At 41.9% G+C, this 135655-nt stretch overlaps 2 protein-coding genes and 2 pseudogenes across 9 annotated transcripts; all 4 read right to left on the bottom strand.

Annotated features, from left to right (window-relative positions):
• Nucleotides 1-2539: 2539 nt before the first annotated feature.
• Nucleotides 2540-19414, bottom strand: SMO (smoothened, frizzled class receptor). Of its 2 annotated transcripts, none has more exons than XM_077128108.1 (12): nucleotides 19071-19414; nucleotides 10965-11170; nucleotides 9978-10187; nucleotides 9565-9737; nucleotides 9016-9235; nucleotides 8795-8918; nucleotides 7470-7562; nucleotides 6859-6967; nucleotides 5858-6043; nucleotides 5234-5382; nucleotides 4627-4758; nucleotides 2540-4395 (listed from the first exon to the last, which is right to left on the bottom strand). In XM_077128108.1, the coding sequence occupies exons 1-12, from the start codon at nucleotides 19396-19398 to the stop codon at nucleotides 3962-3964; spliced, it is 2364 nt and encodes a 787-aa protein (XP_076984223.1). In that variant the 5' UTR covers nucleotides 19399-19414; the 3' UTR covers nucleotides 2540-3961. The 2 variants fall into 2 exon arrangements, with proteins under 2 accessions (XP_076984223.1, XP_076984151.1); XM_077128036.1 differs by having other exon boundaries at nucleotides 2542-4395; nucleotides 4627-4761; nucleotides 19071-19413.
• A 26369-nt stretch (nucleotides 19415-45783) lies between these two features.
• On the bottom strand, nucleotides 45784-126456 carry TSPAN33 (tetraspanin 33). Of its 7 annotated transcripts, none has more exons than XM_077127679.1 (9): nucleotides 126398-126456; nucleotides 125857-125995; nucleotides 51897-51954; nucleotides 51097-51224; nucleotides 50669-50743; nucleotides 49375-49470; nucleotides 47683-47811; nucleotides 47133-47294; nucleotides 45784-46891 (listed from the first exon to the last, which is right to left on the bottom strand). In XM_077127679.1, the coding sequence occupies exons 2-9, from the start codon at nucleotides 125878-125880 to the stop codon at nucleotides 46790-46792; spliced, it is 774 nt and encodes a 257-aa protein (XP_076983794.1). In that variant the 5' UTR covers nucleotides 125881-125995; nucleotides 126398-126456; the 3' UTR covers nucleotides 45784-46789. The 7 variants fall into 7 exon arrangements, with proteins under 7 accessions (XP_076983794.1, XP_076983710.1, XP_076983869.1 ...); XM_077127595.1 differs by having other exon boundaries at nucleotides 126337-126450; XM_077127754.1 differs by having other exon boundaries at nucleotides 51097-51221; nucleotides 126337-126450.
• On the bottom strand, nucleotides 101421-103849 carry LOC143687266 (asparagine synthetase [glutamine-hydrolyzing]-like; annotated as a pseudogene).
• Nucleotides 126457-128885: 2429 nt separating the features above from the next.
• Nucleotides 128886-130267, bottom strand: LOC143681689 (spliceosome RNA helicase DDX39B pseudogene; annotated as a pseudogene).
• Between the last annotated feature and the right edge of the window lie 5388 nt (nucleotides 130268-135655).

The raw sequence follows: 135655 nt of genomic DNA, 5'->3' as shown, positions 1-135655 counted from the left end.
CCTATGGTTCCTGTGACTGTCCCTCTGCATATTGGCACCAGATATCTTGTTTTGAGATTGATAGGTCCACAGCTAGAAGAGAATTTTTGCACCTTAATATTGTTTAAGGTGATGCGTGTAGTTGCCAAGTTGACAAGGGGTGGACATGTGGTAGTTAGATTCAGTTGTCAAACTTGGCCAGGTGAAGGTGTCTAGATCTACTGCTGTGGACATGAGCCAACCGCATGTGAACCTCACCTGTTGCTGATTACATCTGCAGTCAGATAGGAGGCGTGCCTGCTGCAGTGAATGATGTTTGGTTTAATTGGCTGGGTTTAAATGAGAGAGCTCAACATAGCACAGCCCAAGCAGCTCAGCATACCTCATCTCAGCACTCGCAGCTCAGTCGAGGCCTTTGGAGAAGCAGAAAGAAATCACCCCAGGGAAAGTTGTTAGAACCCAGAGGCCTGGAGAGAAGGCCAGCAGAGACTGTCTTGTGCTTTCCCACATAAGAAAGAACCTTAGTTGAAAGTTAGCTGCCTTTCCTCTGAAGAACTAGCAAAATAAATCCCCTTTTATTAAAAACCAATCCGTCTCTGGTGTTTTGCATTCCAGCAGCTAGCAAACTAGAACAGATGCATAAATGCATATGTATATATGAAAGTATTGAAATGGACTGGAAAGTGAGCCACTAAACTCAAACAGTTGTTTTCTCTTAAGTAGAGGGAAAATGCAAGGGAAATGGTACTGGGGGTGTTGGACAAAAGGGAGTTTAGCTAAAAAGTAATTTGCTATTTCTTTAGAAAAACATAAGTTGGAACAAATATGATAAACTGTAGCAACTGTTAATTTTGAGCAGTGGACATATGAGTGTATACCAGGTTGTTCTTTGTGTTTTCTATAGCTTTTAAACTTAAGATGAAAAAGAATTCCTAGCGGGTACAAGAATGGGTGGGAGTAGTGGGCAGACTGCTTTAAAGAAGCTGGGTCTGACAGACCAGCCTCAAAATCTGGGAAGCAGGACGTGTGAACTTGGGAGAATGGCATGGGTCCCTAATGGAACAGCTGAGGTCCAAGCATGCTGCAGAAACCAGTACATGTAGACCTCTAAGGAGTCCTTCAAACCAGACTCCTCTCACACTCTGAGGTGTTTCTTCCAAGGCTCTAATTCAGGAGCTTTTGGTAGAAAGGTGGCCGCTGTTGCCCACTTATCGGGCACTGCCTATACATGCCACAAGATTTCTCAGTGTGGGTGTGCCCATGTCTTGGGCTTCTAGTCCCAGCCAGATGCCTGCATTCACAAAAGGTGGGCTCTTAGTGCCCCCTGGTGGCCACAAAGTCTCTGCCAGCCTCCACAGCCATAAAAGATAACGCTTTTTCAGCCCCTTATTGAAAACCCATCCATCCCATCCCCTATCCCTTACTCAAGTAAGCCACCAAGGAAAGAAGGGACAGAGGGAGGGAGACTCATAGTTAGATGTCCATGGAGATGAAAAAAAGAAAGAAAATTGTAATATTTCCCCTTATTTTGGAAAAGGTCACTAGGTAAAACTGATCAATTTTATTGTTTTAAATACCGTTGTTGATAAGGATTTAAAAAATAGCTATAGTGCTGTAAAGAGAAGCAGTAAAGGCAGGGATGAGCCAGGTAAGCAAGCGCAAGGGGATACTGGATGGCCAAAGGGAATACAAATGGGAAATTTCACTGAAGAAGAAGAAAAATTAGAGATCATACTTGAGAATTTAAAGAACCTGACTCAGGAGTCAGGAGGCCCTTGCTTTGGTCTGTCACTGTCTGTGAGGATGAGGGCAAGTCATTTGGCTTCACTGAGTCTGTTTCTACATAAAATAGCTCCTTGGATTGTTTGCCTTGTGAATAAACGAGTGGCAATAGAGCACAAAGTTTAACAGCAGATTCTGGAGTCAGGCCACCCTGGTAAAATCCCAGCACTCAGCATTCCCACTTACTGTGTAGCCTTGGCCAAGCCATTTCACTTTTCTGTGCCTCAATATCATGAGATGTTAAGTATCTCATAAGTCTGTGATGAGATTCAGTGACATGAAGTGCTCCAAAGAGTGCCCAGCACCTAGCAAGCATTCAATAAGAGGTAGTTGTTATTATAGTGATATACATGTGAAGTGCCTAGAATAAGATCAGTATGTTAGTTCTCTTTCCCCTTCTTGAATCTGGCTCTGGTCAAAACCTACTCTGCTTGAGCAGGAGTAGAGAGGTATAGTCCCCCAAATAAGCCTGGCCATACTTTCTACACAATACCCTCCAGGTCTCTGGGTATGCCCCCTTTCCTCCATGGATTTCCTTTCCATATAATTCTGTGTCCTTGCAAACAAGTTCCCAGTCCTCTACTGATACCTTTTTAGAGAAAGTGGAGTTAATAGACTTTATTTTGACTGGGAGGAAGTTGTGGATCAGAATGTTCCTGGCTCAACTGACATCCCCTTATAGAAGGCTAGGAGGTCCCCTGAGATTGGGCCCAGGATTGCTACCAGGAGCCAAACCCATCCATGTTCACCATCAGGGGCCACTTGCTTCCAGTTGTCACTCCAGGGACAAGTGGCATGATTTTGCTCAATCATCTTGTGAGTAGGCAGTGAGGCAGTGGTGGCTGCAGAGTTATTGCAGAGAAACAACTGGAGAGGGAGGGCAGGCAGCTCATTAAGCTGACATCAGCCTGACATTTGATTGTCAGTCATGTTCTCATTTGCACCAAGCTCTTGGGTCTTTCATAACAGCCTTAGAAAGAAGTGGGATACAAATGTTTTTGAGATCAGGACCAGATAAATAGGTAGATAGAGGCCAGGGCCTTTGGAAAAGAAGCACACTGAGAGTTCATACAAAAACATTTTATTTACTGTTATATTTCTTCTCCCAACCCCTCTATCCCCTGATCTGGAACCCAGCCAGCTTCTAAAGCTTCCTGGTGTCTGGTTCTTGAAATTGGAGCCCTGGTGACATGATTGGGGGCCATAAGATATAGGAATCTCCTCACCCAGAGGTTGTGGAAGTTGAAGGAAACTTTCCTGCCTGGCTGAAGCTACAGCAGCTTCCCAAGGGAGCCCCTTAAGTCAGAGGATCCACCCCCCACTGGGGGTGGATATCAGGAAAACAGAACATGTGACTCTTTGAGACCCAGAAGCTCCCCATCGCTGCTCCTACATCATGCCAGGCCCAAGGCTCTATAACTGAACCAGTCTCTCACCTGGAGATGGAACCCAGCAGCAAAGGGGTGGGTATGAGCGGGATGGGATGTGCTGCAGTTTGGGTCCCATTCAACAAACAGGAAACAGGAGCAGGTTGGCCTGCTTGAACTGAAAGGGGAAAGAGGAGGAGAGTGCAAGAGAACAGAGGATGGGTTACTGGCCTGGGGAGGGCCAGCTAGGCAACCCCCAAGAGAGGTTACAGCTGCTTTGGGAGTAGGCACCTCCCAGCCCCAAAACCACCTGTAAGAGGAAGATGGGAGCCCTGCCCCCATTCTAAGAGTTAATGACATAATAAACTGACTTTTGGTCCAAGAGCACCAAAAAAGGGCACCACTTGGCACAGAAAAGGACAGCCAGCCTTCATCTGCCAGACACAGGCTAGACTACCTCCCTGGCCACAATAGCCCACTCTGGATACTGTCAGCCCTGCTTCTGCCATCACTGCCCCACTGCAAGCTCTGCATATTCCCTGATCCTGTTGGAGACAGATTGTGTGAGCCAGACTCCAGCTGTGGGGGAAGAAATGAGGATCCTGTGCTCCAGGGCCCTACACCAGGGTAAGTCCTACCCTTATAAATGCAGCTAGTCAGGGCTCTTTCCCACAGTCCTGCTGCCTTGAGCCAGATACATAGAACTCTTCTGAGAGGGTGCTGGGCCCTCAGGTTCTCTAGAAGATGAGATCCTAGGAAAGCACTCTCAGGGAGGAAGAAGAACCTCAGAATGGTGTTCCTTTCTTTCCTGATCCAGGCCCTGCTCTCCAGGCTCAGAAGTCCGAGTCTGCATCCATGAGCTCTGCCTCCATCAGGTTGGTGCGGGAGTGAATGGGCCCCAGACCCTGCCGGCGGCTCTGAGCCCAAGCCATGGGGGCTGGGGCGCTGGGCAGAAAAGGATCCTGAAGGGGACTGGGCTCAGGGCAAAAGGGATTGGAGACCAGAGTCCAGGCTCCCTGCCGGCAGGGTTCACCAGCTCCCCAGGCTCCTGTGGCCACCAGGCATTTGTGGCGGGGCAGCTGAGGCAGTCGAGGAATGGCACTGCTGGTGAGGGCAGGGGCAGGGTGGGGAAGCTCAGGGGGTGGCACCAGTGGGCACACTTCCTTCTTCCTCTTCCTCCGCTTCTTCTTCTTCCCCAGGCGCTTCTCCAGCTCCGGGGAGATCTCTGCCTCGACCAGCCACAGGTTGGGATGCTCCTCTGGCGGCACTGACAGTGGAAGAGAGAGAGAGCAAACATGCGCTTGGGCCTTGGCTCTGTCCCTTCTTCCCTCAGACCCATCCTCTTCTAACTTGGGACCCAGAATTCTAGACCTCTAGTGCTTCCCCTAGACTTCAGATCCTGCAGGGCCTTTCTTTCCTCCTCCCTCTGGCTCTCCCTGGCCCAAGATCCCCAGCCTCCATGCTCCCCACGTTCTGACAGAAACCTGAGTCGTCCTACCTGGTGTTGCCACAGGGGTGACAGATACATCCTGGGGTAGTATGGCTCCTCTTCGGGCCACCATCTTGGTGACATGCTGGGCCCAGGCAGAGGAGACATCCGCTGAGGGCTCATTGAGGTCAAAAGCCAAACCTGCTGTGGGACAGAGAGGAAAGGATGAGGGGTACTGACCGCACCGTCCCTTATAGTGATCTCCCTTATTCAGCACCATTCTCCTTCCACCAACCAACCCTTCCTACTCTGCTCAACATAGAAGGCACCTCCTACTAATCATTACAGGGCTTCCTACCCATTCTGAATCTGAACGGGGCAAGGGGAGGTTCAGGCCCCCAAAGGGCCAACCATACAGTTCCTAAAATGCCAACTTACTCTAAGCCAAAAAAGAACAACTGGAGAAGACAGGAGATGAAGGCAGAGGGAAATTACTAAAGCACCAGCAAGCAGAGCCAGAGGCAGAAACAGAGGGAAGAGAAGGCAAGCAGGGGAGAGAACATAGGGAATGTGAGGGGGCAGGAGAATGGAGAACAAACAGTCCTTGGACTTTCACACCAGGCTGGGAGTGGATGGAGTGGCCATCAGGTGTTGGGGAGTTGGGACTGGAGCTCACCCACAGGCCCGTCGTGGGAGACGGTGTGCATGCTGAAGGACAGCTCCTGGCCTGGGTTCTGCAGCAGCTCCCGCCGCTTGGAAAAGGCTTTGGCAATCATCTTGCTCTTCTTGATCCGTTTGGGTTCGTCATCACTCTGTCCAGTCAACCTGAGAGGAGAAAGGGAGGGGGAGGAAAAGTGAGAAGCACCTACTTCCCATCCAAACTTGTGAAAGACCAGCAATTCCATCCTCTCCAGAGAAGGAGGCTCCAGAAGATCTCAAGTCCTTCAAGGACTCTGAGGAATAGAGGTCTCCTCTGCAAAGAAGTGGGCCTAGAATACAGGGCTCCTGTGTGCCCAGCTCTCAAATCACTTACTTCATTCTTCGAAGATGCTGGCAGCTGGCTTAGCACTTGGCCCAGGACCAGGGCCTCAGGCCTCCCAAGGACAGGAGGTGTCACCAGGGGGCAGTGGTGTGCTGCAGAGAAGGTGGCTTTAGGTGGCTGAGAGCAGTCCCTTAGAAAACTCAGCTGCCTGAGGCTGTGCTGGGAAAAGTGGGACCAGCTAGATAAAGCCTAAAAATGGGGACAGTGAGGCTGAGAGTGTTTGACAGAGAGTCAGAATGGGCTGGCTGCTGGCCCCACCTGCACCAGGTGCGCCTCCAGATGAGTAGAGTGGCCTTGGTCCAGACCCAAGTGCTCATGGCAATGCCAGTACCAAACATGGCAAACAGGTTGATCTTCTCCACTAAGAGGCTTGGGCGATTCTTGATCTCACAGTCAGGGATGGGCTTCTTGGTGGGCAGCCCAATGGTCACATTGGCTTGACACCTATGGTGAGGGAAAATAGACCACTCAAGTAGGTACTCAGACCATCCAAAGATTTTAGTAAAAGCTATGACAATCAGTAAAGCCCCACAGCACTGATTCCAACCCTATATGCTCATTAGAATCACCTGGGGAGCTTTTATTAACTACTGATGTCTGAACCTCCACCAAGACAATGAAATCAGAATCTCTGGAAGAGGGGCCCAAGCATCAGTGTGTTTTAAAGTGTCCCAGGTGAATTCAATGTGTAGCAATGGTTATGAACCACTGCCCTACAGTATAGAACCATTAAGAAAGAAAGACTGATGTAGTCGGGATGTGGACTAGAATCAATTTTGATGTGCTTCTTTCGGCAGCTGAGATGCCTTATCCTCTCAGAGTCATCCTCGCTGCTATACAAAAAGCCTAAAACCAGCAAATATTAACATGTTGTTAACCTAACATAGAGAGGCAATAGCTCCTTTGCAGGGATCTATAATAAAATCTGTAAAAGAGTTCCTAAGAATTAGAGAGCAACTTCTGCAGCCAACAGTGAGTTGTTCAGAGAAGACAGAACATGACATGGCTTCTAACGGTTACAAATACACCAGCCATTCAGGCCATGGGGATTCAGAAGGACAGGTGAGCTTGAGCAAGGAACTTCAAGGTTATTTACCACGTTTGTCAAATTACACAGCAAATGATATCTTGGGTACTCAGAGCAAGGCAGGCAGGGAATCTGAAAGATTTCTGCTGCATAGCAGAAGAGGGACTGTCCTTTACAATCTGAGCTCCATCTCCTACCACTACTACCTCCAAGTCCCCACCCCTTTACTCACAGCACGTAGTCCCGGAAGCTGCGCTCCCATTCAGCCTGATTGAAGAAGTCATAGAAGTGGCAGCTGAAGGTAATAAGCACAAAGCCAAAGGCCAGGAAGCCAAAAATGCCTGTGGAGGGACAGGGGCAGGACAGGACATTACCACTTCCACCTTTCATGGCAACAGTCGGGGGGTAGGGTGGAGCTTTGCCCTACCGGAACCTGAAAGACAATTCAGTTTTGGGTGAACTTATGCTGCACTTAGTTCAAGAACTGCACTCTCCATAATAAGGCAAGAAGGGCAATTAAGGCAACTGTGGGGGGACCCAAGGGAGAGTAAAGTGGGCATGAGGAAGCAATCTTGGCAAGAATTCCAGAATTCTTCCATTAGGAAGGCTCTCTTCTATTGAGCTGTTAATACCATCAAGACACACACGCATTACACCAAGACACCACTAAGATGTGCTTGTGCTTGCTCACACACACACACACATATACCACGCCCTTATCTCCATGGCTGCTAACTTGACCCACTGATTCTCCAAGACCCTTCCCTGCAGGGCCCATGTCCCCAGGAGGATGCAGTCTTCAGCTGCCAGGACTTCAGGCCAAAGTCCCCCTGACCCACTCACCCAGGCGCAGCATGGTCTCATTGATCTTGCTGGCAGCCTTCTCACTCAGCAGGCCAGGGTGGTTGCTCTTGATGGAGAAGAGAGTCATGACTCCTGAACAGAGGGAGACCTCAGACATAAGCAGGAGTGAGGTCACTCTCCTAAGGGGGATGGAGGTGGGGAGGGGAAGATCTCATGACCCTGGAGTACTGGGTCTGATTATCCCTCGTGCTGGTTTAAAGCTTGGCGTACTGGAGAAATGGAGAGCAAGCTGGTGACAGATCTGCCAAGGCAGGGACCAAATGGACAGTCAAGAAGAGAGGCGTATTGGTCCTGGCCTGACCACCCGTAAGTAAGGCTATGAGGTTCAAAGCTGCTCTGACAGAAAAGGCATAAAACAGAGACTCTAGAATAATGCTGTCCAATGGAAATACAATGTGAGCCATGAGATTTCCTAGTAGCCACATTAAAAAAGTACTGGAAACTAGTGAAATTAATTTTAAACCCAATATATCCCAAATATTGTCATTTCAGCATGTAACTGATAGAAGAAATTATTAATCATATATTCTCCATTTTCCCCCTCATACTAAGTCTTTAAAAGGCAGTATGCATTTTATACTTAAAACACATCTCATTTTGGACTAGTTTCATCTTAGATGCTCGATAGTTACATATGACTAGCAGCTACTGTATAGGGCAGAATAGATACAAAATATAAATCAGAGGCCCAGACTCACTGCCATGAAGAGGCGCTGAACAGAAGGTTGATGGTGTAGAGTGAGGAAACAGAAGTTTACAAAGAAAATCCAGTAAAGATGAGCTAAGAAGATACCAAGACTTACTGTGGAGGTGGCAGATTGAGTCAGGGAGAGTAGAGATAGGTAATCAATATGTATGGTAAAAACTGCATGTGTATGTGGGGCGGGGGGGCTTGGCGGTGGGAGGTAAGAATGAGAAACTGAGCTCCAAAAGATGAAGAGTATATATAAAACGAGTGTGCATACACATGACCAACAGCCCCAAATTGGTCCAGGTGGACAGGGCAGGGGGTGCTCAGGGTGTTCTGCACACAAGTGCATCTGGCCAAGGGAACAAGCAGGGAGTGAAACCCAGCCCAAGGTTCTGGAGAAAGGGCTGCATTTTTCTGACCAGCACAAAGGCCCTGTTCCCACACCTACTGCCCATGGCATTGTGTCTACCTAATTCGCACCAAGGCCCTATACAGGTTTGCTGAGGGTCTGGTGGAAAAGTGACAGAGCTGGCAGCTCCTAGTGCCTACTTACACACAGCAGATGCTCAGTACATTTTGTTGCCCGACTTGTCTTGGCCTGGTTTTCACTTACCTCGGATGAGGAAGTAGCCTCCCACAATGAGCACCAAGCCAATTGGGGCCAGCACAAAGCCAGCACGGTAACGGTAGTTCTTGTAGCCCACAAAACAGATGCCACTCACAGAGTCTCCATCCACCTACAGCAGGAAGGGGTGAGAGGGACAGACATGGTCTGTGGTCTCCTCACCCAAGCCTGTCCCCCTCAAGTCCCCAGCCACCTCCCAGTCACCGTACCTGGGCCACGGCGAGGATTGCCACAGTGAGCACAAAGGGGAGGGACCATGTGAGCAGGTGGAAGTAGGAGGTCTTGCCCGAGAGAGGCTGGTAGGTGGTGCCCAGGGCTTTGAAGGAGGTGTGCCAGGCATAGGTGAGGACCACAAACCAGACCACGCCAGCCATCAGGGCATAGTACACGATGACAAAGATGATGACGCAGGACAGGGTCTCATTGGAGCTGTGCAGAGATGTAGGGTGTCACTGGGGAGGTCACCCTGTACTTCCTCAACCAGGACCCCCAACCTTGATCCCAGACCCTTTGCTACTAAAGTCTGGAGGTTCTCCATGAGGTAGGTCTTAAAGACAGGACCAAGGTCATATTTGAAGAAGATATAAAAGATGCCCTTTTGAACAACCAAGGACCTAACACCGAAACTTAAACAATGCAAGGAAGAAGAGCTGAATCCCACAGTGAAATCTGTTTCATGTAACCTCTGCCTTCCATGGTAAATACACATTTCAGCCTTATTCCCCCAACCCTCACCTCTGGGTCCCCAAGACACCTACGTGGGCTCCCCAAGCCTCATGGTACCATCTGCACGGCAGACAATTTCCCGACGGGCGCCATCCATGAACTGGGCCAACCAGCCAATGCTGCCCACAAAGAAACACGCATTGACATAGAAGAGAATAACAGCAGGGTAGCGATTCGAATTCCTCCAGTCAGCAACGAACGTGGCCTAGAAGAGAGAGGTGCAGCCTGTTTTGTGAGGCTGGGATCATTCTGCTGCTCCAGAAGCCCTTGTCGGATCCCCAAACTCCCCTTGTCATGACCTGCCCCGGGAGGTCAGCACCAAGTCCTCTTCCCACCTCCCTCTCACAATCCCGCTTCCTTCCCACTTCTCAGGCTGAGGGTTTCCAGGGCCCCCTGCCTGCCGCTCCCCTGACACCCTCCCACTGTGGTCCTGCCCTCGACTGACCAGGGTGAAGAGCGTGCAGAGCCCGGTGACAGCCCCGAAGGCAGCGATGTAGCTGTGCATGTCCCGGTGCTCAGCCTCTGTGAAGAGCGGGTTCTGGCACTGGATCCCGCAGCCCTCCACGTCCTCGTACCAGCTCTTGGGGTTGTCGGTACGGACCAAGGGGGCCTCACACTGGCCTGAACTGTTGAACTTGATGTTCTGGATCTCATTCTGGCACCAGGGGAGGGGATAAAGGGCAAAAGGGAGAGGGAGGCTCAGGGGCAGCCTTTGTTTAATACAAGGTTCCGGGGCAGCATGGCACAGCGGCTAAGAGCACAAGTTCTGGAGACAGACTTCTGAGATGTGAATCCCAGCCTTGCTGATTAATGGCTATGCAACCTTGGGCAAATTATGTGATTTCTCTGTACCTCAGTTTCCCCATCTAAAAGATGGTGATATTCAAGGATTAAACGAATTAATACTTGTAAAATGCTTTTACTAGCATTTGGCATATAGTAAATCATTATTTATTTATATATATATATATATATACATATATAACAATTATTATTGTCATTAATACTACACTTTTCATATTTGCTTTTATCCTTCATCACACAGAACTAGGTCACATTCCCCATCTTGGTACCTCTAGGTACTTTACATGTGCGTATGCCCTGTCTCCCCAAATATATAATAAACTTCTTGAGAACAGTTTCCTGTCATCCATGACTCCTGTAACTCCCCAACACCTAACAGAGTGAGTGCTCAAAAAATATTTGTTGGACACAAGTTATCTTCTATAGACACATAAGCCCTGACAGTCTACCCAGCCAGTGAGCTTCAGTTTGGGTTTGCGGCCTCCTGACCCCAAGGCTGCAGATTCAGTATCCACCAGGAGACAAGGCTCTCAGCACTTCTGACCCTGCCTCTCCAGACACTGCACTCTCCCCGGTCCTGCCCTGTCCAGTCCAGAATGTCCAGACCTTGCCCCCACAGAGCACTCACCGGGCAGCCTTCGGGGAAGTGGTCAGGGGTGCAGCGGAGGAAATCAGGCCAGCCGCGCTCCCGCTCCACGATAGCACAGGGGCCGCGGGTAGCCTGGCAGAGGGTGCGGCTGGGCAGCTCCACCCGGTCGTTCTCACACTTGGGCATGTACACAGCACACAGCAGGGGCTGGATTACTGCCCAGCAGCGGGGGGCGTTCCGGAGGCCTGGAGGGCGGCAACAGTTTGGGTGAAGACACCTCCTCACTCTTCCCTACAGGCACTGCTGCACCCCTGTATCCTCAGGCCTAAAGCATCTCTGCATCTCCGCAGGTCACTACTGCTTAGAGCTGTCAGGCACAGTACTTCCCAACAGGGCATTGGGGCAGGACAGTTCTCTCTGCTGCAGGACTGCCCTGTGCACTGCAGAACCTTTAGCATCCCTAGACCCAGCTCCTGCCAACAGAACCCCTCAGTTCTTGTGACAACCAAAAACCACCCTCCACCCTCTCCCTTACCCCCTTTTCTAGGGATAGATAGTCACTGGAAGAGGGTCTGAAGAAGAACTTCTGGGATGCTGGTGGTGTTCTATTTCTTGGTCTGATACTGGTTACACAGAGGTGTTTACCTTGTAAGAATTTACCAAGCTTAAGATCTGTGCAACATTCTGTATGTATATTATAATTCAGTAAATTTTCTTTAAAAAATGGTCCTCATTGCCAAATGCCTTGCTAAGAAGTAGCAGTGCCTCTGGATGAGAGTTCCAAGTTGATGTAGCCTTTTGAGAACATTCTGAAAAGCTCTACTGGCCTCTTCGAGGGGAAAAGAGGATTGTGAGACCCACCTCGTAGGGGCAGTTCCTCAGAACCAGAGGTATTTCCTTATGCCCAGGCACCCAGAACCTGTGTTCCTCTTATCAAGCTGAGGTGAGACAGAGAAGAGATGGTTGCTTAAGAAGAGGCAGCCAGAGGAGCCAAGTGCTCCAAAGCCAGAGCAGAAAAACAGAAATCAGAAGGAGGGAAACAAGGAAAGCTCCCTCTGTCAAGTGCAGAGGGGAAAGGCATTGCCAGCAAGACAGAAACAGGCAGAGGTCTCCCGGCACCCTGCCCCAGCCCAGCCTCTACCCTCCCTGCCCCAGGAGCTGGGCTCACTCAGTATTCTGTCCCGTTAGCCCCTCCAGAATCGTGCCTGCTTCAGGAACACCAAGTTTCTAGCAAGAAGCTGTATTAGAAGCAGCTTCTAAAGATGTGAGAGCCCATGTGGGTGAGTGTCACATGGCTAGGCTGGGGAGAGGTAACCACTCTCTTTTAGGGGGGCAGGGTAAGGAGCATGAACCCGGCAATTAGCCTGCCTGGGTCCAAATCTTGGCTCTACTACTTTCTAGCTGCGTGATCTTGGGCAAATAACCTACTCTCAGTTTCCTCATCTGCAAAGTAGGGATAACAGATCTACCTCGTGGAACTTAGTGAAGACTGAGATAATGCATTAAATGTGCTGAGCACAGGATCTGCTGTACGGTAAACACTCAATAAATGTTAGCTGCTGTCATTCCCTAAGAAGAATTGGCAAAACAGGATTAAAATTAAACTTTCTTAATCTGGTAAAGGGTAACTTCAAGAAACCTACAACAAACATCATATTTAGTAGTGAAAAGTAGAAAGGTGTTTCCTCTGAAATCCAGAAGAAGTCAAGAATGCTGATGCTATATAATCTCTATTTAATAATGTACTGGAAGTCATAGCTAGAATCAGTAAACAGTAAAAATAAATAAGAGGTATAATGCTTAAAAAGAGACAAAGCTGTCATTATTCACGAGTGATATAACTATGTGTAGAAAAATTTTGCAAGTTTAATGGATTCAAAATCAATTGTATTTCTATATACCAGCAACAAAGAGGACCTTAAATAAATTTTAAAGGTATCATTACAATAGCATCAAAAATATCAGGTATCTTAGAATAAATCTAATAAATGATATAAGAACTATGCAGAAAACTATAAAAATTTTTGAGAAAATGAAAGAAGATCTAATGTACAGAAATATATAAATGTCCAATGAATGAAAGACTCAATGTTATAAAGATGCCAGGTTTTTTCAAGTTTATATATTTGATGCCATCCCAAACAAAATCACCAACCAATATTTTTATATTAAAATGCAGTAAGTCAAGAATAGCCCAGACTCTACTAAAAATTGACTTACTATAAACTAGAGTTTCTTACCCTGGGGTTCACAGGGATTCGTGGATAGAAGTCAAGGATCCATGAGGTTGGATGGCAGAAAAAATGACATCTTACTGAAATTTAGCATTTCCTTCTATCATGAATGTAAACACTGTACCACAGTAGCATTAGCAGTACCTGTAACTTTGTCACAAATGGTCATCACAGATAATTGTGTCGCAGATATCTCCAAATATTGCTAACGCTCAACACCCTTTGCAGTCGAGTGATTATTAGAGCCACACAAAATCTTGTTATTTAATGTATTACTATTGAAGCACATAAATTATTAGATCACAAAATTGTTTTCTTATTATTCTGATAACTACTGCAATATATTTCCTTTGTAATCCTACGTTTTAAAAAATCCCATGTATTTCACTTCATGCATTTAAAAATACCAAAGGGGTCCAGGGCTCAAAGAAGGGTAAGAACCATGCTATAAAGATGGCAATTAAGACAGTGTGATATCGACAAATAGACCTATGGAACATCCCAGAAATATTTGTATATTTTTGGATGCTTGATTTATGGCAGAGCAATGAGTTGAGAAAGAATGTTCTTTTTTTAAACGATTGGTTAAAAAGTCAATGATGTCAGAACAATATATATTAAACTGGACTTCTCTAAAAATCAACTCTAGGTAAATTATATGACACTAAAATGACAGGTAAATCTATAAAGTTTTTAGAAGATAATATAAGAGAATATCTTCATGGCTTTGGAGTAGGAAAAGTTTTTTTTTAATGAGACACAAAAACCACTCACTACCCATAAAAAAAAATTGATAACTACCTAAAAGTTCAGAACTTCTTGGAAGGTCTTAGAATTTCAATGGAACACACACAAAGATAACGAAAAGGCAAGCCACAGAACAGACGATATTTTTAACACATAAAATCAATAAAGCACTCATATTCAGAATATATAAAGAACTCTTTCAAATCTTATGAAAATGATGGATTGACTTTTAGAAAAAATGGACCAAAGATTTGAATAGATACTTTACAAAAGTGGAAATTCTAAGTGGCAAGTAAATATTTGAAAAAGTGCTTACCCTCAATAGTAACCAAGGATATGCAAATCAAGACCCCAATTCCATAACACTACATATCAACTACACTGGCAAAAAAATCTGATAGTCTGACAATACCAAGCGTTGCATACCAAGTGTTCACAATACCAAGCGAATCAGGTGGAGGAGTAATGCCTCTTCTACTCAGCTAGTGGAGTGTATATTGGTACAAACACTTTGAAGACAGTTTGGCATTATCTAGAGGAGGTGAAGGTCTGCATACCCTATTCCCTAGCAACTCTACTCTTCTTAGTATTCACTTAGAGAAAGTTGTGCCACATACAGCAGAATACACATTAAAGAATGCTCACAGCAGTGTTTGTCACTGTGGCTACAAACTGGAGACAAAGTTCAACAACAAAATAAATGAATTGTGATATATTCATTCAGTAGAATACTATCCAGCAATGAAAAAAATGAGCTGCAATAACATGAATGAATAGTTCAAAATAATGGAGAGTAAAGTAGGCAAGACATAAAAGAATACACAGAGCATGATTCCACTAGTATAAAGTTCAAAAATATGCAAAACTGAAATACATTCTTAAGGGATTCCAAATCTACGTGGTAAAATTATAGAGAAAAACATGCTAATAGTTGCCAAAAATTTCAGGATAGTGGTTACCTTTAGAGGAGGAGGGAGGGAGTCATGATTGGAAAACACAAAAGGGGGGTTTCTGGGGGAAATGGCAATGTTCTATTTCTTAACCTAAGTCTCACTTTTTTTTTTTGTATGCTGTATGACGGAGTCATATTTCATTCTTTTTCCATGTGAGTATCCTCTTATTGCAGCACCATTTGCTGAATTTTTATTTCTTTGGTTTTTCATTTATTTGTTTGCTTGTTTGTTTGGGAAGTGCATGGGCCAGGAATCGAACCCAGGTCTCCCACCTGGCAAGTGAGAATTCTACCTTGCACCCTCCCAGGTCTCACTTTACAATTAATTATTCAGTACATCCATGTTTTATATACTTTTCTATATACATGTTATATTTCACAATAAAAGTTAAAAATCTGAAGCAAAAATGAAAACTTGAATCCACAGGTGTTTTTCTGTGTGTCTCTACTTTCAAAAAAAAAAATTTTTTTTTAAACTGTTTCTGATTATCAGCCAGGTTTGGGAACCACTCTGAGGAAATTCTTCCCGATATGTCCCTCAAATAACCCACCATCATCAACAGCATACCTCCTCTCAGTTCTCCCTCAAAGTCTGAGAGTTAAATGAGAAATTTCTTCCCAGCTTCTCTCTTTCCTACTGGTTGCACACCGGGTTGGTGAAGGGCTGCACGCTCATGTGCACACCAGAGCACAGCGGGCAGTGAGGAACGGCTATATGCTGGCTCTCAGGGATCTACTTCCCTCACCAGCTGTAGGCCTCTCTGCTTTTTTGACCCATTTACCAAATCAAATTTGACCTAAGGTGAATCATAGCCTGGATATTACGTTTGACTGGTCAGCTTGGAATGCTTAGGAAGGAAAATTTCCAGTTGTCAAGGGGAGAGGTGCTGACTGATAGAAGCCCAAGTCCAGAGAGTTGAAAGATACAGAAGAGACTTGAATTCTATACAGACCTGGAAACTGGCTGAGCCTGAGCTATAAACATCCTCACTCAGTGGCACCCTTCCAAAGCCTCAGTTCTCTGGACCAAGGAAGCACATGGTGGCCACCACTCTTCTTCTACTCACATTTCCAAGACCTGCTGGACAGATATCTCTACTATGATGTCCAATGAGTAGCTCAAATTTAATGGCCAAAACTGAACGCATGCTTTCATCCTAAACCTGCTCCTCCTCCAGCACCCTCTATCTTAGTGAAAGGGAATGGTATCACCTTCCGTCCAAGCCTGAAACCTAGCTCCTCCTGCTCATGCCCCATTTCGAGCCCATCAGCAAGTCCTATTGAGTCTAGCCCCAAAACTCTCTGGCATCCATCCATTTCCTCCATCCTAATACCTCATCCCTGACCTCTATCATCTCTCTCCTGAATCACTTGAACTATCATCCCCCGAACAAGCTCCCAGGCTCCAGGCTTTCCCTCCTTCTGGGGCTTCCTCACACAGCACCAAAAGATCTTTCTAAAATGCAAATATGATTGCATCTCTCTCTTGCTTAAAAGGCTTCAATGACTCCACATTCTCTTATATCTCTACCCCTCACACACTTTAATCCAGTAGCACTAAAATTCATATACTTAAAGTTCCAAGCCCTCTCTCATCTCTACATCTTTGAACATTCTTCCTTTTTCCTTTCTCTTCTCATCAAAACCTTCCCTTAGTACATGTCATTTCTACATATTTCTCAGGTCATGAGTTAAATAAAGTTGCTCTGGGGATCTTCCCTTGCTCCCAAAAGCCCTTCAACATTCTATCCTGTCACTATACCTTTTTCAGGTATTGTTATGGTCTGTTGAATTATCTGCCTTCCCCTTGGTGGCAAGGATCATGCATTTTCTTTTTCATGTTTATATCTCCCAATAACTGACCCAGGAGGTGACATGTAGCACTCAATACATAACTGAATAAATGAGTGGCTGGCTCAGCATTCTGAGTACACTCAGAGGAACACTTTGAGGTCTTAAAAAAAAAAGTGAAGATGTCTCCTCTTTCCAAAGTTCACAAATAAGGAAGACAACCTAAGTCATCCTTATCCTATACCTACAAAAACATCTCCCAGGGTGTGTGACACGAACCATGGCTAACACTGAATCAAGACCACTATCTCAGGAAGGGACAAATCACTAGCCAGACACTCCAGTTCAACATGTAACTTGGGTTCACTCTACCCACCCACTGACCCAGCTCTGCACCAACACCTGCATCACATTCTTGGTGTTCATACAACAAAAGCCCAGAGACCCAATACAGAAGAGTCCAGCCAGAATACTGAGCTGGGTGATGCCAGGCCAAGGCAGATAAGAGCTCAGAGTGAACTAACAAACTTTCACGACCCTGCCCCACTAGAGGCAAAGCTAGCGAGGTTTGGACCTGCACAACCAGCAGACAGTTCTAGCTCATACACTTTCCTGCACAAATCACTTCTGCCTGCACAGCAGCTATACCCAGTAGTATAGACTGGAAAGAGATTCAAATTCTTCCTCCTTGATCTGATAGTAGCTACAGAGGAGCAGCATCACATACACATTTAACTTAGGAGAACTCCACCGTACAGCCCTGAAAAATAAATTGAGAGAGAGCAATCCTCTACTAGTGTGAGCAAGTCAAACCTGAGACTCAAAGTGCTGGGAGATTTGGATTTTTTATACAACTGTTTTCTGAACTCAAGTCTCATTTAATGTGGTGCTCAAAGCAACCTTGTTAATCCTTTCTTCATTCCCTCATTCTTCTGCTGTTTTGCATTTATGGAACTTTAAAGACTGAAATTATATTTTGTATGTATACCCTTTCTTATATACTGTATATCATTATATATTACACATTTATACAAACATATTACCTGAAAAGGAGTATATAGACAAAATTACATATACCATATGTCATGGTAACTTGTGAATTTTTCAAGGATACTACTGAACACACACAATTCCTGTTTTAGGTACTGACTTTAGACTCTGACCCCCACATAAAAGGCAACTCCATCATCCTCCAAGTTCCACCTCTGGCATCTGTACTAAGCCGGGAATAGTCCTGCCTTGGCCAACATCCCAGCAAAGCCACTCTAGTGGCCAAGCTGACAATGAGAGGTAGTCTACACATGCTCCTCCAATCAGAGTCCTGGCCAGTTGAGCCCCAGGGCAGAGGTAAGTAATGGGGCACCTCAGGACTGTCAAAAGAAGAAGGTTGCCAGGTCTGCTCCTGACTTTTTTTTTAGGTGCATGGTCTAGGAATTGAACGCGGGTCTCCCGCAAGGGAGGCAAGCATTCTACCACTGCTCTCCTGACTTTTGATTTCCTTTTTTACAGTGCTGGTTTTGGAATCGTACTGGCCAGAAGCCAGGAAAGACAAGGCCATTCCTTCCCCAACACCCTCCAGGTCCCCAGCCCAGAAAAGTGACAAATGGGAGATAACTTACTCCACACTGCTAAAGAAAGACCTACTTGGGTTCAGTCTGTAGTTTTTCAAGCCCCGCCATAATTTCACCCTAAGAATAATGCTCTGGGACATCAAACCACCATGGAAGTATCCACAGGCTCTCAGCATGCCAGACTTCTTCTGCAGTCCTGATCAGCCTGAAGTTCCAAACTTCCAAAGAACACACAAATAATTGTTGGGATAGTCACATTCCTTTATAACTTTAGGCAAGAAGATTCCCCATTTTTCAGATAAGTAAACTGTGAAATCGCATGTGAAAGCAAAACAAGATCAAGGTTCTCTGGTTTCCTGTCTCCCAAAACAAGAGTTCCCAAATTTCCAGGTTACCTTTTACTTACTCATCACCAAGGGTTTTATTTTCTTCCTTCACAACTTTCACTCAATTCTTATCCCTCCATCTCCAAATGCTTAGATCACTTCTACCCCCATCCTTTTCTTTTTCCTCTCCAACACAATATCTAGGTCTTTTCCCCAACGTTTAGAACGCTGTTTCCAGAGTGGCACTTAGGCGGGACATCTCTTCTTAAAAAATATTCTTTCCTGTGGTGTGGAGCTCCCTCCTACCGGTCTCATTCCCCTGTATCCTTTGCTCGCCCACTTTACTGTGACCGCTTCCTCAAGTTTTTCGCCCTCCTTCCCCCATAACTGAGGGCCTCATCCTGCACGTAACTGTCCCTCTAACCCTTCCACCCTCTCCAAACCCAGGTCTGAGCCTGTTCGTTCCAACAGCTCCCCCATCCCACCACCGCAGCCCCCCTGGGACCCGGCTCTGGCGCGCTTACCCGACCAGAGCACTAGCTTGCCGTGCGCTTCCTCCTGGGAGTCCGAGTCCCCGGCCAGCAGCGTGGAGGTAGCCGCGTAGGGCAGCGCCGAGCCCAGGCACACGTTGTAGCGCAGAGGCTCGCAGGGGGCGGCCCGGCCGCAGTGGCTCAGCAGCGGCGGAGGGCCGGTCACGGCCATGCTCCTTCTCGGGCTCCCGCCCGCGCTCCGGGGCCCAGGACCCGTCGCGTTCCCGCTCAAGGCCACCCCCCGGCCCGGGGCCCCCAGCAGCAGCAGCAACAGCCCCAGAAGCGGGAGCGCGGGCCCCCGCGCGGGCCGGGCAGCGGCCATGGCCAAACCCGCCAACTCAGCAGAAGCTCCTGCGCCCCCGCCCGCTCGCCGGAGCCCCCCGGCCACACACGCAACCCTCGGGGCCGTACAGGCGGCTCAAGCGACCTGTGCGCCCCGCGAGTCCGGTCCTGGAACTCCCCCGACGCTCCGCGCGTCCTGGCCCCTCCGTGCCCAACTTCGCAAACTTTGGAACCCGCGGCCCATGTTGGGCTACGGAGGCCCGGGCCGGGATGCGCAACTCCTCACCCCCTCGCCTGGTAATCCAAGTTGTCTTCAGCCCCGGGAGCCCCCTGGGCCCCCAATCTCCATCACCATTCCCCCTCCCGACATTAAAACCAACTCCTGGCCCCGCGAAGGAGGCCAGGCGCGGGCTGGGGGTGCGGGGCTAAGTCCCCTGCTCCGCCCCCGCTCCAGCCCGCGGCCCAGACGCCACTTTCGCCCCAGCGCGCCGCAGCCCCCCGGGTTCTCCCCGCCGACTGCCCCACTCCTTTGTTGCTCTAGCTCGCTCGGCTCTCAGGAATGCACGGGCCTCGCGGAGCCAAGCCCGCCCCCCCCCCCCCCCAGTCAAGGCTGGGGGAGGGACTGGCCGAGGGAGGGAAGAAGAGGGGAGGGGATGAGAGAGAGGAGGAGCGCGAGCTTCAGCGTCTCCGGCGCCCGGAGAGGCCAGGGCTAGGGGACTTTAGTGACCCTTGCCACCACCGCCCCGCACCCCGGGGCAAGAGACGGAAAGAAATCGTGGCCCGGAGCTACTACGAGACTGCGCGGACCCCTTGATTGTTCCGAGGATCTTTTGACTTGATAATCTGTAGGAAGCGGACTCTTCTCCAGTTGTGTTTTAGGGTGTGAGAGACAGAGGGTGCCTGAGTCAGCGGGAGCGCCCACTACATCCCTGTTCCCCGCCCCCAGCTCCGCCAGTTTTTCTTTCCTGCTTTTGGCTGGATCTTTCAACTTGTCCTGGGGAGAGCCAGGGTTTGGTGTTCCCGCTTCTTTAATTCCTACCGGCGTGAATCGTCGGCCACACGCTCGGTACCATTCTGAGAGGTGACCTCAGGATCACTCAGGACAGCTGCCCTGCTGCCGTGGACCAGGTGTCTGGAAACCAAGCTAGCCAAAATGAAGTCTTTATTGCCACAAATAAAGTGGTTTCCAACCACTGGCGCTGGCATGTTCTTGGTTATGTCCAGAGTAAGGTAATCCGTCTTCGATGGCCTTTGCTGCCTGTTTGCTGACCACGGGAGGTTTCTGCTTCTCCCTTTCCCTACTCTGCCCGTTTTGTTTTTCCTCCCCACCCCCTCCATTTTCCTCCCCCCAGCCCCGCTTTGCTTCGCATGCTTTCTGTCACAGCACTTGGTTTCATCTAGCAGCAATTTATATCCATAACTGGGTACAGCCAGCATTGAGCAACTTTTTAGTGTTATCGATCTGGCAGCACACTGAGGTGGCTTTTCTTTTTTTTTTAGCTGAGAGAGACTAAGCTCATAGCCTAGCTGAATTGGACTAGCTCTGTTAATTGGCCTTTTAAGAGCAAATTACTTAGCTAATATGCTTCATCTACCATCCTTAGTACATAAGCCTGATAAGAGAGAGGAGATTTAATTCAATTTAGCAAGGCTTTCTGAAATCCTAGGATGTACATAGCACTGTGATAAGCAAGACATCCTTGCAGAACTTCAGAACTTGCATCTTATTGGAGGACAAGGCTTGCCCTCAAGGAACAGTAGTGTATCATGACAAAGCAGCAAGGCCCAGGAACAGGGACCTTATCCTATTCTTTTTTGTATTCCCGAAGCAGCTTGTCCACTGATGCTTTTCTGATTAAGCACCTGATAAATAAATTGCCAAAATGAGGTGTACAGCAAGTGTGCTACAGGAATTTACAGCAGGGAGAGATCAGTATGGGTAGAACTGGAGGAGGTGGGCTTTAATCCAGCCCCAAAGTGTGAGTAGGAAGAGTTAGAATAGAGAGGAGCAGAGGGGGCATTACTTGTGGAAGAAACTACAGATAGAGCGCAGAGCATGATCAGCCTGTCCATCCGGACATAGCAGGGGATAAGATAAGTAGGGAAACATTAGTGAAAAGTTTTGAACAACATACAGAGGAGTTAGGGTATAATTGTACAGGCAATAAGGAAACAGTACACATTTTTTATCAAAAGAGTAAAATGTGCTTTAGAATATTGATCAGGCAACACAAATATGGTAAAGGACAAGACACTGGAGGCAAGGGACCATTTTGAGGGAAGGTGATTAAAGGAAGAAGCGGAAATAGAATATATCATCAGGGACATATATTCCCACTGGAAAAATAACTTAAAACATTATGACCTATATCATTTTATTTTTCTTCTGTGATGTAAGTGAAATAGTTGTTATACATGTCGAAGTCTGAGCCACTGAGAAAGTTGCCTTAGAGCCTGATATGCCACTGATGCTTTGTTTTGTGAATATTCTCCACTTATTTTTTATTTGGTTGTTACTGTGACAACTCTGAAGTATTTTCTCAGTGTTTAATGTATTAGTAAGCCCCTTACTTCTCTGCTTAAAAACACCAGTAGCTAATTCCTCCAGTATGCAGCTCTACCATTACTTGTCTAGGTACAGCAGATCTCTTGGGAGGTATGAAGAAGATTGACATCATTATAGTATAGTACCTTTACACAGGAGAGAGAAGAAGGTGAATTGAGAAGATCCTAAGGTGCTGTCTTCTCTGCAGAATCCTCTTTCCTTCATGGGGAGGAAGAAGATATACTAATTTTTCAACATAATATGTGTATATGCCTATTCCCCAGGCTTCAGCATTTCTTTTTGGGAATCGTCCTAGTGAAGCAAAGGTCAGCAGGAAGACAGACAGGGGAAATTCTCATAGTATTGTTATAAGCCTCTGGACTAGGTTCCCATCAGTGCCAACTGCAACAATAGCAAGAGCTCTGGGTTCCCAAGATTCAGAAGGAAGTGGAAAAAGATTCAGGAATTCTATCAGGAAGCAAGTGTGGGAAAGGAAGGAGAGTTTTCACTAAGGACTAGAGATGAGAGAGCTTCCCGGATGGTATTCAGGGTTTGTGCCAGTTCGAAAAGATTTATGTACCCTAGAAAAAGCCGTGTTTTAATCCTAATCCCATTTTGTAAAGGCAGCTGTTTCTCTTAAACCCTATTTAGCACTGTATGTTGGAAACTTGATTAGATTATCTCTATGGAGATGTGACCCGCTCAAGAGTGGGTGTAAACTGGATTGGGTGGATGTGTCTCCACCCATTCCAGGTGGATCTTGATAACTTTACTAGAATCCTATAAAGGAGGAAACATTTTGGAGAAAGTTGGAGAGTCAGAGAGAGCAGAGAAGAACGACAGAGCCATGAGAAAGTCACAACAGAGAATGCCACAGAACCACAAAGCAGAGAGTTCACCAGCCAGTGACTTTTGGAGATGAAGATGAAAAAGGAAAACGCCTCCCGGGGAGCTGGAGAAGAAACTAGCAGATGACGCCATGTTCGCCACGTGCTCTTCCAGCCGAGAGAGAAACTCTGACCGTTTTCACCATGTTCCTTTCCAGATGAGAGAGAAACCCTGATTGTCATCAGTCTTCTTGAATCAAGGTATCTTTCCTTGGATGCCTTAGATTGGGCATTTCTGTTGACTTGCTTTAATTGGGACATTTCCACAGCCTAAAAGCTGTTGCCTTGCAACTTATTAAATTCCCCTTTTTAAAAGCTGTTCCATTTCTGGTATATTACATTCCAGCAGCTAGCAAACTAGAACAGGGTCCCAGGGAAAGCTCACCTATTCCCTCCTGCTGCTATACCAAGACTGCCAGTGTCTGTTACAGACTGCTTAGAGAGAACTGACACTCTCTCAGCCTTCAACCTGGTGACAGACTCAAAGTGCTCCTTTCCTATGCCTGAGCCACACCCACCTATGTTCCTCAAGAGTCTTAACCTGATCTACATGTCATAACAGAATCCTTCTGTCAGGACCATGAGAAGCTGTCCTGTGTTGACAATGCAGTATAGTACTTGATTTGCTACAAGTAGCTTCTTGATTTCTGAGTCATTCTCATAAAATGTTTTGGCATTCTGAGGCCACATTCAATGCTGGCCCTCCACTCAGTGAGGATGGGCATGAAAGTACATGGAATACTTGTTGCTATCCTTGAAACCTTGGTTGCCTCCTTATGGTTCAGATTGTCACACTGGCTAGAATTTGGAGCATGATTCTTGCAGTGTTCCAGTTCTTTCCTGCAACTAAGAGCATCAAAGCAAAGGGAAAAGACAAAATGAGAAAGGGGCTAGATAAGCAATGTCCTCAAAGAGGCAGCACAACAGATGTGGGGTTAGAGAATTAAGTTGAGTCTTTCTACTCAAGTGACTTTGAGCAACTCATTCTGAGCCTCTATTTTCTTCCTTTATAAATGTAAGGGTATTACTACTTAGTTATAAGGCTATAAGAAGTCCAATGAGGAATAGTATGAAATAACATGAAAGAGCTTAATCCTTAAGTCCATAGTAGTTGTCCATTTCACTTCCCTTTTCTTCCAACTCCAAAATCCTTCTTTTGGTATGATTTCAGTGGTTCTTGAAGTCCAACCAGTAGGTAAGATAATGGAAATGTGGCTGTGTTTGGGAAAGAATAATCCTACTGCATTACAGTCTGTCACTGCACACTGTGAGGTCAGATTTTAGATCTTTTCTGGGTGTGACATTCTATTTTTATATCATGGAATATGGTTTTCCTCTTCTCAGTAAGTAGGACCACCATTCACCCTGCCGCACAGACCAAGAACCTTGGAGTCATCCTCGCCTCTTCTTTTTCTCTAACATCTCACACTAGGCCCATTAGCAAATCCTGTCAACCCCACCTTCCAAATATGGAGGTGCTCCAATTACCCTTCAGCACCTCCACAGCTGCCATTCTGGTCTGAGTTATCATCGTCTCTCACCTGAGCCTCTCTAAGAGATCCCTAACAGAACTTCCTATTTCCTATTGCCCTCCTGCAACCTATTCGACACACAGGAGCCAGGGCAACCTTTCTAACATATGTCAGATTTCTGTTCTCAAAACTCTCTGATAGCATTTCATTACAGAATAAAATCCAAAGATCTCATCATGACTCCACCAAAGCCACACTGGCCCCAGCAACCTCCTGGATCTCATGTCATGCCACTCATTTTCTATGTTACCCACTCCCAAGATGTGCTAGTCTTTTGTTGGTCCTTGCACACACCAAGCAAACGCCTCCCCAGGATCTTTGCACTCATGGCTCACTCTCACGCCTCACTGTATTCAGGTTTCTGTTCGAATATTCCTCGTCAAGAAGACATTGCTTACAAACTTCTCCAAAGAAAAGGAGATACCTAGATATAAATTTAACAAAATATTTACAGGAGATGTATGATGAAAATTATAAAATGTTCATGTAGGAAATCAAAGACTACATAAATCCTTGGAGAGACATACATGTTCATGGACTGGAAGATTCAACATAGTAAAGATGTCAAGTTTCCCTAAATTGATCTACAGATTTAACAGAATTCCTACCAAATCTCAGCAAATGTCTCTTTTACACATAGGCAACCTTTTTCTAAAATTTATATGGAAAGGGAGAGGACTTAGAATAGCAAAAGCAATTTTGAAAAAGATGAGTTAAATAGGAGGAATCACTCTTCCCAATAATAAGGCATCTATTTAGCTTCAGTTAATTAAAAGAGCATGGTACTGAGGAGAAATAAACTCATATATCAATGGAGTAGAATGAAGAACCCAGACATAGATCCACACAAAATGCCCAAGTAGTTTTTTACAAAGGAGCAAAAGCAATTCAATGGAAGAGGGAGAAACTTTTCAAAAAATGGAGCTGGTCCCAGGAATGAATTCAGATCTAGCACCATGGGATCAACAATTCCATCCCAACCAAAAGGGGGAAAAAGTGTAACTAATAAAGTATCAGTGGCAGAGAGAGTTCAAATAGAGTCAAGAGACTACTCAGGAGGTTGCTGTTACACAGACTTCAGGTAGACCTTGCTACCTACCATAACCTGCCAACCCCCAATCAGGACCATTACAGCCAATCCTAAAGAACACCTAGAACAATATATAAGATTCCACAAGAGTTTCAGGCACTAGAGTAACTTTCCAGAAACCTACAACCTCCAGATGGGTCCCTGGTCCAGATATGTCCTAAAACTTAGAGGGCCCAGCCTCTCCAGAACATCAGATTGTTCCATCTCCCTACCCCATATTAGTGACAGACTCTTCCAACATCAAAAATTTAAAATGGCCATAGCCCAAATACCCCCAAAGAGAGGGATGGAAAGATCAAAGATGATGGTGGAGTTTACAGTGAAGATAGGATTTAACAGATGAATATGAATGCTGAATCATTCAATTGATATCTTTTAGTCTCCAGTATTTTAGAGCAACTAGAAGTAAAAACCTAAAATTGTGGAATTGTCGCCCATATCAAACTCTGAAATATATTCCACAACTGATTAGGGTGCTGTGCTTTGAAATTTATTGCTTTTTTGTATATATGCTATTTTTCACCAAAAAAAAAGAGGGAAAAAAATTTGATTGTAATGATAAAAAAAATATTTAAGCCTTCTAGCTTCCTATATCCTGGAGCAGCTAGACAGAAAAAAACCTGAGAGGTTCGTATGGTAGCCCATGAGAAACTCTGGCACCTGTCCTATAAATACTTGTTGAAGAGTGCTTTGAAAACTACTGCTTTTTTATTTCTTTGCTTTGTATATATGATATACTGTACAATAAAAAAGTTAAAATTAAAAAATTTTTGCTTTTAAATGGGGCTGGGAAACTCCCTTGAGGGACTGGAGAAAAAAATATGGAAATATTAATCTTTCCCACCTGGGAAAGTCCTGATACTCTCTCAAACATTAGGAACTCAAAAGTGAATAGGCCAAGCCCTTGATTTTGAGGCTTGCTGTTATGAAGCTTATTTCTATAATGGAAAAGCTAAGCCTACCTGTAATTATACTTCCAGAGAATTTCTTTTGCTCCTCAGATGTGGCCTCTGTCTCTCTGTGTAAGCCCAAGTATGCAAGTAAAATCATTATTCTCCTGCTTCCATGGAACACAACATGCAAGAGTATAAGTCTTCCTGGCAATGTAGGACATGACTCCCAGGGATGAGCCTGGCCCTGGCACCATGGGATCAACAAAGACTACCTGGCCAAAAGGATGAAAAGAAATGTAACAAAATAGGATATCAGTGGCTAAGAGATTTCAAATAGAGTCAAGAGACTATTCTGGAGGTTGCTCTTATGCAATCTTCAGCTAGATATTGCTAATTGCCATGGTATGCCAAGCCCCAACCAACAGTATTCCTATTAACCCTAAAGAACACTGAAGGCTCTATCTGAGAAATTTATCTCACTAAGATTATTTTTCAGAAACCTATAACCTCCAGATGGTTCCTAGGCCAGATAAGCACTGAAACACAGAGTTACCAGTATCTCCAAATGTATCAACCAGTTGCAGTTCCCTACCCCATAATGTTGACACCCCTTTTTCAACATGAAGAAGTTAGAATGGTCATTGCTCATATATCCTTAAAGATTGGGAGGACAATCAAAGAGAAGGAGGAGTTGTAACAGAGAAGAGAGGATCTAACAAATGAGTATGACTATGGAATCATTATATTGATATTTCTTTTTTGTCTCGAATGTCTTAGACCAGCTAGAAGGAAATACCTGAAATTGTGGAACTGTAACCCATACCATACCTTGAAATTCGTTCTAAAACTATTTGTTAAAATGTACTTTGGTGTTTATAACTTTTTTGTATATATGTTCTGTTTCACAATTTTAAAATGTTTTAAAAAATGGGACTGGAGCAATTGGATATCAATAGGCAAAAAAGTCAAATAATCTATACCTCGCACTGTTTATAAAAAGTAACTCAAAATGAGTCATAGACTTAAATGTAAAACTATATAAAAAAAAAACTAGAAAAGAATATTGGAGAAAATCTTCAGGATCCAAGACTAGGCATAGAGTTCTTAGAAGTGAAACAATCCATAAGAGGAAAAATTGATAAAATGGATCTCATAAAAATTAAAAACTTTTGCTCTGAAGAAAAAAAAACCCTGTTAAAAGGATAAAAAGATAAATTGGACACTGGCAGAAAGTATTTGCAAATCACATATTTACAATGAAAAAGGACTCTCAAAACTCAAAATTACAAAAACTTTTAGAAAGCAGGCAAAAGATATGCACAGACATTTCACCAAAGAGAATACAGCGGGCAAATAAACATAAGAATAGATGTTCAACATCATTAGCCATTAGAAAAATGCAAATTAAACTGTAATGAGTCTTCTCCCTTGTCACCTGCGTTGTCATGAACTTCGACCTGGATTACACTCTGTGTCACCACAACCTGTCTGAGAGTGACCCGCTAACTTATAGCAGCTTTACTCAGTTCCCAGTCAAGAGAATAAGGAATTGCTCACTGTGACTCCTGACAAGTGGTATTTCTGTTGCAAGGGCTTGGCACTGGATTTGGAAGATGGGAACTTTATTTAATTTGCAGATAATGGTGCTGTGTTCAGCCTCTCTGTATAGGCCCACCTGTCTTGGTGTTGACAAGGATAGAGCCAGCAATCCAGAAGCAGCTCTTGACTCTGCCCCAAATCTTACAGCAGGCACCACAGAGGGAGCATCCATTTTTATCCAGTACTGATAGTACAGACACCAAAGGCTTCCGGGAAAGATGACGAAATAGGACATCCGAGTTCACATCTGCTCCAAGGAACAACTAGAGAAGTGACAGAAAAAAGATTAGGACAGCAGTTCCAGGGTGCAAGTGACCTGAGAAGGTCTTCTACATTATATAGGGAGGTCCTGGATGAAAAAACTGAGGAATCGAGAGGCAGAGAAATACATGAGTGGGCTCCGTTGGGACTCCACCAGGGACGAGAGGCCACCCCAGCAAAGTGCCTGCCCCTGCAGCTAGCTTGGGATATCAGCCCGCTCAGCTCTACAGCCAGTAGAACCTGTAAACCAGTAAATTGCTTTCCCTGCTCATAGGGACCATCTAGCTAGTGCATGGAGCCTGCAGGAATGCATGAACAGGGAAGCCGGGAGGGGAAAGCAAGCCACACTGTCTCTCTAGTACCTGCCCCCCCATGCACCAGCACCCACCTGCACCACTACCCGCACCCTACCCAGCACTGTCCCTCACCCTAACCTTGAGCCCTGTGACTTCCCCACCCCAATGCACGTTGCCCCCCCATGCCCCATTCACCCACACCCCCATGCACACCAAGACCTGCGCTATAGCCCCGTGTCCCATGCACTGCCCTGTGTCACCCCATGTCCTCGTGCTCCCTACGTTCTGCCCTGTGCCATACTCTACCCCCACACTCCCTTGCCCTGCCCCACACCTGCCCCATGCTGCACCTCACCCCAGTACAGCGCCCCAAGCCCTGTGCTGTATGGCGCCATCCATTGCCCCACTCCCCACAGTCCCATGCCCCTTCTCATGGCACCTCTGCCCCCAGGCTGCATCCCTCACCCCACTCCACACCCCACACCATGCCTAGCCAGTAGGCATTTCCAGGCGGACTGTGGGACAGAGGTAGCTGACATACCCAGTCCCACAACCCAAGTTCATTCCAAGTAGGAATCTGTTCCCACCAGTCCTATCGGGTCCACAAGCAGAATCTCTGCTGAGATGCACACTGCCCATCCCCCAGCCCTAGGGTTGGAGACTTTCAGCATGCACTGGGACCAGTGGACCTGGCCGGAATTGCACAGGGTCTCCATCCAGCTCACCTGGCTGCCACAGTTGGGGAGAGATGGGCCTGAGGGGAAGAGGAGGCCCAACAGTGCTGTATGGTGGGAAGAAATGGAAAGTGCTGTTCCACAAACTGCCTATCTGTATAGTTTCAAACAGATCCTCAAGTAGAGCTGCAAGCCCTGTATGAGGTCTGGGCCCTGGTTTGGTGGAGAATTACTGACAAACCAAGTGCAAACCTTCAATGCAAATCCAAGCAAATACAAAACCTTAGACAACTGAGGGAAATCAACTTCCAAAATAACCCTATTGAGATAATCAAATGCAGAAAAACACAAAACATATGAAGATGCAGGTAGATATAGCCCAGCCAAATAACCAAATTAAAACACCAGAGGAGACACAGACTCTGGAACAACTAATCAAATATGTTCATAAAACTCTCCTAAATAAATTCAGTAAGTTAGCCAATGACATAAAGGATATCAAGAAGACACTGGAGGAACATAAAGAAAAACTTAAAAGAATAAGTATAAAAATAGCAGTTATCGAGGAGATAAAAGATACTGTAGACCAAATTTTAAATATACTAGAGACACACAACAACTAATTTGAAGAGGCAAAAGAAAGAATAAGTGAACTATTATTAAAGGAAACTATTATTAAAGGAAAATTGAATTCTATTGCGCGAAAGAACAAATGGCAAAAAAGATGGAAAAACTAGAACTGTATCTCGTGGAAATGATGGACAATATGAAGCACACATATAAGAATCATCAGTGTCCCAGAAGAAGAAAAGAGTAAAGGGCTAGGAAGATTAGTTGAGGAGATAATGGGGGAAAACTTCCCAACCCTTTTAAAGACATAAATATGCAAATCAAAGCCCCCGAACCCCAAATAGAATAAATCCAAATAGGCCTTTCCCAAGACACATACTAATCAGTCTGTCAAATGTTGAAGAGAAGCAGAAAGTCCAGAAAGCAGCGAGAGAAAAGTGACTCACCACATACAAGGAAGACTATGCAAGACTGAGCTTGGACTACTCAGTGGACACAATGGAGGTAAGAAGGCAGTGGTATGATATATTTAAAATACTGAAAGAGAAAGACTTCCAGTCAAAAATTCTTTATCCAGCCAAATTGTCCTTCAAAAACGAGGGAGAGATTAAAAGTTTCACAGACAGACAAAGGCTGAGAGAATTTGTCAACAAGAAACCGACCCTACAAGAAATACTTAAGGACGTTTTGTCAGCTAAAAAAAAAAGGCAGAAGAAGGAGGTCTGGAGGAAGGCACAGAACTGAAGAGTACCAGGAAGGGTAAATTAAAGGCTAAAAAGAGAAAGAAGGGAAAGAATATATAGATCTGACAAATAAAAACCAAAGGATAAGATGGTAGATTCAATAAATGCCTTTCCAGTAATAACTTTGAATGCTCATGGACTAAACTCACCAATTAAGAAATACAGATTGGCAGAATGGATATTAAGTAATATGATCCATCTATATGCTGCTTCCAAGAGACTCAACTTAGACCCCAGGATACAAATAGATTGAAAGTGAAAGGATGGAAAACAGATGTTTCATGCAAGCTGTAATCAAAAGAAAACAGGAGTAGCTATACTAATATCAGACAAAATAGAATGTAAATGTTATGATATCATAAGAGACAAGGAAGAACAGCACATATTAATAAAAAGTTCAATTCACCAAGAAAAAATAACAATCATAAATGTGTTTGCCCTCAATCAAGGCATTCCAAAGTATATGAGGCAAACAGCAAAACGAAGGGAGCAATAGACGTTTCAACAACAATAGTGGGAGACTTCGATATACCACTCTCCTCCAAAGTGAGAACAACCAGACATAGGATCAACAAGGAAATAGAGAACTTAAACAACTTGATAAATTAATTAGACCTAACAGACACATATAGATCGTTACACCCAAAACACCAGGATATATATTCTTCTCTAGTGCTCATGGAATGTTCTCCAGGACAGATGATATGCTGGGGCATAAAACAGGTCTTTATTAATTTTAAAAAGATTGGAATTATTTAAAGCACTTTCTCTGACAGCAACTGAATGAAGCTGGAAATCTATAACCACCAAAGAACCAGGATTTTCACAAATATTTGGCAATTAAAGAATGCACTTTTAAACAATCAGTGGGTCAAAGAAGAAATTGCTAGAGAAATAGGTAAATATCTGGAGGCAAATGATAATGAGAATACAACATATCAGAACTGATGGGATGCAGCAAAGGCAGTGCTGAACGGGAACTTTATTGCACTAAATGCCTATATTAAAAAAGAAGAATGAGCAAAAATTGAGGACTTAACATCTCACCTGGAGGAACTAGAGAATGAACAGCAAACTAACCCCAAAGCAAATAGAAGAGAAACAACAAAGATTAAAGTAGAAATAAATGAATTGGAGAACAAAAAACAACAGAAAGAATCAATAAAACCAAAAGTTGGTTCTTTGAGAAAATCAATAAAAATCAATAAACTCCTAGTTAGGCTGACAAAGAAAAAAAAGAGAAAGGATGGAAATAAACAAAATCAGAAATGAGTGGAGGGCCATTACCAGGACACTAAAGAAATCAAAAGATCATAAGAGGGTACTATGAACAACTAAGTAGAAAGACATTCCCTGCTCATAGATAGGAAGGTTAAATGTAGTTAAGACGTCAATTCCTCCCAAATTGATCTACAGATTGAATGCAATACCAATAAAAATTCTAACCACCTACTTTGAAGACTTCAAAAAGCTAGTTATCAAATTCATTTGGAAGGGAAAGAGACTTCAAATAGCTAAAATTCTCCTAAGAACGAACGAAGTGGGAGGATTTACATTTCCTAACTTTAAATCTTATTACAAAGTCACAGTGGTCAAAACAGCATGGTACCGGCGCAAAGATAGAGGTATTGACGGGTGAAATAGAAAAGAGTATGGAACTAGATTACTGAATCTGTGGTCAATTGAGCTTCGACAAGTTCCCCAAATCCACTGAACTGGGACAAAATAGTTTTTTTTAATAAATGGGCCTGAGAGAACTGGGTATCAATAACCAAAAGAATGAAAGAGGACTCTTAGCTTACACTGTATAAGTGGATCAAAGACCTAAATATAAGTACCAGTATCATAAAACTCCTAGAAGGAAACATATTCAAAGCCTAGTAACAGGAGGTAGCTTCCTAAACTTTACACCCAAAGCATGAACAATGCAAAGAAAAAAATTTGTATATATATAAATAAATTTATAAACATATATATATGTATATACGAACTCCTCAAAATCAAATGCTTTTGTGCCTCAAAAGAGCTTGTCAAAAGATGAAGAAGCGGCCAACTTAATGGGAAAAAATATTTGGAAATCATGTATCAGATACAGGTTTGAGATCCTGTATACATAAAGAAATGATAAAACTCAACAACAAAAGAACAAACAACCCAATTATAAAATGGGCTAAAGAGAACGATGGCATATGCATATAACTGAACACTGTGCTGCTACAAAAAGGAACAAAATTGTGGGGCATACATGATGTGAATGAACCTGTAGGACATTTGGTGAGGCAAAATAAGCCAGAAACAAAAAAACAAATATTGTATGAACTCATTTAGAAAATACTTACAAGAAAACTGTGACCTAGACTGTAAGCTCTTATAGCAGTCAAATTTAGTCCAGAGTGGCAATAGTTATTTCTGGATTTTGAAAGGCTATTTTATATATGTACTACCTGATATTTAGAGATAAGACAAAAGCTGATCAGGTCAGGATTAAGGCAATTCAGAATACAGGGGGTAAGGAAGACATCATCTGTATTTTAGAACTTCACCTACTCTTTGAGACCAAAGGAAGAAAGGTTTATTATGTCCGAAACCTAAATTTTCTGTAGCACCTTATCAAACTCAACCTGTCTGGATAGATCATTTAAACAATACAAACACAGGGAGCCCAGAATAACAATGAAAGCCTTTAATCCTGTATAGCTTAATGTAATGCCTGAATACATCCCAGAGTATATTAAGCAGATAATAGCCAAGTATTGGAGTCCTCCAGGGATGAGTCTGGTCCTGGCACTGTGGGATCAACAATGCCTTCCTGATCAAAACAGGGAAAATAAGTGCAACAAATATGGTATCAGTGGCTGAGAGAGTTCAAATAGAGCCGAGAGGCTACTCTGGAGGTCACTCTTACGCACACTTCAGTAAGACATTGCTACCTATCATAACTTGCAACCAAAACCATTCCTGCCAATCCTAAAGAATACCTAGGGCATTATATAAGATTCTACAAAGGTCCCATGCCCTAGGGTAACTTTCCAGAAACCCATAACCTCTGGATGGGTCCCTGACCAGACAAGTTCTGAAATGCAGAGGGGCGCAGCCTCTTCAGAACATCAACTAGTTCCATCCCCCTATCCCATATTATCGACAGCCCTTTCCAACATGAAAAAGTTTAAATGGCCATAGCCCACATACCCCTAAAGAATAGAAGAAAAATCAAAGGTGATCATGGAGTTATACAGAGAAGGTACAGTTTAACAAATGAGTATGATTCCTGAATCATTATGTTGATATTTCTTTTAGTCTCCAGTACTTTCAAGCAGCTAGAACTAAAAGCCTAAAATTATGGAATTTAACCTACACCAAACTCTGAAACCTGCTCTACAACTAATTGTTACGATGTACTTTGAAATGCATTGCTTTTATGTATATGTGTTAGTTTTCACAAAAAAGAAAAAAAAAAGAGTATAACAGAGAAGATAGGATTTAACAAGTGAGTATGACTGCTGAATCATTATATTGATATTTCTTTTGGTCTCCAGTATCTTGGAGCAGCTAAAAAAAAAAAAAAAAGAAAAGAAAAATTGTACAACTGTAACCCAAACCAAACTTTAAAATCTATTCCATAACTACTTGTTTAAATTACTTGGGAATTTATTTCTGTTTTGTATATGTTATATTTCACATTAAAAAAGTTTTTAAAAATGGGCTAAAGATATGTACAGATATTTTTCTGGAGACCAAATACAAATGGCTAAAAAGCAATTGAATAGATGCTCATTTTCACTAGCTATAAGGGAAATGCAGATCAAGACTGTAATGACATATCACTTCACACCTATTAAGAGTGCATGCTGTTAAACAAACAAGAAACTACAAATGTTGGAGAGAATGTAGAGAAGTTGGAACACTTATGCACTGCTGGTGGGAATGTATAATGGTACAGCTGCTATGGTAGACAATTTGGTGTTTCCTTAGAAAACTAAATAGTGAGTTGCCTTACGATCCAGCGATACCACTTGGTATATACCCAGAAGAGCTGAAAGCAGTGACACAAACAGACATTTGCATACCAATGCTCAGCATTATTCCCAATTGCCAAAAGCTGGAAACAATTCAAATGCCCATCAACAGATGAGTGGATAAACAAAACATACATATGACGTATTATAATGCAGCAGTAAGATGAAACGAGGTCCTGATGCATACAAAAACACTGATGAACCTTGAGGGCATAATGCCGAGTGAAATACGCCAGACACAAAAGTACAGATACTGTATGAGTTCACTATTATAACCTTGGTAAAGATAAACTCAGAGGCTTATAATATAGACTATAGAGGACTTAGAGATACACAGAAGCTAGAGATGGGTGAGTGGTTAGCTAATGAGAATGAACTTAAATGTAGGGGAATGGACAAAAGTGAAGGCAGTTCATTAGTGGGTCTATAAGTAATATTGCCATATTGAAGGTGAACATGATTGAAAGGGGTTATATCCCACCAATTTGCTCAACCTGTCTGGATAGCTCATTTAAACAACCCAAGCACATGGAGCTCAGAGTGGTAATGAGGGCTTGTAATTCAGTGCAGCTTAATGTAATACCTGGATACATCCCCGTAAGTATGTTGAGCAGACGATCAAAAAGTATTGACAAAGCTCCTTAAGGGATGGGAGAAAAAATATGGAACTATTAAGTTTTTTTTTTTCTTTTAGAGTGATCATCTTTAATCATTCTCCTCTGCTCTGATGCTTACAGAGCAGTAGTCCCTTTTATACTAAATTGCACAAAAGTGGCATTTTTCCAACAAGTGACTTCACTCATGGGATATATGATTAGATACATGTATATTGCATCATTGGTTACACAAGCTATGCTGTATCATGTTCCCCCAGAACTTATGAAGGCTGGCCGTCTTAGCAGGCTGTTTATAATGAGTGTTGTTTCTGGGCCCCACAGGGTCTACCTTCATTGTTTTGCATATGGATATTCAGTTTTCCCAGCATGATTTGTTGAAGTGGCTACTCTATCCCCATTGAGTGGATTTGGCACCCTGCTCCAAAGTCAATAGGCCACATAAGTGAGGGTTTATTTCTGAACTCTCAATTTTATTCCATTGGTCTATATATCTGCCCTCGCGCCAATAATATGATGCTTTGATTACTGTAGCTTTGTAAGAAGATTTGTAATCAGAAAGTGTGAGTTCTTCATCCTTATAATAATTTTTGCTATTTGGGAAGTTAAACCTCCACATAAATTTGATGATTGGCTTTTCCATTTCTGCAAGGAAGACTGTTGGAATTTTGATCAGGATGGTGCTGAATCTGTAATTCACTTTGGATAGAATTGAGATCGTAACAATATTCAGTCTACCAATCCATGAAGATAGAATGCCTTTCCATTTATTTAGATCTCCTTTGATTTCTTTTAGAATGTTTTGTATTTTCCATATACAAGCCCTCACATCCTTGATTACATTTATTCCTAGATATTTGATTCTCTTAGTAGTTAATGTAAACAGATTTTTTCTTGATTCCCTCTTCACATTGCTCATTATTAGTGTATAGAAACACTACTGATTTTGTGTGTTGATCTTGTACCCTACCACTCTGCTGAATTTATTAATTAGCTGTAATAGTTTTGCTGTGGATTTTTCCAGATTTTCTAGCTATAGGATCATGTCATTTGCAATAGGGGAAGTTTTGCTTCTCCTTTCCAACGCAGATGCCCTTTACTTATTTTTCTTGTATATTTGCTCTGGTTAGAACTTCCAATACAATTTTTTTTTTGCATTTTACTTTTTTTTATTGTATAATATATATACAAAGCAAAGAAAGAAAAAACAATAATTTTCAAAGCACTCTTCAACAAGTAGTTACAGGACAGATCCCAGAGTTTGTCATGGGATCTTCTCAGATTTTTCCTTCTAGTTGCTCCAGAATATAGGAAGCTAGAAGGAATAAATATTTTTTATCATCACAATAGACTTTTTTCTTTTTTGTGAAAAATAACATATATACAAAAAAGCAATAAATTTCAAAGCACATTGCAGCAATTAGTTGTAGAACAGATTTCAGAGTTTGGTATGGGTTACAATTCTACAGTTTTAGCTTTTTACTTCTAGCTGCTCTAAGATACTGGAGACTAAAGGAAATATCAGTTTAATGATTCAGCAATCATATTAATTTGTTAACTCCTACCTTCTTTGTATAAGTCCACCATCACCTTTGATCTTTCTCTCCACTCTTTAGGGGTATTTGGACTATGGCCATTCTAACATTTTCATGTTGGAAGGGTCTGTCAATAATATGAGTTAGGAAGATGGAACTAGCTGATGTCTGGAGAGGCTGGGTCCTCTAGGTTTCAGGACTTATCTGGTCCAGGGACCCATCTGGAGGTTGTAGGTTTCTGGAAAGTTATCCTAGTGTGTAGAATCTTATATGTTGCCCTACGTGGGACTATTAAGTTCTACAACAGGGAAACCCTGATACTGTCTCAAATATTAGGGATTCCCAAGTCAATAGGCCACATCCTTGATCTTTTCTTCTTTAAAATACTTTTATTGAGAAATATCCACACACACACAGTCCAACCATATTATACAATCACTGGCTCACAATATCATCACAAAGTTGTGTATTCTTCACCATGATCATTTGTAGAACATTTGCATCACTCCAGAAAAAGAAATAGGAAGAAAAAAGAATTCATACATCGAATAGCCCTTATCCCTCTTTCTCATTGACCCATAGTATTTCAATCTAACCATTTTTTACCCTTTATCTCCCCTTATTTATTTATTTATTTTTATCCTTTTTTTTTTTTTTAACTCATCTGTCCATATCCTGGATAAAAGAAGCATCAGACACAAAGTTTTCACAATCACATAGTCACATTGTAAAAGCTACATAGTTTACAGTCTTCTTCAAGAATCAGTGCTATTGGAACACAGTTCAACAGTTTCAGGTACTTCTTTCTAGCCACCCCAATACACTATAAACCAAAAAGGGATATCTATATAATGTGTAAAAATAACCTCCAAGATAACCTCTTGACTCTGTTGGAAGTCTCTCAGCCACTGAGATTTCATTTTGTCTCATTTTTCTCTTCCCTCTTTTGGTCAAAAAAGGCTTTCTCAATCCCATTATGCCAAGTCCTGGCTCATTCCCTGGAGTCAGGTCCCACGTTACCATAGAGATTTATACCTGCCAAGTTGGCTTAGAGAAAGAGACCACATCAGAGCAAAAAAAGAGGTTCTCTGGGGTGACTCTTAGGGATCATTACAAATAGGCTTAGCTTCTCCTTTGCAGGAATAAGTCTCATGGGGGTAAACCCTAAGATGAGGGCTCAGCCTATTGAATATGTTGCCCCTACTGCTTGTGAGAATAACAGGAGTTCCCCAGATGGGGAAATTGAATATTTCCTCCTTCCTCCCCAGTCCTCCAAGGGACTTTGCAAGTACTTCTATATTCTCTGCCCAAATTACTCTGGAATATATTGGGGCATCACACTAAGCTCTACAAACCAACAAGATCTCACACCCTATTCAAGATTCCATGTAATTATGGTATTAAATAAACTGACAACACAAGTTAAATTATATGATGTGTCCAAAATATAAATTTTGCACCAACAAACACTACCTTTGGTCTCACAGAGGTTGAAATTTGAAAATATAAGCCCTTGATCTTGAGGCTTGCTCTTGAGAAGATTATTTCTTTAGTGGAGAAGCTAAGTCTACCTACAGTTATGTCTAAGAGTTACTTCCAGAAAACCTCTTTTCTTGCTCAGATGTGGCCTCTCTCTCTCTAAGCCCAACTCTGCAAGTGAAATCATTACCCTCCCCACTGCGTGGGACATGACATCCAGGGGTGAGTCTCCCTGGCAATGTGGGGTATGGCTCCCAAGGTAGAGCCTGGCCCTGGCACTGTGGGATTGACAATGCCTTCCTGGAAAAAACAGGGAAAGTAAATGTAACAAAATAAGGTGTCAGTGGCTAGGGGAGTTTAAACAGAATTGAGTCTATTCCAGAGGCTACTCTTATGCAAGCTTCAGCTAGATATGGCTAACTACCAGGGTTTGCCAAACCCCAACCAAAACCATTCCTGTCAACCCTAAAGAACACCTCGGTGTTATCTGAAATTCTACAAAAGTTTCACTCACTAAGATTACTTTCCAGAAGCCTACAACTTCCAGATAGGTTCCTAGGCCAGATAAATCCTGAAATCCGGAGCAGCCAGCCTCTCCAGAACATCCATCCTCCCATCCCATATTATTGACACCTCTTCCCAACATGAAAAAGTTAGAAAGGGCAGAGCCCAAATACCCTGACAGATTGGGAGAAGGATCAAAGGAGAAGGAGGAGTTATAACAAAGAAGATAGGATTTAACAAATGAATGTGACTGCTGAATCATCCATTATATTGGCATTTCTTTTAGTCTCCAGTGTCTTGGAGCAGCTAGAAGGAAAAACTTGAAATTGTGGAACTGTAATCCATACCAAACTCTGATATGTGTTCTATAACTACTTGTTACAATGTCCTTTGAAATTTATTGCGTTTTTTCATGTATGGTATATTTCACAATAAAAAGTGTTTTTAAAAAACTATACTGAGATATCCTACACGCCTATCAAAGTGGCTAAAATGAAAAACAGTGACTAACTCCCAATACTGGTGAGCATGCAGAATCATTTAATGCTGGACAGGATGAAGAGAAACTGGATCACGCATACTTTGTTGGTGGGAATATAAATGGTACAGCCACTTTGGAAAGTAGTTTGCAATTTAAAAAAAACCACAAAACAAAACTATGTATTCAATTACTTATACGATCCAGCAATCACACTCCTGGGCATTTATTCAAAAGAAATGAAGTCTTATCTTCCCACAGGAACTTGTACACAAATGTTCATAGCAGTTTTATTTGTAACAGCTCAAAATTGGAAACTAACTAAATGTCCTTTAATGTGTAAATGTTAAACAAATGTGATACATCATACAGTGGAATACTACTCAAAAATAAAAGGGAACAAATGTAGAAATTTGGGTTAGATTTCAAAGGAATTATGCTGAGTGGGAAAAAGAAGCCAATCTCAAAAGGATACCTAGGCCACGATTCCGTTTAGGTAACATTCATGAACGATGGTAATTATAGGGATGGAGAACAGACTAGTGGTTGCTAGGGGCTAGTGATGGGGAGGGATGGTTGTGGTTATAAAGGGGTGTGGTAGTTAGATTCAGTTGTCAACTTGGCCAGGTGAAGGCACCTAGTTCTGTTGCTGCGGACATGAGCCAATGGTACGTGAACCTCATCTGTTGCTGATTACATCTGCAGTCGGCTAGGAGGCGTGCCTGCTGCAATGAATGATGTTTGACTTAATTGGCTGGTGCTTAAATGAGAGGGCACAACATAGCACAGCCCAAGCAGCTCAACATACCTCATCTTAGCACTTGCAGTTCAGCCCAGGCCTTTTGAGATGCAGAAAGAAATCACCCCGGGGAAAGTTGTTGGAACCCAGAGGCCTGGAGAGAAGGCCAGCAGAGATTGCCCTGAGCCTTCCCACGTAAGAAAGAATCTCAGATGAAAGTTAGCTGCCTTTCTTCTAAAGAACTAACAAAATAAATCCCCTTTTATTAAAAGCCAGTCTGTCTCTGGTGTGTTGCATTCCGGCAGCTAGCAAACTAGAACAAGGGGTAACACTGTGACTTACAATGATGACTCAGTTCAATATTTCTTGTAACAGTTTTATTGAGATATGATTCACATACACAGTTGAGTATCTTGTAGTGATGGTTACAAAGTCTACACATATGATAAAATTACACAGAGCTATACACACAATGAGTGTATGCATAACTCATGAAATCTAAATAAGCTCTATCAAGTGTAGCAATGTTAATTTCTTGGTTTTGTTATTGTGCTATAATTGTACAAGATATGAACATTAGGGAGATTTAAAGGTGCACAGAACTTTCCTATACATTTCTTTGCGACCTCCTATTGAATCTATAATTATTTCAAAATAAAAAGTTTGAAAGATTTTAAAGGCAATTTTAACTGTCTCACCCAAAATACCATGCTTTCTACCACTCTGTCTTCTTCACCTGCTTTATTCTTCTTTGAAGCTTCTATCTCTACCTGACATTATAATTATACAATGTAATACATATAGTATTAAGTGTAAGTAATATATAACAAGAGATAACAGATGTTTGTATAAATCTGTCTCCTCTGGTAGAATCTAAACTTAGGAGGGCAGGAACTTATTTCTGTAGTGTATCCCCAGTGCTAGGATGGCACCTGGCATGCTGCATTTTCTGAGTGAATGCATGATTTTATCTAGATCCTGTACGTGTTCATTCCATTCATCATGTCTGTGTATAAATTGACTCTTACAGCTCCCTGCCAAAAGCAACATCTTTATCAAAGTATCAACCCTACGCCCTGGGTTCAGAGATTTCAATAGCTTTCTCTGGTAATTACATTTTATTAAATGCGATTTTTAAGCGGGTACAGGCATTTGAGCCCATCTTGTCCATTCCTCCCTGTTTCTAACCAGACAAGCCTTTCAGAAATATGTCCTCCTTCAATGCCTTTCTGGGATAGTTAAAACTTCAGCTAGGAGAAGTCATCTCAATAAAGGTCCTTGAATCTGATAGGGTTCAAAAAGAGATTCAGTAGGCCAGGGCTTCAGAATGACTTGTTCAAATGAAATGAAGCAATTTTATAAGAAAAAGAAACAGCACAAAAAAAGATCAATTAAACTCTCAGCCATCTATATTACTACAAATGTTCATGATATATTTTATCGTGCAGCCATCAGTGGGCAAAATAATGGCCCCTAAAGATATCTATGTCCTAGTCTCCAGAACTTGTGAGTCCATTACTTTATATGGCAAAAGAAACTTAGCAGAAGTGACTAAAGTTAGGGACCTTAAGATGAGCAGACAGGTGTGACCAATTTGATGGTATAAGTCCTTAAAAACGGAGAATCTGTCCTACTGCAGAGTTGGCTGCCATTGCTGGCTTTGAAGATGGAAGACAGGTGCCACCAAAGGATGCAGGTGGTCTCCAGAAGCTGGAAAAAGCACGGAAATGGATTCTTCCTTGGAAAAAGGAATGTAGCCCTGCTCATACCTTGATTTTAGCCCAGTGAGACCCATGCCAGACTCTGACCTATAAAACTGTAAGAGAGTAAATTTGTGTTGTCTTAAGCACTAACTTTTGGTAATTTCTTGCAGCAGCAATTGAAAAATAATTTAGTATCATACTCCTATTATAACTTTTCTACTGGTTTTGTTTGTAAGCCACAGAAACCAAATTGAGTTTCCCTAATCAAACAAAGCAGGCTTTACTGAAAGTATACAGAGTTTCTTAGGGAACCCAAAGCAGCAGACCTCCAGACAAGTGGTGGGATCATAACTGGAAAGCTGCTGCTAGCAACCCAGGAAGTGTCCTTTCTCTGCCCCTTTTACCTCTGCCTCCCTGTCCTTACCCCCAATCTCTTTCTTCTCTTTACAGAAACAGACTTTCTCTGCTACTTAATCTACGGGCTATAAGAGGGCTGAGCCTCAGTTTCCCTTTGCCTTATTTTTCTTCACAAGAGCAGTCCAGGCTGTGACTAGAATCTCAATCTAAATTCCAAAATCCCAGGGAAGGAAAGCTGTTTGGCAGTTTGGGCAAGGTGCCCAAGCCTAATCCAATCAGCCGTGCCCAGGGTATCAAGTACAATTATGGCTCCCCAAGATTCACACTTGTGGCTTGGCAGGTAGGGGACCAGTTTACAAAAAAGGAGGAATCATTCTGAGCTGGGCAGATACACTGAAAAGGTGTCTATTCTAGCTCCCTATAGGTAGGACAAATAAATGTTACTTGTTTTGCTTTTACTTAATTCTTTTACCCTTCTGGGAATGCATTGCAGATGTTAGATATGAACCTATTTTTTATTTTCCACCTAACAGCTTTTATTATTGATTACCCCTTCTTCCTGTCACTGTGTTGCTTCTTGTTTATGAGGCTGTGAGTATTGATAATGTTTGAAAATATTTCTAGAATCTCTGTTTGATTAATTTACTAGTTTCCTGGCCTGGTAGCAAGAAGGCTCTGGAGGCTTAACTTCCAATCTGAGATGTAGACTGTATCACCCTTTGTTTTTGTCCTTTCGTTATTCTCTTCATTATATTTGGAACAGCTAATTGCTCTCAACTTATTTGGGGAGGGGGGAAGGTCAGTTTACAAAATGTTTCTGACTTTTGTAGCATGGTAGATCAGAGAGCTCTTCTGATGGAAGAAGCTGTGGTGTTTTCTTTTTTGAAATTGGTCCCTGGCCTTGTTAGCATACGTGACCTTCAGTTTGAAGAAGAGTCAGGAAATAGCAAAGGATCTGCATATTAAACCACATAATAAATAGATGCCTGGCACTCAGTAAGCACTGAATAAATGTTAGGTAATGATTAGAATGAAAGCCAGAGAACACCTATTTCAAACGCTTGCCAAAATCCAATATTAGTCTATTCCTGCATCTCCCCTCTTAAGTCATGCATGAGACTGGCAATGGGATACAGTGGGTTGAATAATGGCCACCAACACTATCTTTGTGCCTGTGGTAGTTAGATTCAGTTGTCAACTTGGCCAGGTGAAAGCACCTAGTTCTGTTGCTGTGGACATGAGCCAATGGTAGGTGAATCTCATCTGTTGCTAATTACATCCGCAGTCGGCTAGGAGGCGTGTCTGCTGCAATGAGTGACGTTTAACTTAATTGGCTTGTGCTTAAATGAGAGAACGCAATGTAGCACAGTCTAGCAGCTCAGCATTCCTCATCACAGCACTTGCAGCTCAGCCCAGGCCTTTGGAGAAGTCACCCCGGGGAAAGTTGTTGGAACCCAGGGGCCTGGAGAGAAGACCAGCAGAGACCATCCTGTGCCTTCCACGTAAGGAAAGAGCCTCAGTGGAAAGTTAGCTGCCTTTCCTCTGAAGAACCAACAAAATAAATCCCCTTTTATTAAAAGTCAATCCGTCTCTGATGTGTTGCATCCCAGCAGCTAGCAAACCAGAACAGTGCCCATCCCTGGAACCTGTGTTTCTGTCACCTTACATAATAAAAGTGATTTTGAAGATGAGATTAGGTTAAGCAGCTTGAGATGGAACAGTTATCCCCTATTATCTGAGTGGGCCTAATATAATCACAAGAGTCCTTTCAAGAAGAAGGCAGGAGAGCCAGTCAGAGAAAAAGGAGATGTGATGACAGAAGCAGAGGTTGGAGTGGTGAGCTTTAAAGACGGAAGAAGGGACTTTCAGGAAGCTGGAAAAGGCATGAAAACGGATTCTCTCATACAGTCTCTCGAAGGAACACAGCCCTGCTGATACCTTGCTTTTAGCCTAGGGAGATTATTTTGTACTTCTGACCTCTAGAACTGTAAGATAAATTTGAATTGTTTTAAGCTACCCGTTTGTGGTTATTTGTTACAACAGCAACAGGAAACTATCGCAAGGGAATCGAATTTCATTGAACTTTCGGGTCAGTGTTTGTACTCCTGGACTCAAGTCCTCTTAAATTGTAGGATTTGAGGCCACAAAACCAAGAAGAATCTCTTGTAATGACACCAGCCAAATTTTCACCTATCCTTCAGGCCTCTTCTCTCCACCTGTCCTCATTCAGCCTAATTTCTGCTGCCACCAAGAACCTCCTTCCAATCCCCCAGCTCTGGAATTTAACTTAGATTAGCTGTTCTGAAGAACTGGTGTTAACCCCACATGCTTGAGACGAGCGTACTAGAAAAAGGTAGAAATTCAGGGAGCAAATTAAACTGAAATATGCAGTAACAAAGAAAAACGTTTTTTTAAAACTGGTGCACTTTCTTCCCAAGCATTCGGCCAAATGTGCGTGTGTGAGGGAGGGAGGGAGGGAGAGAGAGAGACCCAGAGGGGAATTGGCACTAAGAGCTTCCGAACACTTGCTCAGAGCTTTCAAGACCCGGGGCATGGACAGAAATTCCCGACCTTTTTGTCCAAGGCCGGAAGGCTCGAAACTGAGGGCCAGTAGAGACAGTAGTAACAGTGCAGTTTGCAGTACTAAAAATCCGAATTTGAATCCTGGTTGTGTCGACCACCTTTCCAAGTCTCTTAGTTCCTCCAAGGGGCCCCAAATGAGCCTCGACGCCGAGCGAGAAGCTCAAAGGTGATGCACCGAGTTGTTGCCTCACCCAACCCTTACCAAGACATCAGCTTCTGGGTCCGAGTTACTGAAGAAAGGAAACGTGTCTGCAAGTTTCTGGCATCAGAGAGCGCGTCACTAAGAAAACGCATTTTGTTTTGTTTTTTTTTTCTTTTAAACTCCTCCCAGAATAAAACACCCTTACTTTTTCTTTTATATTTGTGATTATTCTATTTTTTTTCTTTCCGATCTGTTACCAGCTTGGAGCAAAGCACTGGCCGGGAGCCCAGGCGGCGGCTGGAAAGACGCCCTCCTCGGAACAGAAGGGCTCGGGTAAGGGGAAACCGTAGGGGCGGGGCGCGCACTCGCGATTCTTTGTCTCTCAAACGGTAGATGTTCTCTCGACTTCGTCCTTGGCCAGCCCAAGGCGCTATTCTGAAGACCCCGATAGCAAGGGGTGGCGAGGAGACCTCGGGGGCGGGCGTCAGGGCAGTGGGGCCACCCAGGCCTCGCGTCCACCCGCAGCAAACCAGCCGCCTGCTCGGGGCGGGAGGAGGGCTGAGATGCCGGCCGAGCCGCCGCGGGGGCGGGGGACCACCCATGGAGTTTAGCGGGGCGGGGGGCCACCCCCCACCCCGGCACCGCCCCGCTTCCCGCCCACGCACACGCCTTCGGGCGCGAGGAAGCGCCACAAATGACTCGGAACTTTTTCTTTGCTTCCCTAACGCAGGATGGGCTGCGGGACACAGCTCCTTTAGGTAAAGATGGAGGAGGGGCAAGAGGGCCCAGACGGGGTAAAGAGATGGCTTTCTCTTTCCTCGTTCCCCTCCTTCGCAGCAGAGAGTGCCAAGCCTCTGATTTCCAGATATAGTCGTCCCTACCCCAATCCTAAGAGCTTTGGTTAACAGATTAAGTTTAATTCACTTTAAATACAAAAACCTTTTGTTCCGTTGACATCTGTTTTGGGGATAAAATGTACCTGATTTAGATTGGAGAGGGCCCGGTTGTGGAAGAAGATGGGGTGGTGCACGTGGTTATGAGGGAGGTGAGGTGTGTGGAGAGGTACTGTGACAGAAGGGCGAGTCTTCTCCCCGCCTGCAGAGAGGACCCACAACTCAGCCCTTCCAGCCCCACCCCCTCGCCCCGCCTTCTAGTTGCCAGAATGGAAAATTCGCGGAGTCCAGCTTAGCCCAGGTCAACAAACTTTTATTGCCATTTCTGGCTCCCCCAGCCCCAGCAAGATTCTTGCTTGTTGCAGTGTAGAAATACTGAGCTCCGGTGCAGGGTGATGGTGTATATTTGTCTGAGTTTGTTACCTCTCTTACTTTGCAGATTGCCAAGGTTAGAGAAAACCCCACTTGGTGGAGAAGGAGAGCCAGACAGGAGGAATTCAATAGCATGTATGGCTCAGGCCCACTTCTACTGGCTGCAGAGTATACACACCATGATTCCAACTTTTTTCATGAAGGGGGTGGGGAAATGAATTTGGCTGCTGTTGTACCCCTTGCCCCTGGTGCCATGTTTCCATGGTAATCAGGGAGGGGCAGGATGTAACGCTGTGACTGGGGGGTAGGGAGTATGGCAGAGCAGCATTTGGTAAACATATCCCCTTCCACTCCTACCCAACACATACAACTGTTCCCAGCCAACACCCAAGCTTACTGCCCTCTCCACTCCCTTTCCTTCTGCAGTTGATCTAGAGCCAACTGGATCCAAGAAAGGGCTGCTGATGTCTACTCTCCACAGCCATCTATGTCTGGCTGACTACAGTTGGAATCTGAGGATGTCCTCCCATCTCAGTAGCTGCCCTAATAGAGCTGTCAGTTGTAGTGCCTCGGTGAGAACGAAGCAGCTAGTACTCCCATAATTCTCTGTGCAGCTGCTGTTTCCCAAACATCTCTCCCTAAACAAAACTTAAAAAAAAAAAAAAAAGAAAGAAAAAAACATAAACCCAAATGCTTAAAGTGAGAAAGAAAATAACTCTCTAGCAATGCTAGGATGGGGGAGGGGGCATATCCTGAGACTTGCCACTTGAAGTGGACCCTTCCTCTGCCCATGTGGAGTTTGCTTCTGCCCACAAGGCTGCCACTGGGGGGCTGGAATCAGAATCTCCATATGATGCTGAAAGCAATATTCGCTACTGTTGGTAGACGAGGCCTGTCTCCATGGTGAGGAGATGCAGGGTGGATTCTCAGTACCATGGGTCAGCCCGGTGCTGCTGGTTGTAGAGCTGTAGCTTGATCTGGTCTTTGATCTGATTCACCAAGATCTGGGATAGCAGGATTCCCACCAGCTGGGAGAGGCAAGAAGGAATTGGGTCCTCAGTGATGCCTTTTCCCCCCTTGGCTTAATATTCCCAGCATGGTCAACACCAATCCTCCTGTTTGCCCAACCCCCCTTTTCACCTCTCTCCCATCTCCTGCCCCTCAGCAATGTCAGTACTTTGACACCTTAGCAAATCTCCAGGTGTCCTCCTGAAAACAAAGGAGTCTTTGCAGAGTCTGTAGGACCCACAGTCTTACAGGGTAAGTTACCTGGGGGATGGCCAAGCCCAGTGCCACACCGCCAAGTAAGAAAAGGTTGCTGTGTATCCAGTTGACCAGCTTGTCAATACAGCCATTGGTGTAGATGACTTTACTAGCCTCCAAGTAGTCGAGGGCTTGCATACCTTGGCCACACATGGTATTGATCACTGCCTGAGAAGAAAGTTGAAAAGCCAAAGTTGAAAACTTTTTGTTATTTTGGGCCCTCGCTGATGGGATTCCCAACTTTCCTCAACTCCTAAATTGTTAGAGAATACAACAATTCCCAGTGGAGGACGCTGGGTTGGAAATTACTAAATGCATACTTCCCTTCCTCTGAGAGGTCTGAGTCCAGTTGTCCTTGGTTTAGAACTGCCTCATCTGAACCCCCTTGTGGGCTACAGGAGTGAAAGGTTAATAGAGCCATCAGATTGGGGTTAAGAAAAACAAATGAAGCTGTCTGACAGAATTGATCAGTTAAAAGCTAGGGAATGGGGTTTCCCTAATCAGAAAGTAACTCAGATCACTGCCCAGGAAGAAATGAAGTGGGATGGTTGCTTACCTGGTTGGGGGTGGGCAGGCAACAGGAGTAAGGCACAGAGCAGCGCTCACGGCTGGGGTTGTCATCCGAACAGTTGAAGTACATGTTTAGGGACCAGTCCCTATAGGAAATCCCTCCACAGCAGCTGAACTGCAACAAAGCCCATCCACAAAGTTAAGAATCACTTGCCCCTCACACTGAAGTGACCAGGGGAATTCTCAGAGCAGTCAAAAGTCTATGTCAATCCCAGGGTTGTAAATCTCCCTGGCAACGTGGGGCAGGACTCCGGGGGATGATCCAGGACCTGGCATCAAGGGATTGAGAAAGCCTTCTTGACTAAAAGGGGGAAGAGAGAAATGAGACAGAATAAAGTCTCAGTGGCTGAGAGATTTCAAACAGAGTTGAGAGGGTATCCTAGACGTTATTCTTACACATTATATAGATAAACCTTTTTAGTTTATGGTGTATTGGAGTGGCTAGAGGGTAGTGGAACTGTAGCCCAGTAGCCTTGAATCTTGAAGACGACTATATAAAAATATAACTTTTACAGTGTGACTGTGTGGTTGTGAAAACCTTGTGTCTGATACTCCCTTTTTCTAGCATATGGACAGATGAGTAAAAAAGTAAAGACAAAAAATAAATTAATAATAGGGGGATAAAAGAAAAAACTTGGGGTAGATTGAAATACTATGGGTCAACGAGACCGAGGGATAAAGGGTATGGGATGTATAAATTTTTAATTTTGTTTAATTTCTTTTTCTGGACTGATACAAATGCTCTAAAAATGATCATGGTGATGAATACACAACTATATGATGATATTGTGAGCCATTAATTGTACACCATGTATGGACTGTATATATGTGTGAAGATATCTCAATAAACTGGTTTTTTAAGGTCTCTCAAGCTTCAACTTATAACTTCAGGTTGTGCTTAAATACCACCTTGAACCCCCAACTCAAGCTTCTCAGTTGCTTTCATCTGAAAAAAACCTTCTCTTCTTAATGGCCATTACTTTTTACAGTTTGTTGACCTTACCGCAGGACTTGATACTATAGTTGTATATGTGTTTTGATTTATACATCGAATTATAACTCCCTGGAAAGCAGGTTCTAGTTTTGCAGTCCTGCATAGCACAGAGCCTGAAAAAGGAGGTACTCGAAAATACTGGCTGAAATAAAGGATCAATGCTGAAAAACCTTTATCTTAAGATAGAGAAAACACAGGAGAGGAATCTTTAATACTGAGGGCCCATGTTTACTCTTTGAAAACAAATATTCCATGACCCCAAACTCAACTACCCCTTACCCCAGGGGAAGGGGAACTCAGCAATAGTCTCAAAAGCACTTTTATTTAAAATTTAACTTTTGAATAGGTAATTAAAAAAAAATCTTCTCAGTTTTTCACCCCCCATAGGTAACCACTGTTACTGTGTTTTATGTATCCTTCCAGATTCCTTTTGCAAATAGCAATCTATAGTCTTTCCTCCCTCTTTTTTACACAAATATTCAATTACTATATATTCTTCTGTGCCCTTAAAAATACTAATAAAGTGTACTGCTATATGTGGTTTTGGCCAAACCCTTCCCAGAATCAATTATCTGGCAGGCAACGAAGAGGCCTGGAGGGGGTGGCAACTCTTGGGATGGATGAGGTTAACTATCACCCACAGCTTCCCCAGCCACCAGCTGCCCTGCCGCCCCCAGCCCATACCTTCTTCTGGCCAAAGTCAATGAGGTTCTGCAGATCGAGGTCATCTCGGTAGTGCACGATGGCATTGTTGATGATCTCACTCACTTTCCCCCGGGCCTGGCAGAAACAGGAGGAGGAAATGAGGACACAGGATGGATCCCTAACTGGCTCCTCTTTGCAGAAATGCCAGTGCATAATGACCACCTTTCTTTATTTGAATGAGCTTAGAAATCAGAACCCAGTCCTAGCGATGGGGGGAGGGCTGGGTCCAAAGTCCAGCCACCGCAGGGCCCTCCAGAGCCCCAGGGCATGAGGGTGGGGGTGAACGAGATGCTGAACCTGTTGTCACTGCTTCTGGGACAGCAGTAGTTCGGGGGACAGCTAGTCAGGAGAGGAAGCGCCACCACTGAGGGGGCCGGGGGCCGGGAAGGAAACAGAGGACCACATTTCAAGATAATCCAACACTTATTTACCTCTGAATCCTATTACCACAAAATATTTGTTGATTGAAGCAACAAATTGAAGTAGCAAATGTTGACTGAAGCAAGCAGAGGAACTTTGTTTTTTAACAGAAAGGAGCTCACTGATCTGAGGCACTGACCTCTAGTGGACGGAGGAGAATTGCATCTCTTTAGATCAAAACCGAGTTTCCATGTCATGTTTAGGTTTTAAATAAGCCAGAAGGACGAGGGTATTCTGAATTAAGTCAGTGTCTCTCAAATTCAAAGTTTTCTACATTGCTCTCTTCTTTCCTGCTCCACTGCCTTTCTCAATGTTTCCTACCTATAATCCTATACTCTGCCCTGGGCAATCATTTGTCCTTTGGGAAAGGAATTTTGGTTAATTAAAAGGACTGTTAATGACCAGTAGAACACTTTCAGATACAGCAAGCAACCGTTCAAAATTCTGTTTCGTTTTCTCCTTCCTTCCCTCTGTTTATCCCAACAAATATTATTTTTAAAAAAAGAAAGAAAGAAAGAAACAAGAAGCTTTCTCTTTGTCTGTGGTCCTCTCGGTAGTTGAGTTTCACTTAGTCATTCACCATTAATGTCTGCAGACTTTAACTCTGTGTTCATAGAGTTCACTTTCCTGTTGGCCTCTCCGACTGTGAGAGGAACACCCCTTACGACCTTGAAATTCTCTTTAAATGTAGTGACTTTCAAGACCATGCATTCATCCCTAAGGAGAACCTTTCAAAGAGAGATGTTACTCAGGGGAGGGTGGCGGATTAATTCGGCAGGCTACTCCTGAGCAGAAGCCTTCCCTCCCACCCTCTCTTTCCCCCCAGAGGAGGCCTTTTGGCTCCCAGCTTTACCTTATCTGAGAAGACAAAGCCCAGAACCCCAGCAGCCAGCTGTAGCAGGAACACAACGGTGAGGCAGAGGGAGAACTGTCGGGAGGAGGCCGGAAAAGGGAGAGTTGGCTATCACCCTGGGCAGCAACCCTCCCAGGGCCATGGGGAGTGCTGGGGGCGGGGGGTGGGGGCACAGTTTTCCCAGATGCCCCACACAAGGGAAAGGCTGCCTCTGGGGCCCTGCCTGGGGGTGGCTACCCTGCACCAGGGTTCCCTGGAGCTGAGCCCTGCAGTGACCAGTGGACAGCATGGGCCTCGGGGGTGGGGTGGGAAAGAAGAAACCAAAAGTTTGTAGGAATGGTGGCATCAGGAGGCTGAGAGGCGCGTGGAGAAGGACTTGCAGTGGAAGAGGGGCCAGGGTCTTTCTGGTGGGGCCCCTGCGCACTCACCGTCTGCAGGAGGCAGATGTTCTCACGGAGGGATCCGATGCAGCCACAGAAGGTAAGCAGGAACATGAGGACACCCACCACAATCAACAGGATGGCAGGGTCCACTGCCAGGCAGGCCAAGGCTGCTTCTGGGGGAGGGGCCGTCCCTCAGACCCAGCCACGTGCCAGCTGAGGGGGTCATCCAGGGATGGGGTGGGGGTGGCACCCAAGAACTGTTCTCCTTTCCCTGGTGGGGAAGCCTCTGGTATGGTTGGGTGAGGGCCACAGTTACCCCCTCCCGCGGGCGGACAAAAAGAGCCCAGAATAGTTTGTGGCATTTAAATTGAGGAACCAACAAAGTGAGATTCTCTATTACTTCAGGCTTAAAAGAGGAGGGGCCGCTTTCACTCCAGAAAAGAATCAGAACGCCATTAGGCTCGCCAGCTTTGCAGATTCTGTTTCCTGGAGACTTCGTGCAGCAGAGCAGGAATGGAGGTTGAGTTACTCCAGGACAGAGCCAGGAAGTGGCTAACATCTTGGATGACTCTCAGCTCTCAGAGGCCTACCCTCTTTGCTAGACACCTCCTGGCCTAAAATGTAGGCGTACCTTGAAAGATCCATGAAGGCTCAGAGAAACTCAGGTGAACGGGCATGGGGAGCCTGACACCTCACAGTATGCCACTAAGATCAGCGAGAGGGTCTGTCTTCTTTAGCCCCACAGCTTATGCCAGAAGGAGGGAGAGAGGGCCAGAGCTGAAGGAGGTCAAGGCAGAAGGGGCATGAGAAGAGTCCCAGGAGACGGAGGGGGACAGTTAGCTCACCTGCATGCTTCATCAGCCGAGCATAGACTCCCACAGCCACCATCACCATGGAAATCACCTGTGGAGACAGGGGAAGCACCAGACCTGAGATTTTTGGAAACTAGAGGGTCCTGAGAGCCTAGTGTAACTTTCCAGGCCCAGAGATGAGACTCTTTCTCCTTCCCAGGCATACTACTTATAGTGTCTGTCAGTGCTTTGCTGGCTACGAAATATTTTTACCAACGTTATCTCATTTGACCCTCACCACAAAATTATCCTGTGAGGCAGATATTATCCCCATTCTACAGATGAGGAAATTAAGGCAATACAAGGTTAATACAGAACAGTGAGTCTGCCCCAAGCTGTATGACCAGGACAAGTTTCTGACTCTTAGTTTCTACATATGAAGATAGGAGATAAGAAAAATAAAGGACGGGAGGAAACCTACATTGACAAAATTACTGTGAGAATTAAATAAAATAATACCTAGAAAGCATTTGGCACAGTGTCTGACAATAAATATCATCACCAATAACTGACTTGCCCAGGGTGACATAAAATTTCTGTGAAGTTCTTAATTCAATGTATTTACATCAAAGGTCAGGTCTTAAGGCTACAGCAGGCCTAAGGAGACTGCACCCTCTGGGCTGTAACCCTCTTGAAGGTCACTGTAGTGTCAGGTGCAAAAGAGAAAGTTCAAGCACAAAGGAGTATGTGCACGAATGTGTGAGTGTGTGAGTGTGTGTGTCTGAGTGCAAAATGCTGGATCTGCTTTGGCAAAAGAATAGAGGAGTTTAGACCTTTCAAATTTCCTGGCATCTCCCTGAGAGAACAAACCCATCAGAGACTAACAGGAGTTCCCAAAGGAGCCTTTTCTGCCCCCACCCCAACCTCCAGGAGTGCAGGGCAGGCTTGGTGTGTGCCTTCCTCACCACCCTTTCCTCATGCTCAGTCCCCAGGCTGCTGCCTAAGCAGCAACCGGCTGTCTCCATGGCAATAGCTGGGGCCAAGCTCTGGCTAGAAAGAGTTCTCAGCAGCAGGGACTCAACCGACTCAGTGGGGAAGGAGATGGCTAGCTAGACACAACTGTCCAACAAGACAGAAACCAGCTGGAAAAGCCATCGTGGGGCTCTGGTGGGAGAAGGGAGCTGAGCCCCTACAACAGGCAAGAGGGTCAGACTAGTTCCTTAGTAGAAAAATATTTTTCGTTGTGAGCCTCCTTTATGAAGGTCCAGTACCACCCGGCAGGCAGAGAAAGGGCATTCAGAAATAAATGGGAAACCCTTACCTAAAACCAAGTCTTTAGAACCCTTTTCTGCCTGTAAACACAGACCCCTCTCCTTGCCTCCGATCTTTTAACCCACCTCTGACTCAGGGCCAGATGTGTTATCTGCCTCCTCTCACATTCTTTCGTCCATGAGAGAAGGAGCCGCTTGCAGAGCTGTGTGTGGGACAGGAGGTGTCAGTTGGCTTCTTGTCCCTCAACCAGGCTGGGGGACCAGGGGAGGAAGTACGGAAACTCACAACCAAGATCTCCATCATCCCCCAGGCTTGAAGGCAGAACCCTCCGCCTGTGTGACTGCAGGTCTGGGTCTGCCCACCAGACCAAGTATCCTTTTACTGAATCATTTAAAACTATGTATCTGCTCGTTAGTTCTGTTGCTCCTAGGCTCCTCACTGTTTTTTCATGTTACGTTTTAACAAGGGTATATAACTTTCCACAGAGATGGTCTGTGATTAAATCCTAATATGGCTAAAACAAGACAGGGGAAGGAAAGAGATGCCACAACTCACGGGGTAGCGTAATTCCATGTATGGGCCTGTAGTTATAGCACTTGCTCTATCTATCGTAGGAAGAATACTTTCACCCAAAAGATGCCTGTCCTAATGCCCAGAAACTGTGACGGTGCTCCCTTACATGGCAAAAAGGACTTCGTAGATGTGAGCAAATTAAGGATTTGGGATGAGGAGATTCTCCTGGATTATCCCAGTGAGGCCAGTATAATCACAAAGGGAGATGGGCCGGTCAGAGGCTAAAGAAGAGATGTGATGACGGAAGCAGAGATTGGGGTAATGTGCAGCCACAAGCCAAGGAATACATGTGGCCTCCAGAAGTTAAAAGGTGAGGAAATGAATGCTCCCTTAGAACCTACAGAAAGGAATGCTGCCCTGCTGATACTCTGATTTTAGGTCAGTGAAACCCATTTTGGACTTTTGACCTCTAGAACTGTAAGATAAAGAATTTGTGTGGTTTTACTGTTGCTTTTTTTCTTTCTTTGCTTTGTATATATGTTATATTATACAATAAAAAAGTTAAAAAAAAAAAAAAGAATTTGTGTGGTTTTAATCCCCTAAATGTGTGGTAATTTGTTATAGCAGCAAACTAATATTTTGTGCAAATCCATGTCAGCAATTACTATGTACATGATACTCTGGAGGAATGCAAAGATGAATGAGATTCATGTACAAGATTCTAAGGTTCCTATGCTTAAGGAGTTTCTAATCTATATATTATGCAGGGTAGATGCAGGAGCATCTATAGTCTAAAGCAATCGTACTCTACCTTGGCTGCAATTAGAATTGGGGGAGGTGAAGGCTTAAAAATTTCTAATGCCTAGGCCGCACCCCAAACCAAGTATATCAGAATCTCTGGCAGTGGAACTCAGGCAACAGATTTCTAATGCTTCCTGGGTAATTTCCATGGGCAATCAAGTTTGAGAACCACAAGTCTAAATCACAATCAGCCAGAAATCTAGAACAGCAAAGGCAGGTTTCATTAAAACCAAGATGTAAGACTTTAATAGTATCGTTAATATTTATATGATCACTACGATGCCTCTCATCTGGAGCTCACTGGTTAACTGGATTTCTGCTTCTTTCTGTCGGAGTCACAGCATGCCCTTTCGCAATCCATTCCTCCCCCACCTCTTGTCCTGAACTCCTCAAAGCTACTGCCACTCCAAAGTTAGTGCTGCATTTTAGAGCTGAACAGAACCTTAGAAATGAGCTTGGCCAATCACCACTTTTTAGGGATGATGAAAGGGGGTTCAAAACAGGAGGGATCATACTTGACCAAATGCACATAGGGGCAGGGGCAAAATTTGAACTAAATGCAATTTTTCAATCCCAGTTCAATGTTCTTTTCACTATATCAGTCTTTGCTACAAATCCTCATAACACCCCAAAATATCACCAATGACCTCCTTTCATGATGAGGATGAAGATAAAGATAGTTCTATTTTTAGGCTGGCTTTTCACATTCTGGCTAGAATGAAGCCTGGCTGGAAACTTTTAAAAGCTAGATACGGTTTTTAAAATAGGTGAGTCTAGCTGGAAGCAAAAGGTATGTTCCTGAAAAGTTCTCAGACAAATTATATAAAGTAATTTGTATGTACAGTATCTTTATGCTTATATAAGGTGAATAACCACTTTGTAATGAAAATGCCACCTCACTGGGCTCCTTGGAGAACTGGCTGATTTTAGGGCTAGAAATATACAGGATGAGCTGGGGTATCTGGTAGTACCAGTAAATAGGGAAATGCTAAAAACAAACAAACAAACAAACAAAAAACAACAACAAAAAAACCCCCACAAGGATGGTGGTATGTCAAAGGGACAAAGGAGCCAACAAAAAGAGCACCCAATGGCCAAAGGTGGGACAATTTGAGCATCAAAATAAAGAAGTATTTGATTATTACCCAAAGTATAAAATAAATATCTGTGAGTGCATACTGGTATAAATAAATGATTGAATAAATAAACAAAATACATGGGGAAGAAGAGACAAATCTCTCATGTAGAAGAATTCCAAATAATTTGTGTAGATATTTTGTGCTCAGGGAGGGAGAGCATAAGTCCCCATTCTTTCAGTATGAGCTGTGCATAATGACTTTCTTCCAAAGAGTACAGTAAAGAAAGGGGAACAGCAACAATAACAAAAGAGAGTAGCTTTGCAATGAAGAAACCTGACAAACCCTACCTTCACCTAGTAATCAAGGTCAACATCAACAGTAATATGTAATGTTGATACTACGGACCCCTGAAATTATTTGAAAAAAATGGCACTTTACCTTTGGGGTCTTTCTTCCTAAAACCCATAACCACAGTCTAACTACAAAAAAAAGAAAAAAAAAATCAAGCAAAACCCAATAGAGGGGCATCCTATAAAGTTCCTGATAAGAACTCCTCAAAACTGTTAAGGTCATCAAAAACAAGTAGTCTGAGAAACCATCCCAGCCAAGAGGAACTAGGAAGACATGACAACTAAATGTAATGTATTCTAGGTGAGATCCTGAAATAGAAAAAGTCCATTAGAGAAAAAATCGGAAGCATGCACCTTAATGATAAGGTACCAATATTGGTGCATTAATTACAACAAACATACCATGTCGATATAAGATGTTAAAAATAAGAAAAACTGGGTGTGGGGTATATGGGAACTCTGCACTAGCATCTCAATTTTTCTGTAAATAAAAAACTGTTCTAAAAAATAAAATCTATTACAAAAATAACCACCCACAATTTTTAGTTATATAAATTCATACTTTAAAGTATTCGATTTTCTGTAATAGGGATTCACTTGTATATAGTTTTATATATGTGATCATGGTAATTTCCCCACAATCACACTAAAGTTCAAGGCAGTGGATCTTAAAACCGCACAGGTGACCGAACACTGGCAAATCATAGTTGCTTTGTGGTGAACAATTTTGACACATTAAATTCCTTGTTTTTAACTTTAATATTCTACTACTGCTATCTAATTTACAGTCCATATTTAACTTTCCCCAAATTTCCCAATAATATCATTTATAACTGTTTTTTTTTCCTTTTTTCTGATCTAGGATCCAATTAAGGAATATGCATTCATCATTTAGTGATTGTGTCTCCTTTAACCTGGAATATTTCCCAGCTTTTTTCTTTTCTTCCTCCCCTCCCCCATTTTTTTGCGTTCTTGATCTGTCTGCACACTGATATTTTGTAAAATTAATTTTATTTTATTACAGAAGTTGTAGGTTAACAGAAAAGTCATGAGAAAATACGGAGTTCTCATATACCCTTTCCCTATAATTAGCACACTGCTTTAGTGGAGTACCTTTGTTACAATTGATGAAACAATATTATTATAATTATACTATTAATTATAGCCCATAGCTTACATTAGAGTTTACTATTCATGCTGTACAGTACTATGTGTTTTTTTTTTTAATTTTTATTCTAATATAGTGTGGTAGTTAGGTTCAGGTGTCAACTTGGCTAGGTGAAGGCACCTAGTTCTATTGCTGTGGTCATGAGCCAATGGCATGTGAACCTCATCTGTTGCTGATTACATCTGCAGTCTGCTAAGAGGCATGCCTGCTGCAATGAATGATGTTTGATTTAATTGGCTAGTGTTAAATGAGAGAGCTCAACATAGCACAGCCCAAGCAGCTCAGCATACCTCATCTCAGCACTCGCAGCTCAGCCCAGGCCTCTGGAGATGCAGAAAGGAATACCCCCCCCTCCTCCCTCAGGGAAAGTTGTTGGAACCCAGAGGCTTGGAGAGAAGGCCAGCAGAGGTCGCCCTGTGCCCTCCCATGTAAGAAAGAACCTCGGTTGAAAGCTAGCTGTCTTTCCTCTGAAGAACTATACATTAATTAAATAAATCCCCTTTTATTGAAAGCCAGTGCATCTCTGGTGTGTTGCATTCCGGCAGTTAGCAAACTAGAGCATATATATACAACCTGAAATTTCTCCTTCTAACCACATTTGAATATAATTCAGTGGTGTTAATTACATTGCTGTATTGTGCTACCATCAGTATTATCCATTACCAAAATGTTTTTATCACTCCAAACAGAAACTCTGTACCAATTAAGCATTGACTTCCTGTGCTGGCTTGAAAGGATGTATGTTCCCTAGAAAAGCCATGTTTTAATCTAAATCCCATTTCGTAAAGGCAGAATAATCCCTATTCAATACTGTATGTAATTAGATCATCTCCCTGGAGATGTAACCCATTCAAGAGTGGTTGTTAAGCTGGATTAGGGGAGATGTGTCTCCACCCATTTGGGTGGATCTTGATTAGTTTTTGAAGTCCTATAAAAGAGGAAACATTTTGGGAGATTCAGAGAGATTTCTGAGAGAGTAGAGAATGAACTAGTCACAAGAAGCAGAGTCCACCAGCCAGCGACCTTTGGGGATGAAGAAGGAAAATGCCTCCCAGGGAGCTTCATGAAACAGGAAGTCAGGAGAAGATGCTAGCAGATGATGCCATGTTTGCCACATGCCCTTCCAGATGAGAGAGAAGCCCTGACTATGTTCGCCATGTGTCTTTCCACTTGAGAGAGAAACCCTGACTGTGTTTGCCATGTACCTTCTCACTTGAGAGAGAAACCCTGAACTTCATTGGCCTTCTTGAACCAAGGTATCTTTCTCTGGATGCCTTAGATAGGACATTTCTATAGACTTGTTCTAACTGGGACATTTGCTCAGCCTTAGAACTGTAAACTAGCAAACTAGAACACTTCCCATTCCCTACCCCCACCCAGGCCCCTGGTAACCTATATTCTAGTTTCTAACTCTATGGATTTGTTTATTCTAGTTATTTCATATCAGTGAAATCATACAATATTTGTCCTCTTGTATCTGGCCTATTTCACTCAACATGATGTCTTCAAGGTTCATCCATATTTTTGTATCAGAATTTCATTCCTTTTTTACAGCTGAATACTATTCCACTGTATATATACAACACATTTTTTAATCTATTCATCTATTGATGGACACTTGGATTGCTTCTACATTTGGCAATTGTGAATAATATTGCTATGGACATCAGTGTGCAAATGTCTGTTTGAGTCCCTGCTTTCTATCTTTGTCTATATCCCTAGAATACCTAGAAGTGGGATTGCCAGGTTATTCTATACTTAACCATTTTGGGAACTGCCAACTGTTTTCCGCAGTGACTGAACTATTTTACATTCCCACCAACAATGAACAAGTATTCCTATTTCTTTACATCTTCTCGAACACTTGTTGTCTTCCTATTTTTTTATTTTTTAATGTGGTCATTCTAGTGGATGTGAAATAGTATCTTGTTGTGGTTTTGATTTGCATTTTCCTATTGGCTAATGATGTCAAGCATCTTTATGTGCCTTTTTGGCCATATTTATATCTTCTTTGGAGAAATATCTATTCAAGTCTTTTACCCATTTTTAATTGTTTTTTGGGGTTTTTTTTTTTTTTTTGTATTTTGGTTGTTGAATTGTAGGATTTCTTTATGTAAATTATACCCTTATCAGATATGTGGACATTATACTCTTATCAGATATGTGGTTTCCAAATATGTCCTCCCATTCTGTAGATTGTTGCTTTATTTTTATTAGCCCTTTGATGCACAAAAGCTTTTAATTTTGATGAGATCCCATTTATCTAATTTTCCTTTGTTATTTATACTTTTGGTGTAAAGTCTAAGAAATAATTGCTTAACACAAGGTCCAGAAGGTTCGTGTCATCTTCAAAGAAGGAAAGTTTTACTTCTTCCTTTCCAATTGTATGCCTTTTATTCCTTTTTCTTGCCTAATTGCTCTGGCTAGAACTTCCAGTATAATGTTGAATAACAGTGGTGATGGTAGACATCCTTGTCTTGTTCCTGATCTAAAAGAAAAAGCTTTTCTTTACTATGATGTTAACTATGTACTTTATCATGTTAAGGAAAATTTCCTTCTATTTCTAGTTTTCTAAGTGTTTTTATCAAGAAGTGGTGCTTGGCTTTGTCAAATGTCTTCTCTGTGTCAATTGAAATGACCATGTGTCTTTTAAAATTTGTTCTATGAAATATGTGGCATATTACAATAATTGATTTTCTTATTTCGAGCTATCCTTGCATACCTGAGATAAATCCTATTTGATCATGGTGAATAATTATTTTACAGTGCTATTGGATTTGGTTTGCTAGTATTTGGTTGAGGATTTTTGCATCTATATTCATAAGGGATACTGGTCTGTAATTTTCTTTTTTTGTGTTATCTTTACCCAGCTTTAGTATTAGGGTGAGGTTGGCCTCATAGAAAGAGTTAGGGAGCGTTACCTCCTCTTCAATTTTTTGAACAGCTTGAGGAGGATTGGTGTTCATTCTTCTCATGTTTGGTAAAACTAACCAGTGGAGCCTGGGCTTTTCTTTGTTGGGAGGTTTTTAATTTCTGATTCAATTACTTTACTTGTTATTGGTCTGGTTGAGATCTTCTATTTCTTCTTGAGTCTGTGTAAGTGGTTTTCTGTTTCTTGGAATTTGCCCATTTCATTTAGGTTATCCAATTTGTGGACATAACACTGACATTTTCTGACACTGACATTTTGAATAAGTATAGGCCAGCTGTTTTGCAAAATGTTCCTTAATTTGAATTTGTCTGATTGTTTTCTCCTGATTAGATGTGGATTGAACATTTTTGACAGGAATGCTACACAGGTAATGTTGTGTCTCAGTGCTCTGTGTGAGGAGATGCAACATATTAATTTCTATCAGAAATGAGGAACTATTTTACTAACAGATGATATGGCTCTGCATCCTTATAACAATAATACAGAAATACTCTAGATAAATAATTTCCTAGTTTCCCATAATATTAGCTGGCTACTTGTTCTGTGCATTCTGCTAGCAATTGCTGGCAGATAAGCAGCCACAGGTACTAATGTTCATGGGGGAAAAAAAGAAAATGGAGAAAACCTTTTCCATTATCACGACTTTTGAAAACTGGGAAAAGATAGCTATGATTTGATATTTGTAAGAAAACCCCAAATTCAAGCCCCTAGGACACTACTTCAGGGCAGTTAGTCCTAAGAGAGGAAAGATTTTAGGACCCAAAGTTAAGGCCTGGAAAAAGGGTTCTTCTGGACCTAAAGCCCAAACGTCAATAATTACAGTCAAACCCTTTAACTCTCAGAGTCCATTTCCACTGAATTGCCCCTTTAGACAAAGGTGGTGTGATAAGCTCTGGGAGTGGCACTAGAGGAGGTACTCAGAGACAACAGTGGGGTCTCTGATGATATACATATGAGACTTTTCTGTAAATTATAAAATATAAAGGCATCACTAATTATCATCTCCCTCTGGTTAACGATTGAAATGTGAGCAAAGGAGATTCAAAGCTGAAAGAAGTAAGGTTCAAGGTTGTCTTTTACCTAGACTCCATCCCCATCTACTTGCCACTTTCTTTTCTCCTCCCGAGAGGAGCACTCATCAGAAGTAGTCTTCATGTGGAGCACTCCTCCTAGCGCTCATGCCCATCCTCAACAGGTGATCTCTAGGAGCTATTCCCAACAACAACAGCCAGAGCTGTTTTTTGTGTGGTGCTAAGGGCCAGGCACTAACACTTTACACATACGATCTCATTTAATCATGACCACAACCCCAAGAAGTGTGTTCACATTTTTATTTTACAGAACCAATGTTCAGAGAATTCAGGTAACTTTCCTAGGTCACTCAGGTGGTGAGTGGCTGAAGAGAGATAGAAACCTAGGTTTGCATGTCTCCAAAGTCTCAGGATCTTGACCATTTTGCTGCCTTCCTATGTCAGCCTCATAGCAACTCCAGGACACTACATTGACCTTGGAGCATCATATGAAACGGACAAAAGAAGCTGCTTGGGGTTATCTTGGGGAACCAGCTGGTAGTCTCAAAACTGGATGGGGGCGGTGCAAGGGCAGCTCACTGGTAGTATCCTCATCCACCATGTGGGAGATGCGGGTTTGATTTCTGGACCCTGCACCTCCCCCCACAAAAGAAACAACAAACAAAAAACTGGATGGGGCTCAGGCACAGGAAGTTAAGAGAGCACCAGGCAATGAAAGAGTGCCAGTAGGAACAGCGCACTGAAAAGGGAAGACGCAGTATGAGCACACAGAGCCTGTCAGTCCAAGCAGCCTCCAGCAGAAAGCACTGGCCTTATTTGTCTTCCACATTCTAAAGTCCAGTCTGCAAAAAGGGAATGGATCTGTCTTAGAGTCCGCTCTTCTTCTTTGGAATCTTTTTCCCTTCTCTTTTGCAGGTGGTAGTATTGGGAGACAGCTAAATGTAGAGGGATTCCTTTACGGGAATCAAAACCCTGACCCTACTCAGAGGGAAGTTGGGAGAGAGGAGGCTTTATGTGCCGGTTTGAAAGGATGTATGTACCCTAGAAAAGCCATGTTTTAATCCTAAATCCCATTTTGTAAAGGCGGCCATTTCTTCTAATCCTTATTCAGTACTGTATGTTTGAAACCTTAATTAGACCATCTCCCAGGAGATGTGACTCAATCAGGACTGGTTGTTAAACTGGATTAGTTGGAGACGTGTCTCCACCCACTCCAGGTGGGTCTTGATTAGTTTACTGGAATCTTATACAAAAGGAAACATTAGGGAGAAAGTTGAGAGATTCTGAGACAGCAGAGAATGACACAGTCACTAGAAGCAGAGTCCACCAGCCAGCAACCTTTGGAAATGAAGAAGGAAAATGCCTCCAGGGGAGCTTCATGAAACAGGAAGCCAGTAGAGAAAGCTAGCAAATGACAGCATGTTCACCACCTGCCTTTCCAGATAAGAGAGAAACCTGACAGTGTTTGCCATGTGCCTTCTCACTTGAGAGAGAAACCCTGAACTTCATCGGCCTTCTTGAACCAAGGTATCTTTCCCTGGATGCCTTAGATTGGACATTTCTATAAACTTGTTTTAATTGGGACATTTTCTCGGTCTTAGAACTGTAAACTTGCAACTTATTAAATTCCCCTTTTTAAAAGCCATTCCATTTCTGGTATATTGCATTCTGGCAGCTATCAAACTAGAATACTGTACTTCTGGTTTCTCATAGTTTCTCAAGTCCTTTCTACCCTTATTTCTGGATTAATTCAAAGAAATCACAGACTGCTAGACCTAAAGCAGGGCCCTCTCTCTCATCACCCAGGATCTGTACATGCTGTTCCTTCTGTGGTCATCCTGGCATCACTGTCCCTGTATTTCTGAAGTGGCAACTATCCAAGTGAAACTGGCTCTCAGCTTCCCCCTCTGGACTGGATGGCATTGTCTGGCTGGAATGGTGGAAGCCACAGGGCTCATTTCCTCATGAGGGAATATCTGGGGCCAACCCTTTAGCTTCTTCCTCAGGCCGTAGCTGGTTTTGGTCAAACTTACAAATGGGGAAAAGACACTTAGGGGAAGGGAAGTCCACAAGAGCTCACAGTAGTGTAAACATTAAACTCTCAGCCTGCCACATAGCCTCTCACCGGGACTCTGCCACCAAGATATTGCTTTTCCTCTTAGTATGGCAAATGGAGCTGCTGGGGAGCCAAGAAAGCATACGCATGACAACAAAGAGTGTGGTTTTCATCTTCATTTTTGGTGTGGGTGTGTGTGTTTATAAAAAAAAGTCTGACTACCTCACTTATTGAAGATTGCCTAGTATGTGGGGAAGTGGGAAGATGGGCTCTGTCTCCTAAGTGTATTCAGAAGTGTGGGGGGCGGCAGGTGGCAGGAGGAGCCTCTGCTACTCTGGAGGGCTTTTTTGCCAGGCTTGTTGCCTTGTCACTTCCTCATGGCTTCTGAGCCAGGACAAAGAGATGGTGCTGCAGGCGGTCTAGGACAATTCCAAGTGCCCTGGAGACGCCACTACGGTGGTTCTGGATGGGAGGGTAGACTTCTAGAAGAAGATTCCTCAACAGTGGGCTGGATTGGCTGAGGGAAGACCTGCTGATAGAGGGTCAATTCCCCAAACTACCCAGCACAGTGCTATGAACAGTAATTATGCGTGGTCCTGAGTGAGATGCTGACCTGGCATGGTGTAGGGTCACCAGGGCACAGGATGTACTGCAGAAGAGGACACAGTTGGATATCCCACCACTGAGAGTACACAGTGCTTAAAGTGTGCTGCTTTTTGACAGACTCAGTGTCCATGAGGGAGGTAGGAAGGACTGAAGCCTATACCCTGCAGGGCCTGCTCTCTCATTCGCCATTCCATAAACATTCAGGAAGCAACCACTCTCAGCCAAATACAGCTGGGCACTGAGAATCCAGAAGTGAATAAGGCAGTCCCTACCCTCAGGAGGGAAAGCAGATAAATAAACATATAATTGCAACATAGGTAAGGGGTGTGACAAAGTACGGCCAGGTGCTATGGGAGCCCTGAGGAACGGCCACCGAAGAAACCTGGGCTGAGACACAGGGGTTGGAGCTCTGAGCTTCTAGGCTCTGCCTGACTCAAAAGCCACCCTAATTACTTCCCTGAGTGGCTGAAAGGATCGGCAAGGAAGGAGGTGGCAGTTGTGGGCAGCACTGATAACATTCCTGCAGTCGTAGGCCTGGAGTTGAGAGAGTGTGTGCTGCCCTGATGCCTTACTTCTGCACACAACTGTCCAATACAGGGAGCTGAGGGGAAGTCGGCTACTTCTTAACTGAAATATTTAAATACAACTTCTGGGATCTTGGGGAAACTACTTCAGGCCATGGCATTCCGATGATCGGTAACCCAGCAACTTCATTCAGGGAAGAAAATAAGAACTCCCGGGCAAAAAGGGAAGTGAGATTTGAAACATGAACAAGAGGAATTGGTCCTAGTCCCAGTGGAGTCACGGGGTACAGCAGCTTTCTGAGTCAGACTGCAAATGCCCCAAGGATCAGAGCTGCTAGAGTAGAAGCAGAGATACCCAGTGCTACCACTGCCATTACCACCACTGAGCGTGAGCCCAGATGATGCTGGCTACCTTCTGAATGTGTTCCAGGCACAGACACAAATCCCACCCACACACAACTCTCCCCAGCAGCTGGCCAGACATGCACTCTGCCTGCAAAGGGAGACAGTCTCATTCATAGGTGCTTTTTGGGCAAAAGAGGGGAATTTTACTAGGATGGTGAAAATCTGCAAAAAAGAAAGCACAGTAACCAGTCCCTGACGTGTGTGGGGGGGTGATGGGGGTAGGGGTAACAGGGCTAGAAAGAAAGATGATGCCCTAATCTGGAGAAGCAGCCCTTCATCTCCATCCGGCTGTACATGTGTGAAATGTAATAAACTTTGAGGTTTTAAGCCAGGGGGAGTAGTGATATTCAGTAACACCTGAGAAGCACTGTCCCCTAGGAAGGTCAGTGTTCCAGGGACACCAGGCCATAGAGAGCTTCATCTTCAGATCTAGCCGCAGGTCTTGAAGAAAAGAAAACAGTCCCCAAAATGATTCATTCATCTTTAAATAGCTCACAGAGGAAGAAAAATTTTCTCTTTTACTCACAAAAAAGAAAAAAAAAAGTCAATTGTGCTGATAAAAAAAAATTTATTCCTTCTAGCGTCCTCTGTTCTGAAGCAGCTATAAGGAAAAGTCTAAGATGATGGTATCATAGCCCATGACAAACTTTGGGATCTGTCCTGTAACTACCTGTTGAAGAGAGCTTTGAAAACTATTGCTTTTTTCTTTCTTTGCTTTGTATATATGTTATATTATAAAATAAAATTAAAAGTTTTAAAAAAGTTTTCTCTTTTAGAGGAGAAAGATTAAGAACAGAGAGACAGATACATTGGCTGAAGGTCACACAGTAAGTTGGTGCCAAAGAACCTTGTTGGGCTTCTTGTTCTTCAGTGTGCTATTTCCAGAGCTTCTGACTTTTCATTAGTCTAAAGCAGGGCCAAGAAGGGGCTCTACTCTAATTTGGGCTGGTGCCAGCTTGGCTAGCCAGGTCCTCTGACCTTGAGTGAAGCATTTTTACCAAGGTAAGTGGGTCTATGGAGCCAAATTCTATCCTTGGCTGCAACCTTCCAAAGCCATTTGTCTGATGGGGCTGGAGGAGGGGGAAAGGAGTCCAAGGAAACAACCATGAACACAAGTGAAACAGATGCACCCAGCTGTTGTCACTGGGAAGCACAGACAGGAGTGAGCTGCCAAAGGAGAATGCTGTATGTTGGCTGATGGAGGAAGACAGAATGAGAACCTGAGGTCCCAGGCTCTGAGTCCTCCATGATGGCATGTCACTGGCCTGGCACACTCAGTGAGCATGCAGGAGGGTTTGCTGGTACTTGCCCCTAGGTGAGGAATTCTCCTTGGCACATTCCCCATCCCTGACAGAGTGGTGGAGAGGGATTTTCTTCTGTTATTCCCTAACCTCCAGCTGTACCAGAATCTAGACCACAGAAACTTGGGTTGACTACTATTAATACTGCCAACATCTTAGCTATAATAGCAGCCATCTGGACCAAGGATTCCCCTACAGGCAGTGTGGTTTGGTAAAAAAAAAAATTACCAGACCAAGCCTGCTAAACAGATGTTGGATCCTGGACAAAATATTTAACATCTCCGTGCTTTAGCTTTTTCACCTATAAAATGTGGGTGATGGACAAGGTGCCTTCTAAAATTCTTTCCAGTTTTAAAGCTGAGAATTTCACAGGAGCCAAAATTTCATTTTTCCCAGAAGTATGATGGCTGAGAGGGAGCTGTCATCACCACCCTCTGAGATTTCTCTCATTTATCCCAACTGGCTAGCACTTATGTACTTTGTGTCTGTACTTTACACGGTGGCCTCTGTGAAACCTTTCCAGAAACTGCCTTAGATGTCTGGTCTGCCCCCTCTCCTTGGAAACATATTTTAGACTCTTGATTCCCCCCTCCAGCAAGCCTGAATGTTAGGACTCATGCAGAGGTGGGCAAGAATGACGGGCTTCCCAATAGCAGCTCTAGTGTGGAAGGAGATGAAAGAGAAATGGGGGTTAAGGGAAGGACCTCCCTATGTCCTCAAAGCCCAGGGGAACCCAGGAGTCTAAAAATGAAAAAGGAGGGGGCTAGTATTTCATGATCCGGTTTAGCCTCCAAATTCTAAGTTCCAGCTTAGTAGTCCTGCTATCCCTGATCATACTGGACTTGACCTTAGGGAGGAGGGAACTGAGACCTACAGAGGTGAACATATTTGCCAGGGCAGAGTGGGGATCAGAATTCAGGTTTCCTGAGCCAGTCAATACTCTTTCCACATTCCCACTCCAAAGGAGAAGATTCTGAAAGGACTCCTGGCTTTCCAGCCCAGCATTTAAAGAGCTGAAGACTTAGCCCCAAAGATGAAGTCCGGTCCTGAGAAATGTGGGGCAAAGTTTGGGGCAGTGCTGGGAGAGACATCCAAACCTAGAAGCCGCTCCTGTTTCTTCTTTAGTCTTGGGGTGGGAAGTGAGGGGGGAAATAGGGGGCGGGGAATGGGTGGGAGGGGCACCATAGGTCTACAAAAGGGAGAGTTGAATACCCTTAACCCATTTTCTCCAAGGTATGTGGGGTAAAGTGGTTTGTATTGTTTTTTTTTTTTAACCACCCGCCCCACCCCCCTTCTTTTTTTCACAACAGGGCCTTGCAGCCCCAAGGGTGAAAGTCCCCCAATCATAAATTTGCCAGTGGGTCTGTCTTGGGCCAACAGGCAAACCTGCTCCTCTCTCAAACCCACCTTTTCGGCCTGATACGGACCCTTACCCGATACCCAGAGAATATCCATAGGTCTTTACTGGATCCTCCTTCATTGTGCCGCCCCACAAACCCCTCCAGACACGGCGCCACTGTAGCGTCCCTCCCCAGGATTAATTATCCCAAAGTGGCATCAGCCCAGAAAACTAGAGTGTCACTCACCACCCTCGCCTTGAATTCGGCATCTCCGGGCGCCCAGTCCGCAGCCGCGGGTAGCCCACTCCATCCTCCCCGGAGAGGGGAGGGATGCCCTGCAGCCCAGGTGCCCCCATGACCCCCAGGACTCACCCAGAAAAGCATGTTGAAGAAGAAGAGCAGGTATTTCACAAGCGGGCTAACGAATGAGAACTCCTCCCCGTAGGCGGCCGTCGCCCCGGGTCTCCGGGCCATGGTCCCGTCGCCGCCACCCCCGGGGGCCTACCTCCCAGCCGCGGCCGGCCCACCTGCACGCTCCGCGCCCGGGGACATGAGCCGCGCCACCGCGGGAGCCGGAGCTGGCCCGGGAGCTGCGCCGCGGCGGGAGGTGCCCGTGCCGTGCGTCCCGGAGAACAGCCGCGGGCGGGAGAACGGCGCCGCCACTGGTGCGCCGCAGGCAGCGCGAGCCTCCGACACTCAGCGGCGGCCGGAGGACCGGCCCGGCCCCGCCGGCTCCCAGGAAACCGGGCCCGCCCCCGCTGCCCATTGGCGCGGCGGCCGAGGCCTGACTTCTCATTGGCCGACCGCTGATGTCACTGAGTGTCCAGCCATCCCTCTCCTCCCAGAGGCGGGGGAGACACCTGTTCTGTGGAGGGACAACTTGTTAAAGGGTCAGCGATTCCGCCTCCTCCCCAAAGAAGAAAAGCATCCAGGCTGCAGCTGCTCAAGGGGAAAAGGGTGAGAAGAAGGAATGCACACCGCATCACACGCCCACGTTCCCTATCCAGTCGCTGTGCCCATATGCAAACGCACATACGTTAAAATCAACAAGTACGTTCACCGGGTGTTAAGCAATGCGCCGAAAGCTGAGGGAATACAGGAGAGTAGAGATAATCCCCTGGGAGATGCAATGAAATCTGAGAGACAAAATTAACGCGAGCACAAAGATGAGAAAATATGTAAGAGTAGACGCAAATCTGTTTAGGAGCTTTATATTTTAAAGGCTTGTTTCAAAAGCTCTATAACCCAATATGGAAATTTGGAAACGTCACCAACAGTCCTGCCATCCTTATTCATTACTGTTTTGATTCTGCCCATTTCCCTTAGAATCTTGATCTACACACAGAAACTCCTCCCGCCTCCTTTTTAAAGCAAAAATTTGGATTTTATTGTAGAATGCCTCAAAAATCTCAACAGACACCGTTTTTAACACGTTAATCCAACTCACACAGGTTGAGTCCAGCGGAGGTCGTGGACACTGTACTGGCTACCATAAAGATGAACCTCAGGAAGGAATCTGACCTTGGGCAAGCTACTTACTTAGTCTCGTTGAGCCTCAGTTTCCCCAATGTTAAGTGGTCAGGAATACATGGCCTTACAGTGTCTCTGTGAGGATTAAATGAGGTGATGCATGAGGAACACCTAGCACGGAGCTGGCACATAGAAGGGCTCATTAAATGCAGTATTTTATTGTAACAAAACTTAGGAAAATATGATAACTGAACAAATAACTACAATACATTTGGCGGAGGATTAGTAAATAGATCATGACAAGTGAAATTTGGGGAGGATGAGGTTTAGAATAGCAGAGATGGAGGTGAAGGGTAATCCTGATGGACAAAAACGGGTGAACCAAAGCCTGGAGGTGTGAAAGCACAGCTGGTGTTTAGTGAAACATAAGCTGGCCGGTTTGGCTAGAGCTTAGGGTATGTTTAGCAGAGCAGTGGAAGACAACACTGACTGATGCCAGTAAAGACAGAATTGAGTTAAAACCATAGAAAGGCTTGAATATCAGATTGAGATGCTGGTACTTGATCTGGAAATAAAAGTTTTGAAGAAGGGAATAATATAAGACCTGCTTTTTTTTTTTTTTCAGCTAGGGTAGGAAAAAGCTGAAGAAAGGCAGGTCTGTTAAGAGACCATAATTAATAATCCAGATAATTATAAATCAGAATCTGATGTAGGGGTGATGTTCAGAATTGATAGAGAATGGGAGTGAAGCCTTTGGGAAGATAGAATCTCTAGGGCTAAGCTATGGCTGGGCATGGAGGGGGTTGTTCAGGAAGCACTCAGGGTGGGGTTCAAAGAAGCAAGTCAAGGCCAGATTCCTGGAAGATTGACCAGTAACAGTTTATGTGACCACCTGAAGGGGTGCAGTGGGCAGATGCCATATTACAAGAGGTTAAGAAGCGAATGGGTAGGCAAAGGGTACCCATTTTCAGATGCCAAGGGGCAAAGGCTGAGAAAAAGACCAAGCAACTAAGTGTTTATATTAGATGACCTGACAGGGATGTTTTAATAAAAACAGGAGGAATGAGGCAGATCACAGTGGGTCAAAGAGTGAATGATGGTTTCATAGGAAACTTATCCCCAGAAAGGATAGGCTAAGCCTACTTAAAATTAAGCCTGAGTCACCCGCAGAGAACCTCTTTTGTTGCTCAGATGTGGTCTCTCTCTTTCCCTGAGCCAACATGACAAGCAAACTCATTGCCCTCCCCCTCTCTACGTGTGGGACATGACTCCCAGAAGTATAAAACTTCCTGGCAGTGTGGGACAGACATCCTAGAATGAGCTGGAACTCAGCATCAAGGAATTGAGAAAACCTTCTCAACCAAAAAGGGAAAGAGAGAAATGAAACAAAATAAAGTTGTCAATGGCTGAGAGATTTCAAACAGAGTCAAGAGTTTACCCTGGAGGTTATTCTTACGCATATATAGATACACCTTTTTAGTTAAGGTGTAATGTAGAGGCTGGAGGGAAATACCTGAAAATATAGAGCTGTGTTCCAGTAACCATGTTTCTTGAAGATGATTATATAATGGTATAGCTTCGCATGTGACTGTGATTGTGAAAACCTTGTGTCTGATGCTCATTTTATCTATGGTATGGACAGATGAGTAAAACATACGGATTAAAAATAAATAAATAATGGGGGGAGCAAATGTTTAAATAAATTTAGTAGATTGAAAGGCTGGTAATCAATGAAAGGGAGTGGTAAGGGGTATACAAAAGAATAGGCGAAACAAAGGCTAAAATATATTGGGTATATGAAAATACTAGCAGTCAATGAGAGGGAAGGAAGGGAGGCATGTATGAGTCTTTTTTTTCTTTTTATTTCTTTTTCTGAATTGATGCAAATGTTCTAAGAAATGATCATGGTGATGATATTGTTAGTTTTTGATTATATATCAAGAATGGAATGATCACATGGTGAGAATGTTATTGTTTGTATGTTGTTATGTTTAAAAAAAATTTTTAAAAAAAGAGTGAATGGTGGTGAAATGGAAGCTGTGGATGAAGACTATGAGCTTTGAAGTTAAGAAAGTTGTAAGGGGTTTCAGAGTGAAGGGAAGGTTCTCTTTTAGCATGCAGGACACCTGACATGTTTGTAGGCAGAAAACCAAACCAGGAAAAGGGAATGGAGTTAGATAATGGATGGGACAAGTTTGGAGTTAATGGGTGGAGACAGGATCAGGAGTTAAAAGGGGAAGTCAGGGATGGCACCGATGCAATAGGAAGTCATGCAGATGTAGAAAAAAGAATGAGGACACTATGTACTGAGTTGGAACAATCCCCAAGCTATGTTGTTAAATGAAAAAAGCAAAGGGCAGAACAGTGTACCTAATATGCTACATTCTGTTTTAAGAAAAGGAGAGGCAACAGTAAGAAATGACATTTGTATCTGCCTGCATCTGCCTAAAGAAACCGTGGAAAAATAGCTAAGACACTAGAAAAAAGATTACATACAGGGGAGGGGGGGAACTAAGAAGACAGGAGAGAGACATTTCACTGTGCAATTTTATTTTTTCATGATTTTTGAAGTATGCAGTGTATTCACTACTCAAAGCATTTAATTGAAAAAATATATATCCTTGTTTTGGAATGTCATGCAGCCATTAAAAATAATGTAGAAAATATATGTCCTGACTTGGGAAAATGTTCATAAGCTAGGAAGTACAAAAAACAGGTTGCAGAATCAAGTATATAAAGTACCTGATAACTGGGGAATAGTTTCAATTTATTTCAGGTCCTTGGAAGGTATTTTACTTTCTTGTATAAATGATGTGGTCATTTAAAAGAGAAATCACGAAGGTGAAATAACACATGAAATTTTAACAATATAATTGAAATTTTCTAATGCTTATTCACAGAATGAAATATGTGTAAATATCAACAGAGATGAAGAAAATGTAAAAGTGAAACTAGTGGATTTAATATGATGGAATGTGTAGCAATTTCTAACTTAAAAATTTTATTTAATATTATATATGATTAAGAAAAGAATTAAAATATTTTGAACAAGATTTCTGTAAGGTAAAATACAAAATAAGTCATGTTGCTGGAACAAATTTTGGCAAGAAGGTGTGTGAAGGAGGAGAGAAAGTATGCATTGAGAGCTTGAAGAATGGAGGGTTTGAAGTAGAACAGGACACGAGACCGGAGGGAGGATCATTCAGCAGTGGGGATAGCTGCATTAGGGTAGCTGGTGATGCTGAGGTGACCTCAGTTAGCTGCTGGTCATTTCCTTAAAAAATACTGGTAGCCTGGAAAGCACCATGAGAACAAAGCGCTCAGAACTGCACAGAGGCAGGTGCTTATGGGGTGATTTTAAATGCACCATTGAAAAGACAATCCAGGATTGCAAGAGAATTAGCTGCTGATAAATGAGACTAGGAGAATTAGAAGGTCTATCTGCATCATTCTCTCTGTTCAATAATTTGTTTTTAATTTAAACTTTTTGTTGACATATCATATACCCGCAGAATGCATTATTCCTTTGAATTATGTTCTTTTTTCTACCTTTTTCTTTAAAAATCTAAGATCAATATAAATTATATGTCCAGAGTAATCACAGCTTTGTAAAATGAAAAGAATTATGTTATAATTGTATAGAAAGAAATGCGTCATAATATAATGACTACTTCTTCACAATGGGATAATAGGTGTTTTTAATTTATTATATTTTTCTGCCTTCCCCCCATTTTCTTTAGCGAACATTCTTTACTTTTATAGACAAAAATTGTAAGGAGTTCTTGTTTTCATTTTTAAAAATTGTGGTAACATATACTCAACCTAAAGTTTTCCATTTTAACCACTTTCGAACATTCAATTCAGTGGCATTGACTGCATTTGCAATGCTCTGCTATCACCACCATACTTATCAACACTCTCCCATCGCCTCAAACAGAAATTCTGCACCCATTAAGCATTTACTCCCCATCCCCCCTTTTCCCCACCCCTAATAACTGTAATCTTCTTTCTATATCTATGAATTTACATATTCTCGTTATTTCATGTAAGTGAAATCATACAATATGTATCCTTGTGTCTGGTTTATTTCACTCAACATTATGTCTTCTAGGTTCATCCACTGTTTTAGTTTGTAAGCTGCCAGAATGCAATATTACCAGAAATGGAATGGCTTTTAAAAAGGAACTTTATTAATTTGCAAGTTTATAATTCTAAGGCCATGAAAATGTCCACATTAAGGCATCCAGAGAAAGATACCTTAACTCCAAAGAAAGGGCTGACCAAATTTGGGGTTTCTCTTTCAGCGGGAGGGCACATGGCTACCTCTGCTAGCTTTCTCCCCTCATTTCTTTTTTTTTAATTTATTAATTCAAAAAAATTAACAAACAAACAAAAATATTAACATATCATTCCATTCTACATATATAATCTGTAATTCTTAATATCATCACATAGTTGCATATTCATCATTTCTTAGAACATTTGCATCGATTTAGAAAGAGAAATAAAAAGACAACAGAAAAAGAAATAAAACAATAACAGAAAAAAAAAGAAAAGATTATACATACCAAACCCCTTACCCCTCGCTTTCATTTATCACTAGCATTTTAAACTAAATTTATTTTAACATTTGTTCTCCCTATTATTTATTTTTATTCCATATGTTCTACTCGTCTGTTGATATGGTAGATAAAAGGAGCATCAGACACAAGGTTTTCACAATCACAGTCTCTCCTCATTTCTTAAGGCTTCCCGTGGCGTTTTCCTTCTGGATCTCCAAAGGTGTCTGGCTGTTTGGGTTCTGTCAGCACTGTTAAGAGCCTTTCCCTCTTAAAGGGCTCCAGTAAGCAACCTCACCTGGAACGGGTGGAGACACAACTCCATGGAAGCCATGTAATCAAAAGTTACCGTCCACAATTGGGTGGGTCACATCTCCATGGAAACAATAAAAAATATTCCACCTAGAAATACCAAATGAGGATTAAAGAACTTGCCTTTTCTGGGGAACACAACAGATTCAAACCAGCACATCCACGTTGTCGCATGTATTAGAACATCTGTTCTTTTTATGGTTGAATAATATTCTATCATATGTGTATAACACACTTTATTTATCTATTCATCTGTTAATGGACACCTGAATTGCTTCGACCTTTTGACTATTGTGAATAATGCTGCTATGAACATTGGTGTACAAGCACCCGTTCAAGTTTTGCTTTCAATTCTGTTGGTATGTTCTTGTTTTCATTTTGGATTAGAAATATATCAAATACACAGCAGGAATAGTCCAAAAACATCTATATTCCATTTACCAAACTTTCACATTCTGCCACTTGTTTCATCTGTTTTTAATTCATAGACATCATAACATCTCGTCTTAAATAATTCCATTTTCACGTCTAAAAAGAATGCCTTTTATATAGTCACAATAGCACTATAATTCCTAATAAACTTAACAATAATTCTCTAATATCATTTTGTGCCCAGCTGATACTTTTACTCCCAAATCTCTCTTTCAGTTGATTTTCAGAATTAAATCAAGAACCACTCATTGCATTTGGTGTTATGTGGGGTTGTTTTTAAGAAACTTAATTGGGACTTCATGAGGAATCATAATGTTTAATGAAGAAAGTGGCTTTTGAATTCTAGGTCCTTAAAGAATATGTCAGAATTGATATGGGTAGAGAAGTGAGATGGTCGTTTCAGGAGCAGGTATCAAAGTGAGCAACTTTCAGAGACACAGAAAGGTTGCAGGTATGGCAGGTGCTGCCAAATGGGGAGCAGCAAGTAGCCTAGCTTATTTGGATCAAAGGGAAAGGAATAATGGGGGATAAAATTAACAGAGTAAATTGGAGACCGATCATGTATGGCCTTGAAGTTTTTTTCCAGTTCACTTTGTAGCATTCTGGTGAGCCCAATGGTGAATAACCCATCAATCCATGTGCCTGCAAGACAATGGCTGATTCTTTCATCCTTGTATCACTGGCACTTAGCAGAGCATACCTTGTAGGGACCCAGAATTATTTATTGTTGAAAATGTAGTGCTCTGGAAGGAATTTTACTTGGGGACTGATGTGCTAAATCTGCATTGGGAAGATGTGAAAACTGGGTGTACTATGGGGAGTAAAGTAAGAATTTAGAGAATGGAACTAGTTGAGTGGGTTGGAGTAACAGAAGAAGGCTTCCTAGAGGAGGTGGGGCTTGGCTAACCTAGAAAAGGAAACAGCATAAGCAAAGATGACAAGTCAGAAATGAGTTTAGGAAGCATAATGACTAGTGAGAATGTACATTGGGGTGTACTGAGAAATGAGATTGCAAAAGATACAGTCAGGATGGTTTAGTGCAGAGATCTCTAATATTGGTTAGTGATCTCTGTTGTTAATAAATTGCCTCTGATAATATTCGAATTCAAGATTTGGAGTTTTTAAAAAATGGCTCTACCTATGCTTTTTCGTGTAAGAACAACTTTTATTACAATAAGAAAGACAAATTGGATACGATTATTCTGAGCCTAAAAAGAATAGGTAACTCAAGAAAGCTTAAGGTAAGTATGATGCTTTGAAGCTGTATGTACACCAGAAAATCATGTTCATAGAGTTAATCCATTCCTGTGGGTGTAAGCTTATTGTAAGTAGGACTTTTTGATGAAGTTACTTAAGTTAAGGCATTGCCCAGAATAGATCTCCACCTCCTCACTGGAGTCCTTTATAAAAGGATGAAATTCAAACAAAGAGAGAGAAAGCCACGGAAGCAAGAAGCTGAAAGCAAGGAAACCTGGAAGAGAAGGAAGAGACCAGCAGAAGCCACCGTGAGTCTTTCCATGTGACAGAGAAGTCCAGGATTGCTGGCAGCCAGTCTTCAGGAGGAAGCTACCGCCTTGATGATACCTTGATTTGGGACATTTTCACAGCCTCAGAACTGTAAAGTTGTAAGCTAATAAATTCCTGTTACTAAAAGCCAACCCACTTTATAGTATCTGCCTTTGGCAGCTTAACAAACTAGAACACTAGGAAAATGTTAAATCAGAATTATATTGGTATGCATTTCAAATATGTTAGACATTTGGAATATGTTACTGAGTACGAGGAAACTTAGTGAATATAGTTAATATAAGGTTAATAAAGAAAGCAGAAAATTTGCTGAAATAACATAGGAAATTGTATGCTCTCATTGAAGACCCATGTTTATCCCTTCTTGATTATATTCAGGTTAAGGTTTGTAGGTGTGGGGATTGGTACAGAATTGAAAAATTAACATTTGCCTTGCTGCCCAGCAAATGACTCAGACCTGTTTAGATTATATGGCATTGGTTCTCAAGATGTTCCAAGCACAGAGATCACCTGGAAAGTCTGTTAAAAAGATAGATTACCAGGCTCAAATCCCAGAGGCTCTGATTCTTGAGAAGGGATCGTTAGATAGTAGGAGAATGGGAGAAGGGAAGAGAAAATAAACTGATTAATATACTGTAGTAGGCTGAATTACATACCCTCCAAAAAAACATAATCCATTCCTGTGGATGTGAACCTATTGTAAGTAGGACCTTTTGAATACGTTTTTTTTTCTATTTTTTTATTTTTATTTTGTTTTTGAATATGTTATTTTTAATAGTCTTATTAAGCTATACTTAATATACCATACACTTCATCCATTTGAAATGTGTGATTCAATGGTTTTTAGTATATTCAGAATTGTACAACTGTCACTAAAATGAATTTTAGAATATTTTCATTACCCCAAAAAGAAACTCATATCCTTTATCCATCACACCCTCTCCATCTCCCCATCTCTCCCCTAGCTCCAGGAAACCACTAATCTATTCTGTGTCTTTATAGATTTGTCAATTCTGGAAATTTAATATAAATTAAATCACATAATGAGTCGTCCTTTATGACTGGCTTTTTTACTTAACATAATGTTGTTGTTTAATATTAGGGAGCTGTAGGTTTTCAGAAAAGTCATGCAGAAAATACAGTTCCCCTATACCCCCCATTAAAAAATAATAGCTTTTCTTATTAACCTTTTCTTTGAGTGTAGTTACATTTGTTACACTTGATGTAGAAATAATATTATAATTATACTATTAAATATAGTCTATAGTTTACATTAGGGTTCACTGTTAGTGTTGTGCAGTCTTTATTTTAGTCTACTAGCATATATACAACATAAAATTTCCTCTTTTAACTACATTCGAATATATAATTCAATAGTGTTAATTACATTCACAGTGTTGTACTACCATCACCACCATACATTACCAAAACTTTTCCATCACCCCAACCAGAAACTCTATACCTATTAAATATTGACTCTCCATTCCCTACCACCACCCAGGCCTCTGGTAACCTATATTCTAGTCCTAACTCTATGAATTTGCTTATTCTAGTTATTTCATATTTATTGTGATATTCTAGTCTACCATAGTCTTTAATCAAATGTCTTATGTAAATATAACTTCTATTAAATGATCTTGATATTGCTCTCTATTTTTTCTCTCTATTTGTTTTTGATATCCAAAATGAAAGGACAAGAACTTTCTCTTTATTAGATAGGACAGTGTCAACTGATGATGTTTATACAAATGAGATTATTAAGGGAAAGGTTGCTATTAATCATTCTTAGGCATCACCAGTTTTCAGTGAAATGAAAGTAAAAGTTCACTTAAAAGGTAAAATAAATGAAATAGAGAAAATTTGAAGTTCAAGAGTTTAAAAATGCAGAGTCAGAGGGAACAAGTTTTCACCACAGACCATCCCTATGTTCTGTGGGAAAATTATGGAAATTTATTTGCTCATGGTTTTGAGGCTAAAAGAAAGTCCAAATCAATGCATCATCAAGGCAATACTTTCTTCCTGAAGACTGAAGCATTTGGGGGCTGGCTGCCATTAATTTTTGGTTCTTAGCTCCTTGGTCACATGGCAATGCAAATGGAAGCCTCTCCTGGCCTCTCTGTTCACTTCCAGATTCCACTGAATTTCAGCTTCAGGCTTTCCTGGTGGCTTTCTCCTTTTTGGTCCATTTTTAAATTGGGTTGTTTGTTTTGTTGTTGTTGAGTTGTAGGATTTCTTTATACATTCTGGATATTAAACTGTTATTGAATATGTGGCTTACAAATATTTTCTTCCATCCTGTAAGTTGTCTTTTTACTTTCATGATGAAGTCCTTTGTTGTACAAACATTTTTAATATTGAGGAATTCCCATAATTTGTTTTTCTTTTGTTGCTCATGCCTTTGGTTAAAGTCTAAGAAACTATTGTTTAACACAAGGTCCTGAAGTACTTTTCCTATGTTTTCTTCTAGAAGTTTTATAGTTTTGGTTCTTATATTTAGGTCTTTGATCCATTTTGAGTTAATTTTTGTAGATGGTGTGAGGCAGGGGTCCACTTTCATTCTTTGATGTATGGATATCCAGTTTTTCCAGCATCATGTGTTTAGGAGACAAATTTTCTCCAATTGGGAGAACTTGGCACCCTTGTGAAATACCAAATGGCCTTAGATGTGAGGATTTATTTCTGAACTCTCACTTGATTCCACTGATATATATGTCTATCCTGGCGCTGGTACCATGCTGTTGATCTTGTACCCTTGCTTAACTTGTTTATTAGCTCTGGTAGCTTTGTTGTGGCTTTCTCAGAACTTTCTATATATAGTATCATGTCTTCTGCTAATAAGGAATATTTTACTTCTTCTTTTACAATTTGGATGCCTTTTATTTCTTTCTCTTGACTAATTGCTTTGGTTAGAACTCCCAGTACATTGCTGAATAACAGTAGTAATAGTGGGCATCCTTGTCTTATCTGTGATCTTAGAGGAAGAGCTTTCAGTCTTTCACCATTGGCTCAAATGTTACCTGTGGAGTTTACGTATCTGCCCTTTATTTTGTTGAGGAAGTTTCCTTCTATTCCTGTTTTTTTTTTTTTTTTTTTAGTGTTTTTATCAAGAAGGGGTGCTTTATTTGTCAACTGAAGTAATCATGTGGGGTTTTTACTTCATTCTATTAATGTGGTATTACACATAATTGATTGTCTTATGTATAAGACCACTCTTGCCTACCTGGGATGTATCCCACTTGAGCATGGTACATAATTCCTTTAAAGTGCTATTGAATTTGGTGTGCTAGTATTTTGTGGAGCATTTTCACACCTGTGTTCATAAGAGATATTGGTCTTATGATATCTCTATGCAGCTCTGGTATTAGGATGATGTTGGCCTCATAGAATGAGTTAGGAAAAGTCATCTCGTTTTCAATTTTTTTGGAACAGTGTGAGCAAGATTGGTGTTAATTCATCTTGGAATGTTTGGTAAAATTCATGAGTGAAGCCATTTGTTTATGAAGCCATATGTTATTGTTAAATTAGTAGGATTTTGATTATTGATTCATTCTCTTGTTAGTGATCTGTTAATATCTCCTGTTTCTTCTCAAGTCAGTGTAGGTAGTTTGTGTGTTTGTAGGAATTTGTCCATTTCATTTAGGTTATCTAATTTATTGGTGTGCAGTTGTTCATGGTCCTCTTACAACACTTTATATCTGTCAGTAGTACTGTTCCATCTTTCATTCCTGATTTTAGTTATTTGCATCCTCTCTCTTTTTGGTTTGTCAGTCTAGCTAATTTGTTGATTTGATCTTTTCAAAGAACCAACTTTTAGTTTTCTTGTGTCTCTCTGTTGTTTTTTAATTCTCTATTTCATTTATCTCTGCTCTTATTTCCTTCCTTTTGCCTGCTTTGAGTTTAGTTTGCTTGTAAATTAGGTCTCTAATTTGAAATCTTCATTCTTTTTTTAATGCAAGCATTTAGAACTATAAATTTCCCTGTCAACACTGCCTTTGCTGCATCCTATAACTATTACTATGTTTTGTGTTTTTGTTTTAATTTGCCTCAAGATATTTCCTATGTGGGTTTTTTATCTTTTATTTTTTTACCCTTTGATTGTTTAAGAGTGCATTGCCTAATTCCACATATTTGTGAATTTTCCAGTTCTCTCTCTGTGATTGATTTCTAGCTTTTTTCTTTCTTTTTATTGAGAGTCTCATATTGTCCATTCATTGTTTTTCTGATATTCTTTAGTTATTTTTCTGTGTTTTCTTTTATCTCCTTGAGCATATTGAGGGTCATTTTGTCAAAGTCTTTTTCTGTTCTGTCCAAAGTCTGGTGTTCTTCATTGATAGTTTCTGGATTTTTATCTTGTTCCTTTTGATGGACCATCATTTCCATATTTTTTGTTTTGCAATCTTTTGTTGCATACTGTACATTTTAATATTTTAAAGTGCTAAACTTTGGGATTTAGTTCCTGAGCTGTCTGATCCTTAAATTTGTATCCAGCTAGTGATAATGTAGAGATTTCCTTGAGTGCACAGAGCTAACAAAAACAAGTAAACCAATGCAAGAAACTCCTTTCATAGTCTTTTCAAACTGACTCTGCATTGGCTGGTGCTATCCTTCAGAGTTTAGCCTTCCTATCAAGATTATTACCCAAGGCAAATATGAAGTGCAGGATCCTTTCCATATTTTCTAAGCCCGTATCTCATCCTGGGCTTGTATTTGCTTATGGCTTTAGGAATTCCCTCATTTACAGGAATTTGAATGCCTCCTTCTACTCCTTATGAAAGAGAATTTCTCCTTCTCCTGGGTTCTCTATTGTATGACTTTAAAGCAGGTATTCCTTTGCCCCTGGCTGCTCTGACTTAGTTGTTTCTTACATTGCTTTAGTTATCTGCTAGTTGCTTCTGTTTGCAGATGAAGTTCTGGATGGTGAGCTCAAGATGAGCTTCCTGGTTCAGTCTTTTAGGCTGCAACCTGATATATGGCACCAACATACAGGCACCCCAATATCCATATTAGTATCCACATAGGGGATACTCTGCTCTCTCAGGAACAGGGCCAGGACCCCACAAGGGAAGTGAGGGCTGGCTCCACACTGCACCAGGCAGGGGTTGATGAAAGTCCAGCAAGAGCACCACAAGGTTCTCCTACAATTTTTTGTGTATGCAAGATTTAATAAAAAGCAAACAAGGTGGGCCATAGTGGCTCAGTGGCAGAGTTCTCATACTCTCATGCTGGAGACCCACGTTCATTTCCTGGTGCCTGCCCATGTACAACAAAAAAGCAAACAAAACTAGGAATGGTTGCTTTCAACAGTTTCTTGGGTTGTGATAGTTCTACCACAGTCACAGAGATTTTATTCTAAGCAGCTTCAGGGGAACAACACGAGATGCCATCATCCTCCCCAGGTCAATCCCAAGAGGCGGTCAGCAGTGGGTCAGGTCGCAGTGAGCCCCACACCCCTTGCCTCCTCCTCTGGTTCCTATCCCAGCTAGGGAGCTGCCAGTGCTGGGACCCAGGCACAACTCATGTTCCCTGAGGTCTGTTCCTGGTCACAGGCAGCCCCTAGCCCCAAACCAGTGCCAGCAGGCTGTGAGCCTGAACCACCCCTGGCCCATTTGCACACCAACACTCAGTGAGATGGAGCTAGCTTATCACCAGGCCGTGGGTCTAACACTGATGGTGAGTGCAAGGGTAACAGAAGGAAGGGTCTGCCCCAGCCCCAGTGGCCTCCTATTAGAATCCCTGGAAGGAAACTTTGACAAGGACCAGAGGGGTTGACTTCCATGTGATAGGGAGGGCATGGATGGCCATGAATCGGTCTCTCATGCACCCAAACCCACAGCTAATGAAGATGACTATAACAACAAAAATAATAGAAAATACAGGTGTAGAGAGGACGCAACCCCTGGGGCTGCTGCAAGCTGGGAATCTCCTACCATTTTTAAAGCTTAGTTTTCTTGATTCACACTCACCTAGTTACAACAACCCTTGACTATTTTCCAGAGTTTTGAAAAAGATGGTTCTGCCACGTTTCACTAGTTGTTCAGAAATTCCGTACGGCACCAGCACCCAGGGGTGTTTTTTTTTTTTAATTAAAAAAAAATTAACAACAAACGAACTAAAACATTAACATGTGATCATTCCGTTCTACATACACAATCAGCAATTCACAACATCATCACCTAGCCGCACATTCATCATTTCTCAGAACATTTGCATCAAACCAGAAAAAGAAATAAAAAGACAACAGAAAAAGAAATAAAATGAAAACAGCAAAAAATTTATACATACCATACCCCCTACCCCTCCCTTTCATTGATCACTAGCACTTCAAACTAAATTTGTTTTAACATTTGTTCCCCTATTATTTATTTTTATTCCATATGTTCTACTTGTCTGTTGACAAGGTAGATAAAAGGAGCATCAGACACAAGGTTTTCACAATCACACAGTTGCATTGTGAAAGCTATATTATTATACAATCATCTTCAAGAAACATGGCTACTGGAACACATCTCTACATTTTCAGGCAGTTCCCTCCAGCCTCTCCATTACATCTTGAATAACAAGGTGATATCTACTTAATGCGTAAGAATAACCTCCAGGATAACCTCTCGACTCTGGAATCTCTCAGCCATTGACACTTTGTCTCATTTCACTTTTCCCTCTTTTGGTCAAGAAGGTTTTCTCAATCCCTTGATGCTGAGTCTCAGCTCATTCCAGGATTTCTGTCCCACGTTGCCAGGAAGGTCCACACCCCCCAGAGGTGTCTTAAGCCACCATCTTGATTGACCAGAAGCCCCTGAAAAATATTATTTTTATTTAGTGTAGACAACTGAATCTGGTCACTGGAGGCCTTATAGAGAAAGTCACAGGGAGAATGCCACTGGGGGACGAGAAGAAACTGGAAGTCAACAGAACCCAGAAGAGGAAGGAGAAGACATTGCCTTGTGCGTACCATATGATGGAAAAGCCAAGGATCACTGGCTTCCAACCCCAGAATGCCACAGTCTTTGGGGGAGAAAGCATCACTTTGCTGATGCCTCAATTTTGGACTTCTCGTAGCCTCAAAACCATGAGCCAATACATTCCCTTTATTTATTCCAGCTCATTTATGGTATTTGTTTTAGCAGCTGGGAAATTAAGACATATAAAAATAAGGTAAAAATTATCATAGATGTTACATCTAGTTTCTGCACTGGTCACATGGTTGTAAGTGCTATTTATAGCTACTTTCTTCCACTACTACATTATCTTTGCCCTTAGAAGCACCTCAGCTGGTTTTGAAGTAGTGGTGAGACCCAAACCTTCATTCCTGAAGGATCTGGCCCCTTAACAGTCCTGCCTAGATGAGTTATGGTAGTTTTACACGGACTTTAATCCCATGGTATTTTAGTTTGCTAAAGCTGCTGGAATGGAATATAACAGAAATGGAATGGCTTTTAAAAAAGGAATGTATTGCATTACAAGTCTTCAGTTCTAAGGCCATGAAAATGTCCAAATTAAGACACCAGTAAGAGGTTACCTTCACTCAAGAAAGCTTGATACCATCCAGAACATCTCCGTCAGCTGGAAAGGCATGTGGCCAGCATCTGCTGGGGTGTTCGGTTTCTGGACACCTCTGTAGCTGGGAAGGCACAAGACAACGTCTGCTAGTTTTCTCTCCCAGTTTCTCAATTCATAAGGTTTCCCTGAGGGCATTTTCCTTCTGCATCTCCAAAGGTCTCTGGCTGGGTGGGCTCTAAAGTTTTTTCCAAAATGGCTTTCTCTTAAAGGACTCCAGTAAGTACCACACCCTGAATGGGTGGAGACACATCTCCATGGAAACAACTTAATCAAAAGATCCCACACAGCAAAACTGAATCAGGGTTAAAGAACATGGCTTTTCTGGGGTACACAACAGTTTCAAACCACCACAATATGGGAATCCTAAGAGAATCCCAAGAGGATCACCTGCATTCCAGATATACTGTTCTTACCCCTATAGTGTAGTAGCATGTCAATCTCCCCTTATTAGTCAAGATCAATTATCCCAACCAGTGTAGAAACCCTCATTTTGCCTATTGATTCACTGGCATGAGGAGCCCAAAGTCTCAGAAGGATTTCTCAATTTCCAAATTAATGGAATTATTGATGTGTTCCCTGGTGGAGGCATTCTTCCCTTGGAAACTAAGATTTTTAGACCAACTATTGCATCTAATCTAGTGGATCTCTAGAAGTAGTAATGAGAGAAGCCAATGCTATTTCTACCTCTTGAGATCTGAGACCTATGAATCTTAACTATGGAAGAAATAGCACCATATATTGGGCATTGATTTATAACATACATTGCCTCTTGGAGGACATTGTCCTAGTGTGTTAGTTATTTCACCAAGATGGTGTCAAAATGGAATCTTCAAAAAGTCATTTCACCATACTATCAGGCCAACCACTTCAAGAAAATGGATATCATGGTAAGACTGGTAAAATCTATGAATATGAGCCTCTTAATACATTTCATTTACTAAGTTCCATAGTCAGAAGGAATGGTGGATAAAGCATTCTATAAGTTTATGAACAGTGGTTTTGGTAGAAGTATTATGCGCAGGGAAGGCCAATCTGTATACTGAGTAAGGTCTGTTCCAATGAGAACAAAGGCCCTTACCTTTCTTGATAGAAGGTGCTCTATATAAGTAATCTCTACCACATGCTTGGCTAGTTTCCTCCACCTCCCCCCAACCCCGGGAATGGTGGTATGTCAAGAGCTCATTGTTGGTCTCTGCTTTTGTAGTTGGGCACTCCACAAGGACTCTAGTCAGACTGACCTTGGTGAGAATTCATGTTGCTGAGTCCACACATGATCTCCATCCCCACTTCTATGAGCTTTGTTCATGAGCTCTTTGGGTAAGAACAAGAACGGCTGGAGAAAAAGCCCAACTAATGTCCACTGGACAAGCATCTTGTCCACCAGGCTGTTTTTTGGTTGTAGTTGTTGTTGTTTGTATGCTGTGCAGTGGGGGTCACATTTCATTCTCCATGTGACTATCCCATTAACACAGCACCATTTGTTGAATGCTTTTTTTTTTGCAGTGCAGGGCTGGGAATTGAACCCACCTAATTATTAACATCTTCCTCTACTGAGGTTGCTCTTTGTTGAACGTTCACATGGAACACAAATATATTCACACTTTGTGCCCATTCACATACCTTTAACCACATACCTCGTCCCCAGAATACCTTTTCATCAGTTTCCAATCATGCTCCTTCCAAGTCCCCGAACACCCAAACTATTAGTTATTAACTAATTAAATATTAACTATTAGTGTTAGTGTAGATCTCTACTTCTAGTTCTCTCTGTTTTCAGGCACAACAAACAACCAGACTCACTGCTTGAAGTTCTGCCCACTGGGGGAATTTCCTTCACCACTATCCTTCAGGGCCACCTTGGTGTGTGGTTGTGGTCCTGCAGTCATCCACTTTTGAGTTAAGCTAGCCTATTACACAGAACCATCTTCACGCTAGCCCTCATTTTTTATTCCTCAGTCAACTGTCCATAGGGATTTCCCATGAAGCCAAAGTTGCAGGAAGAGAAAGAGGAGGTGGCAATGTGACAGGAGTATGGGCATGAGCATCTGTGCCACTTACTCATGAAAATTACTTGTGTTTTCAGGAGCTGCTTTCATTCATCAATCTTCTAATCTTTTATATACCATTTCCATTTGCTGATAGATTACTGCCTTACAACTTTAGGTCTTGGTGGATGGATAGCTCAGGCCACATGACAACTTGGTGGATAATGACCAAGAATTCAGCTTTTATTAAGGCCAAGTAGTAAGTCAGAGCTGTTTCTCAAACAGAGAGTAGTTATCTGCAGAAGATAGTATAGCTGTGCTCCAAAATCTTAAGTCTGTTTAGTGAATCACCTACAGGTATTTGCCAAAGTCTCCATATAGCTTCCCTATCTATCACAGACATTTCAAGCACCATCATGTTTGCTGGGTTGTATGACAAGTATCAGCAACTTATGTGGCAACCTATTTCAGCGCCTTTTCTTGTCATGGGTCCCACTCAAGTCTGGCAGCTTTTCAAGTCACTCAACAAAAGGGTCAAAGTACCACTCCCAAATGAGATATATGTTACCTCCAAAACCAAAAGAGGCCTAGTAGGCATTGTGTCTCTTTCTTAGAGATAGGAGGGATCATATGGGACAACTTATTTTTCATTTTGGAAGGGTTATCTCAAATGCTCCAGACCACTGGAACTCAAAATTTTACTGAGGTGGTAGGCTCCTGAATTTTTGTGGGATTTATGTCCAGCCTCCTGACACAGATGTATATTACCAGTTTGCCTAAAGTAATTGCTCCTTTCTGCTCACTGGGTCCAATCGGCATGATATGTCATACCTGTAACGGAGGACCACCACAATGCTCTGTGGAATGAAAAGGTGATCATGGTCCCCACAAACTAAATTATGTCATAGTGCTGGAGAATCGATACAGTCCTGAAGTAGGATGGTGTAGGTGTATTGCTGGTTCTTCCCACTGAAGGCACACTGCTTCTAATGGCCATTATTTACAGGTATAGAGGGAAAAATATTCATCAGATCAATAGCTGTCTACTATGTGCCAGAAGATATAGGTTGATTTGCTCCAGCAAATACCACATCTGGAACAGCAGCTACAATTACAGTCACCACATGATTAAGCTTACATTAAACTACTTTCGTTCTCAAAGATGTATTTATCTTCACAGGCCTAATAAGGAATTTGAATTGGGGTGTGTTAGGAATCACCACCCTTGCATCGTTCAAGTCTTTGAAATTGGCAAAACCACAAAAATGCAGTATTGATTTTAGTTCACTATTTTGCTAGGTAGAGGCAGTTCTAACAGCTTCCGCTTGATCTTTTCTACCATAATAGTCCTTACTCTCTGAGTCAAGAAAACTGATATGAGAATTTCACCAGCTCCTAAGCATGCCTATGCCAATCATACATTATAGAACTAGGAAAATAACCAGAGGATGGTCACGCGAACCTACTGGGCCCACTGTGGGATGAACATGAGCCAAAACTCCATCGACTATCTGACATCTATAAGACCCTATTCTGTCTGATGGATTACATTGTTGTTCTAGGTGTTCAAGAATTAGTGTCAGTTCAGAGCCAGTGCCAAGTTTTCACTGAAAATTCTTATTATTTCCTCTTTCCCAGTGTACAGTTATCCAGGAAAATGACTATAGTTTCTATTAGAGAAGGCTAGGGAGGAAATTTACAGTACACATTTTTGATTATCATATTGGTTTGCTAAAGCTGCCAGAATGCAATATACCAGAAATGGAATGGCTTTTAAAGAGGGAATTTATTAAGTTGCAAATTTATAGTTCTAAGGCTATTAAAATGTCCAAACTAAGGCATCCAGAGAAAGATACCTTGATTCAAGAAAGGCCAATGGGTCTGGAACACCTCCATCAGCTAGGAAAGCATATGGCAACATCTCCAAGCTTTCTCTCTAGACTTCTTGTTTCAAAAGACCTCCTTGGGGGTATTTTCCTTCTGCATTTCCAAAGGGCTCTGGCTGTGCAGGCTCTGAAGCTTTTTCCAAAATGGTTCCCTCCTAAAGTACATCACTAAGCAACCCCACCTTGAAAGAGTTGAGACATATCTCCATGGATAACACCTAATCAAAAGGTCCCATCCACAAATTGGGTGGGTCACATCTCCATGGAAACAACTTAATCAAAAGATCACACCCAGCAATACTGAATCAGGGTTACAGAACATGACTTTTCTGGGGTACATAATTTCAATCCAGCACATTCCACCCTCTGGACCCCAAAAAGGCACGTTCTTTCCATATACAAAATACATTAATTCCAATATAATATCACAAATCCATAAACCGTTTCTGTAACAATACAAATACAATACAAAGTCAGAAACAGTGTAAAATTTCATCCAAGTCAGCTATAGGCATTGTCTGTCCTAAAGCAAAATTCTCCTCTGGCTGTGGATCATGTGAAACTCAGAACAAGTTATCTGATGCCAATATACAAAGGAGAGACAGTCATAACATAAGTGGTTCTACTTCTATAGAGAGAAATTGTAAGGAACACAGGGGTCACCCAACCCAAACAGTTCTGAAAACCTGCAGGACAAACCCCATTAGATTTCAAATTCTGAGAGTCGTTCATCCTTGGGACTTTAGAACACTACAGTCCCACCCTTTCCAAGCACCTATGCAGTGACCCTGCTCTCTCCAAATGCATCGAGTGTTGCAACATTGGGGCTCATTGGGGGGAGCACCTTTTTCTCAATTCCACACTCTCCAAGCATCAGGGCAGAACCCAGGATCTCTGCCATCTCCTGTGCATACACGCAAGCCCTCTGACATGGGGTGGCAGCCAGGTTCTCCTTAACTTCTATCTTGCGCGCTCTACCCTCTCCGAGACCTGGGACACTGAAACTTTTTCTAAACATCCAGGCAGGAGGCCCACTCTCTGCCTTTGGAGCAAACTCACCCTCTCCAAGTGCGTGGGTAGGTCTGCTATCCTGGCCCAAGTTTCCTAGGCGTCAGACCTTAGCTTTCATGGTTCTGCCTTTGAAATTATTTTTCCTTCAATTTGTCCCTTTTCTGTCCCTTTCAGTCCAGACTGGCAGTGGTTCCATTTATACAGATCCCACAACACTCCTGTTGGTTTTTTATGTAGTATGCAGGGGTCATAACTATTAGACAATAGGACTCCACATATGCTTCCTGGATAACTCTACTTCCAGTGCTGGCTATTTCTGAAATAGCTGACTGGTTCTGTGTCTGGTTAAAAACTCACATGGGGGTAATATTCTCTAGGATTTCCCTTTCTGAAAGCTCAGAATTTACCAAAACCATCAATTTCTAGTTTCTTTGTACTGAAGAATTCAGTTCTCAACTTATCTCTATAGGCTGCATGGAGCAGCCAGATTGCATTTTCCACATTTAATTTGGAAATTTCCTCAGCTAAGTATCCAAGGTCATTGCCTTTGAATTCTAACTTCCATCCAACAGCAGTACTTAATTTGGCCAAATTATTTGCCATGTTAAAAAAAAGGTTGCCTTCCTTCCAGTTTCCAATGACACATTCCTCATTTCTATCTAAAGCCTCATCAGAGGTATCTTTAGAGTCTACATTTCTACAAATAGTCTCTTCATAGCATCCTAGGCCTTCTCTATGAAGTTCCTCACAACTCTTCCAGTATTTCCCCCTTATCCATTTAAAAAGCTATCCCAACATATTTGGTATTTGCAAACCACAGCACCTTACTTCTGGTACCAAAATCTGTATTGGTTTGCTAAAGCTGCTGGAATGCAATATACTAGAAATGGAACATTTAAAGTGGGAATTTATTAAGTTGCAAGTTTACAGTTCTAAGGCCATTAATGTCCAAGCAAAGTATCAGAGAAAGATATTTTGATTCAAGAAAGGCCAGTGGGTCTGGAACACCTCTGTCAGCTGGTAATGTCTGCTAATTTTCTCCCCAGTTTTCTCATTTCAACAGACTTCCCTGGGGGCATTTTCCTTCTGCATTTCCAAAGGTCTCTGGCTGTGTGCTCTGAAGCTTTTTCCAAAATGATTCCCTCTTAAACTACTCCACTAAGCAACCCGACCTTGAATGGGTGGAGACACATCTCCATGGAAACCACCTAATCAAAAGATCCCATCCACAACTGAGTGGGTCACAACTTAACCAGAAAGTTGTGAGAAAATGAGGAAATATTCAACTTCTCCATCTTGGGAACTCCTTATATTCTTGCAAGCAGTGGGGACAAGAAATTCCATAGGCTGAGCCCTCAATCTTGGTGCTTTATGAAGTTTATTCCTGCAAAGGAGAGGTTAACCCTACTGATAATTATGTCTAAGAGTCACCCCCAGAGAGCCTCTTTTGTTGCTCAGATGTTGCCTCTCTCTCTCTCTAAGCCAACTTGGCAGAATTCACAGCCCTCCCCCCTACATATGACATGACTTCCAGGGGTGTAAATCTCTCTGACAATGTGGGACAGGACTCCCAGAGATGAGCCAGGACCCACATCATCAGAATGAGAAAGCCTTCTTGACCAAAAGGAGGAAGACAGAAATGAGACAAAATAAAGTCTCAGTGGTTGAGAGATTTCAAATAGAGTTGAGAGGTTATCTGGGAGGATATTCTTATGTATTATATAGATATCCCTTTTTAGTTTATGGTATATTGGTGTGGCTAGAGAGAAGTACCTGAAACTGTTCAGTTGTGTTCCAGTAGCCTCGATTCTTGAAGAAGACTGTATAATATAGCTTTTACAAAGTGGCTGTGTGATTGTGAAAACTTTGTGTTTGATGCTCCTTCTATCCAGGGTATGGACAGATGAGAAAAAAAAAAAAAGAGGATAAAAATAAATAATAGGAGGAGATAAAGGTTAAAAATTGGGTAGATTGAAATACTGTGGGTCAATGGGAGGGAGGTATAAAGGGTATCAGATGTATAAGTACTTTTTTTTTTCTTTTTATTTCTTTTTCAGGAGTGATGCAAATGTTCTAAAATTGATCATGGTAAAGAAATATACAACCTTGTGAGATATTGTGATTCATTGATTGTATAATATGGTTGGACTGTACATATTTGGATATTTCTCTATAAAAATATTAAAAAATAAAAATAAGATCCCACCAAGCAATACAGAATCAGGGTAGAAGTACATGGCTTTTCTGAGGTACACAATAGTTTCAAACTGGCACAATTGTGCGGTAGGTTCTTTCCTCAAGAGCACTTGAATTCCCCTTCATGCCAGGGGCCCAGTGTCTGTGAACATGTCGCAATATGAGAATTGGTTGCAAAGCCATGATTCTCTATTGTGGTGATTCATATCAGAATTTTGTAAGACTTTAGTAGGCTGTCCATCTTTTTCAGTTCTAGGAACGCTATGATCAACTAAACTCTCTGTTGGCCAGACTATTGGATTATTGCTTTGGTCCTGCTGTCCACTACGGTAACCACACCCAAACTTTTGGCAATTAAGGGCTAACAGTTGGCCCTACTAGCCTGGGATCCCAACACTCCCAATGAATTCAGGGAGCCAAGTTTATTGATAGCAGTTCCACCAACATTCCTGACCTACAGAGAATAGTCATGACAGAGTTCTTTAAGAAAGGCAGAGAGAAAATCAGGGGAGCATCCAAGATGGTGGCTTAGTTGAGGTGTGGAATTTAGTTCATCCTCCAGAGCAGCTAGTAAATAGCCAGGAACAGTACAGAAAAACTGCTGGGGCTACATCAGTGACTGGGCACACAGCGTACACCAGTCTGGACAAGCTGGACCAGCTGATCCCACCCAGAACTGTGAGTCCCCCCAAGCCACAGAAGCTACCACCCCTACAGGCTGTTTCCCAGAAGGAAAGGAAAGACACTTTACTAACAGCAAGGGGCTGAGCTCAACCAAGCTCCAATTGTGAAGTTAATTAACAAATTCTGACTACAAAAATAGACCTCAGCTCAGCTGAGCCTCAAGTAAAAGCTGAGGTTGCTGGGTTTTGCCCCAGTGCAGAGGGGGCAGGGCTGACAGAAAAAGAAAAAAAGAGTAAAAACGAGTTTTTTTTAGATTGGACAGCACAAAATACTTGAAAGTGTCTGGGCCCTGAAGGAAAGGAGGGAGCACATATGACCTGGAGATACATAAAGCAATGTACCAGCTAAAACTCTTGATTGGCAAACCTGAGGGTCATGCCCTGGAAAGGATTTTTTTTTGTTTTCTTTTTTGTGGCTGTGTTTCTATGGCTTGACTGCTCTTTGGATACAACTGCAAGGCTTCTCAGTCTCCAACTGCCCCAGGCAAGGGTGGAATTAAGCTTGTCGAGAGGCAAAGAGGCTCGTCAGGTGAAAGGAATTAATTCCCTGGCGGTTGTGCCTTCCCTAAGAGAGCGGTGGGGCCCAGCTCAGGTGGAATTCTTCCCTCAAGGAATTCAGACCCCAGGGTCTGGAAAACTGAAGCAATTAAAGCCAGACTACAACCTCTCCTCTGTCTCAACCACGTCCCCAGTAAAGACAGTCTGCTGAAGTTAAAGGTACAACATCACTTTATGCTGGTAGGACCCACAGGCAGACAAGCGCCACACACTGGGCAGGACAGGAAAATCACAGAGTCTAAAGGCTTCATAGGAAAGTCTTTCAACCTGCTGGGTCTCACCCTCAGGGAGAACTGAAGCAGGTGACTCTTCCTTCCTGAAAGGAGGCCTGTCTGGTCTGGGAAAATCTGACTGGAATCTATTATACCTAAGTAGACCTTCCTAAGGAAGAAAAACAACAACAACAACAACAACAAAAAAAAGGCACCATACAGGCAGGGCAAGAAACAAGAAAACAAGAACTTAAAAATTCTGATCTGTTAAACGAAACCTAAGCTAGAGGTCTAGAATAAGATGAACTGAATGTCAAAGAACAAATAGACAACAAAGTCATCCAGCAAGAAAATGCTTGGTAAAAAAAGTGAAAACAATCTCCAGAATAAACTAATTAAGGAAGTTAAATGTCTAGATGCCAGCAAAAAATAATAATTCATACTAGGAAAATTGAAAATATAACAAACCAATATTTTGTTTAAAATATTGAACAAACCAATCATTCAAATGAGATGCAGGAGTTGAAACAATTCATTCAGGATGTTCGAACAAACATGGAAAATCTCATCAAAAATCAAATCAATGAATTGAGGGAGGATATAAAGAAGGCAAGGGATGAACAAAAAGAAGAAATCGAAAGTCTGAAAAAACAAATCACAGAACTTATGGGAATGAAAGTCACAGTAGAAGAGATGAAAAAACAATGGAAATCTACGATGTTAGATTTCAAGAGGCAGAAGATAAGATTAGTGAACTGGAGGATGGGACATCTGAAATCTGACAAGCAAAAGAAAATATAGGGAAAAGAATGTAAAAATATGAGTGGGGATTCAAGGTTTGAATGACAACAGGAAGCACACAAATAATGCGTGGTGAGTGTTCCAGAAGGAGAAGAGAAGGGGAAAGGAGGAGAAAAACTAATGGAGGAAATTATCACTGAAAAATTCCCAACTCTTATGAAAGACTTAAAATTACAGATCCAAGAAGTGCAGCATACCCCAACAGAATAGATCCAAATAGATGTACTCCAAGACACTTGCTAATCACAATGTCAGAGGTCAAAGAGAAAGAAAGAATTTTGAAAGCAGCAAGACAAAAGCAATCCATCACATACAAGGGAAGCCCAATAAGACTATGTGTAGATTTCTCAGCAGAAACCATGGAGATAAGACAGTGGTATGATATATTTAAAATACTAAAGACACTTAGGTGTTTTAAAATCTTGCCAACCAAGATTTCTATATCTAGAAAAAATTGTCCTTCAAAAATGAGGGGGAAATTAAAATATTTTTAGACAAAAAATCACTGAGAGAATTTGTGACCAAGAAACAGGCTCTACAAGAAATACTAAAGGGAGTACTAGAGACAGATAGGAAAAGACAGGAGAGAGAGGTGTGGAGAAGACAGAAGAAATGAAGATTATCAGTAAATGAAAAAGAAGAAAAATTAGATATGACATATAAAATCCAAAAGGCAAAATGGTAGAAGTGAGTACTGCCCTTACAGTAATAACACTAAATATTAATGGATTAAACTCCCCAATCAAAAGACATAGACTGGCAGAATGGATTAAAAAACAGGACCCATCTATATGCTATCTACAGGAGATGCATTTTAGACCCAAGGATAAACATAAGTTAAAATGAAAGGTTGGAAAAAGATATTTCATGCAAACAACAATCAGAAAAGAGCAGGAGTAGCTATACTAACATCCAACAAATTAGACTTCAAAGGTGAAACAAGTAAAAGAGACAAAGAAGAACACTATGTATTAATAAAAGGAACAATTCAACAAGAAGACATAACAATCATAAATATTTATGCACAAGCATAAATATTTATGGAGCCAGTGTGCTCCAAAATACATGAAGCAAACACTGAAAACACTGAAAAGAGAAATAGACACATCTACCATAATAGTTGGAGACTTCAATCTCCTGCTCTCATCAATGGACAGAACATCTAGACAGAGGATCAATAAAGAAACAGAGAATTTGAATAATACAATAAATGAACTAGACTTAGACAGTTCTAGAACATTATACCCACAACAGCAGTGTATTAGTTAGGGTTCTCTAGAGAACCAGAATCAACAGGAAATATTTGTAAATAAAACATTTATAAAAGTGTCTCATGTAATCATGGGAACGTAGAGTCCAAGATCTGTAAGGCAGGCTGTGAAGCTGACAGTTCCAGTTGATGGTCTGGATGAACTCCACAGGAGAGGTTCGCTGGCTGAAGTAGGAAGAGAACCTGTCTCTTCTGAATCCTCCTTAAAAGACTTCCAATGATTAGATTAAGCAACACTCATTAAAGAAGACACTTCCCTTGGCTGATTACAAATAGAATCAGCTGTGGACGCAGCTGACATGATCATGATTTAATTCTATGAAATGTCCTCATAGCAAAAGACAGGCCAGCACTTGCCCAACCAGACAAACAGGTATCACCACCTGGCCAAGTTGGCACGTGTACCTGACCATGACAAGCAGGATACACCTTTTTCTCAAGTGCTCATGGTATCATTCTCAAGGATAGACCATATGCTGGGTCACAAAGCAATTCTCAATAAATTTAAAAAGATTGAAATCATACAAAACACTTTCTCAGATCATAAAGGAATGAAGTTGGAAATCAATAATAGGCAGAAGGCCAGAAAATTCAAATATATGGAGGCTCAACAACACACTCTTAAACAACCAATGGGTCAAGGAAGAAATTACAAGAGAAATCAGTATATATCTTGAGGCAAATGAAAATGAAAACACAACCTATCAAAATTTATGGGATGCAGCAAAGGCAGTGCTAAGAGGGAATTTATTACCCTAAAAGCTTCTATCAAAAAAGAAGAAAGAGCAAAAATCAAGGAATTAACTGTTCACTTGGAAGAACTAGAGAAAAAACAGCAAACTAACCCCAAAGCAAGCAAAAAAGAAAGAAATAACAAAGATTAGAGCAGAAATAAACATGATGGCCAAGCCCTCAATCTTGGGTTTGTTCATATGAAACTTATCCCTGCAAAGGATAGACTAAGTCTACCTAAAATTAGGCCTAAGACCTCTCTCTCTCTCAGCCAACGCAACAAGCAAACTCACTGCCCTCCCCCTCTCTATGTGGGACATGAGTCCCAGGGGTGTGGACCTTCCTAGCAACATGGGACAGAAATCCTAGAATGAGCTGGGACTCAGCACCAAGGGATTGAGAAAACCTTCGTGACCAAAAGGGGGAAGAGAGAAATGAGACAAAATAAAGCGTCAATGGCTGAGAGATTCCAAATAGAGTTGAGGGGTTATCCTGGAGGTTATTCTTACGCATTAAATAAATATTACCTTTTTAGTTAAGGCGTAACAGAAGGGCTGAAGGGAACTGCCTGAAAATGTTGAGCTGTGTTCCAGTAGCCATGTTTCTCGATGACTATAAAATGATATCACTTTTGCAATGTGACTGTGTGACTGTGAAAACCTTGTGTCTGATGCTTCCTTTATCTACCTTATGGACAGATGAGTAAAAAATATAGATTAAAAATAAGTAAACAATAGGGGGAACAAATGTTAAAATAAATTTAGTAGATTGAAATGCTAGTAATCGGTGAAAGGGAGTGGTAAGGGGTATAGAAAAAAACAGGGGAAACAAAGGCTAAAATTTATTGGGTAGATGGAAATACTAGCAGTCAATGAGAGGGAGGGGTAAGGGGTATGGTATGTATGAGTTTTTTCTTTTTATTTCTTTTTCTGGAGTTGTGCAAATGTTCTAAAAAATGATCATGATGATGAATATACTACTATGTGATGATATTTTGAGACACTGATTGTACACCATGCATGGAATGCTTGTTAAAAATGTTCATGTTTGTATGTTGTTTTGGTTTGAAAATAAAAAATAAATAAAAATGTTCATGTTTGTATGTTGTTTTGGTTTGAAAATAAAAAATAAAAAAACCCTGAAAATTAAAAGTGCTGACAGGAAGCAGATATAGGGACATTAGTACATTGATGATGGTTAGGTGGCACATTGTAAATGTGATTAATCCCACTGAATGGTATACTTAGGTGTTATTGAAATGGGAAAGTTCGTGTTGTATATATGTTTCCAAAATTTAAAGAGAGAGATTAAAGGAACAATAACTAAAGGCAATACATGATCTTGGACTGGATCTAATAATGGAGAAGAAAATGCCAAAAAGGACTATTATTGGGATAATTGAAAAAATTGAAATATAAACTACAAGCTTTATATCAATGTTAAATTTCTTGAATGTGATAACTGCACTTAAGGTGATTACATAAATGAATACCTTTGTGCTCGGGAAAAATACATGAAGCATTAAACGTTTGAGGAGCATGATATATACAACTTACTTTCAAATGTTTAGAAAATAGATTAATAGATAGTAATAGATGGAAAGATAGATGGATGGATAGATTGATAGAATGATACAGTAAATAGCAAAATGTCAAAAGTTGATGGACCTGGAGATCCGGATGGGGGTATGTTGGAGTTCCCTGTATGGGTTGTGTATTATTTTTGCAACTGTCCTGTAAGGTTGAAATTATTTCAAAATACAAAGTTTATTAAAAAAAAAAAAGAAAGAAAGGCGGAGTTCTCTTTACAGAAACATTTCTCACTGCCATGGGAACCCTCCTTGGGGACATACTGAAGGGTAGGTGAGCATAATAAATCCCCCCATTGTCCCTAAATCTTTGTAACATTCCTCTTCAACAGTGGTTCTCAATATCTAGAGATATGGATACTGGAAATATCTAGAGACATTTCTTATGGTCACGACAAAGAGAGTGCTACTGGCATCTAGTGGATTGGGGTCTGGGCTACCGCCAAACGGGGCCAAGATGAGGTCAGTACCCCATTCCCCTCACCCTCGTCTTGGCCCTGCTGCCAAACATTCTACAAAGCACAGGACAAACCCGCCACCCCCGACCACAAAGAATTATATGGCCTAAGATGTTCATAATGCTGAGGTTGAGAAACCCTGTGCTGCAGTATACCAAAGAGATATGGTCTAGACTCTTTGGGACCAGATTTCAGAATAGTAATCAAGCAAACTACTAGAACCATTTCCAGATTATTGAGCTAACATATCAAATCCAGAATCTCTGCTTAGTGAGCCCATATCAATAAATTTGGCCTGGTCCCACTTTCCATTTCTTCTATCCTGATCCCATACTCTTAGGATCCATTCTCACATATGATACTGTTTCCATGGATATAAATTGGCACAACAATGCAATTCTTTTAGTGTGTATCTTGCCTCTACACATGCTGACTCTGTACCTCACACTCTGAGACCTGTTGGAATTTCAACCTGTTATAGGTCTAGGAGAGGCGAGAAGGGGTCTTTTTGATTCTCAGAAGGATCTGCAGTCCTTGGCAAAGCAACTATCTCAGAGGGACACCATTATGGTTTCTTCAGACAAGGGCAAACTGTCTCAATTTCTTCATGGAATGAAATGGGAAAAATTAAAATGTTGAAATAGAATTGAATTTAACATTTCAAGTGTGGTCAGTGCTTTACAGGTACTTCACTACATAAAAATAGATGAAATGTCTCTTTTTGAAACAGAGGTTGGACATAAATTGGGTTTCATACACTACATTAATTCTAATATTAAATTTGTGTATTTATGCAAGCACTTGCTGGAGTAGAAATTCCCAGCGGCAATTTTGATCATTACTAGTCTTGGATTTTATGTCACTTTGATTGAAGGAGAGTTGTGACTCACCTTTTCAAGGGGATGTATTTGTAATAGGATAGTGTTCTCTATGGCACTTTTTGTGTGCACTTACCCATGAATGAAAACCTGTGATAAAAGGTTTAAACTCTTTAATCCGTGAGGAGAATTTAGATCCTTGTATCCAGAACGGAGTGAGTCATGTTTATGGGAATGTTCAAACAGTGTAGCAAACACATGGGTACCCATTAGATGCCAGGCATTGTGCTAAGTGTTGGGGTACAAATATGAATAAAATATAGCCTTACCCATGGCCTTAAAAGGAGCGCACAGTCCAGTTGCAAGTTTAGTTAAACTGCTTAGAATCTGAAAAAAATTGGGCCCTGCTTTACTACTGATGACTGAAAATAAATTTGAAAATAATTAAGGTATCCTGGAAACAAAATACCAGCATCTTTTTTTTAAATCTGACACTCACTAAGTGTGTCAGATTATAAAAAAAAAACCCTCAAATTATTCTACAATTAGTGTGCATTCAATATAAGCCCAGAGTCTGCAAGATTTTCTTTGGGCACATGCCCATAACACAAACAAATCTTTTTCACAAATATAGGTCTGATTTTCCCAAAACCTATATAACAGTACAGAGAATATACTATTCTTTTTAAAGAAGAAGGAAAAGAATTCTATAATTACCTTTTGAACTGTCCTCTCACAATCCTCTAGTTTATTATATTTATGTAGCTATTTTGAGGTTAATTCTTAGTGAGTGTCAGATTATTGTAAGTATCCACTCTGATGTGGAATTTGATGTTTGTCAGTATGTTTTGCTTCATGATTTGAGAAAGGTTAAGTCTGAAAACTTAGGGGAAGAAAAATGGAAGATAAAGTGGTTTAAAAAACATTTTGAATTGATGTTAAGAAGCAGCAAAGGCCTATCGCACACCACATACAAAAATTAACTTCAACTTTTGACTAAAAAGGGGAAAAGAAATGCAGCACAATAAGGTTTCAGTGGCTAAGAGATTTCAAATTGAGTCAAGAGGCTATTCTGGAGGTTACGCTTATGCAAACTTCAGCTAGATATTACAAATTGCCACGGTATGCCAAGCCCCAACCAACAGTATTCCTGAAAACCCAAGAATTACCAGGATTTTATCTGAGATTCTGTATAAATTTCACTCACTAAGTTAATTTTTCAGAAACCTAAAACCTCCAGATTGTTCCTATCCTAGTTAAGCCAGAGATGCCAGTTTCTCCAGGAACACTGATCAGTTGCAGCCCCTACCCTGTAACATCAACACCCCTTTTCAACATGAAGATGCTACAATAGTCACTACCCAGGAATCCCTAAATTTGAAAAGGATCAAAACAAAGGGAGAGTTGTAACAGAGCAGATAGGACTTAACAGATGAGTATGACTGAATGATTATTTCGATATTTCTTTTTAACCTGCAGTGTATTAGAACAGCTAGAAGGAGATACCCGAAATTGTGGAACTGTAACCCATACCATACTTTGAAGTTTGTTCCATAACTACTTGTTGCAATGTACTTTGAAATTCATCACATGTCTACACATATTTTATAGTTTACAATAAAACTGTTAAAAAATTTTTTTTAATAGGGCAGTGCAGCGGTGACTCAGTGGTAGAATTTTCACCTGCCATGCCAGAGACCCATGTTCGATTCCCAATGCCTGCCCAAGCCAAAAAAAGATTTTTTAAAATAAAAAGACAGTGAAAAAAAATGAACTCAAAACAGATCAAGGACCTAAACACAAGACCTAAAACAATAAAACTCTTAGGAAAAAACTTAGGGGAAAATCTTTATGACCTTGATTTTGGCAATGATTTCTTCGATAGACATCCAAAGCACAAGCAACAACAGGGAAAAATAGAGAGATGGGACTTCATCAAAATGAAAAACTTTTGTGTATCAAAAAACGTTATCAAGAAAATGAAGAGACAACCTACAGAATGGGAGAAAATAGTTGCAAATCCTATGTCTAATAAAGGTTTAATATCCAGAATGTATAAAAATAAATCCTACAACTCAACAACAAAAAGACAAAAAAAGACAATTGAAAAATTGGCAAAGGACCTAAATAGACCTTTCTCCAAAGAAGATACACAAATGGTCAATGGGCTCATAGAAGATGCACAATATTATTAGTTAGCAGGGAAACGCAAATTAAAACTATAATGAGATATGACTTCGTACCTACTAGGATGGCTATTATTCAAAAAATGAAAAATAACAACTGTTGTCAAGGATGTGCAGAATTTGGAGCCTGTGAACATTGTGGTGAATATGTGAAATAGTACAGTTACTGTGGAAAGCAGTTCGGCAATTCCTCAAAAAATTAAATGAAGAATTATCATATGACCCAGCAATCCCACTTTTAGGCATATACCCAAAAGAATTGAAAACAGGTACTCACACAGATATTTGTACATCAATGTTCATAACAGCATTATTCACAATAGTCAAAAGGTAGAAACAACCCAAGTGTCCATCAGTAGATGAATGGATAAACAAAAGGTAATATATACATACGAAGGAATATTATTCAGCCATAAAAAGGAATGGTGAGGGGGTGCAAGGGTAATTCAAGGATAGAATTCTCTCCTACCATACGGGCGACCAAGGTTTGATTCCCAGCCCATGCCCTTCCCAAAAAACAAACAAGTAAAACAAACAACAACATAAAATTCAACAAACGGTGCTGCAATCATGAGATCCTCACATGGAAAAACAATGAAATGTGACTCCCACATTTGCAACAAAAGCAATGGCATTTTGATACATTTTACAACATGGATGAACCTTGAAACACAATTAAAAGTTTTTAAGATAAAAAAGTGATCAGCATTAATTTAAGATCTCTATATATCTGGTGTAATTAAATTTCCTGGTCATTTACAAAATCATTGGTTCCCAGTATCACTTGAGTGTTCTCACTTACTCTTTTTGGCCATGTATATAACAGTCACTGTATATATATCACTTCACCCTCCAGGGACAGCAAGGAATAGTGTAAGCAGACCAAGCTCTTTAGCGACATACTACTTTAAGAATTTCCAAAGTGGGAAATGTTGAACCAGGCAATGATTCAGTCTGAGAAGGGAGACCTCTTTGTAAAGGTGAAGCGGCTTCATGAATCATTGGAATATGACATTTGTAATAGTGATGACTAAGTGCCAGTTTCTGTTATAAGCACAGAGTGTCTGAACAGTTAGGAAACATTAGTATGTTATTTAGATTTTCAAATAATATGTTTAATTTATTTTTAGCCCCCAGACATCTTTTCAGGTGAAGTACCTCCAAATTTGAAGAAATGGATCCGTTTGTTAACATGACAAAAAGTTTCTTTCATATTAAAAAGATTTATATAGGTATAATTTTTCCTGTAGTTCCAGACTTTTTAGATACCCTCCAGATAATTTATTATATTTTTTACAGATTAAAATTAGACCCATTGTTTTAAATTGGGGCTGTTTTGGGGTTGAAGAAAAAGATATTGCACATACTATTTAAAAAGCTAACTAACATACTGCTTAAAAACAAGTTTATCCTATGTTTCCCAGATTTTCAGACACCTTCTACTTTATATGCATTAATTCATTTAATCCTTTCAATGACAAAATCAGGTAGATACTATTATAATCTTCATTTCACAAATGAGGAAACTGAAGCAGAGAGGTCTGTTAACTTGCCCAAGGCTATACAGAAGCAGTCTGAATTTAAACCTGAAAGCTTAGCTCTAGACCCTGTGTTCATAACCACCGAACCTCACTGCTTCTCACAAGGATAGTATGAAATATTAGTGACTTGGAACTGACTGAGTCTATGAAGAATCCAGAGCTATGCTGATTCTGCGGAAGAGAAAGGAGTCTGATATCAAATATGTGATATTTCCAGGCTGTACTGAAGTCGTCATATAGCTCATGCATGATTACAAGCTTCCTTACTAATTAGATATGGTGCAGAAAGGCTGTTCTAATCCTAGCATAAATGCCCCTCCTCAGCCTCCATTTCTAATTACTGCCCTAGCTTCAAGACAAGCAGAAACAGTGCTTACAGACTTATTGTACACGAACCTCTTTGGATCCACCGGTGAGTTTTCTTTGTTCCACGGTATTTTTTTTTTTTTAAATTTAAGTGAAGACTTTTATTTTTTTCATGCCCAGGTAAACGTGGGTGGTTGACTCTCCTTGTTCCTCTTCCCAGCCACAACTCCCTTACCCGCACAAAAATAAGAAAAATTTCCTTTAACTCTATAGCTTAGAAAGAGCATCTAAGCTTTGGCAGCTGACTTGTAATGGGTCAGTGTGTGGGCAGAAGGGTCAGAGGCATTGATCCACTAGTCAGCCAGTCAGCCCACCCTGGGTAATGGCATTCAAAGATTTGACGGTGGTAATAGCCTTCTTTAGTTTTAGGACGGTTGAAGGGAAATTTTTGAGCTACAGTTGCCACCATTGCATCATCAACCCTATGTTCAATATACTCCTGTAAAAACCTAAACCAGGAATTCTTCACTGAGGTTATTCCATCACTGAAGGCTTCTTTTGGTTGCCAGAGATTTCTTTAGATATCAGGTCATAGCCCTCAAATGTCTCTCTCAGGAGAAGTTTTTCTATCCAATTCTTTGGAATTCTCATTTCTGGTGGCAGAGACAAACAATATGAAGAAAAACGATGATCCAGGAACGGGAGTCTCAGTTCTAGGCCATGGGTAGCAGTAGTTTAATCTGCACGGAGAACATCAAACTAAATAGAGTTCCTTCAGAAGCCTCTCGCTCTCTTCTTCAGCTTTTTCAGCAGAAGATGCCTTGTGAAAATATATGTAACCCTGTGTAAGTTCATCTGTTGCAACATCTTAAGTTTCCAAAGCATATATGACTTCATCCAGTGCCTGAATGAATGCCTTTCTCAGAATTAAAGAAGATCTCATGGTGATCACTTTCAATATGTTTTGCCACCTTCCTAGCTGCCAGTAAATCAGGACTGTCTTCCATGCCAATTGTAAATGTCTGGAGAGGGTGCTGTATTTGGGCCTCTTTTAGCTGCTTCAACAGGGTGGCAGCAACCAAGCTGGACTCCAAAGCCTCTGATAAAAGACAGCCAACCCTCTGTCTGCCATCAAACATTTCCTAATAGCATTGTCAAAAAGGATCTGGACGTTGCTCATCACATTCTGTAACTCAAAACCTGGGAATGGTTTCTCCACACTGTCATAGAGGGCATGTGGAGGCTCAGCTCTACAGTGATGATGTTTAACCATTTCTACCATTGCAACTTTGCCATTGGGCTTTAAATCGAAAACATCACAGTGTCCCGGAAGAAAAGGCTCTATTTTCAAAAAAGGAGTTGAGGAGTGCTTCAAGTTAACAAGACCTTAAGCTTCTGAACACATCATTAAAAATCCATCTTCTGTCATGGCTTTGAACAAAGATCTGACTCCATAGGTATCTCTTCCCAGGAATACTTTCTTATTGGCAGTATCCAGTAAAATAAAAGCTAACACACTCTACCAGTTTGAAAGGATTTATGTACCCTAGAATAGCCATGTTTTAATTCTAATCAATCTTGTGGGTGCAGTGGTTTCTTCTAATCCCTATTCAGTACTATAAATTGGAAACTTGATTAGGTTCTCTCCACAGAAATGTGGCTCAATCAATTGTGGGTATTAAACTTGATTAGATGGAGATGTGTCTCCACCCATTCCACATGGGTCTTGATTAGTTTACTGGAATCCTATAAAAGAGGTTTGGGAGAGACCTGCTTTTGAGAACAAGGAGAGAGCTGCAGAACCATGATGGAATGACGAGAGAACCACAGAGTCCACCAGCCAGTGACTTTGGAGATGAAGAAGCCTCCCAGGGAGCTTCATGAAGCAAGAGGCCTGGAAAGGAGGCTAGCAGACATTGCCATGTTTGCCATGTGCCTTCCCAGTTGAGAGAGAAATGCTGAACTCATTGGCCTTTCTTGAATGAAGGTAACCTCTTGATAGTGCCTTGGTTTGGACATTTTTATAGACTTGCTTTAATTTGGAGATTTTCACAGCCTTAGAACTGTAAACTTGTAACTTATTAAATTCCTCTTTTAAAAAGCCACTCCATTTCTGCTATATTGCATTTGGCAGCTAGCAAACTAGAACACACCCCATCCAACATACAGATCGTTTGCTTAATTCCTCCTTTGTCATAAAGATGAAGAATTATCTCACCATCTACTTTGATCTAGTATTCAAATTCAAAATGATATTGCATCTCTTTGTGGTTATAGATTTCACCATTGTAACAGAGCCAAAAATTAGGGTATTTCTTCAATCAAATTGGCTGCATTCCAAACAGCTGGTGGACGACTGCTAACCGGTGAAATCCAAAGCAGTAGTTGGTGTATCCATTGACATTCTCAAAACGAAATGCATCTGGACCTTTGTGTGCAATCTTCATGGCACTCAGGCACTGAACAGAGAGACAATCATTGCTGTCAAAGAGGGCCCAAATGCCACACATGGTAGAGCGGTGCTACCAGCTCTCTGGACATGAGTGGGCCAGGCTGGCAAAGGTGAAAAGATGATACCAGCCAAGTGACAAAGGTGTCGTGGAGGACCTCCCCACACTTTATACCCACCCGGCTCCTGTAAGGCCTGCAGGGAGTTTCATCATGTTTGAAGGGGCCCTGTCCCACAGTGTTTTAAGTCTGAATTGAATGCCTTTTGCTTGGGTTCACACTTTATGGTTGGCCATAGTCTCCACCACTCGTAATTACATATCCAGCCAACTTCAAATGTTGCTTTGCCTCTCTGGCCCCAGCAGATATTTAAGATTACTGTCTCAGTGCTAGACTTATACCTCACTTATTTAGAGCAAGACATACAAAGAGATGTGTGTGTGTGTGTTTGTGTGTGTGTGTGTGCCGGTGTGAATCTGTTGTGGACCCCAGAAAAGCCATGCCCTTTGATCCTCATTCAATAGTGCTGGATAGGAGCATTTTGACTGTTTCCATGAAGATGTGACCCACCCAATTGTGGGTGGTAACTTTTGATTAGATGATTTCCATGGAGGTGTGTCTCCACCCACTGAAGGTGGTGTTGCTTGCTGGAATTCTTTAAAAGAGGAAACATTTTGGAGAGAGTCCCCTTTTTGGTAGAGCCACAAGAAAGGCAGCAGACACCACCATGTTCGCCATGTGCCCTTCCAGCTGAGAGAGAAACGTTGAACGTCATCGGCCTTCTTGAACCAAGGTATCTTTCCCCGGATGCCTTAAATTGGACATTTCTATAGACTTGTTTTGATTGGGACATTTTCTCAACCTTAGAACTATCAACTAGCAACTCATTAAATTCCCCTTGTTAAAAGCCATTCCGTTTTGGGTATATTGCATTCTGGCAGCTAGCAAACTAGAACAGTGTGCTACCAAAATAATAGAGCAAGTGAGAGGCCAGGATGAATGGCCCAGAGTAATTAGGGAAGTGTTGATCACGAGGATGGGACTAGAGAGAGGGAAAGTTTACAGAATGGGAACACGTTATAGGGGAATCTAAGGTGATGGTTAGACAAAATAATTCTGTTGAACATGTGAACTGGCAAAAGGCCCTGGGAGATTTTGCAGTTCCTTTTTAAGCAGAAGAACTACAAACCAGCAGAAGTCCCAGATTCTTTTGTGCTCACCCAAGAAGTCAGAAAGACAAGGATTGTTAGAATCCAGAGAAAAAAACAGCTTCACTCAACCCCCAGTGACAATGTCATCGTTCCAGATTCCAGCAGGTGGGGAGGTACAACATGTAGAATTCAGTGAGACAGCAAGGAGGAGCATATGGACACAAGTGAGACAAGGTGAGCATTTTAGAGGGGAAGACAAGCCAGAGAAACGGGTTGTATTGAGTTGGAGCAAGAAACAAATTTGGGGCTGAGCATGGAGGATTTAGAAGGCAGGCAGAACAGTTTGGATGATGTATAAAGTGGGGAACAAACAAGGTTTGAAATCTGAAGCCCTGGAGTACTTTGAGGATGGTCTGTCTGTAGGATATCTGCAACTACAGCATGTGGGAATTATCAGAACATTAGCTGTATGCTCAGAGGCAAAGGAAGTGATCCAGGAGATCTAATCAGTGCGCCAGAGGGAAGGAGGTTGGCCTTTGTTTGTAAGACTAGGACATGGTTAAAGAGATAACTGGTGAATCCAGTGGTAACTTCATGGGAAGCATAATGATTTGGTAGAGATGGGCCAGAGACAATGCAAACAAAACGGGTTGGAAACATTTCCTACCAGGTGCAGACACATCCAGATAGGAGTAGGCCACTGTACATTTTGTGTCATTTTAGGGGTTCCATAAAGCTTCCTTGCTTTTACAACTTACTAGGTTGCCCGAAATCTCCATCATTTGTTATCTTTAGGTTAAAGTGTTGAATCTCTTATTAAAATGCAAATGAGTATTCTTGAGAGGGATATCCAGACCCATATTTTTTAACTTCATACCTTGGAAGTTACACATTTATGGAAACATTTATTTTGTGTACCCTCCATTCAAGCCACCCAGAAATCAAAGGATGCAGAGCCCAAGCAGAATTTCATGTGTTTGAAATTCTATCACACCAATTTGGGGTGATAGAAAATACTCAAATGCGTAGAGCTGAATCCTTGTCTATAGTATTTTGGTTCTTATTTGTAGCCCAGCATTCATCCCCACTCCTAGTACCTGCATTTTGGCTTTCATTCAAGAAACCACTCTACCTCCTTCTTAAGCCAAATGTATGAGGAGGAGCATGTGACTCAGTTTTAGACAATCAGAGCAGGAACAGACATGTGATCCAAGTTGGTCTGATCAGAATGACCCCCTGGAATTTGGTGGGGGGAGCGAACGTTATGGAAAGAGATGCACTGTCTCTTTTGGGGTTCCTAGCAGTTCGGATGACCTGGCAGGTGAGTGGTGGGTATGTGGCAACACTAGATGCTGAGAGAAAAGGTAACGCTGAGGGGAGGCAGAGCTGCAAGATGGGGTTAAACCAGATCCTGATGGCATTATTTGAGCCCCAAGATCCCGTAGTACTGAACTCAGCCCGACCTATCCTTAGACTTTTTAGTTAGATGAGTCAGTAAATTCACTTCTTTGCTTAAACCAGTTAAAAATGGATTTTGTCACCTTGCAACTGAAAAAGTACTGAGTAGCACACTATTTCACCTGACTGTGTAGTTGTGAATATTAGCAAGGTTCACCTTTCCTTAGGAATGCATCCCATCTGCAAGACCACCAAGAGGTAGCCAGATCTAGGGCACCTGTTTTCCTAGCTTAGCTGCGATTTCTTCTTTACCTCTGGCAACTGCCTCACGACACCCTTTGTTCTAGCTTGCTAGCTGCCAGAATGCAATATACCAGAAACAAAATGGCTTTTTAAAAGGGGAATTTAATAAATTGCTAGTTTACAAATGTCCCAATTAAAATGTCCCAATTAAAACAAGTCTATAGAAATGTCCGATCAAATGCATCCATCCAGTGAAAGATACCTCGGTTCGAGAAGGCTGATGATGTTCACGGTCTCTCTCTCAAGTGAGAAGGCACATGATGAACACAGTCAGGGCTTCTCTCTCAGCTGGAAGGGCACATGGTGAACACAGTGTCATCTGCTAGCTTTCTCTCCTGGCTTCGTGTTTCATGAAGCTCCCCGGGAGGCGTTTTCCTTCTTCATCTCCAAAGGTCGCTGGCTGGTTCTCTCTGCTTCTCATGGCTATGTCATTCTTCTCTGCTTTTTCTGAATCTCTCTCCAAAATGTTTTGTCTTTTATAGGATTCCAGTAAGTTAATCAAGACCCACCCAAATGGGTGGAGACACACCTCAACCTAATCCAGTTTAACAACCACTCTTGATTGACTCACATCTCCAGGGAGATGATCTAATTACCATTTCAAACATACAATACTGAATAGGAATTAGAAGAAATGGCTGTCTTTACAAAATTGGATTAGGATTAAAACATGGCTTTTCTAGGGTACATACATCATTTCAAACCAGCACACCTTTTAAGCAACTACCCCAGGGAGATGCATAGTGGAGTTCCTTTTTTTTCTTTTTCTGAGCCATTTGATTTTTTATTTATTTGTTCCCTATTTTCTTTATAACATATTTTATTGTGAAATATAATACATGCACAGAAAAGTGATGGTTTTGGTTTGCTAAAGCTGCTGGAATGCAATATACCAGAAATGGGTTGGCTTTTAATATTGGGGATTTATTAAGTTACAAATTACAATTCTAAGGCTGTGAAAATGTTCAAACTAAGGCATCAATAAGAGGTTAACTTCACTGAAGAAAGGCTGATGACAGATGAGGTTCCTCTGTCACATGGGAAGGCACATGGTGACTGCTTCCTGGTCCTTCTCTCCTGGGTTGGCTTCAAAGCTTCTTCCAGAGGCTTTTCTCTGGATTTTATCTCAGTTTCTCTGAGCTCTCTCCAAACTGATTTGTCTTTTATCCTCTCATAAAGGGCTCCAGTAAAAGGAGCCTTGGAGGGGTTGGGTCATATCTCAAGTTGAACCAACCTAGCCAAAAGGTCCCACCCAAAATAGACCTGTCCCAAGAAGAATAGATTTAAAGAACACAGTCTTTTCTGGGGTACATAACAGATTCAAACCAGCACAGTGATAGATTTCAAAGTACAGTTTAACAAGTAGTTACAGAGCAAATTTCAAAGTATAGTATGGGCCACAATTTCAGGTATATTTTCTGGCTGTTCTAATACACTAGAAACCAAAAAGGAATATCTACGTAATGATTCAGTAACCACAATCAATTGTTAACTCCTAACTTCTTTTCTACAACTCCTCCCTCATTTGATCACTCTCTCAATCTTCAGGGATATTTGGTCAATGACCTTTCTGACTTCTTCATGTTGAAATGAGGTGTCAACATTATGGGGTTGGGGAATGCAATTGGTTGATGTTCTGGGAGATACTGATACCTCTAAGTTTCAGGGCTTCTCTGGCATAGGAACAATCTGAGGTTTTAAGTTTCTGAAAAATAAACTTAATAAGTAAAACTTTTACAGACTTTTAGATAGAGCCCTGGGTTTTCAGGAGTACTGCTTGTTGGTGCTTGACATACTATGGCAATTGGTAATATCTGGCTGAAGCTTGTATAAGAGTAAACTCCAGAATGACCCCTTGATTCCATTTGAAATCTCCTAGCCACTGCAACCTTATTTTGTTACATTTCTTTTTCCTTTTATGGTCAAGAAGGCATCCTCAATCTCATGGTGTCAGGGCCCTGCGGGTCATGCCCCACATTGTCAGGGAGACTTACATCCCTGGCTCTTATAAAAGTGAATAACAAAGGCTGGTTATGCTGACAGAGACAGATTTCCATTTTCACAGTTGGCCTGGTCAGTCCTGAGACAAATGGCACATTCCCATACTGTGGGCAGCTCTTCCTCCAGCGCGAGAGCCCAGAAAGAGTCCATCTCCAGTTCCTCCTGAGGTGGGAAATAACCCCAAGAAGTTTGACCCTCTCAGCTGGAGACAACAGAGAAATGAGTCAGCCTTTTGGAGAAAACCCTCCCTCCAACAGTCAGGGATTCACCATCCCTACCTCCAACTCCCACCCTTGTACGCTTTTCTTTCAAGAGCATAATAATACCTTATAATTGAAAGCACCAAAGTGCTGGACCTTTTTCATAGTACTTTGTGCTTTCATTATCTCATGAGGATACCATATTTGCTCTTTTTTTATTCAGATTCATTTAAAAAACAAACAAACAGACTCAAATCCTGTGGAGAAAATGTTTGTGGCTTTCAATGAGCCTTGAGAAGAGAAAATCAGAACAACTCAATCCCAGTGCGAGGCCTTCCTAGAACCACAAATACAAGCCTTCTCTCTTATGCCAAAAAATAATAAAGCTCAGAAGCAGTTAGGGGGCTTAGAGGAGACTCCAGAGGAAAGGACATTTGAGTGGAAGTTGAAACCTGGGTTCTAGTTTCAAATCTGCCACTAAGTAGCAATGTGACTTGAACAAGTCCCTTAATCTTTCTGGGTCTCAGTTTCGTCCTTTGCAAATTGGCAGCATTGAGGCTTCCTGGGGAGGTTGGCCCTGATATGTTTTGAAGGCTTTTAAAGCTCTGAGATTTCATGGCTTGGGAAATTATAGAGCCTGCAGGGACTGATTTATAGGTAAGTTGGGATTTTTTTGTATGCCCCATTGCTGTTTTGGTGTGTGAAGGGCAGAGCCACTGCCCAGGTATCAGGAGCTGTAGAACAGTGGGATGTAGATCTCATCAGGGTTGAGCCCTCAGAGACTCCAGGCCCCTCCTCTGCAGTTGTTTGGGAGTGGTTAGCTGGTTAAATGAAGGGTGAGTGATAACCACTCACAAACTGCTGGCCTCTTGAGAGACAGGAAACCCTGCCATCTGTGGGATGAGGCACAGGCAGATGCCAGATTGGGTCTCGGAGATGGAAGGAAGTGGAACCAAGGCATTCTCCTGGGGACACGGCAGCTCAGGCTAACTGGCCCTTTTTAGCAATACAGAAACTGGCCCAAGACATTTTTCTGGCTGGGCTGAATTCAGCCTTCTTCTTATAGCCCTTTCCTTCAGTAAGCCCTTCCTCCTAGTGGAATGGTGAAAGGGTCTCCAACCCTCAAAAGTCCCTTCTGTGTGACTCGACTCCTATAGATCCTGGCTTGTCCTTCCATTTCCAATGACTACTTTGAGAAAATAGGGTGTCAGTGGTTGATTTTGTCTTACTGGTGCCTGAATCAGGTATTTTTTGAGAGCAAGTACTGTGTATACATTAGATTGCCCCCCACCTCACTCAGCACTGCTTTGGGCCCTTTTCCAACCTGTCCTTTTCTTTCTTTCACCAAAAATAGAAATAAAAAAACAATCATCTACCACCACCATTAATAATAAAACCCCTAGCCATCCCATTACATATCATGTCCTCTTGGGATGTTTTCTTTGTTCCTACATTAATTCATACTAAAATGCTAATAAGCTGGTAGGGCACCATCCCTATGCCCCTTACAGATTCTCCGACTCCCCACCCCCTAAGCCTAGGCATCATGCCTTGAGCTTAAAACAGGACCAGAGAAAGAGAACAGAGCATGATGCTGCATTTAGAAGAGTAAATAACACGTGCCTCCCCAGATTTAGTGAGACGTGCAGGGAATGTAAATTAACTCTTTTCTCCTACACTCACAGCTCTCACTTCTCATTTGGCTTCTTTTGGTAAGGCTCTCTGGGCTGAGTTTCCAGAATTCCATTAAGTAAAACTAAACTCTAATTAAAAGCCAGAGACCAGCTGAGTTACAAGAGCTTCCAGATCTACATTACAAAAGTGAAACTTTCTATTCCAGAAGTTTTCCACTGCTGAATTTTGACTCAAGGCCAATACTCTGCCACCTGCCTTCTCCCACCCCACTCCTTCCAATAAGTTTAAGATAGCTCTGTGAACATGAGCACAGCACTGTTTCCTCAACTTGGAAGTCAGCTTGATTCTTTTAAAGCAAAAGTTGGAAGGGTCATATATATAGCTCTGGGACATCCTTAAGTTATTAGATGCTTTGGTCTGTGCTGGCCTGTACTGGTGTTGACATGTAACCATAGGCAAACTTTGAACATGATTTGCATGGATGTCACTCATGTCTTACTCATGTCTTACTCATGTAAGACATTAGTAACAAACTTGAGTAGACAAACAATATGAGAAAGGTTAAATAACATGCGGAAAGTTAAAGCTGGGAACTCTAACAATAAAACAACATAGAGTTCCATTGGAATACCAGTACCACCTGCCTCCTGCTACCATGTGGTGCTGAGTCTTGGATATCAGCCTACAGAGCAGGAAATAACCATGCTCTCTTCCAGTCCTGGCTTCATCCTGCCTGACTCTGTCTGGTCCACATCTAAACTTGCTGGTTAAAAATGTGGTCAGTTTAGTCATCTTCTGTCCAGTCATCTTCTTTTATCTGCTTCTTGACATTGATTCAGAGGACCACACAGTAAAAGCCAAGGTGTCCACAGGAGAGGGGATGCACCAGAAACCTTGGTTAGGTCTGTATCCTAGTTTGCTAGCTGCCAGAATGCAATATACCAGAAACAGAATGGCTTTTAAAAGGGGGAATTTAATAAATTGCTAGTTTACACTTCTAAGGCTGAGAAAATGGCCCAATTAAAACAAGTCTATAGAAATGTCCAATCAAAGGCATCCAGGGAAAGATAACTTGGTTCAAGAAGGCCAGGTTTCTCACTCAAGTGGAAAGGCACATGGTGAACACAGTCAGGGTTCCTCTCTCATCTGGAAGGGTACATGGCAAACACGGCGTCATCTGCTAGCTTCCTCTCCTGGCTTTCTGTTTCATGAAGCTCCTCAGGAGGTGTTTTTCTTCTTCATCTCCAAAACGCCAGCTGATGGACTCTCTTCTTCATGGTGCTGCAGCATTCTCTGCTCTCTCTGAATCTCTCATTCTCCAAAATGTTTTCTCTTTTATAGGACTCCAGTAAACCAATCAAGACCCACCCAAATGGGTGGAGACATGCCTCTACCTAATCCAGTTTAACAACCACTCTTGATTAAATCACATCTCCAGGGAGATGATCTGATTAGTTTCAAGCATACGGTATTGAATAGGGATTATTCTGCCTTTATGAAAGGGGATTTAGATTAAAACATGGCTTTGCTAGGGACATACATCCTTTCAAACCAGCACAATCAGAATTTAGAGACCAATAATGAGCCTCACAGAGATTGGGAGGGTTGTGGGAACCATCTACAAGATGAGATTTACTGAAAAGAAAGGGGTGCTGGGACCGAGGCTGAAGAAAGCATGCTAACCAGGGAACGGCAATCTGAGCTCATTCCTGCATGTGTCTGGGCGGAGGAGATTGCTGCAGCTGGGCGGATCTCAGTAGCACTTGTTCCTAACAAAACTAGAGCAGCTGAGCCAACTTTGTTCCTAACCTGGCTTCTCTCATGATAAAGGAGATTTATCATCATCCCTAGGCTTCTGAAACACGGTTTCCTAGTTTATTATTCCAGAACCCAGACTGAGGTCAACATGGTGTAAAAAAAACAGACTTCTATGCTCAATTCGCTGATTCACATGCTGGCCAGTGACAGTCACAACTGCCAGTTCCAAAAGGGCAGGGAGAGTCAGGGTCAGCCCTGCTTTGGGCAAAATTGAAATACAGAAATCCAGGCTTTTTCCCAAAATGTAAATTTGGGGGGTGATTACGCATTTGTTGGCTTGTCTATTTAATATTGACTTTAAAAAAGCATCTCTGAAGATTTCTTTACCTTGGTTCTGTTTTCAAAAGATCATCTTTGTTATAAGATTGTCTAGTGACCTTACAAAAAGATTTAGAGGGCAGGCCATGGTGGCTCAGCAGGCAGTGTTCTCGCCTGCCATGCTGGAGACCCGGGTTCTATTCCCGGTACCTGCCCATGCAAAAAAAGAAAAGAGCGTTGGAAAAATTTGAAAAAGAAAACAGTTATCCATGACTGCATGTATATATCTGTCACTTGCTGACATCGAGTGTTTCTCTCTCATCTTTTCTCCTATATTCTTCTTTTTATTTTCCTTTTAAACATTGACACTTCATTTTATTTTAATTAAAAAAATTAATTCATGCAAATGATAAAAAGTCTGAAATAAAAAGTAACAGTCTCTCCCCTCAACCCCATCCCCAGTGACCACCGCTAACTTTTGTATTTCTTTCCAGAAAAAGTATGTGGCTGGGGATGGGAGCTGGTATGTGCAATTGGTGGCAAGAATCAGGCAGCAGATCTACTCAGATCAGGAGCATGGGCAGCCCCTTTCTGGTGTCAGAATCGTAAAATGTAGAAGCTACCAGGAATAATGTTTCTGACCATGCATTTAAAGTAAGTGAGAGGATTGCTGCAGAGAGAACCCTGGTTCTGTTAGAGATTCTATATCCAGCCCTTTCTGAGTTTGATCATATCCTGTCTCTCCTGTGGTTTAGTTGTTTGACCAGGCCTCAGAGTTCATAACAATAAATTCCCTTTCTGCTAAAATGTATTGGAATCAAGGAGATGTTATAGTAGGTTGAATTATGTGCCCCAGAAAACAAAATAAAAAACTTGTTCTTAATTTTCATTTATTCCTGTGGGGTTATTTAACTAGAACCCTTTGAAGATGTAACTTTTGGTTAAGGTGTGGTCATTGTAATCAAGATGAGCCTTAATTCTATTACTTGTGTTCTTATGAAAGAGAAAGCCACGTGGAGGAGTGGGAAGCCAGAAGTGGGCAAAAACCTGAAATAAACAGAGGACACTGATTGCCATGTAACAGGAAACTCAAGGAACCCCAAGGACTGCCAGCCAGCCAGAGTACCGCTGACCCCAGGAGGAAGCATACCTTCTAGCCTCTGAAACTGTGAGCCAATAAATTCCGATGTCTAAGCCAACCCCTTGTATTTGTCATAGCAGCCTGGAAACTAAGACAGATGTCATCTGTCAACAAATCGGTACCTGCACAATCGTCATACCCATAATTCTTAAGGTTAAAGAATAGCCTAGTCACAAGCAACAAAAAGAAAAAATAAGTTGGATATCATCAAAATGTAAAACTTTTGTGCTTCAAAGGACATCTACAAAATGGGAGAAATTTTTTTGCAAACTGTATATCTGATAAGGGACTTGTATCTAGTACATATAAAGAGCTCTTACAACTAAATAATAAAAATAAAAATAACCCAATTAAAAATGGGCAAATTATTTGAATAGACATTTCTTCAAAGAAGATCTACAAATGGCCAATAAGTTCATGAAAAGACGCCGAATTTCATTTGCCATCTTGGCAATGCAAGTTCGTATTGCCCCGGGATGGCTATATAAATAACAGTAATAATGATAATGTTTTGTCAAGGATGTGGAGAAATGGAAACTCTCCTGCTGTTGGTAGGGGTGTAAAAATGGCGACACTGCTTTGGAAAACAGTCTGGTAGTTTCTCACAAGGTTAAACAGAGAGTTACTATATGACCCAGAATACCCAAAAGAAATGAAAAAGCGTCCACAAAAGCATTTATACATGAATGTTCCAAACAGCAGTATCCATAATAAGCAAAAATTGGAAAAACATAAATTTCCATCAACTGGTGAATGGATAAATAAAACATGATATATCCTTTCAATAAACTATTATTTGGCAATAAAAAGAAACGGAGTACTGAAACATGCTATGACTTGAATGAACCTTGAATACATTAAGCTAACTCAAAGAATCAAGACAGAAAAGGCCTGTGTGATTCCATTTATATGAAATGTCTGGAATAAGCAAATCCATAGAGATGGAAAGTAGATTTGTGATTGTCTAGGAATGGGATTTTCAGGAGAAAGGAGGAGTGATTGCTAATGGATGAACGGTTTCTTTGGGGGATGCTGAAAATGTCCTAACATTGATTGTAGCGGTGGTTGTGAAACTCTATGAATATACTAAAAACTTCTGAATCATACCCTTTAAATGGGTAAACTGGATGGCATATGAATTATTGCTCAACAAAACTATCATAAAAAAAGAATAGCTTATTGAGTAGATGTAGCAATGGGATCATTTATGTAAACAGTTGTCAGTTCTAAACTATCCCTCTATTATTAATACTGTTCTGTGTTTCATATCATTTAACAAATATTTCTTGAGTATCAGATGTGTTAGGAATATGAAAAAGCAGGAGAAAAAGAAAAGAAAAAAAAAAGCAGAAGAGCATCTCAGAGCCTAGCCAGGGAGGCAGCCCATACCCAGAGTGTGGCTAACCGAGCAGAGCCACACGTGGTAAACGCTTCCGGGCTCCGAGGCAGGCTTGTCGTCAGGGGCTCTGCTCCCTAGCAAACGCGTCACCCAGAGCATGGAAACCACTGGGTCTTGAAGAATAAATGGTGAGAAACAAAAATATAACATGGTTCTAAATGTGGTACACAGACAGCAGGACTTCCAGATTGGTGGAGCAAGGAGATTGGTGGACCTTCTCCACCAAAACAAAAACTTACCTGGTCCAGGGTTCGATTCCTGGTGCCTGCCCATGCAAAAAAACTTACCTGGTGACAAATTTTAAAAATAACAACAAAAACCACAATTGTTTAAAATCTTTGGAAATTGTTCCGAGCAAATAAAGAAACAGGGAAAGATTATTTAAGAAAGTCTATTAGATCTCAGTAAGAAAAGCATGAGCTTATGGCATTTGAGCCATGACCCAATTCCTCTTCATCACCTCTGCACACACACACACACACACACACACACACACACACACCACCTGAGAGTTCTATTCTTGGCTATGGTTTCACCTTGGGAGGGGCAGGCTGTCAGCTCCACACACACACACACACACACACACACACACACACACCGCCTCCCACTCCCACCCCGGTACCTGCCCCCCATGGCTCCGTGTTGGAGAAGTTCTATTCCAGGCAGGCCAAGAGGATGGTGTCTCCCTTCCCCCACCCAGCCCCTCTTGTAGGGCAGAAACTCAACTCCAGTTACCGCAAACTGAGAATACTGGGGCTTCATCACTCTGCACCCTAGCCAGTTAGCAGAGTGGAGGTGCTTTCTGCACCAGGATAGACAAGCAGAGATCAGTGGCTTCCATCATCCCCAGTGCCTGCTTGTAGAGCCGGGTGCCACTCCAGGAAAAGCAGGGCCCCTCACCCAGCTCTGGCACTGCAGCACATGTGTTCTGCCCAGGAGGAAAGGCAGGCCATAAGGATAAAGTACTTTAGAACTATGCCTGGGAAGACTGACTTGATTAGAATAGAGTCAGGAGAATTCCACCTAAGGGTATCCTGGTAGAAAGAAATTAAGGAGAGGCTGGCTGCTCCATGATACAAACAAAATGACAGAACAGCCAGAAGTCTGATAGAACTACAGAAAGAAAGTGCCGTGAAGAGCCCTCTTGGAAGTACATTCAATGCTAGGGGTTAGGAATGCTTTGCACATGTGCTAGAGACTGCACTCAGTCAGGTGCAATCAGAGCAGAGCATGGGCAAACTTGAAACATTTCCCAAGCCACACGCAGGCCCCTAACACAGGGTGGACGCCTCCCTGGAACAAGGGCCTTAAGCCCAACCTCTCACCAAACACACACTGAACAATAAACAACGTGACCAAGGGCAACTCCTAGGAAGCCAGGCTGAAAAATAAAATCACATTCATCCCTGGCAATCCAAAGATTGTGTGCATGCCCAAGGCTCAGGAATAATCAGAAAGAACCTCCAAGCTACTAGGCCCTGGTTAAACATGGGACAAAAATGTAAACTCTCTGAACTGTGATAGAGCCTCCAAGCCAAAGACGCATCCTAAGGTAGAGGGTAACGATCTAACTGGCTAAGGGACCTTACGTACAATCCTTGACAAATAAGTGATTTATCCCAACCCAGGCAACCCCTACATAGTCAGGCTAAAAGATTAACACAAGGAAACTATATGAGTAGGGAACTCAGAGGCTGCCCATTGTGGGGGTAATAGACTTTGCAGAATTAGTTCAACGAAGTCATTAAACAAATAAACAACCAAAAAAAGCAAACAAGAGTCACAACCCTGGGTGGATATCAGCATCCAATATATTATCTTTCACTTTCCAGAGGTGTCCTTTAAAGTACAAAAGTTTTACACTTTGATGATGCCAGTTTATTTTCTTCTTTTGTTGTTTGTGATTTTGGCATCTTATCTAGGAAACCATTGCCCAATCTGATGTCATGAAGATTTATCCCTATGTTTTCTTCTAAGAGTTCAATAGTTTTAGTTCTTTCGTGTATCTTAAGTTAGAACTTGTGTATAGTGTGATGTAGGGGTCCATGATGTACGGGTCCAACTTCTCTCTTTCACATGCGGATATGCAGTCTTCCCAGTACCACTAATTGAAAAGACTATTCTTTCATATAGCCTATTTGAAGAACTAAATGGAAACTATTTCCCCATTGAATAGTCTTGGCACTCTTTTGGAAAATCAATTACTCAATTGGGGGATTTTTTTTTCTTAGCAATAGGAATTTACTGTCTCATGGTTTCAGAGGCCAGAAAGCTTCCTTCCTTCCAAGGTCAGTAGCATTCTGGCAGCCTGGCAGGCAATCCTTAAATTCCTTGGCTTCCCCACCACATGGCAGTATCTTCTTTCTCATCTGGCTTCCTTTGACTTCCAGCTTCAGGCTTATCCCCATGGCTTTCTTTCTGGGAGAAATTTTTCTTTCAAATCATAGATCTGATAAGAGACTTGTAACTAGAATATATAAATAACTCAAGAATTAAAAAGATGAAAAACTAGATTTTTTAAATGGGCAAAAGAGCTGAAAAAATTTCTCCAAAAAAGATATACAAATGACTAACAAACACTTGAAGAGATGTTGATTATTATTAGTATCAACAATCATCAAGAGTCAATTTTATGGTATTGAACTAAATCTCAATTTACAAAAGCAATTGCACAAAATAATATATATAGACTTGCATTGTTGGGTCTGTAACAAAAAATTTAATATATTTAATATAATTAACAGAACAAGGGAGGCAGCAGGAACAAAGCTGTATTGAAGTAACAAAATGACACCAGGTGGTAATTCAAATCCATAGGAAGAAATTAAGAGAACTGGAAGGGGCAACAGAAAAGGTTAATAAAACAATGTATGTATAGACTTTCTCTTCTCTTAGTTTCTTTAAAAGACAAGATTTGGGGTGGACCATGGTGGCTCATCAGGTAGAGTTCTTGCCTGCCATGCCAGAGACCCAGGTTCTATTCCCATGCAAAACAAACAAACAAACAAAAAGTTTGTTTCAGTTTGCTAAAGCTGCAGGAATGCCATATACAAGGCATGAATTGGTTTTTACAACGGGGATTTGGGGATTTATCAGCTTGCAAATTTACAGTTCTAAGGCTGTGAAAATGTCCCAATTAAGGCATCAACAGGATGATGGGGAAGACACATGTCAGCTGGGAAGACACATGGCCTGCATCTGCTGGTCCTTCTCTCTGGGTTCCATTGCTTTCAGCTTATGTGTCCTTGCTTGCTTCTCTGGGCTTTTCTCTTTTAGCTCTCTCTGAGTGTTTCTCTCTGAGCTCTCTGGGCTTTTTTCTGTCTTTTATCCTCTCATAAAGGATTCCAATAAAGGATTCAGTCCCACCTTGAATCGGATGGGTCACATCTCAATTAAAAAAACCTAATCTACATCCACAGGAATGGATTAAAAGAACATGGCCTTTTCTAGGGTATATAACAGCTTCCAACCAGCACAAGATTATACAAAGTAATAATTATGAAAATGTATTGTTGGGTTTGTAACCTACATAGAAGTAACAGGTATAATAATAATAGCACAGAAAAGAGTGGGAAAGCAATGGGGCTATTTAAGAGTAAAGCTTCTATATTTCACTGGAACTATTTAGAATTTAGAAGCCTAGGTCTGCTGAATCATAATTTCAGGGGAATGGCTAGTACCTTTGCGTGACTTCAATAAGGCATCAGATGCAGCTACATACAGGACCAGTGGTTTGACAAGTAGAGCATAAGCGGGATTTCAATGACCCCTCATTCTTGTGCTGTGAAAATCTACACAAAAGTTCAAGGGAGGTAGCTCTGGGCATGACCCACTTTTGTATTTTAAGATTATCTACTAATAATTCTAATGTTCAACCAGGGTTGGAAACAGCTGGGTTAGAGAAGCATACAAAAAGAATTGGAGGCATAAAAGTAACTGATGAAAATAAGAGGTGATTATTAAATAGATCTTAGAGGGAGGACTCTTAGGTTTTTAATCTCAAAGACTGAGAGAATGGTAACAGAAGTTACCAGAAGGAAGGTAACAGAAGGAAAAACTTGATTTGGAAGGAGGGAGTTATTTTAGTTATGTTGAATTTGAGGTAATGGCAATACATTAAAGTAGCAATGTCTGACTGACAATTGGAAGAAAGATGGTCCTGGAACTCTAATCTATATATTTAGGGAGGATCACACACATAGCATAATGATAATGAAAGTAGACACCATTTATAAAGCGCCTATTCAGTTGCCCTACTTTGTGCTGGGTGTTTTATATAAGTATGAACAGCAGTGGGCATGGGGTGGGGAGGTGACACAGATGGTTACTCTCCCTATGAGGAGTTACTCATGCCCCAAGCACCTTTATTTGGCAATAGCAACAGCAGATGACTAAAGAGGGGGCTGTCACCTGAGGTCTTAGAACCTTACTATGGAATCTTGAGTCTCAGTATCACCCATGAAAAGTGAGTGATAAAATGTCAGTGGCTCCACAAATCCCATGGCTAAATGTCACTGAGTCTCTTATGGGACAAGTCCTTTTTGTACCTCTCATCCCCAATAGATTGTGTGTGTGATTTTATGACATTTAATTCAACAGCCAGAAATCTGGATGTGTTCGTATCTGTGCCAACTGGACAGGCCCTGGTTGAGATAAGATGGCTCAAATACCCTATATCTAACTGTGGTTTGAATCATGGATAAATTCCTACACACCAATGGTCAGGCGTGAAGAGGAAAGGATAAATAGAATTGGAACTGGCAGGTTTTTGAGGGGGAGCATGCAGCAAGCCCCACCCCACAGCATAAAGGATACTCACCTCTATGGACAAGCATATGCAACTATAGCTGTCTTCTTAGGTCTAAATGCTGTGGACAAGTCCCAGCTTGTTCAAGCTTGTTTACAGTGTATGTTCATTACTTTCTGGAAATTTGCACACAGGCCAAGTCCAGAGTCAGGAAGCAGAATTCCACAGCAGAGAGACCCATAAACCTCTTCCTTAGCTGGAGTGGCATATGAACAATGCCTGCCAGCATCGTTTCTATTGCAAATGGCCTCATGAGGAATCAAGCAGAGTTTCCATGCACTGTATTTCTGCCTAAGCGAGAGGCACAACCTGTTTCAGAATTTCCCAGTAGAGGAGGAAAATAGAAATTGGGCTATGATTTTCCTTCCTCAAGAAACATGGTGTGGGAAGGGGAGGGGGTATGGTATGTACAAATTTTTTTTTTCTTTTTATTTCTTTATCTGGCTTAATGCAAATGTTCTGAGAGGTGATCATGGTGATGAATATACAACTATGTGATGATATTGTGAGTTATTGATTATATACCAAGAATGGAACAATCATATGGTAAGAATGTTCATGTTTGTATGTTGTTATGTTTTAAAAAATTAAAAAATAATTAAAAAAAAAAAAACATGGGGCCTGGAGGGTTAAAAAATTATGCAGCCACAGCTGGATGCCAAGAAACTGCAGGATCTTTGCTGTAGTGTTGGGAAGGTGTGAGGAAGACACTGTGGACTTGGAGGGAAGTCCACACTTCCCGACACTGCGGGAAGACGGGAATAGTGCTTTCAGGCTCAGAATTGTTGGCCCTGCCAACTGTAAAAACTGGAATTCACCTCTGGAAGGAGAAACTTTCTTTACAATGCCAAGGTAGCCAAGCAGAACGAACACAAACTGCCTGTAAGCTCTTCCTTCTCGCCTGACTGTGCATCTCAGGACTTGAGAGTTAGTTACTGAGTAACTGATGGAGGCATACATGATGTGACCCTAAAGCCTTTCATAGAATCAGCAGTTTAAAGAGCTGCAGTCAGACATTGAGGCCAAGGTCAAAGTGGGAGAAACCAAATCCTGGATCAAGCTGCAGAGCTGAGTGAAAAATAGAGACCAGTCCAAGGCGTGTAATACAGGAGGCAAGTGAATGGTGCAGAAGGGAAGGGGGGAGTGAATTTGTGCAGGATATAAATCTGGTCTCAGATGGTCTTGATGGGATGACAGCTGAGCTATCTAAGCCCTGACTGGGCTGGACATGAAGGGTTTTGTGCCTTTAGAGCATTCATAGGCATAGATCCTTGGAGCAGAATGAATTATCCTTCTGTAATTCCTCTTATTTTCTATTTGTTATGTAGGAGGTTTGTTACTAATTATGTGGCATTTTTGTAAAACCTTCCAAGTGGCCTTCTTTGGAAGAACTCTGCCATTCTTGTAGGCAGAATTCATAGGTCTCTTGCTTTGGACTTAAAAACACCTCTTTTTACACTTATCTCACTCTACTGTTAGTATTTATGTGCATAACTCTTTCCTCTCACTGGTCGGTGGCTTACTGAGGGTGAAGTCATTTTTTACTCATTTTTATTAGTTAACAGTGTGTGGTGATTTGGAGCTATATACTCCAGACAAACATGTTTGTAAACTTATTCCATTCCTGTGGGTGTGAACACTTGTATATAGGACCTTTTGAAGAGATTCCTCAGATAAGGTGTTGCCAAGGATGGGTTTTAATCCTATTACTGAAAGCCTTATAGAGAAGGTTACAGAGAGAGAAAAAAGCCCACAGAGGGACTAGCCAGAAGCCGAAAGTCAACGGAACCCAGAAGCAAAGGGAGAGGCCAAGAGAGGCCGCCATGTGCATTCCCATGGCACAGAGGAGCCCAGGACCAAGGGTCTCTGGCAGCCAGCCTCAGAATGCCAATCTTGGGGAAGAAAGCATCACCTTGATGACACCTGGATTGGCCTCAAAACCATGAGTCAATAAATTCCCATTGTTTAAGCCAACCCATTGCATACCACTTGCTTGAGCAATGAGGACATTAAAACACAGTGTTTGACCCAATATTGGGTTCATAGCAGTTACTCAATAAATACCTAGGGAGTGAAGGACTCAGCCCAAGACTGAAGGTGTGCACATACATTAGCCTAGTCTTCTTTCACCTAGCTTAAGTCACTTCCTTCTTTCTGAAGCTCCCAGCCAAAGACCTTTCCTGTGTGTCCACACCTTTGTGTCTTCTACTGCTGTCCTTTCATTTTGGCATCCTCTTTTTCTCTCTTTTTGCTTGCATAAATGCGACTCTCCCCACATCCTTCCATACAATGGACCGGGAGCTGTTTCCTAATTCCGGAACTAAGTGCTTCTACTCTGCTTTCATCTATCCAGGATGGAGGGAAGAGAATTTGATAAATCAGTAACCAGGGATGGAAATCTCAAATGTTCCCAGAGGCCAGGGGAAATGAGCCAAGCAGGCTGAGTAGGGACAAGATGACCATGGCCCAATTGAAGGGGCAGCTGTTTCTCATCCTAGGTGGGTGGCTGTCCACAAGTACTGTTGGCCTGGGGCTGCCAGATTTTGTGTTTTGCAAAGTTGCCCTTGTTAGAGCCTTGGCATTGTCAGGAAAACTCGTTCAGGACTTGAGAAAGGGTAATTGGGGTTATTGGGTATCTCTTCAGTGAGTGCCGAGTATAGTCTCATGGACTCCCTGGGATTATCTGATTCTAATAGGGGTTTGCATTTTTGTTGAGCTTGGGCTAGGGAAATTGGATTATCTAGTGGGACAGTGTAATCACCAGCATCCTTATAAGTGAAATAGGGAGGCAAGAATCAGAGTCAGAAAAGTAGACAGGATGATCAAAGAAGAGAACCACAGTGATGCCACAAGAGAAAGACTTGAACAGTAACTACTGACTTTGAAGACGGAAGAATGGGGTCATGAGCCAAGGAATGCAGGTGGTCTCTAGGAACTGGGGAAAAAAAAAGATTTTCCCCTAGAGCCTCCAAAAGAAACGCAGCCTTGCTGGTTTCTTGATTTTAGCCAAGTGAAACTCAGTTTGGACTTCTGGGTTCCAGAGCTGTGTGATAAATCTGTGTCATTTTAAACCTCTTAGTTTGTGGTAATATGTTACTGTAACAATAGGAAACTAGTACCAGGTTGTTTTACTACTCCAGAGAAGTAGAAGTTAAATTGTAGAAAACCACTGTGAAGCAAATATTTCTTATCCATAGCAACATAAATTATTTCAGTTGGTAGAATTGTAAAAATACTTAGTTCAGTGACAAATATAAATCTGCATAGATCAAATTCTCATTTGAACTGTTTTTAATATCTTACCAATACCCTCATTAATTAATGAGTTGCATAAAATCTTCAACATGTTTATTTTCATGAGTCATGTTATTTACTTTTCAAAAAATTATGCTTTAACGATATTATGTTCATAGTCTGCACCCCTTTGTCCTTGAATTCATGCTAGTAATACTGTTGAACCTGCTGTGACATCATTTATGAATTTGATTTCTATTTTTCAAGAAATTAGTTATTATAAATTAAAAATAAAAAAACCATGTTGGCAAAACCTGCAGTTGGAATCCCAGTAGGAAGGCGTCACGTTTACTAAGATTTGGGTCATGATGAGATAATGTGTAGCAAATAGTATATTTTTTCAATAGCTAAGGCCTTCAGAAGTATTTTCTACTGAGGCAAGAGAAACTTATTTTAACACTTCTTTTCTGATAGATGATCTTTATCTCCTCTGTGCTATCTGCTGCTGAAAATGTTTATTTATGGAGACTGGGAAGATCAAAGGCACTGTGAGCGGGAGTTACTGGTTGGCCTTGTGGATTGCTGCCAACCTGGGGAAGGGAGGGCCTCTGGGTGGCCCGGGGGTTGAATCATGGCATGCAAGGGACAGAGGCTCTCTTCATACAGCCTGCTGGCAGAAGCAGTAAAACATGGCAAAACTGCTGCTGCTTTGGGACGCAGAGGCCAGCTCCATCTCAGAGCTGAGGATTCTGAGGTGCTCCGGGTCTCCCAGGTAGTGAGGGGCTGAGTGCTGAACCCAGGGCTTCCCCATTCCACAGCCCTGCCTTTTGGTCACTTTCCGTATTCCAGACGGGAACTACATACAGTGTACGTGGTATAGTGCCGTCAGTGGGAGCAGCACTGCCCACGGAGTTTTGGTTTGTCACAAAATTGGGGGACACTAATGCCATTTGGAAAGTGTGCCCTCAAGGTTTCTAAGATGTCCTACAGTGAATATGACAATCCCACAAAATGAAGAATTGTACTGTGTCCTCTTCAACTTTTAGTGGATCCTCAGATGTTCATGTGGGTGGAAAAACTGTATAAAATTATCTAAGGCTAAAACCGAACTCCATATACATGGAGTATTTTTTATGAAGTATGATTTTAAAAACACAGTGAATTTTCCAGTAATACAGCTACCATGTAATTTAAGGGAAGAGTATACTTTGTTTTGTTCAGAATTTTACTTAGAGGTCTTCACCAATGTGGAAAAGTCGTATCAGGGACAACAGTGTGTTGTATTAGAGTTGTCAGTACTACTACCTGTATTTGTCTTTAGTTATGGGTGCTTGAATTCACAGTGAGTCTGCACTGAGGGGCAAGCATCCATTATTTCATTATGTGTTCTAATTTAGTTGTGCCCAAGCAATCATGATTATTTTATTTTCAATTATATTAGTTATCTTATTATAAATTACATTCCTTATATTTCTTTTTTATATCTTAGGAGGCATACACTGACTGTTTTTTAAAATTACTTACACATTTCAGTATAGTAAAGGAAGTGGCTAACAAAATATTTGTTATAAAGAGTGTGAGGATAAAATAGTGCTGAGAACCACTGTAGTAAAATGAGCACTGGTCAGGAAATTGCAAAACCTTGATTGGAATCCTGATCCTGCTACTTATTTTGAGCATGTCACGACCTCCCCAAGACTGTTTCCTCCTCTGTAAAGCAAGGGTAACATCCACCTTCCAACGTTCAGAGCGGCTACTTTATCAGCCAAGTGAGAGCATGTAACTTCTGCACAAGAGTATGGAATTTCTTGCAATGAAGACCATGATGTACCTAGAACATACCTGTTTGGGATTAAGTTGCACATTTAACAATGCTCTGATTATCATTTATGGTGGGTAAATTTAGGTTTTAAATCATTTGCCCAAAAGCCTTGACAAGGTACATAGCAGAAGAAGATATCCAAGCCAAACGACGAATATAAAAGGTGCTCATCTTCATTCATCAATGCAGATTACAAACCACAAAGGAATAAGCACTACCCATCCACCAGACTGACTAAAATAAAAGTAAGAGGCCAACTGTTGTCAAGAATGTGGAATAGTGGAAACTCTCATATGTTGCTGGTGGGAGTATAAATTAGTACAACACTTTGGAAATGTGGAAATATTTGGCAGTATCCATCAACAGAAGGCTATGGAATCTTAGGATTCCATTCCTGGTTATAAAGGCAACAGAAATGTGTGCACATATTCCACAAAAGTCATATCCAGGCATGTTCATAGCGTCACTCTTAGAGTAGCCTAACCAGAAATACTCCAGATGTCCACCATCATTAAAACGGATAAATTGGGGTGTATTGACACAATGGAATACTAACTACAGCAATGAGGAATAACAATATTCAATATCATAGACAAATTTCACAAACCATGTTAAGCAAAAGCCAGACACATGAATACATATTGTTGATTCCTTTCATGTGAAATTCAAAAGCAGGCAAAAGTAATCCGTGGTGCTGAAAGTCAGAGGAATGATTAGTTTGGTGGGGGGCGGGGGGTTGGCCGGGAGGAAGAATGAGGGGGGGGGGCTTTCAGGAGTGCTGGCAATGTTGTCTCTTCATCTGGATGCTGGTTACACTGATGTGCCCGCTTTGGGAAAGTGTCTTGAACATTCCTGATTTGTGCCTTCTTCTATGTTTTATTATAATTGGATTAGCATCTTTTAAAAGTTGATGGCTCAAAGGTAGATACTTACCCAGGCTTGTGCTGCTTTGTACATGTTTCACTCTCTCTTCTCCTCGTGACCAACACCTGGCAATTTCAGGTACTATCTGTGACTACAGAGCAGAGCAAAGCTAATGGGTTTCTGAAGTCACATCCTCAGCTCCAAGGTCCTGGAACCAAGAAGAGGGGTGTGGTCATGTAACCAAGAAATCAGGATTTAATGGATGGTTTTGATATAAATATTCCTTTTTACTTTCTGGTATATTGGAGTAGACAGGGAAATACCTGAAATCTCTGAATTTTAACCCAGCTGCCTTGATCTCTCATAATGGTTGTATAGCCCTTATCTTCTGCCCCAGTGATGGTAAAAACCTTGTGACACCTTCATCTGTACCTAGTTATCCAGTTTTTCAACTTTAGAGTCTCACAATCATTAAAGATAGTCCCTAATGTTTGTTAATGAAGGGTCTCGGGTCTGCCGGGAACTAACCCACCCCAAGTCCCAAATCACCTTGATGATGAGACTTGGACTTTACCAAAGTGAGTCCGCTGGACGCGCGAAGTTAACTTACACTTCAACCCACACGTCACCTAGACCTCATTCCGCCATTTTCTTTTCACGCAGTCTGTGACTGAGCGTATAACAATCTGCGCATGCTCAATAATCAGTGCCCCCCCCCCCACCCCAGCATCTGGGGCCACTGTGCTCATTATCCTAAACCCTGCCCACCTTTTCTCTAATAAAACTACCCAAATTACTGCAGTTCACACAGACAGATTTTGGGCTACTAGGCCATCTGCTCTCCCGTGGTAATGAACTCTTCCTCTCTTTAAAAGCCCAGTGTCTCAAGAATTGGTTACTGATGGCCCCAGGCCTGAGACCCACCCTTAACCAAAATACTAGAAAGGCATTTACATAGGTTGTTATTTTTCCTCCTCATTTTGTAAAGTGAGGAGAGGTGGTGTGAAAAGGGAGTGGGAATGGATCACATGAAATTACGTTTGTGAAAACAATTTGTAAAGTGGAAGGCATTACAGTGAAGTTATTAATAGAGGGTAAGGGGGTGCACGGAGTAGCTCAGCGATAGAATTCTTGCCTGCATTGCGGGAGGCCCAGGTTAAAAAAAAAAAGCATCATTCAACAAATTGTGCTGCGATAATTGACAAAGAATGAAATGTGACTCCCACCGCATCGCATACAAAAAAAAGGGGTGGGGTACGGGAAAGCGGGAGGACTAGCTTTAGGAGGCAGAAAGGAAAAGTGATAGTAGAAAGAGACCCGAGGAAGACACTACTTCTGTGGAATCTTTCCTTCCTCCTTTTCCCCCACCCAGAGGAAGAGCTTTGGGTCTATTCGCAGACTGCTGTCTCCGCCCCCGGCCTTTCATCAACTCGCCACACGGAATACCGCTCTGCGCCGCAAGAGGGCGGTATAGCCACCGTGCACTGAAATCCCAGCTGCGGAATTGCGTGCTGGAGGAGGGGCCAGGGCTCAATCTGGCTTTTAGCGCCAGGCCCTCCACTCGGGAAACTTTCTGTCCTTGCTGACTCCTGTCCAAGCCAGGAGAAACCCGAGGGTAGGAGGACAGGGAACTATTTCACACTTTGCATTTTAACTTTGGTGTAATCACGTCTGGAGCATGGTGTTGGGGAGGAGTTTGGGAGTGCTTATTTCTGTGGAGCGACACGGCTTGTGAAGGATAAATTGTGCATTGCATTTGCAAAAGGCTTGGAAACTGACGCCAGGAATCCAAGTCTTTCTGGACCATGGTTTTGGGGGCTTTCAAGAGGGCCATACATTGAAACAATAGGGGCCAAGAACATTTTTCCATCAACATTTGCCCATACCTGAAGTCTTTTTCCCTTCCCTTTCCTCTGTCCGTGACCCAGCCCTGTGATTTCTCTTCATCAACTCCTCCTTTTACTCTCGTGTTTCTCTAATTATGCCAGAGGTCCTCCAGCATCAAAATCAGCAGGGTGCTTGTTAACAATGCAGATCACAGGGCCCTATCCCAGACTTAGAGTTAGAACCACTGGATGGACGAAAAAACTGCATTTTTAAATAGGTAGGTACACCCTCACCCACTCCATGTGCTGTCTATACAATGTATTGGGCACTAATTGAGCACCAAGAGCTGTGCTACACACTGGAAATAAAGACCACCCAAGCGAGAACACACAGAGGCTGTTTATTCAGAGCTTGATATAGCGAGGGAGTCAATCACTATCACTTGCATTTGGCAGAGACTCGAAGGCAGGCAGGGAAGTGGAAAGCTTTATAGTGAAAGTAGGGGAAGACTCCAGGTATGCTCTGATTGGAGGCTGTTGTCATAGGGCAGCTGGAGTTGGGCTATTTCGAATCAGGGCATCCTGTATGTTTGGTTTGGGGAATGCACTTGGCTTTCTCTGGTCTTTCCCAAACTAGGGAAGCGGGTAGTCATTGACCAAGTCAGGACTGTCCAGATCAATTGCTGCAGAGGTAGTGGTCAGGTACCTGGGCTGGTTGTTGCAGAGACTGTGGGTCAGAATTCTATGGTCATATAGGCTCCGGCCATTGTTTGTTTGTATTTTCAATGTCTTGGCATTATATTCATTATTTTACTGAAGTCCCATCACAACCCCTTGAGGTTGGTAATATTATCTTAGTTTTACAAATGAGAAATGGAGTTACAGAGAAGTTAGGTAACTTGCTCAAAGTCACGTGGAAGAGGAACCCTAGCCCAGGCAGTCTGGCCCCTGAGCCCTGGATTTTAAATTAATATGCTATATTTCTGTTTCTGCTTTACAGAAAACAGAACTGTAGAAATTGACAAGCTGTCTAAGAGTCATATGAAAATGCAAAATACCTAGAATAGCTAGAGGGCTAACACTGCCTGATTTCAAGACTTCTTATAAAACATCAGAAATCAAGACAATGTGCTATTGGCATCAGGATAGACAGCTCAACAGAACAGAATAGAGTCCAGAAATAGACCTGTACATATTTTTCATTATTTAAGGGTTTTTTTTTTCATTTTTAGTTTCGTTAAAAAAAAAATCTGACAAGTCAGGAATGTGGGATTAGGATTGGTGGTGGTGCAGAAAAGGGAAGCCATGAGGGGGATAGATAGGGGTAAGAGGCAGTAGTGTTTTCTTCAGCCCCACACCTGGTATCTCCTGAAGAGGGACAGCTGTCACATTCCAAATTGGATGAGTCCTCTGCCATGTCGGTTCAATGTTGGAGGAGGTGTCTATCTCACCAGGAAGCTCATAAATATTGATCTCAAAGGGCTCCCCAACATCACCGAAGATTTGGAATCCTCATCTGGCACAACATCATGGCTAAGCCTTCGGTGCCAAGCTAGTCTGCTCTGGCTACCTAATGCAGGTAAATGTCAGAATCCTCAGGAATGTCATAAATGTGATGCTCACCCACTAAATGTGGATGCCTCAGCCGAATAGATTGGTAGCCACAAGAATTCTTTGTTGAAAACCTTTAAACTGCTGATAGCACGAAAGCCTCCCCTCCTGGGGCATCCCGCAGTGGATGGCAATGGCTGGAAAGTTCTGCTGCAGCAGGAGCTGGGCCAGGGCAATGCAGGACTGCACAGATTAAACAAAGATCAACAGCTGGTTGAACTCAAGGACATCCAGAAGGTCAAAGAGCTTCTGGTTCTTCTCACTGTCCTTCAGTTTCACATAGTACTACTGCAACCCATGCAGCATCAGTTTTGTCTCATTATCCATGAAAACTCTGTTGGGTCTTGCATGAACTTGTGGTAGACTTAATGGATCTCTTTGCTCAAGTTAGCACTGAACATAATGATCTGCTTCTCATAGTGGTGGTGAGGGGGTGGGGGTCAAGCGAAAATTTTCTGGACATCCCACATTTGTTGAGCTGTTCAAGCTTCTTATCACATTCATCCAACATAAAGCATTTAGTGTTTGAGGTTGAGGCTCTTATTTCAAGCTGTGACCAGGATGTAACCAGAGGACACCACAATGATGTGTGGGCAGTTCCTCTTCAACACATCTTCATCCTTCTTGAAATTTAGGCCACCCAAAAATACCATGACAATGACTTTGAACATGTATTTAGAGAGGGACCCATTCTTGCTAATCTGAAAAGTCAGCTCCCAAGGGCACAGCCACCTGCCCAGTAACTGTCTCCAACTGTTACACTATGGCCCACACAGACACTGCTGTCTTTCCCATGCCTTACTTGGCCTGGCACAGGACATCCAACCTTGGAATGGCCTGTGAGATGCACTCATGTTGGATGGGTGCTCAAAGCCATAGTCAATAATGGCTCAGAGGAACTCTAGCTTGAGCAGGAAGTCATGAAGGCCAAAACTGTGTATGGAGACATGGGATTCCTTAACATCCTTTTGGCAAGAAGCTGTTGTTGCCACCTCATCATCTTCATAGTCCAAGAGCACATGGTCTACATCATTCTCTGCCATTACTAGGTAGACAGAGGGAGAAGGAAAGGGACTGTTTGGATGGGTCCAGGTAGAATAGGTGAAGCCAAAGAGGGCATGGGGGTGCTTAGGGAACAGTAGAGGAAAAGGAATATACTAGCTTCTGGTAGAAGAGCTGAACAGAGTGGGAACGTATGGACAACTGATCTTTGGAAAAGATCCAAAGGCAGTTCAGTGGAGAAAGGATAGTCTATTCCACAAATGGTGCTGGAACAATTACATATCCATATGCAAAAATTAAATGAATTTCAATCCATACCTTGCATCATATACAAAAAGTAAGCAAAACGAAGAAGTATTGACCAATGGAATTGAAGCAAGAGCACAGAAATAGAATGCCAAATCTATGGCCAACTGATCTTCAACAAGTCCCCCAAATCCTCTGAACTGGGATAAAATAGTCTTTTCAATAAATGGGCATGGGAGACCTGGGTCTAAATAGCCAAAAGAGTGAAAGAGGACCCTTACCTTACACCCTATAAAAAATTAACTCAAAGTAGATCAACACCTAAATATAAGAACCAGTACCATAAACCTCCTAGAAGAAAATATAGGGAAACATCTTCAAGACCTAGTGTTCTAGTTTTCTAGCTGCCAAAATGCAATATACCAGAAACAAAATGGCTTTTTTAAAGGGGCATTCAATAAGTTGTTAGTTTACAGTTCTAAAGCCATGAAAATGTCCCAACTAAAGCTAGGTTATGGAAATGCCTGCTCTAAGGCATCCAGGGAAAGATACCTTGGTTCAAGAAGGCTGATGACATTCAGGGTTTCTCTCTCAACTGGAAAGGCGTATGGTGAACATGGCGGCTCTACCAGCTTTCTTTCCTGGCTTCTTGTTTAATGAAGTTCCCTGGGGACATTTTCCTTCTTCATCTCCAAAGGTCCTGGCTCCATGGGCTCTCGTGGTTCTCGCAGCTCTGCTCTGTTGCTCTCCAATCATTCTGAAACTTTCTCCAGAATGCTTCCTCTTTTAAAGAATTCCAGTAAACTAATCAACACCACCCGGAATGGGTGAAGTCACATCTCCCTCTAATCCAAGGCTAAAACCCACAATTGGGCGAGTCACATCTCTGTGAAGATAACCTAATCAAGTTTCCAACATTTAGTACTGAATAGGGATTAGAAGAAATGGCCTCCACAAAATGGGATTAGGATTAAAACATGGCTTTTCTAGGGTACATAAATCCCTTCAAACTTGCATACCTAGGAATAAGAGGTAGCTTCCTAAACTTTACACCTAAACCCCAAGCAACAGAAATAAAAATAGGTAAATGGAACTCCTCAAAATCAAATGCTTTTGTGCCCCATAAGACTTTGTCAGAAAGGTGAAGAGGTAGCTGACTCAATGAAAAAAAATATTTGGAAATCACATCAGATAAGGGTTTGATATCCTGTATACGTAAAAGAATCATACAACTCAACAACAAAAGAACAAACAACCTTTTATAAAATGGGCCTAAGATATGATTAGGCATTCTTCTGAAGAGCAAACACAGATGGCTCAAAAGCACATGAAGAGATGCTCATTTTCATTAGCTATAAGGGAAATCCAGATCAAGACGACAATGAGGTACCACCTCATACCTATAAGAATGGCTGCTATTAAACAAACAGGAAACTACAAATGTTGGAGAGGATGTGGAGAAATTGGGACACTATGCACTGCTGGTGGGAATGTATAATGGGTACAGCTGCTATGGAAGACAGTCTGGCGGTTTCTCAGAAAACTAAATACCAAGTTGCCCTATGACTCTGCAATACCACTACCCTGTATATACCCAAAGAGCTAAAAGCAGTGACACAAACAGGCATTTGCACACTGATGTTCATAGCAACATTATTCACAATCACCAAAAGATGGAAACAAGTGCCCATCAACAGACGAAGAGATTAGCAAAATGTGATACATACATACAATGGAATATTATGCAGCAGTAAGAAGAAATGACATCCTGAAGCACATGATAAGATGGATGAGCCTTGAGGACATAATATTGAGTGAAATAAGCCAGACATAAAAGGATATATACTGTATGATTCCACTTTTATGACCCTGGTAAAGGTAAAATCAGAGGCTTATAATACAGAATATAGGGAACGTAGAGGTACATGGAAGCTAGAGATGTATAAAAAGCTAACTCATGAAGCTGAACTTAAATGTAAGCAAATAGAAGTGAAGGCAGTTCACTAGTGGGTCTATAAGTAATATTACCATATTGAAGGTGAACATGATTGAAAGGTGTTGTATAGACCCATGCGTTCCACTGATTAACAGTTAAATATAAATAAATTCTTGCATGAACTACTTCAAAGGTATGAATCTTGCACAAAGAGTGCATAATTTTGGAGTATAGTGGGGTAAAAGCATGCTATGGGCTATGTTTAACAGGAAAACATCAACAGTACCACAACAATACCAGGGGTAAATAATGGGGGGAGGGACAAGACTTAGGGGGATGTTTGGATTTTCTATTTAGTGAGGGTGTGTTTATTGGTTATTGTTCTAGTTTGCTAGCTGCCGGAATGCAATATACCAGAAACAGAATGGCTTTTAAAAAGAAGAATTTAATGAGTTGTTAGTTTACAGTTCTAAGGCCGAGAAAATGTCCCAATTAAAGCAAGTCTATAGAAATGTCCAATCTAAGGCATCCAGGGAAAGATACCCTGGTTCAAGAAGGCCAGTGAAGTTCAGGGTTTCTCTTTCAAGTGGAAAGACACATGGCGAACACAGTCAGGGTTCCTCTCTCATCTGGAAGGGCACATAGTGAACACAGTGTCATCTGCTAGCTTCTTCTCCTGGCTTCCTGTTTCATGAAGCTCCCCGGGAGGTATTTTCTTTCTTCATCTCCAAAGGTCGCTGGCTGGTAGACTCTGCTTCTCGTGGCTATGTCATTCTGCTCTCTCTGAATCTCCCATTTTCCAAAATGTTTCCTCTTTTATAGGACTCCAGAAACTTCTCAAGACCCACCAAAATGGGTGGAGACATGTCATCACCTAATCCAGCTTAACAACCACTCTTGACTAAATCACATCATCCAGGAAAATTATCTGATTACAGTTTCAAATATACAGTATTGAATAGGGATTATTCTACCTTTATGAAATGGGATTTTGATTAAAACATGGCCTTTCTAGGGGATATACATCCTTTCAAACCAGCACAGTTATCTTTCTCTTGGGAACAATGAAATTATCTAAAATTGAGAATTTTGATGGACTATTGATTTTGGACATTATACTTGATGTTCAATGAATGGAGATGGCTGAAGAATGCACTGACTGAGAAGTAGATTAGTGAACAATGGTGTATACATATGATCGAATATTGTACTACTACAAAAAAGAACAAAGTTGTGAGGCATGCAGTGTTGTGAATGAACCTGTGCAACATTTGCTGAGGCAAAATAAGCCAGAAAAAAAAGAACAAATACTGTATGGTCTCATTTAGAAACTACTTACAAGAAAACTGGGGCCTAGATTGTTAGCTCTTATAGCAGTCCCATTTGGTCCAGAGTGGTAATTGTTATTTCTGGATTTTGAGAGGCTGTTTTATGTGTGTATAACTGACATTTAGAGATAAGAATGAAGCCAATCAGGTTGGGATTAAGGCAATTCAGAATACAGGGCTAAGGAAGACATTGTCTGTATTTTAGAACTTCACCTACTCTTTGAGACCAGAGAAAGAAAGGTTTATTTTGTCCAGAACTTAAATTTTCTGTAGTACATAATCTAACTCAACCTGTCTGGATAGATTGTTTAAACAATCCAAACACAGGTAGCCCAGAATAAAAATGAGGGCCTTTAATCCTGTATAGTTTAATGTAATGCCTGGCTATATCCCAGAGTATATCAAGCAGATAATCAAAAAGTTTTGGCAAAGTCCTTTGAGGGATGGGAGAAAAAATATGAAAGTATTAAACTTTACCACTGGGGAAACCCCTGATACTGTGTCAAGCATTAGGGACTTCCAAGTCAATAGGCCAAGCTCTTGATCTCGAGGCTTGCTCTTGTGAAGCTTATGTATGTAGCAGAGAAGCTTAGCTTAGGTATGCCTAAGAGCTACTTCTGGAGGTCCTCTTTTATTGTTCAGATGTGGCCTCTCTCTCTCTAAGCCCAACTCTGCAAGTAAAATAATTGCTTTCCTGCCTATGTGGGACATAACATCCAGGGGTGAAAGTCTCCCTGGTGGCATGGGAGATGACTCCAAGGGATGAGCCTGACCCTGGCACCATGGGATCAATAATTCCATCCTGACTAAAAGTGGGGAAAGAAGTGTAACAAATAAGGTACCAGTGGCTGAGAGAGTTCAAATAGGGTCAAGAGGTTGCTCCAGAGGTCACTCTTGCACGGGCTTCAGTTAGACACTGCTACCTATCATAGCTTGCCAAACTCCAACCAAAACCATTCCTGCCAACCTAAAGAACACCTAGGGCATTATATAAGATTCTACAAAGTTTCCATGCACTAGGGTAACTTTCCAGGGACCTCCAACCTCCAGATGGGTCCCTGGATCAGATAAATCCTGAAATGTAGAGGAGCCAGCCTCTCCAGAACTTCAACTAGCTCCATCCCCCTATCCCATATAATCGACAGCCCTTTCCAACACGAAAAAGTTAGAATGGGCATAGCCTAAATACCCCTAAAGAGTAAGAGAAAAATCAAAGGTGATGGTAGTGTTATACAGAGAAGGTAGGGTTTAACAAATGAGTATGAGTGCTGAATCGTTATATTGCTATTTCTTTTAGTGTCCAGTATCTTAGAGCAGCTAGAAGTAAAAACCTAAAATTGTGGAATTGTAACCCACACCAAACTCTGAAATCTGTTCTACAACTAATTGTTGCGATGTGCTTTGAAATTTATTGCTTTTTTGTATATGTCATTTTTCACAAAAGGAAAAAAAATCTTTTGTGATGTTAAATGTACAGCTATATTATGATATTATGAACCATTTATTGTACACTTTGGATGATGACATGCTATGTGAATATATTATATATATCAGTAAAAAAGTAAGCCAAAATGGATCATAGACTTTAATATAAAATCTAAAAATATAAGGCTGCTGGAATAAAACAAAGCAGAAAATTTTTGTGACTTTGGATTAGACAAAGATTTCATAGATATAACATTAAAAGCACAATTAATAAAAGAAAAATTTGATGATTTTCTATTAAAATTAAATTTTCATCAAAATTAAGAACTTCTGTTCTTTAAAAGACACTGTTAGAAGAATAAAAAGACAAGCCATAGACTGGGAGAAAATATTTGCAAAACACATGTCCGATAAAGTATTTGTGTCCAGAACATATAAAGAACTTTGAAAACTCAATAATAAGAACAATGCAATAAAAAAAAAATGGGCAAAGA

This window comes from Tamandua tetradactyla, chromosome 1 (genome assembly GCF_023851605.1).
Source record: "Tamandua tetradactyla isolate mTamTet1 chromosome 1, mTamTet1.pri, whole genome shotgun sequence".
Lineage (NCBI taxonomy): Eukaryota > Metazoa > Chordata > Mammalia > Pilosa > Myrmecophagidae > Tamandua > Tamandua tetradactyla.
This window is presented reverse-complemented; position numbering and strand designations above follow the sequence as displayed.

Coding starts and splice junctions, on each gene's coding strand:
- SMO (XM_077128036.1), bottom strand. CDS start 19,398: ATGGCCGCTGCCCGGCCCGCGCGGGGGCCCGCGCTCCCGCTTCTGGGG. Junction 11,171..19,070: donor CAAGCTAGTGCTCTGGTCGG/GTAAGCGCGCCA, acceptor GCCGCCCTCCAG/GCCTCCGGAACGCCCCCCGC. Junction 6,968..7,469: donor TGAGACCATGCTGCGCCTGG/GTGAGTGGGTCA, acceptor GTCCCTCCACAG/GCATTTTTGGCTTCCTGGCC.
- TSPAN33 (XM_077127436.1), bottom strand. CDS start 67,694: ATGGCCCGGAGACCCGGGGCGACGGCCGCCTACGGGGAGGAGTTCTCA. Junction 51,955..67,592: donor TCTTCAACATGCTTTTCTGG/GTGAGTCCTGGG, acceptor CTGTCTCCACAG/GTGATTTCCATGGTGATGGT. Junction 51,225..51,896: donor TCGGCTGATGAAGCATGCAG/GTGAGCTAACTG, acceptor CCCCTCCCCCAG/AAGCAGCCTTGGCCTGCCTG.